General features: G+C 45.3%; 1 protein-coding gene across 5 annotated transcripts; it reads left to right on the top strand.

Moving 5' to 3' along the window:
• The first annotated feature begins 41,595 nt into the window (after positions 1-41,595).
• On the top strand, positions 41,596-103,480 carry GPAM (glycerol-3-phosphate acyltransferase, mitochondrial). Of its 5 annotated transcripts, none has more exons than XM_042908222.1 (21): positions 41,596-41,802; positions 69,745-69,875; positions 71,042-71,164; positions 73,691-73,764; positions 76,989-77,102; positions 79,560-79,706; positions 80,310-80,406; positions 81,071-81,207; positions 84,254-84,353; positions 84,685-84,897; positions 88,003-88,116; positions 89,618-89,703; positions 90,897-91,012; positions 93,110-93,180; positions 93,976-94,240; positions 94,717-94,859; positions 96,000-96,077; positions 96,721-96,861; positions 98,455-98,644; positions 99,836-99,894; positions 100,564-103,480. In XM_042908222.1, exons 2-21 carry the CDS (start codon positions 69,774-69,776, stop codon positions 100,678-100,680), a joined length of 2,487 nt encoding a protein of 828 aa, XP_042764156.1. In that variant the 5' UTR covers positions 41,596-41,802; positions 69,745-69,773; the 3' UTR covers positions 100,681-103,480. The 5 variants fall into 5 exon arrangements, with proteins under 5 accessions (XP_042764156.1, XP_042764155.1, XP_042764157.1 ...); XM_042908221.1 differs by having other exon boundaries at positions 41,596-41,811; XM_042908223.1 differs by lacking the exon at positions 41,596-41,802 and adding an exon at positions 65,751-65,774.
• Positions 103,481-144,179: the final 40,699 nt, after the last annotated feature.

Genomic DNA, 144,179 nt, shown 5'->3' with positions numbered 1-144,179 from the left:
CCCTCCTCACCTCTAATTGTAAGACTAGAGAATGAAAAATAGCTCCTTTTCCGTTCAAGATTAGGGATCTTATTGCTGGTCTAAAACATTCAAGGTGAATAATTTGTTAAAACTTCCTAAGGTATCATCCTTTTATTCTCTCATTCATTCATTCATTCATTCATTCACCAGACACATAATGAGTGTCTCTTATGTACCAGGTAGTAATCAAATAACGTATATGAATATGTAGACAGATGGTCCTCGACTTAATGATGATTCAACTTAAGATTTTTTGACTTTACAATGGTGTGAAAGTGATGTGTTCAGGAGATACCATACTTCAAATTTGAATTTGGATCTTTTCCTGGGCTAGCAACACATGGTACAACACTCCTCGTAAAGCTGGGCAGCCCCATCCTAAGTTGAGGAAGATCTGTGGATCCTCTACTTGGGGTAAATATAAGGATATTGAGGAAGGACACATATGGGTTATAAAGATAAAGAATAACAGGAAAGAGAAGAAGCATCTAATTTAGACAACCTGGTCAAGGAAATCTCTTTGAAGAGATTTAAGATGGAGCCTGAAGGATGAGAATGAGCTGGGGATTTGTTCATGTGTATACACACATGTATGTGGGAGTATGTATGTAGAGAAAGAGTATTCTAGGCAAAGGGTATGGCATTTAAGGAGGCTCTGATTTAGAAAATATTTGCCGAAGTTGTTCTTTGGAAGAAGTCAAAGAACTTTCAAACTGCCCTCAAACACAGGAGAGTATTATTCTGTATTTCCTTGTGAAGTCAGTTGGTGACATTTTGGCCAGTTAGCCAAAAGAGCCGTAGTTAGACTCCTTCTGAAGTCCTACAGATGTTCATCTCTGATGTGCCGTGACGAATTCTCTCACTCATTCTCATTACTGCAGCCCCTTCAGGCAGGCACCCTTGTGTAAGTGTGTTTCTGAGGAGAAGCCCATTTCCATATTGCACCAAAAGGGTTTCTGTGTAACTGCAGGGCACATACCTGCCAGGGGTTCGCCTTTGCTCTGAGAACCAAATTGCATCCTGGGGTTGGGGAAGGAGTGTTTTCCAAATCTTGCAGCTCTGTTAGCATTCTCCCTGCAAAATGTATGTTCCACAGAGTGCTGAATCATCTCCTGTGCCAAATTCTGAGTAGTTCTATTCTTCTGCTTTTCTGACCCTGCACATGGGGGTCTCGTTTGTTTAATAAACTGGCAGAATGACCTGTGACACTTTTAAGTCTGCTTTGCATCTTAACGCAAACATTGTGCTTTTCTGAACCTGGAGAATTACAATGCCTGTGTTAAACATTTTGGAAAAGTTGAAAATTTCGGAAGGTGGAACTGATTTTAAAGGCTAAAGGGCGATAGTTTTGATTAAAGCAAATTGTAAAGCATGGCAGAACTGTCATCATAGCATCTGTAATTCGTTGTTTGATTGAAGGAATTTAGAGGAGTAATTTTTTGTTGCATACTTTCTTTACAAGGTAATGGTTAAAGTACAAAGTCCTTTCATTGGATCCATCAGGGTTTGTTTTGTTTGTTTGTTTGTTTGTTTGTTCGTTTGTTTCTGTAATGAAGACTTTTTTGCCTGTATGGCCAGAGGGAAATCGTCATTAAAATGGATTAATTGATCAGTAGCTGCAAGGAGCAAAGCAAAATGCTGGAGCAGTATGTGTGCATAATTACCTCTCATTTACCAACCATTCTTTTAGAGCCATAAGCCCAGGGCTGTGATGGATCCATGGGAAAGGGTACCAGCAATTCTGAAGCTGGAGGTCCTTCCTTTCTTGAGCCGGGCTTTTGGGGGATGGAAAGTAGGTGTTAGGTGATTTCAGAAGGTTGCAGATGGGTGAAGGTCAGGGTGGAAACTAGGACCAGACCACATTGGACATCATTGACAGAAGACATGAGCAGTAAAGAAATATTGGTACAACCTGAAGGGCCATGGGAACGGATACTGGATGATGGGGGATTTTTTGTTGATGTTTTTAAATGTAAGTGAATGAGTGGAATCTCCATGATACAGACAATCCAGTATTCATTCTTCAAAGACAAGCTCAAAGCAACCTGTTATGTGAAGATATCTCAGATCCCCCTACCTCTGAGGACTTTGAACTTTTTGAACTTCTGTTGTCTGCCTCACGTATATGACATCTAGTATGTGCTGCTATGTGTATGTTTTGTCTTTGTAAATTGAGAACTTGTAGGTCTCTGTATTGCCTATAATACCGAGATGTCATAATGATTGTTTACTGAAGGATGATATTGTCAAGTCCTGTACAAGAATAAAATAAAAATAGAAGATCATTTCTCACTCGTGTGAAGTTTCAAATGGGTTTGCTCAGTTGAAAGACAGTCTTCCTGTGGTTACCCATGGAAATGAGCTTCTCGATTCTCACTGCTTGCTCTGCTCTCCTCCAAATCCTCAGAGATCTCTGTAGTGAGCAAGCAAATAGAGAAAAGTATGGAGGGCCTCCAATGGGGAATGGGAAAAAGCCAAGCCTGGAAGAGGCACACATCATTTCTACTCATAATCCATTGGCTAAAACTCAATCATGTGGCAACATTTAGCTTCCGTGGCATGCCCAGAGATTAAAAATGAGTTTTGGTGAGTAGATAGTAGTCAAATATAGATAGCTAACTTTGGGAAGATTATGTGGCTATCTATCTATTGTCTATCAAGAATTAGTTTTATTTATTTTTAAAATTTCTTTTAAATCTTTATTTTTGAGAGAGAGAGACAGCGTGTGAACAGGGGAGGAGCAGAGAGAGAGGGAGACACAGAATCGGAAGCAGGCTCCAGGCTCTGAGCTGTCAGCACAGAACCTGATGCGGGGCTCAAACTCATGAACTGTGAGATCATGACCTGAGCCGAAGTCGGACACTCAACTGACTGAGCCACCCGGGCGCCCCAAGAATTCGTTTTATTACTCCCATTTTACAGATAAGAAAACTGAAATGGGAAGATCAAGTCACTTGCTGGAGTAAGGACTGGTGCTTGAATGTAATCCATGATTATCTGGCTCTAAAGCTACCACGCTGTATTTGCTTATTAACCTGATTTCTTGCACTATTCCATCATCTTCTATTTCCCCTGTCACTGTTTCTATTCAGTCCTCAAACATCCTAACTTAACTGCTATGATAGCCTTAGGCTGTGTTCCTTAATGTCAGTCGACCAGGCAAATTATTGCCAGATCAATCTTCTTAAAGGACAGCTCCAACCTTATCGATTCACAGCCTGAAAATCTTTAATAAATGCTCAGTAAACATATGTTAATTCCCTAGTGAATGAAAAGCAAAGGCCCTGACCAGGGCTCAAGGCCCCAGATTAGAGAATTATCTGGAAAAAATCTGAGAGCATACCCTGGGTCACAGAATGTCCTAACATTCTGTGGGTAAGCCTGTTTCAGAAGCATTAATTCTGGGTTGGTAAAGAACGACTTCTTTCCTGATCTCATTCTAGGAAGGGTTCGGTATCTTACTCCCTGAAAATCTTTAGGTTTAACCACATAGACCCCTGTTTTTGGCACAGAGAGAGAAGAAACTGCCATTGGATATGGCACACAGCTCTTAAATCCACACCCATGCACATGCTCAGTGAATATCAGCCTCTACACTGACTGTGGGCACGGAAAGGGTCACGGAATGCTCCTGAGACTGTGCAGGGGCTCTGTTTAATTAATCCAGTGATTCATCTGGAAAAACTTGTTTATTTTGGCACAATGGCAGTAGCAGATTTTCTATAAGGAAGGGATTTAAAGTAACATTCCAGTTGAAAAGATGGGATGTCTCAGTGATTAAGGGTAACTTACATAAGACTGAAAAACCCCAATTGCTCATAGTGAGGATTGAAATGGTTGATATGGATTATAGGAAAACGGAGGTTCCCAAACCCTCTTTACTGTTACAACTGCACTACTGTCCAAGTGATGCTTTTCGCACTGTTGAGATTCTCTGTCCCTTCTTCATTGCCTGGTGCTTCCCCTTCTGCTTCCTTTGGCAACATGGCAAGGCTGTGCCTGTCAACCCCAGCTCCATTAGAAGTGCCCACTATCGGTCATCTCCTGGGCCCCGGCCCAGCAGAATTGCAGACAGTGTGATGGTTACTTTGATGGCAGCTGACTATGTGGGGAAAAAAAACATCAAACAAACAAACAAACAAACAAACAAACAAACAGAAAGGGGCTCGTTCTCTCTTTTGTGTCCTCCACTGCTGAAATCTGAAGAGCAGACCCTGCAGTGATAATGGGAACAGGGTTCAGTACAAAGACTTTACACATTTCAGAGTAGCCAGGCCTTGTGACCCAACGCAGACAAGCCTCAGGTCTCAGAGCACAGGGTGGTGGACTCCCTCCTTGGTGGGGGCTGGAGGGACAGAAGAAATTAGGGTCCAGAACTGGATATGTCGGTGGCTCTCAGAACTGGCAGGGCTTTTGGTGGTTATCTGGCCAGAACAATAAATCCTGGCGCAATGCTGCTGCACCCCCTTCCCAGGCCCGGGGCAGACAGTCCACTGCATGTTGAACCCCTCTGTAGATTAGTGCTCAGCCCCAAGAGAGGATCTTATTGGTCAGCTGGTACCTTATTGCAGAGCTCTTTTGCCAGGCCAGCTATCTCGATGATTACTGACCAGCCTATAGAAGGACCAACTCCTGGTCCAATCAGCTGAGATCCAAGTCAAGCTCATGCTGGTTGAAGTACAGCAATCAGGCGTAAGAAAAATTTGGATTCTCTTTCTTTCAGAGGGCGGTTGTAAGTGGGTGGCCCTTAAAGTGTGATGTCCACTTACATTGAGGAGCTATGTGTATGATGAGTAAATTACTTAACCTCTCTTTCTCCCACTTTCTCATTTGGAAAAAGGTGGTAATGCCAATACCTGCCTCCAAGGGTTGCTGTGGAGACTGAGCTAAGACAGATAAAGTACTTGGCACCCAGTAAGTGCTCGTAACTAGTAGCTATTTCTATCACCTGAACACCATTTCTCAAAGTCCCTGGAGGGCAGTTTTTTCTGGGTCCTTCTATGGGGTTCAGTTCCCTTCATGTAAAAGACATCTTTCATCTGAGCCCTTAGGGCTCCCGGATAGACTCAAGAACTCACATGTTTCAGGAGCTGGGGGGGTCCCACCTTTTCAATTGCCAGCAAGTGGCCTTCAAGGGTCTGGGAGCTTCAAGGGTCAAGGTGCTTCTGGCCCCCAGCGCTGCCTTTCTGACACTAACTCTTCTTTTAAATCATATCCTATGGAACCATTTATCTACCCGTATCTGCCCCTGTGCTGAGAAATCAGGTCACAGCACAAAAACATGCAGGGCTAGAGCTTGTAGGAGAAATTTAGGTCAACCCCCTACCACCTTCCACCTGCAGGATTGGGACACAGGTGAGGTGTCTTTTTGGTTTTGTTCCCATCTGCTTTTATCTTCATCGTCTGTCTTTACAGAGTCCATTGATTTAGTGATTTTGTGGTCACTGAATATTTGTTATATTTAACAATTCACAAACGGTGTTATTTGACAGTGACCCAGTGAGCCAACAGGTTGGCCCGAACAATGATACGGGTATCCTCCACTTTTCAAAAGTTTTGCATTCTGCCACTTCACTTTTATGAGAGATCTACATTAGTACCTGTCTTCACTAACTGAAAGAAATCCAAGGAGGATTTTTGCTTGTACAAAAAAAGGAAAAAAGCAAAAATAGCAGTCAGCGTTTGTTTCCCAGCGAGCTGTTACAGAGAGGCAGCATGTACCTCGGGCAGCAAGAGCGGTCCACCAACCTCCTTCCCCAGAATGACTCTCAGCATCTCCACATGAAGCTTCCAGAGCTGTGAACTGTGTCTGTGAGCACCTGTGTTTTATCCCCATTTATTTTGTGTATCCGTTAGCAAGATGTATCCTAAGGTATCAAAAAAGCCTAAGAGAGGTTATTCGTTGGGCCTGGCGATGCTCAAAAAATTTCCCATGTAAATTAATAGTCATTGCTTCTTTGCTTTTACTCTTTCAGCTTATTAAAGGTTTCGTAAGAACACTCTACATTCAGATAGTGGAGGGAACCTGTAGCGACATTCTGGGACCAGCCAGAATGTACACGCAGCTGTAAGATCCTTTATGAGAGAATCTAGTGCGGTGATTTTTTTTTCCTTTACTTTTTTAAAACAAAGCAAAACAAAACAACACAGAGTAGCCCAATATGTTGAATCTGAGCAACTTGGACAGCTGCATAGTCCGGCCTGCAATTTTTTTTTTCAAGTATTGCAATTGCCGGATAGTTCTGTGGCTTTGTGCCCTGCCCTTTGTGCCCTGTGACCCTTACTGATTACTTCAGACCATTTACACTGCTTTAGTTTCTGGTTGGAAACTAACTCTGCTCTCTTACAGATGGATTAAAAAGCTATGGAAATCAATCCTTCCCAGAGGGACGTGAAAGATGGCTCAATCCGATACAAAGTCCATTTGTGGCTCTATGCACACTCCGAGATAGGCACAGCCCAACACAGTCTTCCCTTGGAGAACAGAGGGCTTGGGTTTGGAGGGCACTTCGATCCCACCCCCACCGCACCCCCCATTCTGGTCCTGCTTTTGGTCAAATGGCTCCACTTCTCTGGCCATTCATTTGCATCAAGCTCCTTACGAGGTTATGATGAAGATCAGAGGAGAGGCATCAAAAAATGTTTTAGAAACTAGACGTTGTATATCAAAGTATATAATTGCAATGATACAATTTCTTGCTACTAAGCAAAGTCTGCAGACAGGTAGGTGGAGGTTGTGAGTGCATTTTCTTTTTTTCTTTTTCTTTTTTTTTAATATTTTTTAAATGTTTATCCATTTTTGAGCAACAGAGAGAGACAGAGCGCCAGCGGGCAAGGGACAGAGACAGAGGAAGACACAGGATATGAAGCAGGTTTCAGGCTCTGGGCTGTCAGCACAGAGACCGATGCCGGGCTCGAACTCACTGACCACGAGATCATGACCTGAGTTGAAGTGGGACGCTTAACTTAACGCGCCACCCAGGTGCCCCATGAGTGCATTGTCAATACTCTAAGATCACACATACATGCACGGTCCTACTAGAGACCACTATTTCTTCTTTTTTTAAAATTTATTATTATTATTTTAATTTTTATTACTTTTTAAGTTAAATTTTAGTTAATATACAATGCAGTATTGGTTTCCGGAGTAGAATCCAGTGATTCATCACTTGCATACAACACCCAATGCTCATCACAAGTGTCCTCCTTAACACCCATCCCCCGTCTAGCCCATCTCCCACCCATCTCCCTCCATCAACCCTCCGTTCTCTATCTTTAAGAGTCTTTCATGGTTTGCTTCCCTCTCTTCTCTTTTCCTCTCTCTTCCCATATGCTCCTCTATTTTGTTTCTTAAATTCCACATATGAGTGAAATCATAGGGTTTTTGTAGAGACCACCTTTTCTAATAGTGAAGCTGGTCTGGTGGCTGATGGTGTTTTTAGCTGGAGGAAAGGCTGCCGATTAGACTGCTTTGCTGTGCAGGTGGAGAACGGGTCTTGAGTGGTGGCTCTGAGCTGTGGCTTTTGCACAGCTGTGGGCGGTGAGGCTGAGACACTTCCTCGGGAGCTTACCAACCTTTTCCTTTCACTTTTCCTGCCCTCACTCCCCTTTTTATTTTTAGGGTTTTTTTACTAAAGAAGTTATATTTGCTCTTCGCAGATGGTCTAGGAAGTTTAGAAAATATTAAAGACAGAGAAAAATGCATAATCCCATCTCCTTGAGGCAACCCCTGTGGAGACTGTGAATTGTTCCCTTTCTTTTATTGTTGTTGTTCCTGTTGTTTTAGCTGTACATTTTTCAGACATCTTTGAGAGCCTATGATTTATGACATTTTGGTATCCTGCCCACCTCCATTTCTGATTGCAGCATAGTAGAACCTTTATGATCCCTAGGGATAGATCTTGGGACCCTCTTGAATCCCCATATTTGCTAACACTGGTATAGAGTACAATTTCCTCAATAAAATTTCTCTCACCCATTTCACCAGCAGTTGACTCTCTGTTCAGGATAAGTTTCCACTACTTACCATGAACTCGTACATCTGTGACACTAACTGCATTCTACTGTAGCCTGTTGACTGGGCTCCATTACTGACTATGGAACTGGATCCTAGAACCCAATCTTTGACTGCTCGAAACTCAAATCCACTTGACCAGAAAGAACAAATGACTCCATGTCTTGGACTTTCAGGGTCACTTGTGAATAGTTTAAACCTCGAATATTCAACTGTGGCTACCAAGGGTGTCCTGATCCCTGCACCGCTGAAGAAGGGCAAGTCAAGATTCTGTTTCTCATCCATCTTTCTTGACCTTCTCCCAGGTGGAATTTGGAGACTTGCAACCTTGGAGAATCACCTCACTTAGCCTCATTGCCATCCAGGGAGAGCAGACCCACAGCAAAAGTCTTCTATTTTCCAGCTGGTGAAAGGGATTGAGGTGGGGATAAAGCAATGTGAACGTAAGCTGCCCCCTCCCAGAATCTCTCATGGGGCCCAGTAGAGGTTTCCTATCAAATGGCCACTGGAAAGATGCAAATGTCGACCTCTCCCCGCTGCACTTGAGCTTATCCTGAGTGGAATCAGAATTCTCTCCTCTGCATAACTCAAGCCTATGACTTCATGCCAGGGCCTCCTTTTGTGAACACACTAAAGCCATTATCCTAGCAGGCAATCCTTGTTTTTCTACACTTGTGATTTCAAGGGAGCTGATAGTGCCATCCCCCCTGGAGCCAGCCTCATTGTCCCAGGCCTTTTGGAACCCATATTGAGTAACTTTGAGGTGGCCCGTTAGAGGTGGCTTACACATTGCAAGTGAGAGAAGGACAAGAAAGTGGCTTTAGGAGAAAAGAACAAAGCCAAACCAGTGAGTTGTGAAGCTGATTTGGGCACAGGTTTCAGCCCTCTGCTACTCCTCCTTTGATGGCAGCCTGCTAGTTTCATCAAAGGGAGGGAGATAGTGCCACACTTCAGAAGACATCCTAGGGATGCCCGGATTTTGTAAAATCTTTCTGCAACCAAGTGTCAGTCACTCTTTCGCTCAGATGTGTTAATGGCTCCTTATGATTTCCAGGATAAAATCAAATCCCTGGGTATCAATACTTGGAGGGACCCCTCAATGATCTCCTTTAACTTGCCCTTCTACGTTTTATTCCTTTTTCTCCATCCCATTTAGTAGATTCAGTGTGGTCTCTTCATTGTGTTCCACTGATTAACCCCTCCTCTGCTGGCAATGGCTCCTCACCTCCTTCCTTACTTTCTCTTCAGGTTACTTCCCATACTCACCTAACACATAACTATTTACAAAAGTGCCTTTCCTTAGGTCAGAGGTTAGGAATAGGCAGGCCATGGGGCACCTGGGTGGCTCAGTCGGTTGAGCATCCGACTCTTGATTTTGGCTCAGGTCATGATCTCATGGTTTGTGGGTTCGAGCCACACGTCGGACTTTGAGCTGACAGCATGGAGCCTGCTTCAGATTCTGTCTCCCTGTCTCTCTTTCTCTGCTCCTCCCCCCAAAAAAATTAATTTAAAAAAAAAGGAATAGGCAGGCTATAGATTGATTCAACCAGCAGACTACATGACTTGTTTGGCCCTCAGAGAACTTTATGAATTTGAGCCAACATTTAAAATTGGGAGATTTCACATAACCTTTAACAACCACCTTTATCTCAACTCAATCTGAAGAATAACACGCTCTGACCATACTGTGCCCACATTTCGGCACAGTGGTAGTTGTGCTTACAGACTGACTCTCACATGCGGTTGACAGGTCACATGCCCCCCTGTTGTCATGGTCCCTACCATTCACAGACAGTTTGTATGCATGTTTCCACCTGCTTCTGCTTCTCAAATTCATATTCCATCTGGACTCTGCAGGCATTTGTGTTTTTAACTCCTGCCTTAAGTAAAACAACAATAATTTTACAATAATAAATCATGAAAACACATACATGGAGTCTTCCAAAGCACTACTAAGACAAATGAAGGCACCGCCTAGAACATCACACTGCAGAGTGGGAGAGGATATCTGGGTTGTGATCTTGCGGGGAAAGCCTAAATTTCCCCATCCTGGATGGTCTCTGCAGCACTTACAGGGACAGGCAGTGAGGGGTGAGATGGGAGATGTGGAAGAGAGGGAGGACTCAGGGGTCCTAATTGCCCAGGCTTTTACTCTGCAATTAGAAGAATGGAGTTTCCATCGACTGATGCAGGCAAGACCATGAGAAAAATAGACTGTGGGGGGAAATTCAGAGCTTGATTTTGAGCCTGTTAGATTTGATGACCTTGTTAGACATCTTTAATGAGTTGAATTGTGTCCCCCCAAAAGGTAGATTGATGTGCTAACTACCAGTACCTCAGAATGTGACCTTATTTGGAAATAAGATGTAATTAGTTAAGACAAGGTCCTACTAGAGCCGCAAGTACACTTAAACCAGTATGCCTGGGATCCTTTCAACAGAAGACAACACACACCAGGGAGAAGATGGCTGTGTGATGATGACAGAGGCAGAGATTGAAATGCTGCATCTACAAGCCAAGGAGCCCTAAGGATTGCCAGGGACCATCAGAGGTTCAAAGAGGCAGGAAAGGATTCTTTTCTACAGGTTTCAGAGGGAATATGACCTTGCTGACCCCTTCTACCTTCAGAACTATAAGAAAATAAAATTCTGTTGTTTTCTGCCACCTAGTTTGTGATCCTTTGTTAAGGCAGCCCCCAGGAAACTAACACAGCATCTGACTGCAAATGTTGAACATGAATAGGATGTGTGAAATTGGAATTCGGTTACGTTATTTTATTCTTCACCAAAGCCCTGAGTCTTTTATGCCCAATTGTGTCAGTCAGGAGCCCCGAAGCAATATGAATAGTTTAGAGAAGGATTAATAAAGGGAGTTTTTTTCCCAGGGGTGGGCAGGATATAGGAAAACTTCAGGGAATAGTGCGGGACCCTGAGATTGGTAACTGCTAGGACTGCAGAAGTGAAAGAAAGGGCAGACAAGGGAACTTGGGGACAAAGAGGGCTATGAGGATGGGTTACCCTGGCAGGGAAGAGAAACACCCAGCTGACATGGCACTGGGGAGGGATGCAGGGAGGATTACATACCCCAAACTTATTCTCCTCCCTCCGATCTCGTGCTTGTCTCTCCAATGACGAACCCAAGGGGAAGGCAGAGGACAAAGGAGCTCATTGAAGTGGTTCATAGAGGTCACACACCTGGGGCAGAGAACAGGCTGGAAATGAGGTTGGGAAGACAAACAGATCTCCAGCTCATCCATTTAACACATGTACAAATTGATCTCAAGAGAGGTGAAGTGATTCACCCAATGTCTCATGGCTCAAGTGTCAGCCTGAGTGGCTCCCAAGACTGCACTCAACCACTCCATAGTGGGGCTTCCTCTAAAGGCTCGCAGGCCTCTGGAACACAAGGAATGCTGTTCTAACTGTGGAAGTCAGACACTGAGAGAAGTTGGGGGAGAAGGGAGATGTCAGTATGAGTCCATCTCAAAATTCATGTAACAATAAAGATGACAAAGGGGCTAGCCTGACTCACTCAGTGGGACCAGCACTGCATTTAAGCCAATCAGGGAAGACAAGATTTGCTCAGCCTGGAGACAGAACTAGTGGAGATTCCTACATTCCATGGTCTGTTGCAACATGGCTAAGTTTGCTTCAATGAGGGATGCACTGGGAATTAGTTGAAAGTGACTGTGAGACCATCTCCTGGGGAAAAAGAAATCAAGACAAAAACCTCTTGGTCCAAAGAAAAATGGAATTAGGAGGGAAGAAACTGGACAAGGCTCTCTCTCGTTCTCCCATCTATTTTGGCAAGAGCAGCCATGGCATATGGGCTTTATCTCCTGTGCCAACTCAGACTGATTGGTTGTGGCTGTCTAGAATGCTGTGCTGAAATAGATTCTCGGATCAGCACATCGACATTTGGATAAAATGCTGTGCTTGACTTAGTGATGTCTGCTATGAACATCGAATTGGAAGTAACAAAATACCTGATGCACGTTTGCATCCTTGAGTGAATGTATTCGGTTGTCAGCAAAGCATTTCATGACCTCCATGGAGACCATGACATTTTGGTATACAACGTGGTGATAGTTACTCTGTATTTTGGGGAGTTCTTTCTTTTTTGCTTCTCCATGGTATTCCAAAGGTTTTTATTGTTTTCTTTGTAAGCGACAATGTTACTTGGTTTTAGCTGTGCTGAAAGGAACTAAAGAGAATCCTTTTTGGATCCTTCTGGGCCTGTGTGTTGAAAGGGGAAGACCGATCCTGGAGCTGGGGGTGGGGCCGGCACGGGAATTGGGAACCTGGCAGAAGATAACCAGCTAATGGGTGTGACAACCTTCAAAAGGCCTCAGGACACATTTTGTTAGCCATTCTCCTGGGTCATCCCCTCACGGATGGTGTTGTTTACAGGAAATCCTCACACAGCACCAGGGGAGGGGGCATGGAGGGGGAACTGGAGGAGGTTAAGGGGCTGGGCTTGTTATTCTTACCAGCACCATTGGAGGAGAGGGTTTTATGTATCAATACCGTGTCAAGGAACTTTCTCTTCCAAGTTAGGTAGGTTCAGAGGGGATGGGGTAAGGAATATGGGCAAAGATGCTTACTTCAGAAGAGCCCCTCTGGCCTCTACCCAACATGCTCACAATATGATTGACAGGGCTCCACTAGCCTTGCCTCTAAATTTCTCTCTCTCTGTCTTTGTTGGAGTCTAAAATTTCTACCTGAGATCTGTTGCTTAACCCTGACTCCAGTTATTTATTTTCAAAGGTTACTTACCCTTCAAAAGACGTTAGAGTCCATGGAGCAGGTGTTCTATACAGCTGCCTGGGGTTTGAGGTGGGCACAGCACTGATGCAGGACTGCAGAGTCCTGGATTGGGTCTGGACTGCCGCCAGGGCATTTGAGTCCTTCCCTTGGGTTTTAGTTCCCTCATCTGTGCAATAGGAGAAGGGAAGCCAGTGACCCTGGTCTAGCTTTCATTTCTCTCTGTGTGGAATTAATTCTAATCCCCTCCCACTCGGGGCAACTAGGGGAAATCCATGTACCTTCCTCTTCTCTTGCTGTCCTCCAACTTCCAACAGCTAAAGGTCAATGAGAGAATCACATGCAGCCTCTTGAAAGGGAAAAATGTCACAGGAAGTCATCATGCTGCCCGAGTGGGTTGCGAATGTGACTTTTGGGGAAAGGGAGGTGGATGTTTGAGATACGAGCAGGGGGGCTTGGGGAGGTGACACAGAGCAAAGCTACAGTGGGCAGTGCAGAGTCCCTAAGCCCCAAATACTCATGTGTCCCCCCTCTCCTACTTGCAATTCAAAATATAAACAGTGTATGGCAAAAAAAAAAAAAAAAAAAATCAAGAATCCAATGTAGTTCTGAATTTTTAATGCTCTTTTGGAAATCTAAAATAACAAATTCTTTAAAAACACTCTCTCTGAGGGTGGCGGAGGGAGTGGGGGATGCTTGTGCTTGGCCGAGGTCATTGTCACAGCCCTGGTCTGGTCAACAGTTGCTGAGGAGCCATCTCCTTTTCCTGGTCATCGTGGCCTTGTCTGACCCCGAGCAAGTCATGTCTCCCCCAGACGCAGGTATGTTGTTTGAAGAACAAGGGGTTTGGCAGGAAGGTTCTGAAAAGATACTTCACAGAGTCAACAGTTGATTACAAATAGGGTGGGTACTGTGGTTTGTTTTTAAAAGTTTATCTATCCAGGAGTCAGTGCTCTAACAAACAGTAAGCTGAAACAAACAAATAGAAAACACACAAAACAACAGAAGTGTTTTGCATGAAAAACAATCAGGTTCTCTAGAAGCCTAACCTATCCATCCTGTTCAGGTTTGGTAGACTGAGGGCAGGAAGTGTGGTAACAATAATACTTTGGGCATTTTGTTTCCTCTCCTGCCAATGGGGAGGATGTGTGAGAACATATGGAACATTCCATTCTGCTATCATCTGGTTCCCGTCCTAATATTATTAGAGGAATCTTGTAACAAAGCGCTGTTCCAAGGAGCTTTTTGTTGCTTTCTACTGCCTTCCAAAAAGTTTTGTTTTCCTCTCCAAAGGCTGCGGTAGAGAGGAAGGGTCCCCAGGGAGACGTTGACAGGTGTGGTTTTTTCTCTCGGCTCTCCTCAGCCGACCCCTCTCCCTTCTTTCTCGGGGCCAAAATGGAGAAGGGTCTTCATTGGCTTCAAACAGAAAAGCTCTTTTCAGAGGTGGGTGGGAGGGCAGGGGAGGTTCTTGGTAAAACTGGCCATTTTCCAACCTCTGAAACGGCCTTTTCTGTTGGAAGAAAACATGAGAAACTGGAAGCAAGAAAAAGGGATTTTTATCAGATTTGTGAAAGCAGTAGAGAGGTGGGCGAGGTGGAGAAGTTGGGGCCATGAACCAGAGTGGTTTTACAACCTCCTATAATACTGCTGCTCCTACCTTTTCAGGAAGGTTCGGAGTGATTGAGAAAAACAAGGTGTTGGTAAGTTGGTTCAGCAACGGGTGTGTTGTTTCGTGTATGTTGAGAGTGATGTCTTATCATTTCTTTTTTTTTTAAGTCTACTTATTTATTTTGAGAGAGAGAGAGAGATCACAAAAGTGAGCAGAGGAAGGGCACAGAGAGAATCCCAGGGAGGCTCCACACTGTCAGCGAGGAGCTAGACGTGGGGCTCGAACTCACAAACAGCAAGGGCAGAACCTGAGCCGAAATTAAGAGTCTGACTCTTAACAGACTGAGCTACCCAGGCGCCCCTTTGCCTCATCGTTTCTTATGGATGATACCATCCTAAGACACTTTCTGGATAAACCCCTGGCTGGTGCCCTCCCTGGGATGGTAAATCTCTTTATTTCTCTTACCAGTTAGAAGTAAAACCAAATAAAAGCTCCTTTTTCTGGAAATAGAGACTATGGCTGGGTTGTTCTGGAGACCTTTGGGAAGCCATAGGTTGTGATTGATGCCTCCTTGTCCCTAACCTCATATCCCCGGCCAGGGGCTCCTTGCCTCTCTGGGACCCTCTGCAAGGACTTCATCCTGGATCTTAGCCACAGGGGCCAGGTTTCCCTGTGTGGGTCCATGACTGGCCAGCCTGGGCTCCGGGAGGGCAGAGAACTCACTTCCGTCCATGTCTGGTCTGCAGGGGAGGGGCTGACTATCAAATCCGGCCTGAAGTTTCCCAGAGACATCCTTTGCCAAGTCCCAGCTGGTACGTGGTAAAGTTCAGGTGAGGTTCCTGGTGTGATGTGAATATAATTCCGTTCCTGGAATGTTGCCTGAATTCATTTCTACCTTCTAGAATAATAGAAGTCGCCATCCTTTGTCAAGACCTCAATGGTGGTAACTGTAAAACCGCTCGTCTTTTAGTAGTGGAACTAAACTTTTCGTTGTGAAACATTGAAGCACTTAGCAGGTTTCATCTGATTAATTTTTCAGGGCAATCCAATGAAGTAGGACTCCCATCACCCTCTCAGATGAGGGCCCTAAGGCTGAGGAGTTTAGGCTGGTGGACAGTAGAGCTCGGATTATGCACTCAGACTAACCTGGCTTCAAAACCTCTGCTTTCCCCACTGTTATATCTCTCCTAGGGGATGGAATGGATTAAATCCAATGTGTAGTTGGAAGGGACCTTATAGACCAGTGGCCACAACAGTCTCCTTTTACTGAGAAGGAAACTGAGACCCAGTCAGATTTCAGAGTGGTTAAGAGGCTGCCTGGGTCTAAATTCTGGCTGTGTCTCTTCCTAGCCCTGTGACTTGGGACAATCTACTTCTTTCTCTCTGCCTCTATTTCCTCATCTATAAAATGGGACTGATAATACCCACCTCATGGCATTGTTGTGAAACTTAACAGTCAATATAAAGCATTTAACACAATAAAAATGAGCTATTTTGCTCCTATTGTTTATAATAGTGAAAAATTAGAAATAAATTAATAACACTGTTTAGTTAATCATATATACATAGATACGTATATTTAAATGTATACATAACTGTGCAATTGAAAAAATATATATATACACATATATATACAAATATATTGTCTGACTACACAGATCGTTCCCCAACTATGGCGATTTGACTTAATGATTTTTTGACTTTACAGTGGTGTAAAAGTAACATGTATTTATTACAAATGGTACTTCAGATTTTGAATTGTGATCTTTTCCTGCACGAGTGATATGCAGTATGATTCTTGTGATGCTGGCAAATGGTGGCAGCTACAGTCCCGTCAGCCACGCGACCGTGAGGGCAAACAACCCACACACTTACAGCCATTCTGTCCTTCACTTTCAGCACGCTCTTCAATAAGCGACACGAGACATTTAACACTTTCCAAAAAAATAGACTTTGCGTTAGATCATTTTGCCCAACTGTAGGCTAATGTAAGCATTCTGAGCACATTTAGAATGGGTTGGGCTGAGCTGTGAGTCTCAGTAGGTCAGGCACGTTAAATACACTTCGACTTCTATTTTCAAGTCGCAATGGGTTTATCAAGATGTGACCCTAACGTAAGTGGAGGAAGGTCTGTATGTGTATTGAATATGTATATTATATTCAATGAAATATAATGAAACTTATAGAAACCATAATTCTGCAGAATAATTACATGGGGGAAATGCTGATAATTTAATGTTTAGTGATAGAAAAGGCTACAAAACATTGCTTATAGGACAATTGCAAATGCAAAGAACATGCATTTATGAAAAGCTATACAAAAGTGCTAACAGTTATTCACTTACTATCTCGGGGAAGGCAGATTTTATGAAACGAATGTTTGTGTTCCCTCAAAATTCATATGTTGAAATCCTACCCACCTCCCCCCCCCCACTGGTGGGGCCTTTGGGAGAAGATTGCGTCATGAGGACAGAGCCCTCGTGAATGGGGTTGATGCCCAGAGAGCTCTCTCCCCTTCCATAGTTGATGACGCAGCAAAAAGGTGACCCCCGTGAACCAGGAGGTGGCCCATCACCTGACATCAAATCTGCTGACACCTTGACATTGGGCTTCCCAACGTCTGGAACCGTTAGAAATAAATTTCTGTCATTTACAACCAACCCAGGATCTGATATTCCGTTAGAGCAGCCCCACCTGACGAAGACAGGGATTATATGTAACTTTTACTTCTGGATGGCACTTGCCAGCACTTCCTCAATTTTATATGATAAAATGAATTGCTTTCAAAATGCAAGCAGTGCCCAGAAATGACAAGAATTTTGTCCTTCTTGATGCTCGGTTGACTTGTGAGCTTTCTTTTATGGGAACGTTTACAGTTTCCGGATTTCCTTTCACACACAGGAAGAATGTCTGGTCCATTCCCTCCCTGCCTTTAACATCTATCACAGGAGCACTTGCCCCAGCCCAGGGCATGTCCGGGAGTGCCTTCCGTTCTTGGTCTTGGCGTAAGTTGGGAACATTCTCCCAGGATCATGCAGCCCTGCAGGCTGACAGCAGGGAGCTGTTAGTTCATGGGCTATCCCTGGCTTGCTTGCCTTGGAAGGTAATTCTTTTCGAGGTGAACTTGAATTTTCTCCCCTAGTTTTACATTTTAATTTATTTGTTTGTTTTTGCTAAGCTGTGACAGTCTGAGGCAGGTCTGGAGCTGATGCAAATATACAGCCACATGAGATTTTAGGGAGATCATCCTGTTCCAAGTTTCTGAAACTTCTCCCTCATGGTAAAGGATGGGACTAGATTGTACCCCCTCCCCCCATCTTCAGAATTCATAGAAGCCTTGTGACACCATAATATTTCTGTTTGTTTTAATGAAAGCAAAAATGAGGTTTTATATTGCCGCTTGAAAAACTTAGCATGAAAAATAAAAATTAAATTAAAAAAAAAAAATTGGAAGAAGCCTGGTGTCTTAGGAAGACGGGCTGGCTCACTCTGTGTCTGTGTCTTTAGCCCCTGCTTCATTCCCACAAGGGTACCAGTCTCTGAATTTGAATGTTTTTAAAAAAAAATTTTTTTTAATGTTTATTTATTCTTGAGACAGAGACAGAGCATGAACGGGGGAGGGGCAGAGAGAGAGGGAGACACAGAATCTGAAACAGGCTCCAGGCTCTGAGCTGTCAGTACAGAGCCTGACGCAGGACTAGAACCCACAAACTGTGAGATCATGACCTGAGCTGAAGTTGGACGCTTACCTGACTGAGCCACCCAGGCGCCCCTTGAATGTTTTTTAATGTTTATTTATTTTTGAGAGAGAGAGCGCACGCGTGCGCGGGGAAGGGGCAGAGAGAGGGAGACACAGAATCCAAAGCATGGTCCAGGCTCTGGGCTGTGACCAGAGTCCGACCCGGGGCTCGAACTCACAAACCATGAGATCATGACGTGAGCTGAAGTCAGATGCCCAACCAGCTGAGCCACCCAGGCGCCCCACCAGTCCCTGAATCTGAGAAGCACCCAATTCCACCTAATTCTGCAGAGTATGGAAGGCCTGGACGCGCCACTCCCTACAGTTTTCCCTTTGCAGCTGCTAGAGGGACGAATGAAGGCTGATATTTCCTGTCCTTCAGAGAAGCAACAGCAAACAGGTTTCTCTTGATAATATTAGCTGATACTTACGTTGCAGATCTTTGAGGCATTATTTTACTAACAAGGTTTCTGTGTTTTTTCTTCTTCTTAATAAGAATTTCCTCCCAAGGTACCTGGTAGCTGAGCTGAAGGTAGGAGGTGAGGGGAACCAACATAGGTCTAATCTGATCCTCTCCTCCTGATGACTATGAACCTGGGGTCCAGGAGGGGAATCAGGATGAGACAGGCATTAAAATTATCATAAGCTGAGGACAGGGCTACAAAGCCCTTTCCACCTTGTTAATCCCCACAACCCTGTGACTAAGGGGTATCATCTCTATTTTTTCAGTTGGAGCAGTAGAGGCTCAGAGAAGTCATTAAACTTCCCAAAGTCACACAGCCCGTTAGCAGAGTTAAGATCTACTTTCCAATTGATGTGATGGTAAAGCAGGGGGTCTCTCCACCTCCGCTGTAGTCCTTGAGCTCAATATGCTTACGATCTGCCCGGAGATATGTCAGAGGAGTTTGTAACATACACTCGTCAAAGCGCTCGTGTCTGGAAACAATGAACTTTTAGATTAAATTAGGAGGAATTGCTGTGGTTCGCCTGCTTATATGCTTTCTTGGGTGGAAATGAAAGGGAGGCTATAAGTGGGTGAGGAGTACAGGGGCATGGAAAGATGGGGGTGTGTGGTGTTATAAAGAATGTTCTGGAATATGCTGTTAATATATGCATAGTGTTTATGAATTATTGTCTCATTTTACTTTTGAATACATTAACAAGTACTTTGGGGCACCTGGGTGGCTCGGTTGGTTAAGTGTCCGACTTCGGCCTAGGTCAAACTCGCCGTTGGCCAGTTTGAGCCCCATGGTGGGTTCTGTGCTGACAGCTCAGAGCCTGGAGCCTGTTTCAGATTCTGTGGCTCCCTCTCTCTCTCTGCCCTTCCCCCACTCGTGCTCCGTCCCTCTCCCTCAAAAATAAATAAACATAAAAAAAATTTTTAAAAAGTACTCCTTGTTTCCCTATGGGACAATCATCTGTCATTTGGCTGTGGCAGAATACGTTTAAGAACAGTCACAAACCACCTTGCCTTCAGGGACTTGCGCAAGGCCACTCTGACTGATTAGTAACCACTTGAATCAGAATGCAGGTCTCCCGGTTTCCAGTCCAAAACTTGTGTCACATTGCCACTTTTTAAGATTTGGCCTGTGAGTGTTGACTTAAGGGATCCTCTAACTGAGAAGAAGAATTTGACCACGTGGGAGGACTCCAAAGGCTTTCACTAAGACCAGCGAAATAAATAGACCCACGCTTAAAAGTCTGCTTCCTGTTTATTTCTTTTCCTTAATTTGTTAATCCGTATAGCAAATGGTTGTTGAGGAAGTGCTCGTTCCACACTCCTTGGATGTGTGAGTGAGACTTAGGAAATAGGTCTTCACCCGCTCTGGGAATTTGATGAAAGGTATGGATCCTTGTGGCAGACAAATATTTACGTACATTTTTGGGGTGTTATTGGACCTACTCAAGTCTGTCCATTGAGGTCATGGGCTTCAAGTGAAGAGCTTTTGATCTAAGGGTTCAACCTTGAATCAGTTTCTGTTCCCAAGTCACTCGTAACCTAGTTGCTTAGTACTTAACCTTGAACTTCACAGCCCAATCATTGAAGGATCGACAAGCATTTTCTGGTAATGAAGTAAAATTTGCTTCTCTTTACCATTTTCATGGCACCTACAGGAAATTCATTTCTCCTCAAGCTTTAATAAGAAAGGTTTTATACCAGGGGCACCTGGGTGGCTCAGTCAGTTAAGTGTCCAACTGTTTTTTTTTTTCAATGTTTATTTTTTGAGAGAGAGACAGAGCGTGAGCGGGGCAGGAGTAGAGAGAGAGGGAGACACAGAATCCAAAGCGGGCCCCAGGCTCTGAGCTGTCAATACAGAGCCCAACGCAGGGCTCGAACCCACGAACTGTGAGATCATGACCTGAGCCGAAGTCAGGCCCTTAACTGACTGAGCCACCCAGGTGCCCCTGGTATCCGACTCTTGATTTTGGCTCAGGTCATGATCTCACGGTTCACGGGCTCAAGCCCCACGCTATCGGCTCGGAGCGTGCTTGGGAACCTCTAGCTCTCGGCCCCTCCCCCATTTGTCTTCTCTCTGTCTCTCTTTCTAAAAATAAACAAATAAACTTAAAAAAAAAAACCCACAAAGGCTTTATGCCAGATGCCACGGGGGACACAAAGACATATTCCACACAGCCTCTGCCTTCAAGGTGTCTTTTGTCCACTAGGAAGTACAGACAGTAATACCAGAATAGAGCAATTTCAAGGTCCAGTGAGTGGGACAGCTGATGATCATGGGCATTCGCATCAGGCAGGGAACCTGGTGGGTTCAGGTGGTGCTCAGGTAAGAGGAGGGGAAGCTGGGGCCGAATTCCTGCCCTTGGTTCCTGTGAGGGAGGCTGAGAGCAGGAGTCCAGGCAGGGTGAGTACTCAGACAATGCTGGCTGTTCAATCTCACCCCAAGGGCCCACATCCAGTGTTTCTGGGAGCGGGGTGGCGGGGGTGGGAGGGGGGCCTGGCTGGGAACCCTGGCTCCACAGTTACTGCCTGGGTTTCCTCAGGCCAGTTTCTTAATTTCTCTGAGCCCCAAAGACGGTTGGAAAAATCAGTCCAGAAGGTGAGAGTCAGCAGGTTGGATAGAACTTCCTTAACCAGGAGCTATTGAGAAAAATCTTTCCGAGCCTTTTTGGGTGCTGGCTTGACTTCATTTGGTCCCCTGGAAACAAAGCGGTACCAGTGGCCAGAGTATTGCTGGGTCGTAGGGTTGGACCCGAACAGTTACGGCTGAGGTGGGAGAGGCGGTCTCACCCTTGGTGTGTTTGGAAGGTATTAGCACAACATAGCCAACGCAATTGTATGTCACAAGTGTGCGTTGTGTGTGCTCGCTACACTTGAGATAAATACAGCTCACTTCTGAAGCACTCTCCGCAAAGATGGAATGATAAGAAAAGTAAATAAATAACTGCCAATAAAAGGCAGCGTAAGATAAGCACCAGGGAGGAGCAAATCACTAGGGGAAATCACTCTCACTCTGCTCTGGGAGAGTGAAAGTCTTTGCTAATCTGGAGATGGGTTTTCAAGAATGGGTAAGGCTTTTGAAGTCTTTTTATTGTTCTGATCATAAAAGCAGCATATGTTTATCGTAGAAATGTTGTAAACACAGAAGGATAAAAATATAAGCACCAATAATCCCACACTCAGAGCTAATCACTATTAATATTTTGGTGTGTTTTCTTTTCCCTTCACCTGTAAATGCGCACATACGCAGTGTAAAATTTGGCTCAAACTATCACAGATGTGCAAGGGTATATTACCTGCGCCCTGCTTCTGTGACGGTTGCCACTACCTTAGTGGCCAAGAACCTGGATCAGGAATCCAAAATCCGGCCTCAAGGGGGCGTCAGCAGGGCCGCGTTCATTCTGGAGGCTCTTGCCTCTGCTCTTTTGCAGATTCTGGAGGCTGCCTGCATCCCTGCTCCCAGCCCTGCCTCACTCTGACCTCTGCTCCCATCCTCGCATCTCCCCGTCTGACTCTCCTATCGCCTATCACCCTTTTACCAACGTTATAGGATTACATTGGGCCGACCTGAATAATTCCCTAACCATATGATTAACTTCATCATATCTGCAGTTCCCTTTGCCATGTAAAGTACCATACTCACAAGTTCTGGAGATTAAGACACAGACAGCTTTGGAGGCCATTAGTCTCTCTCCCAGGGGAATTATGGTGTGAGTGATAGATTTTATCAGCCATGTTGGTGCTTATGGGGAGGTGATACCCCACAAATACGCAGAGGTGGGTGTGGCCTGATAGGAGAGCCTTTTTTTTTTTTTAAATCTTGCTTTTTTTTATGAGGTTTTTTTTAATTTATTTTTTTAACATTTATTTATTATTGAGACACAGAGACAGACAGAGAACGAGCAGGGGAGGAGCAGAGAGAGAGGCAGACACAGAATCCAAAGCAGGCTCCAGGTTCTGAGCTGTCAGCAGAGAGCCCAATGCGGGGCTTGAACTCACAAACCGTGAGATCATGACCCGAGGTGAAGTCAGAGGCTTTACCGACCGAGCCACCCAGGCGCCCCTAGGTTTTGTTTTGTTTTGTTTTGTTTTGTTTTGTTTTAATTTAACTTGGGGGAGGAGGGCAGAGGCAGCGGGGGAGAGAATCTTTTTTTTTTTTTTTTGAAGTTTTTATTTATTTATTTTGAGAGAGAGAGAACAAGAGCGGTGGAGAGGAAGATAAGAGAGGGAGGGAGAGAGAATCTCAAGCAGGCTCTGCACTGTCAGTGCAGAACCTGACATGGGGCTCTAACTCATGAACTGTGAAATCCTAATCTGAACTGAAATCACGAGTGGACCGCTTCACCGGTCAAGCCCCCCAAGCACCATGAGAGAGAGAATCTTAAGTAGTCTCCAGGCTCAGCGCGAAGCGCAACACGAGGCTCGGTCCCACAACCCTGGGATCGTGACCTGAGCTGAAACCAAGAGTCAGACGCTCGACCGCCTGAGCCACGCAGGTGCCGCCGATAGGAGAGTCTTGAGTATTCTTCGGTAAAGAGTGATACACGGGTCATTAGAAGCTGAGGGCTCAGGTCTCTGCCTCACCTCTCATGGTGTGGCTTTGGGAAATCCTTCTAGTCTTCCTTTGGCTTCAGTTTGCTGCTCAATGAAGTTTTCATTTTGACCTTCATCGGTGGTTTCTGTGGGCGACCAGCCCTGGGGCCTGTGAAGTCCCTGCAAGTCAATGAATCTACGTGTAGAAAATCACGTGGCAGCTCCCAGTAGGTGGTATTTTTGAAGCACACGGGGAACTGATGAAGAAGACATGCCATTCATTTGAAAGTGTTACCAAACTAGGGATGCCTGGGGGGCTCAGTCGGTTAGCGCCCAGCTCCCACTCAGGTGATGATCTCATGGGTTCGAGCCCCGCGTCGGGCTCTGGGCTGACAGCTCAGAGCCTGGAGCCTGCTTTGGATTCCGTGTCTCCCTCTCTCTCTCTCCCTCTGCCCCTCCCATCTCATGCGCGCTCTCTCTCAAAAATAAATAAGCACTAAAAATTAAAAAAAAAAAGTGTTACTGAAGTTACAATAGCTATTTGTCAGTCCACAGACTCTGGAAAGAGAAAACTACTCACGTGGCGGGAGTCCATCAATGTATCTTTAAATGGAGTTTAGAACCACTCGGGTGGACAGATCCAGCACAAAAACTCTTACTGAATTGAGGAGGAATGGGGAGACTTGTTTTGTGGGCTGGTTGGTTGGTTTGGGTTTTGTTTCAGGAGAGACCTGGGTGGAACCCTGTGGTGGGAAGGCCGCCCTGGAGGTGGTGTGGGGTCTCAGACGTGGGGACTGCCCGGATCACTGCTCTTGCCCTAGCTCCCTCATTTCCCTTAGTCTTTGATGAAAACTCACCTCCTCCCTGCAGCCTTCCCTGAGCCTCTCTCACCTACCGCCCAGTCCGTGTGTCTCCTTCCCAGGCTTGGGCGTTCTCCCTAGTGCATATCTCACCCTGACATCTGATGTCCTTTCTCACCGACCGTCTCCCTTCCCCTGTGCTGACTGCATGTGGACAGACTTTGTCTGTTGACTTTGCTATTATAGTCCCAGCCCCCAGGGCACTTTATTTTTAAAAATTAGTTACATTTCTTATTCAAGCGTCATTAATATACAGTGTTATATTAGTTTCACGTGTACAACATGATGCAACAATTCTTTACATTTCTCAGTGCTCATTGTGATAAATGTGCCCTTAATCCCCTTTATTTCACACATCCCTCCACTCCCCTCCCCTCTGGTAACCATCCGTGTGGTCTCTGGATTTAAGAGCCTCTTTGTTTCTTTTTTTTTCCTTTGTTCACTTGTTTTGTTTCTTAAATTCCACCTATGAGTAAAATCATATGGTATTTGTCTTTCTGTGCCCGACATTTTTCACCTAGCATAACATCCAGCACCCAGAACACTTTAGAAGGTGTTTCATAAGTAACTGTTGGATGAATGAATGAGTGAATGAATGAATGAAGATGTGAGGGATGAGGAGGGCCTGTATTGTCCAGCTCACCTTATTCACTGCCTTCCCGCCCCAACTCCTCGGGGTTTCCAATCTTGGGTGCTTCCAGTCTCTGAGACTCCTGCATCCCCTGCCCCTCCCTCCTCCTGCCCCCAGATCTCCAGATGTCTCTAACTTTTGCACAGCAGTTCAGCTCCTTTGAATTTGAATTTGCATGCCCCACATGAAGAGGCCAGCCAAGAGGGATTCAAGAGAGCTCAAGGGAAGGCAAACTTTAAAAATCTTTTTTTTCCTGTTCTGCAAAAAGTGCTTATCAGAGGCCTCAACAGAAGTGCACATAGGGAACACAGTGCCGATGGTGGCATCTACACACAGTAGGTGCTCAGGTGAGAACTGAGATTCAGAGGTGCCACCTCTAGGCCTCGCCCTGAGGTTTGCCTATAAGGGGGAAGGGGCTTGACCAGAGGTGCTGACACAGTGTTCAGAGGGTGCTTCCCTATGCTAAGGTGGGCAGTGACCTACCTAACTTAGGATTTGTTCAGAGCCTGAGCAGCGAGGGGTCTAACACATTGGGACAGTCTGGTTCTAACTCTATTCATCGCCCACCTGCTGTGTGGCCTTGAATCACATTCCCAACCTCTCTGAGCCTTTGGATTGTCTTCTGCAAAGAAGCGACACCAGCAAATTAGAGTAGGAAGTGGTTTTCAAAGGTTGGGCTACTGCTCAGTGCCATTACAGATGAGAGGCCCTGGATGGAAAAGCCTTTGTGTACCACTTGTCTGAGACCTAATGCAGAAGTGACGAACAGCTGCGTGTCTGGGGGTACCGAGTTCTCAGGGAAGATGTAGACGTCTTTTGACAAAGCTTTGGGCGCCGATCGCTTCCTGTGGGTACTTTAGGTCAGGATGCACAGCTCAGTTGACCTTGTCAATTCTCATCTCTCCCTGGTCGGTGGAGGGGAGGGGAGGGGGGGTCTGGGAACTCCCATGAGGAAGCTGCACTCTATCCTTGGCTCCCTTCCCTGCCCCCCAGCGGATCACCAGTTTCGAGCAATTTCATGTCCTAAATTGTCTCCGAGCCACCCACCTGTCTGCATTCCCCTGGGTACCACCCTAGTGCCGTCCCCGGATTCCTGTAACAGCCTCCCTAGCCTTGTCTCCCTGGTTTGCAGAGCAGCTAGCGTGATGCTTAGAGCTGGACAAGTATCACACTCCTCCTTGGTTGAAGCCTCTCAAAGCCTCTGCGCTGCTTCCCCTAAACCCGAGCTTCCCCTGTGGCTCCCACTGCCCTCTGTGATAATCTTGTCTGCCCTTTATAACTCTGGCCACATGGAGCCACTTGCCCCATACTGTCCACCTCCAGCCCTTTGCACCTGCTGTTCTTGTGGCTCGACCCACCATCTTGGTCCAGCTTCTCTTAGGTAACTCGTACTTGATCTTTGGGCCTCTCTTTTTTGGGAGGCATTTTCTCCTGTCGATTTCCCTGACCCACGCTCTCTGGCTCAGGCTGAGATTTCTCTTCCTTGCTAAGTCTGATTCTCTGGAGGCATCTGCCTGGAATGCTAGTTTGAGAAGGTTTTTGAGACCAAGGTTTGTGGGACAGAAAGTGGTTCCAGGTGTTTGCAGCGGGAGGAGTGAGCGTGTGCCGTGAAAGCTTAGCCGTGCTGGTGCCATCCTTCCCCCCACCTAGGTCTGGCTCGCTCCTCCCCAGGGAAAGCCTCTGACTGCTTCTGCTCACAGTGATCTTGCCTTCTCCAAATGCCTTTGTGTAGAATCAGCACCACGCAACTTAGCCCTGATTTCTTCCGCAATGGTGTTAGTTGTTGTTTCTGGTTCTAGGCCTAGACTGGAAGCTCCTAGAAAAGAAGAAGCTTTTCATCAAATCGTCTATGTTCTCATCCAGCAGGACTGGAACATAGTTGCGGATGGCTGGATGGCTGTTTGCAACCCTTCACTCTGGCGGGTCACACCCTGATGATGGCCACTTGTCCCCCTCCCTATAGCCCCTGAGAGCCCATGCTTCTACAGCTTCCCTCCTCTGCAGGTGCCTGCCTCTACCGTGCTGGAGCTGCTCACGGCTCCCTCCTTCCTGTCACTCAAGTCTCCTCCTACGTTCAATTCAAACGTCATCTCCCAAAAGACCCTTTCCTCACTACCCACCCTGCTCCTCTGTGACTCTCTAGAACCTTCCTCTGCTTCATATTCTTTAGAACCTGTGCTCACTTTCTGAAAGTATTTATTGTGTGTTTCCTTTTTTCTTATTTTTTGTCTACCCCACCCCATGTGCCCCCAGTATAATAAACATACCCCTAAAGGCCATGTTTAATCTGTCTGGTTCTCACTATATCCTCAAGCCAGGCACTCTTGCTGAATGGATGGATAGATGGATGCGTGACTGAGTGAGTGAGTGAGTGAATGAATGAATGAATGAATGCCTAAGGAATGGACTGTCTGTCTTTGAGGTTGGTCTGGTAGGAGAAACCTTTCACCAGATTATTAATTTCCCAGTTCTTTGGGAGTATGGCCTCTTGCTCTGCAAACTCAGGAGACTTACAGATGCTTTTGCTTTCTGGGAGAAAGCTGAGTGTTTAGTAGAAAGAAAAAAAAAAACACGAGGGAAAGAAAATGGCTACTGGGTTGTACAGAGACTGGGCCACCTGAGAGTCAAAGGAGCCATCAGCCATCTTTCTGCTCCTCAGCTTTTCCAGCCTCCTGGGAAGAAAAGAGGCCATGAAAGGGCCCTTCCCGTGGCCATATTGGCTAGAAAACAATGAGCCACATTTCCCAGCTGACTCACCAGGAAGGAACAAATAGCCCTCTGTGGGTCTCTGAGCCTTGGACTTGAGAATCCCCTGAAGAATGTTAAGGGGGTTTAATGTTTCTTAGCAGAAAGTGCTTTAGGAGAAAGGAAATAGGGACCCAGGGAGGCATTTTCCTGTATCCTTTTTGGTCTTAACAAATAAGGCCTGTTCCTCAGGAGAATGTTTTGTTCTCTCTGTCTCTGTCTCTTTTTCTTTCTTTTTTTTTTTTTTTTTTTTTTTTTTTTTTTTTTTTTGCTCAAATTTTCATCCTCAAAGCCTATTGTTCAGGGTACACTCAAGACTGGAGTGTTGCTGTGTTTTCTGAATATTCCTTACTGGGACCCATTCAGAAAATACCAAAAGGAAAAAGGAAAAAAATGAAAACAATCTATAGTTCCAGCACTCAGAGGCAACTCTCCAGCTGTTTGTTTCTCTCATATATATTGGTTTCTCTTGTATGTATTTATGAAAAGCGGGAACATGTCATACACTGCTTTTTCACTTGACAATATATCATAAGCAATCATGAATGTTCTTTAAGAAAAAAAAATTTCTTGATTACAAGATAATATGCTTTTGTTAGAGAAAACTAACAAATAAAATTAAATTTAAAAAATAGCACAGGAAATAAATTGTTAAAAAATTGAATTTCATCATTCTCAGAGGTAATCACTATAAAATATGTATCTAATTATTCTTTGAAAACTTATTCTTAAAAACACAATTAAATTTAAAAACCTATTCTTAAAAAGGTAAAAATAGGGCATGTTGTATAGTCAGTGAGTCCAGGGAAATAGTCTCTTATAATATGGCTATTTAAAATCAAGTACAGGACTGCCTGGGTGGTTCAGTTGGTTAAGCATCCGGCTTCAGCTCAGGTCATGATCTCACGGTTCCTTTATGAGTTTGAGCCCCGCATCGGGCTCCGTGCTGACAGCTCAGAGCCTTGAGACTGCTTCGGATTCTGGGTCTCCCTCTCTCTGCTCCTCCCCTGCTTGCATTCTGTCTCTGTCTCTGTCTCAAAAATAAATAAACATTAAAAAAAATTTTTAATCAAGTACAGTTCATACTGTAGGCTCAATGAAATCTATTTAAATCGCCTTCTCCCTTGCCTTTCTCTACTGTAGAGCCTGGAAAGTAAAAAATGCCCGGGTTCCCTTGCAGCTAGGGATGGCCCTATGATTTGTTCTGGTCAATGAGATGAAGGAAGATACCTGAGGAAGGCTTCTCTTCCCAAATAAATTTAAAAAGAGAAGACTTTTGCCATTTATATTTCCCTCTTTTTTTCTTCATGGAATGTGAATATGATACCTGGGGTGCAGCAGCCATTTTGAGTACATGAGGGCACAGTCCACAAAAGACAGTATGGCAGGAAATAGTAGAAGCTATTGATGATTTTCATGACAACTTCTCCAGCTCTGAGCTGTCTACCTTTGGAATTCTTATTGAGGAAAAACATGCCCCAGGCTGGTTTAAATCACCATTTGTGAGTTTCCCGTCACTTGCAGCTGAATGCCCTTCCAACTGATTGGAGACGCATATAAAACCCAGCATTATTCCTGTCTGTCGTTTATCTTTTTATGCTCCATGTAAAGTTACCAACTCTCACATCAGAACTTGGTCAGGCCGTATTGATAATAATCCAGCCAAGTACTTATTTCAGATGGTCGTTTCAGTGTGAGTTCCTAATGCCTGGCTACTCAATTATTTTTATGTAGCTTTCTAATTTTTCCATTCCTAAACCCTCTTCAGTGACCGCCTTGCATCCCCAAGTCAAAGGCTGAGCTTTATGTTTCTGTGTGTCACAGTGTTTTGTGAGTGGTAGATACTCAACAAATATTAGTGGTTTGATTGTCCGATTTTAACTCTCTGGTTTCTTGATTACAGAATATGTAAGGATTTCTGAGACTATTGATTTAGACATCTTTACGGGACCCAGAAACACAAAATGATGTTTGTTTTTTAAGACTTTAAGCAGAATAATCAAGATGATACTGTCATACTATTGTTTATGGAATATTTTCAGCTGCCCATCTTCCATCATTTAATAATTATTATTATCAGCAACTTAGCCCAGTGATAAGATTATCCTTTTGAAAAAGAGGTTGTATTTCAAAAGACCTGAAAATGATTAGTGAGGAGGCTATGGTTCTGCTCATATCATCTCATGATTGCAAACGGAATGTGGTTAATTAGTTGAACTATGCTCAGCGTACCCAGACCCTTGTAATTGAGGGGCAGGTTTTCTTGCCTGTCTCAACAGGTGGTGGGTCAGCAGGAGCCTCATGACCAGGCAGACAGAAGAGAGCAGTATGGTTGCCAAATGAGCTTTTGAAACAAATTGACCCAGACTGTTTGTGGTTCCAAAAGGCACCAGGTACTCATCATGCAGTTCTCAGTATGTGATTGGTCAGTGGCTAGGGTGGGGGCAGGAACCTTGATCTCTGCTTCTGCATTCCCAACAGCAGGATGAGAACCTTAATGAGGGTCTTCGGCTCGCATCTTCCTTTACCTTCATTTACCTGTCTCAACCCATCTTCTTGAGCCCGGGGGGCCAGCACAATGAGGAAAATGTCACTTGGGAGGACAGTCTTGTTGGTCTCTTCCCCGTGGGAGGCCGGAGGGCCAGAGGCCAAGGCCTCTTGGTGACTGCAGGAGCCCATTGGGCTCTGGCCGCACAGCCAGTCAGGTGAGTCACCTGCGCAAGAGAAGAACCCGCACAGCCAGTGGCTGAGCTCCAGGATTGAGTGGTGCCAGAGGAGGAGGTGAAACATGAAGGAGAGCGCTTGGAAAGAGGAGAATGGAGAAACCACTGAGCTCTTTTGTTCTCCTTCATTCCCCAAACTAATTTTCCTCAAGAATTAAAAGTTCTGGGGCACTTGGGTGGCTCAGTTGGTTAAGCGTCCGACTTCAGCTCAGGTTATGATCTCATGATTTACGAGTTCGAGCCCCTCATGGGGCTCTGTGCTGACCGTGTGGAGCCTACTTGGGATTCTCTCCCTCTCTCTCCACCCCTCCCCGACTTGTGTGCATGAACTTTCGCTCTCTCTCTAAGTAAATAATAAACTTAAAAAAAAAGAATTAAAAGTTCAGGTTTAATGGGCCCTCCCTTATACAAAGATCACATTTATGGAAGCACCATTAAGTCATTTCTTTTTTTTTTCATTTTTTTTAATTAATGTTTTTATTTATTTTTTTGAGAGAGAGAGAGAGAACATGAGTGGGGGAGGAGCAGAGAGAGAGGGAGACACAGAATCCAAAGCAGGCTCCAGGCTCTGAGCTGTCAGCACAGAGCCCGACATGGGGCTCGAACTCACAAACCATGAGATCATGACCTGAGCCAAAGTCGGATGCTCAACGGACTGAGCCACCCAGGCGCCCCTAAGTCATTTCTTATAAGGAGGTATTAGAAGAAGGTCCACAGGAAATAAAGGAGGAAAACGTGTAGGTTAGCAAGGATCATAGATGTTTGCACATAAAGAGATTTGGAGGTTGTTTGGGCCACCATTTGCCTTTACTGATGTGGAAATGCCAAGACAAGAAGGTGGTGTGCCCAAGGTCACATGGGTTCCGGATGCAACCTGGCTTCTTTTCACCAGGCCTGGTGATCTTTCCCTCCATCTTTTCTGAGCCTCCTTTTATATTTCCAATGGGGAACATCTGTCCACAGCCCTTCAACCTCTGGACTCTGACTCCTGTGCTCTGCATGTCTCTTCTCTGTTCCTCTCCCATCATCTCCTTATTGAGGTCCCTCTTCCAGGGTCAGACCACCTGGTTGCAGAAAAGCACATATCACAAGACTGGGAATGTGCCAGTGCTCAGGCAGTGTCAGCCCTCCCCCTTCTCCAGCATCCTCTTGCTCTTTGGGGAGAAAAAGCTATCAGAAGCAACTGGAAACCCAAACTGGATGCTTTGTATGTACTAAACTATATTGTGACCTGTTTGAAGGCAGGGGCTTTCCTTAGTCTCTCCTGCAAATCCAGGGCCTGCTATATGATCTGGTACATTGTAGGTGCTCAATACGAATCTGTTGAAAACAAATGAACGAGTGTCCACATGAAAAATGGTGCGATCCTCAGAGTGCTCAGCGGAGGTTTCCAGGAGGGGTGGAGCCTCAGCCGGCCTCCAAAAACATGACCACTTGTGATTTCTTTCATTATATATTAAACGTATTGAGCAGAGTATTCCTTGGGCCAGACATTCTTCTCGGTGGGGAGGGAGTGGCCATTATTTACGTAGAGGTCAGAGAAGGCTTCATTTAGGAAAAGAGAAGCGTGTCCTGTTCTATGAGAGATCACAGTGCCCGGGCATCCTACCCAGAATCCTCCCACCCTCAAGCCATTGCTCCCTAGAACGTTCTTTTTCCTTCACTTCCCCACATAGACGTCCTGGTAGTGAAATGAGGCTGGCTGGTGGCAGAGCTGGGAGGGTGAAATTATGGTGTGGAAAGGTATGGCAGTGACACCTGGGCCAGGTGGCTGAGTGTCCTGAAGCTTTGAACCTCAGGCCCCGACTTGCCCTCCAGAAGCCAGTGTCCCCCAGGTGGGTTACTATAGCTTATCCAACGCTGGGCTCTCCTCTGAGATTATAAAGTTGTAGACAGATTTGTGCCTGTGCGTATCAGGAACCTGGAAAGTGCTGCCCTGTGGAGATTGTAGAGCATTCTGTGTTCTAGATTGGAAGCTGAGATCTGTTCAAGGAGGGAACAGATCCACCTGTTCTGGGAGGGATCCCTGGGGCACTTCTCTGTCCGGCAGCTGTGAGGTTGGCATCCACACGGGATCCCCAGAGAGGCCCTAATCAGGCAAAGTCGTCCTAAGGACTGTGCTGCAAACTGAGATGTTACCCGTTCTGCTTAATGATACAGAGGACCATTTGTATTCTGTGCAATGATTATGCTATCGATAGTCTGGGACTATCGTTTGGATATAAATAAGGAGGTGATCCTGAAGACTGGGAAACTTGGGGTGACCATGGGGCATGTGCCTTTCCTGTGGAGAAGGTCCGGGTCTACCATCGGACTCTCAAAGGGCAGTTGCTCTCAATGGTGGAGTTCACCTATGTAATGTGTATGAGGGAACTTGGCTTCTTAGGCGTGGGGAGGTAAACTGTCAGTCCTGTAAAGGCAAAGTCACTCTCCTGTGTGTCTCTACTCTCAGCACTCACTACAACACCAGACGTGTGGGTGTCCCACACAGTAAGAAATTCAGTGATACCAGCCTGGTGTCCTACAGTTAAACTCGATTCTGACATTATCTGGAATTGGTGTCAGATCCTGTAGTTTATGGGCTCTGTCCCACAAGACTACCTTCCTTCTACTTGAGATGCCAATCTTAAATCCAAGTTACACCTGTATTTCTATAAATGAGAGGTTCTCACGACCCACTCCTCTGGTTCAACTAGTTTTCTGGGGTGGCTCACAGAACTCAGGAAAACAGTCTACTTATTGACTTGTTATAAAAGATACAACTCGAGAACAGCCAGGTGGAAGAGGTAGGGAGGGCAAGGTGTGTGGGAACGGGCAAGGAGCTTCCACGCCCTCTCTGAGTGTACCACTGTACCAGAACCCTCGGTGAGCTCACCAGTCTGGAAGCGCTCCCGACCCAGTCCTTCTGGGTTTCCATGCAAGCTTCATTGCATAAGCGTGAGTGATTAATGGCCAGTGGGCCATTGGTGATTGAACTCAAATCTCCAGCCCTTCCTCTCTCCCTGTGAGGTCGGGAGGTGGAGCTAAAGTTCCAACCAACTAATGGAGGTTCCCCTTGGCCACCAGCCCCCCATCCTTGGGGACTTTCCAAAAACCACCTCATTTTAACATGAACTGCAGTGTGGTTGAAAGGGGCTTGCTAGGAAAACTAAAAGGCATCTTTATCCTTCACCGCCTTTCCCCTTCAGAAATTTCAAGGGTTTTAGGAACTCTGTGCCAGGAATGGGAACGAAGACCAAAACATACATTTCTTATTAAAAAGAAATTCACAATATCACGAATCCTGAACAGTTGCGTATTTTACGAAAGGCTTTGATCTTTCTGATCAACGAGTCGAGCAGAGAGAAGAAATGTCAAGGTTGCCCTCCTAGAACACCATGACAAAACCGCTTCAAGGAGACACCAGCCAGAGGAGCACCTGGAGGTGCCCATGTGGACGCTGCTTTGAACAGACACTTGCTTGGAGGGAATCTAAGACAGCTTGCAACTGTGTTCCAGCACCTGTGTGGTGTTGCCGGGGCAAGACGCAGACCTGTCTCCTGGCTGCAGCCCAGGGCCGGGGAGCCCAGCACGTTTTCTGCCAGTGGGAGAAAACAGCAAACATTTATCTGTACAAACTAAAATGGTGAATCCCTACTTTCCATGAGGTAGGAATTGGGCAATAGAAATTTCCAACCCAATTGTTCCTGCTGCAGAAGATCATGATCATTTTGTATGCAATGATTTAATTTATTATTATTTGCACTTTGTTTTAAATGGCTAATTTTTAGCCCCATATCAGTGCATTTTGCGTTGAAGAAGTGCGTCACACATTTTAAAATACTTTTTTATAAATCTATTTATTTGAGAGAGAGAGAGAGAGGCAGAGGGAGAGAGGATCCCAAGCATGCTCTGCACTGTCAGCCCAGAGCCTGACACAAAGCTCCAGCTCACAAACCATTAGATCATGACCTGAGCCGAAATCAAGAGTCAGATGCTTAACTAGCTGAGCCACCCAGGTGTCCCTAAAATACTTTTATGTTTATTGTTTTTGAATCACTGGCCTCAGTTTTCTCATTTAGGACTTGTGGGGACTAAACAAGATCAGGGGAAAATGAAGGACATCACTGTACCTGCCAATTGAGGTTCATCTACAGCCCTGTGTTAAGGGTTCTGAGGTCACTTGCAAGCTTTGCAAGAAGATGCTCCCTGATTGGTCAGCTCTGCTATGAATGTAGGAGGAAGGTTGTTGGTGCCCTGAACCTCACAATGTTTATTGCCTTTTCCAGCCATAAGATTCTGTGATGAGGGCAAGGGTCGGCAAGGTTACAGCCCTTGGACCCACTGCAGTCTACTACACGTTTTTATTTAAATAAAGTTTTGTTGAGGGGCACCTGGGTGGCTCAGTCAGTTGGGCTGTCTGACTTTGGCTCAGGTCATGATCCTGTGGTTTGTGGGTTCAAGCCCCACGACAGGCTCTGTGCTGACTGCTCAGCAGAGTCCAGAGCCTGCTTTAGATTCTGTGACTCCCTCTCTCTCTGCGTCTCTCTGGCTCACGGTCTGTCTCTCTCTCTCACAAAAATAAATAAAACCATTAAAAAAATAAAGTTTTGTTGAAACACAGTCACACTGCTTTTACATATTCTCTGTGGCAGCTTTTGTCGACATGGCAGTTGAGTAGCTGTGACAGGCATCGTAAGACCCACAAAGCCTAAATATTTACTATTTAGTTCTTTACAGAACAAGTTTGCTAATTTTGTTTTACGGCACTTAAGACATGTTTTTCAAATATATACATCCTGGAAGGTAAGAGTTAGCAATGACTGAGAGAGACAATTGAGTTGATTACAGGCGAAATTTATTTAATACCTCATGAAGCAGGCAGTCTCTGGACCAAGGGTCCAGAGAACTGCACAGTGGATGGAAGTCAGGAAGCTTTTTATGGTAAAGAATAAGGTATAGGGAAGAGACAAATATAAAATGAAGAAGGAAAGAGAAAGGAAGTGTAGAGCCCAGAGTTAACTTTACACCTGAGGATTAGCCGATCGGATATACTGTGTTTTCGGCGGAGCAGAGCAATTACAGGGAGATGAAAGTTATCAAAGATTTGACATGTTGATGTGGCGTCTGGGCAGGAACATCTCCATCTGGGGCCTAGAAATGTACTTCAACTTAAGGAAGATCTTATTAGCCTTCTTAAGCAAATGAGGCACCCCAAAAGAAAGGCCCGTGCTTAAGGTCACAAAGCCATCTACAGTTATATAGATCTCCAGGGGCCCTGATTCATTCCACTGCAACTCATGGCTTCTGCATAGAAGAGAACATCGTAGTTCAGAGCAGAATTTATTCAGTTGGTTCTAAGGTAAGCATTTCACACCATGTGTTCAAATGAGGTCAATGGATTATTATTTTTTCATGTGCAAGAAAGGGACATGGCTATGGGCGGGGTTTAGGCACTTTGATTGTTCAACAGTTTGGGTTCTCCAAGAAGCAGGTGCCGAAATGAGTAGGTGTGCAAGAGCTTTATTGGGGGAAATGCTTTCGGAGGATGGAGAGGGAGGAAGCAGAAGTAGGTGGGCCTTGGACCGTGATGCAGGTCTGAGCTGGGAAGGGAGAGAAAGAAGGAAGGAGGAGCCACAGAGGACAGCGGTGCAGCTCTGAAAACGTCACTGCTGGGCTGATGGAGTGATGTTGCATGGGCAGAAAAGGATTGGCTCTGGCCCTCTATCGCGCCCAGCCATTGACCAGCAGCAGCCTGGGGAAATGCGGTCTTGGCTGAAATATGTCATGGATGCAAAGAGGCAGTATCTGGAGGATGTTCATCAAGTAGGCTCCTGCAGTAGGTTCTCCAGGAGGGGAAGCTGCTCAGTACACCTCTACAGTGCCACGGCATGCATTGTTTGCCTGCACACCCTTGCCAGGTTCTATGGCAGGCCTGGAAGCTACAGGAATCTGAGGAATATCTTTGCCATCACCAGGGACCTCAGGATCTAGCCGGGAAGACCAATCCGCACACCCGGACAGGGAACGTGCATTAAATAACGACGAAGCCAGTAGTGAAAGGAGAGTGACGGAGCAGTCTGAGATCGTGAGGAACCAAGTGTAGTGGTGGTTCAAAGAGGCATCCTTGGGGGGGGAAGCTTGGGATATTCTCATTAGGCATTAGGATAGGCGTGTATGCTGGGCATTCTGTGTCAACACAGCCTTGCCCACACCCACGTGTTGCCTCCACCCATTCAGCATTCATTGAGTACCGAGCAAGGACTAGGCTCTGTGCCAGGCACTGTGATTATGTGGGTCCCTGGCCATAAACCAGCTTTTGATATTGAGGGGCCTTGTAGACACCGATGAGTCATTAAAAAAAAACAAAAACAAATCTACAGAAAGGCGTGTGGGTTTGTGTGGGACTCCTAATGACTAGAAACCTGCTGTTGGTCACAGCAAGACGCAAACAATGGGTGCTTCTTGGTTTCCGTCCCTCAGGTTTCCTGGGTGGTGCCTAGAGATCTGTATGCTTCTTAAGTACCTGGAGCCTTCTGATAAAGGGGTCCTCTGTGACCACACATTACTGACTCTTGACTCTTGAGTAGAGAAGCAAGAGAGAGAAACCCACAAGCCCCTTGGAGGATCAGCTCTTACAGTCTATTTAGAAGCTTTGGCCACTGTGAAAGAGAGTTGGTACGTACATGTATGTGAATGGGTATTTTGTCTATATTATGGAGCAAAAAACTACCCGTGCATAGACTGACTTTATCTTGAAGATCTGTGGGGATTTTTTGGCCTGAACAGTTGCCGAATTTTTTTAAATTTTGGAGATTCCACATTAAAATCTCTATTTCCAGCCTCCCTTGAAAATAAAGAAATCTGACAGCATGGCCTACATTTCCCCATGTAATATTTGGCTGAAGGTGGTAGATGTCCTTAGATGGGGTGTGTACCCTGCATTTGACCTCAGCCCCCACTACTCCCTATTAATTACAGCTAACCTATTTCTTCTTGTTTACGTTACCTGCCTGGTGCTAAGACGCTTTTGTGATATATACTGGACAGTCTCCCCAACTCCATTGGCAAGTGTGTGTGTGTGTGTGTGTGTGTGTGTGCTCTGCCCTTGTGCGGTGCAGCTAGATCAAGCCCGAATCAAACAGGGTTTTTGTTTGGCTACGACACAGACATCAATGGTAGGCATCAATGGGTAGCTTATTAATGGAAGTTTGTACAGATCTTCTCAGAGATGAAACACCCATCCCGGAACTAGGTACTCAGAAGATGCCTGAAGTAGGAAAAGCTTCCTGGTCACAGGAGCCAGTTTCTCTACTCAAGGGCCGACATAAATAGGAAGACAGCCATCAACCACCTATGTAAGGACAGACTTTTACATAGCCTTGAGGAAATTAAAACTAAATTTACTTGTGCCCTTCTCTCAAGGCAACAGAACACATGTAGCTAAAAGCAAGGAAACACATGCATGAATATGTGCATAGATCTGTATTCTCCCAGATATGTATGAATATAGATCTAGATGCACATGTTATATGCAACACACACATATGATTTTGGGAATGCTGGAAAAATCACTGAGGGAGAATGGGAATAAGTGGCAGCTTGTGAGAGACAAAAAGGCAATGAATCTAAGAACTCTCTCAGGGTGCCTGCATGGCTCAGTCGGCTGAGTGTCTGACTTTTGGTTTTGGCTCAGGTCATGATCCTGGGTTGTGGGATCAAGACCTATGTCTTGCTCCATGCTACTAAGCATGGAGCCTGCTTGAGATTCTCTCCCTCTTCCTCCCTCTGCCCCTCTTCCCCAACTTGTGCTTTCTCTCTCTCTCTCTCTCAAATAAATAAGATTACCTTAAAATTAAAAAGAACTCTCTTATGAGTGCTAACGTGAACTCCCAGAAAGATCATGGGTTTTTGGAGTCAGATGGCCTTAGGCTTAAGTCCCTACTGCACCACTTATTAAGTGCATGACTTCAACTTAGTTAACCTCTCTGAGCTCTACTATTTCATTCTCTGAGATGGGTGTACATATTCTTACCCTATACGGTTTTCCAGGACCTGGCTCATGGTAGGTGACAACAGATATTGTTTCTTTTCAGCAAGTTGAACCTACTGATAGGTGCTTGCCTTGTTTTTCCTGATGCCCAGTATTCTCTGGTTCTCCCCCTGAAGTGGGAGCAGATCTAAAGATACCCTTTCATCTTCCATGAGTGGGTCCTGTAGATAGCTCAGAGATATGAGGGGCCTGGAACTGGCTTGGCACCGCTTGATATCTTGGAGAGTTCTCTAACTGGCTCTTTCTGGCAGTTTTCCTGGTGTTGTACTGCAGTCCGCAAGTAATGGGCCCAAGGAAACCAAGTGCAGTTGGCACCATCTTGCTGCAATGGGTCAAGATCTAGAAGCCATGAGGTTCCTGGCTGGTTCCATACTTCCTGTCCTTTCACACCCCTTCTGTTCATCCCATGATCCCAACTCTCAGGTTGAACACTTTGCATTGGAATCTCTACTTCAGAGGTGAGCTATGGCCATGCCCATCACTGGCTTTGCCTCCTCTCTCCCCATGGGGAGCTTTGCCCTCCTGCTTCTGGGAGGATCCCCCGTAGGTGGTGCTTGCCAGGTCTGTGCTCTTTGGCTGGGGCTAGACAGGTGATAAGAAGCTGGGTGGGCTCTGTAGCCCTATCAGCACACTTGCTATTCCTGGCTCATGTCTCCCCACATCATTCCATCCAGAACATCTGTTTGTATTGTTTATCAAGTGACCTTAGGGTTTGGATGAAACATTGCTGGCCACAGGAAAGCTGGGAACATGGCCAACCTTTCAACAGGACTCTCCCCACCTTCTCTCTGTTTTATCTCCCGCTCTTGTCTTCACAGCCATCTTTTCTCCTCATCTTCAGGCTTTCATGTTCCCTAATCTACCCCGTGATGCATGGCATCTCCCTCACCTAGGTCTATCCTAACCTGCGGTGCCTCCTCCAAGGTTACCCTTCCTCCCACCTGAACAATCAAGACCTCTACTGCTCTCAGTTAAATGTTAGCAAGGAAGCAAGCTGATCTCACCCATGTTTGGGAATCATGTATCTGCCTTTGAATAGGTCTGTGTCTTTAGAAAAGATATTTAATTTTTCTGAGTGGAATGTATACATTTTTAAAATGCAGATGATAGCACCTATTTGTTGGTCTAATTGCCATTTTCTCCATAAATAATAACTAAGCTCTTTTTTCTGTCTTTTCCTTCCTTCCTTCCTTCCTTCCTTCTTCCTTCCTTTTTTTTTCCTCCTTGAAGTACATCTTGGAAGCCAGACTGAGAATGTAAGAGAAGATTAAAGACCTATTTTGTGTGCGAAGAGCTGGAGCTAGAAAAAAACATAGGACTTAATTCTGGCTTCGATTTTTGGATGGGTGACTTTTGGCAAGTTACTGAAACTTTATTTCTTATGGTGTCATCTTTAAAATGGCAATAAAAATAATGCCTCCCTCATGCCTAGGATTGTGAGGGCAATTACACAAGTAGCAATATGTGATGGTGCTTCCACATTGTAAAAACCTGTGCACATATCAGACTCAGCTACTGCTAGGATGTCCTAACTTCTAGCTGGAGACAAACGCTTCGAAGGCTAGCTCTCTCACCTGCTTTGTTGTCTTCTTGTTTTTCCGCTATGGGGTTGTGAATTTGTGGCTAAAGGGGAGTGGAGACTTGTACATGAATGTCCATAGCAGCATTGTTCGTAACAGCAAAAATGTGGAAACTATCCAAACGCCCATGAATGAATGGATAAACAAATTGTGGTATATTTTCACAATGGAATATTATTCAGTAATAAAGAGGAATGAAGTGAAACTTGAAAATATGATGCCAAGTGGAAGAAGCCAGTCACAAAGGCCACATAGTATATGATTCCTTTACATGAAATGTTCAGAATAGGCAAGTCCATAGGAGACACTAAGTAGATCAGTGGTTATCTAGAATTGGTAGAGGTGAGGAAGGGGCATGGGATGAAGAATGACTGCTAATGGGAAGGGGTTTCTCTTTGGGGTGATGGACTGTTCTCGAATTGATTCTGCCGATGACCACACAGCTATGTGGATATGCTAGAAATCATTGAATTATATCATCTAAATGGTTGAATTGTATGGGATGTAAATTATATCTTAAGGAGGCTGATACACACACACACACACACACACACAAACACACACCTTTGCTTTTCCTCTTTTTTCCCCTAGTCGGAGCCCTGTAGGGAGTTCCCTTGGAGATGGTTTGGCTCTATTTGGCCCTCTAACTTGAGTCCACTTCCTGTCCACCATTGCTGGCTTTCCCCTGCTGCCTTTGGACAGGCCCAAACCCTCTGTGACAAGCTGCCTTCACTGGCCCCTTCCTTTGGCTTGATTGCACAAAGGACTCTTTATAATAAACTCCTGCCTCCTGAGCTGTGACAGTTTCCTGAGGACAGGGGAGTCCACCAGGGTGCTCCTTCCGGTCCCCCTCCTCCCAGTGATTAATTCAGTCTTTGATACAGTAGATCAAAGTAAACATCTGTTGAATGAAAGGTTGATGGAGGAGGTGGGGGTGGGGTTCTAAGGCGGAATGACTGCTAATGGGAAGGGGTTTCTTTCCGCTGGTGGCTAAGCGTTATTTGCATAACAAAGGGGTCCCCCTGAATTTCCTTTACCTATGGAGCTCTAGTAGGTCAATACAATTTAAGGGTCTTTTTACATTTCTTAGGGGCAGATAAGAATCTGACGGGACCTTCTCCCATTGAATCCTTGAAGTAATTTAGCCCGGAAGGGGCTGAGTGACAGGTTCAAAGTCACAGGGCTAGAAAGCTGCAGGGCCATTATCCACTCTCAGTCTTGCTTAGCTCCCAGCACCCACCCTCTTCATGATGCCTCAGAGGCCCAACCAAGAACTGACAGCATGAGAGGGGAGGGGGGGCATGGAAGGATGAAGATTATAGAGAAACTCAAAGTCCCTGCCAATTAAGGGTCCAAGGAAATGCATGTAAAGCATCTCCAACACGTGGGAGCAGGTCACTAGCATCTTCACATGACTTCTTCAGGGTCACGGTCTGTAAGTTGCTCATCTGGTGCCAAATATGCTTACCCCCCATGAGCCAGCCCTGCTCAGACCCACTCAGGCTTGCTTTCTTGGCCGCAGTGAGAACTCTCTTGGCAACATGGAAGCATCCAGTCTGGGAACTGGGGGCCCCACGTGATCGCTCAGGATATTCAGTGACAGCAAGTTGCGTCAGGCTCATCCAGTGAGAATGAGGCTCCTGAGCTCCTGAGGTTCACTCCCTGGTCAGAAAATCCTCATCAGGCTAAGCCAAGAAGACACCACCCACAGAATCATTAAATTATAACAAGCCCTGAAACTCACTCCAGAAGCCTGGGTCTGTTTGTCCTTGCAGTCGGAAGGAAGCAGCTGATTGGCTGGCTGAGCTCAGACTAGCAGGCCTTATCTCCGACTAGTTATTATTTGATTAAAGAGGCCTCCTCCTGTGGTGTTTCAAAACCATGCTGGGAGAGTTTACTGCTGCCTAGGGACTTTTTCTGAGGTTACTACAGAACACCCAAAGTCCTTCAGTCTCCAGCTATACAAACAGACACCCAGAGGAGCTTTGTCCACTTCCACACCCAGGCGGGGGCTGTGTTCTGCAGAGTCTCCATCAGCTTTGCTAATCAGCTGGTTGAAAATAATTCCTTAAACACCACAGAGTCAAGGATACAGGTATTAAAGGTAATTTGGCAGGGGGGGGGGGGGGGTCTCTAATTTCCTAGGATGTCATGGCATTCGAAAAGGGGGTAGGGGTGGAGGTCTGGGGTGCAGAGTGGAGAGCAGGAGAGTCAAAGGAAATGGAAAAAGGATGTGCAAGAAAAAAGAAATCTTGAAATTCTACAAAAGGCAAGGCCAAGGTGTGAGTTATTTGCACCTGGAGAGAGGCGTGAGCGTGATCGCGATGTATCATTCACATCTGCAGGCTTTTGCTCCCCGGGAAAACTTTCTCGAGGTCTGTCCACTCCCTTGGTATGTCTGTCATCCTTCCCCCTGGCTCAGAACCCCAAAGTCCCAGTAGGGTTTTGGGCATTATGAGAATCTGGTGGCTTTAGCTTGAAACATTGTCTGATATGATTTGCAAATGGGACAAGGCCCCCTGAAGGTTCTGCTTGGTGACACCAATCCTTGTGATGTTGACCACAGAGAGAAGAATGGGGCCGAGCATCTCATTTATGAGAATTTGTTTCCCCCTTTGCCTGGGATCTGTGTGTGATGTGCACTCTCGGTTCTCACGCCCCTCATGGCCCCAGCTCGGCGATGTTTTCCGCGCTTGGGCTGAGAGGTCAAGTCAAAGGGCTTCCTCGCTAAGAATGCAAGCTGGGCTCTGGGCTCCACATGATGCCAGCAGGGATTTACCCACCTGGGAAGAGGATGGAAACGTCCCCTCTAATTGTTACATTTGGCTGGAGGTGCCCGAGGAGGGGAGGATATGATGCAAGACAAGGAAAACATCATTTTATTTGGGTGGAAAACAATGCTTTCGTAGTAAATCAGCATTAAAATTGTTGGGTTTTTTTCTTTCTTTCTTTCTTTTTTTTTTTTTTTTTTTTTTTTTTGCTGTGCATTTTTGATTACTGCATTTCCTCTCTCTGGCCGTGGTGGTTGTCTTAATTTCCACATGTTTCCATCCAGGTTGTCTTCATTGTGAACTGTTTGTACCTGGGTTGCTTGTGCTGTGTCAGTTTTGGCAGGCTGTTTTCCTGGCTTTGCCCCCCCCACTCCCCGCCCTGCAAACCGGCTCTGCGGGAGGGGGGCGTGGGGGGGGGGGAGGGAGATTCTCTTGGCAGAGGCCCCATTGGATTTCCTGAGACTATTTGGGGTAATGGTCTGAGGCGCTTGTCAAAGTCAGTCTCCTCCCCCCTCACAATTTTAAGGGAAATGGCAAGAGGGAGGTCAAACCCAGAGCAGGGAGTTGTACCTCCTGGACCTGGTTATTCCTGCTCTTTTGGGAGCACTTTCTCCCTTTACCATCATCCGGATGGCCTGAGTCTGCTCCTCCTCTCTCACTGTTCTCCCATCTCTGTTCTCCACACGGACACTCATTCTTTGCACCCACCATGGCGGCCTTCTTGCATGTTACCCTTTCTGCTCGGAGCACTTCCTCCCTTCCCTGCCCCCTGCTCTGGCCAAGTCAACAGATTAGTGAGGTCTCTGAGTAAAGCTTCTTCCTCTGGGACTAGGTTAGGATCCCCTGGACCTCACCTCACTGAACCCCCAATCGTGTCGTCTCATGATGGCTTGTTTCCTCATCCACTCCCTCGCACTGGCAGCTCTGTGAAGCCAGGGGCCTTGCTTCCAGCCCAGCAGTGTCTGGCACCCAAGAGACTCTTACTGGCAATAACAGGTAACACTGACGGAGAACCTTCTAGCTGCCTGGCACTGTTCCGAGGGCTCTTAGGCTTTTTAACCCAGTCCTCAAACTGGGAGGTGTCAACCCATTTAACAGACAAGGGAACTGCATAAAGAAACAAGTTGGGGCACCTGGGTGGCTCCTTTGGTTGAGTGTCCAACTTCTGATTTCGGCTCAGTTCATGATCCCAGGGTGGTGGGATCGAGCCCCACATTGGGCTCCATGCTCCATCCTCTCTCCCTCTCTCCCTCCCTCCCTCTCCATTCCCCGCCCCCACCAAAAAAAAAAAAAAAGAAAGGAGTTAACCTAGTAAACAGTGGACTTCAGAGCCCATGCTTTCACTCCTATGCCACAATGCCAATCTGGTGCCGAATGAATCCGTGAAAAATGAATGATAGCGGGGTAATGAATAGAACACTAGGCCACTCTCCCATCTGCTCTGTTGGACCTTTTCACTCAGCCTACTGCACATGAACCACAGTGCAGGTTGTGCGCAAGTTTCTGAGGATATGGTAGGAAATGGGCACAGACCCTGACCTGAGTTCACTTTAGTTTTGAGCTACGTCCTCTCTGTCAGGATCTGCTTTCTCCGTCAGCCTCTCACCTACCTTTGTCTTAATCACTTATGGGCTCTGACCTCATGACTGAGAGGGGCTCCAAGTCAGGAATTTGGTCCCGCCTTGAAGGAAGCATTTATAGAAACTAACACTGCCTGGATGCTTGCAGTAGATCGGGCATTGTGCTAAGGGCTTTCCCTGCCTTAGTTCATCCACCCTCCTTGTGAGGGAGGGGGTTAGCATCATTCCATGTCTTAGAGGAACCAGTTAAGGCTAAGAGAACTAACGTTCCCAAGCTGGTAAGTGCAGCAGCTGAGACTCTGATGTATCCAGCCTCATACCCGCATACCAGGGGGTTTCATAAACACTTAGCTCTGGGCTCACTGCCTCCTGGTGACTGGTCCCCTCTGGAATTCAGGCAGATATTTCTGTTTCACTGTCTGCTTCTCCAGTTGCTGAGTGGGGACCTCCTCACTGCTATGTGATCTTCAGCATTATCTTTCCTGCCTGGACCACAATCTAGCCCCGAGCTTCACAAGACCAGGGACTGGTTTGGGAGCATCTGGTCCTAGAACATCACAGCCAAAAAGCCTAAACCAAGGCCTCCAGCTTAAGGGAAACTCCAAAATCTGAAAACCTTTCTTAGAAAAGTAGTACAGCATGGGGGCGGGGGGGGGGGGGGGGGGGGGGGAGAAGGGATGTCATTCAGATCCACTGCTGAATTTTGCTTTCTCCACTTGTTCTTTATGTTGTCTAACCCCCAGTTTCCTTATCTGTAAAATGGGTATCATATGTCTCTGGTGTGGTTACCTTGAATTTTTTTTAATGTTGGTTTATTTTTAAGAGATGAAGAGACAGAGTATGAGTGGGGAAGGGGCAGAGAGAAAGAAGGAGACACAGAATCCAGAATACAGAATCCAGGCTCCAGGCTCTGAGCCATCCGCACAGAGCCCGATGTGGGGCTTGAACCCACCAGCCGTGAGATCGTGACCCGAGCCGAAGTCGGATGCCCAACCAACTGAGCCACCCAGATGCCCCTGGTGCTGTTACTTTGAGAATAGAGATGTTCTGTTCACTAAATGCAGGTGTGTGCCTGCCATGTGTGAGGAACAGTGGAGAATGAGGCTGAGAAAGATCCCTGCCCTTGTGGAAGTTACAGTTGAATAGGAGACAATAAGCATTAAAACAAAAACAAGAACAAAACACGCACACACACACACACACACATACACACACACACACACACACACACACACACACACACAAATAAATAAGTCATTCCCATTTGTGATGAGAAAAAAAAGAAGGACCATATTTAGGTAGGGGAGGAAAGCTCGTCAGGCAAGACCTCCCTGGTGAACCGATAGCATATGAGCACCTAACACGCCATCATGAGCAAGAATGCTCAGCACGTGTGACCCTGGCCAACCACCTGTAACTCTCTAGGATTCAGAGGCTGTGAGTATAAAGTGAGGGGGGTGGACCGAATGCTTCCTAAGGCTGAGTTGTCCATCTCTGGTATTTACAATTCCATAGCAAGACAGAGTCAGATTAAAGGAGACTCCCCTGACTTCCTGTCCAGTACTCTTCTACCCAGCTATCTCCATGGATAGAGAGAGTCTGAGTCCAAACTCAAGAAGGCCAGGGGGAAGGCTTGGCTAACTCCGTCTCCCAGAAACCCCTTTCTCTAGTGCCTCCCTCTCTTCCCCAGCTGGAGCTCAGCATCTTCACTCCCCTATGGTCACTCCCACCAGACAGAAATCCCTAAGCCCCTTCCCAGGGACAGAAAATAGGTTCTCTCTGTCCTGTCCCCCAGGTTCCTACACATCCAGCCTGGATGATTAACCCACCTGGGACAATCATCTCTGGTGGTGGAATTCCAAGGACAGGCAGGCTGGGGCAGGGAACAGAGAGCTGAGGATGTGGGGACGGGCCCATCATCTTCCTTGGCTGCCCATGAGTGCTCCCAAGGCTGCCCCCTTCCCCACCCACTCAGCGTCCTCCCCCAGGAGCACCATGTTCCTTTTGCACTGCACACAGTGTCTTTTGTGAGCCCTGCGGCCAGGGACTTAGTGACAGCTCTTGTGAAGAACTGGTTAGCATTTTTTCCAGACAAAGCCAGAAACTCTGGGAGGTGATGGGAAGGCTAAGCTTGCCAAGTGTGTTGAAAGGAAATGATCAGTTTCAGGCTCCTGAAAGAATGGTCTTCAATTCTGTCCCACCTTCCCCACGGGGGACCCTGTCCCCTTGACCTCCAAGGGCATATCGACTCTCTTTCCATCTCTTCTTCCTTACCTGGGGCCTAACTCTTGCCTTCAGCTGTCTGTTAACCAATCCCCACCTACTGCTTACTGTCCATAATGTTTAGTAGGACCTCCCAGGGACGGGTTTTAGCCAGCGATGCCTAAGGGAGCAATGATGGTGGGAAGGCAGGCTGTAGATTTGATATCTCAAGGGACATAACTGTCTTCACATGAACTCAGGATTTGAAAACCTTTGTTTGGTTGGGGAGTCAAAGATTAGATGGATGTTGAGAAAGGATCAGAAATGCTGTGCAATAGATAATATGTTGTATCAAAGCGTTTCCTTTTTTTAAAGTTTATTTATTTATTTTGAGAAAGGGGGGGGTGGGAGTAGAGAGAGAGCTCAGTGGGAGTCTCGGACTCAAAAACTGTGAGGTCATTACCTGAGCTTAAATCAAGAGGCTGGCACTTAACCAACTGAGCCACCCAGGCTCCCCAAGAGCATTTCCAAAGAGACATGGAATAGCAAGTTGTACCCAGAGGCAAACTCTCCCCAACAGGTCATAAAAGGAAAGTGGCAGGATATTTGCAGTGGGAAGCCCACCCTCACCATTTGGTCCCCAGAACCTGTAGCCTTGCTAATCTTGCCAAGGGGAAGCCTGGTTCTGCAGCCACGAGCGGCATTTCAGATGTGTATTGGGGCTCCAAGTTGTCCTGCTGAGCCAGTACTAATGAAAATACTCCATCACTCCTGATCTCTCAAGCAGCAGGGCGACAGGAACCCTCTCTCCACCCCATCCTCTCTCCTTGCCTCTGTGTGTTTTACTTACTGAGCTTTGCATTCGGCCTTTCTCTAACCTGCCCTGTGGGTCTGGTGGGAAGTTTAGCTGAGGTTGACTCTGTGCATTGGGCTTCAACACCCTGCCAGAAGTCAGGTTGACAAAAAAAAAAAAATAAATAAAATAAAAATAAATAAATAAATCCAAAACTACCCAAAATGAGTTTCAAAAGAAAACATCCTTTTCCCCATGAGCTAGACTTTCTCCGCAGGGAAGAGCAGTTTTTGTGGATCTTAACATGGGCGGAAATGGGGGGGTCAGAGGGGCGGACTACTTAGTAACAGTGTGGCTGATGTTTTCTTTCTGTCAATTCCGAATCAAAAGTGACTGTGAGGCACAAGGGTCTGGGAAAATGGAACACCCTGGGGCTGAGAGCTCTTCTCTGACTTGGCAATGGCAGTACCAGTGGGATCAAGCAGCAGGCAGGCAGGCTGGAGGCTGGCTGTTCCACACCCCAGCCCTGCTTCAGCCCAGACAGCTCTGGGGACTTGGGAGAGGAGCTGAGCCTTTACTCGGGAGTCCCCTGGCACCTCCCGGGGCAGCAGCAGCCCTAACCCCCATCACACTCCCCTTGGGGCTCATTTTAATTATCTTGAGGGATGATGCTCAGGGCAAGCCTGTGGGTAGGTTGGAGGTGGGGCCCCCCCGTCCACTGCACCAGCCACAAACAGCACGCATGATTAGATAATAGAAATGTCCCCTCTAGTCGTCAGACTGTGCGGGTTCATGAAGCAGCATTGTGTGTTCCTGGTGCTTTGCCATTGCTCCTTCACAATCTCCCTTGCTATACCACCAGGCCTGCCCCACGACTAACTGGCTCCTTGACTCAGGGCAACAAGGCACAGCCACTGCTCTCAAGGAACTCAAAGTCCAGTGGAAGAGATGAGTAATCAAGCAACTTAGGGTAACATCGCCATGTGGAAGACTGCCACCAAAGAAAGAGCAGCGAGGTTTATTCTCAGGGCAACTTCAGTCCCTCCAATCCTACCCTTACCTCTCCCTCTCCTTATCCTGCAACATCTTCTCTGTTCCATCTGGGTCACAAGCCAATTCTTCTCCCAGCAACTCCAGTGGCTCCTCACAGTACCCATATTCCAGACTGCAGATGAGTGCTGGCCTATGACGTTTTTCCAATCCAGGGTGACTTAAGAACTAAGGACAGAATAGCCAGTCTTTAGTACAGCTGTGTGTATTCAGAGGCTATCTCTCCTGTCTGTCTGTCTGTCGAGATGTTGAAACATTCTTTCATTTATGAAAGGATGGTGTTTGTAGATGTCAACTCAGGTTGAATTTAATTTTAATATTACCATCGGGCAGGAAAAAAAAGTTAGGATCCATTGTTTACTGCACTGTGATAGCTCAAAGTCTGGGAAGCATTGCCTAACAAACTGCCTGTCACCAAGGTTAACACCTATGTCCAAACTCAAGCGGGAGCCCCTGGGGTGTCTTTCTTAGTGTCTGATTTCCCAGTCTGTGGCAGACTGGCAGAGCTGTTGTATTCAAATTCAACTCACTTCCCCAAGACACTTAGCTGGCTGTAGTGGCCAAATCCTTAAATGGACGCTCCTGTTTTCTTGGCGTCCCGGGCTGCTGTATGTTTAATGCCTTGAGTATCCAATTTCTGGGCCAAACTCATGAAAATCTAAAGGGGAATTATCCGTCTCAGAAAGTAGTTGCAATGGAAATAAAAGCAATTCGTACTCAGTGTTATCAGGATGTTTAATTTTTCATTGAAATTTCAAGATAAAAGGTGATCTTGAGAGTTGTGTTAACCCAGATCTTCGGCTTCCATTGATATGCAGCTTAGAAACTGCTGGAAAAGATGCCAGTCTGGCTTGGAGCAGCCTTTTAGGAGTCGAAGGATCTGGTATAGTTCATTGAAGTCCCATAGTACATCAGGTTATCCTGCCATTTTAGATATGGTTTGGGCTTTGGAAGTCCCCATGAAGCTTGATGGACAGAAGAAAATGCCCATCAGGCAAGCCAGATCCTGGTAATATAAATGGCAAAGTTCAATCTCTTCGGTTGTGGTTGAACATTTCTGTTAACCATTGTTTAAAATAAGTGATTCATGCTAGGCTTAGATAATTTATTTTTAAAAATTTTTTAACATTTATTTATTTTTGAGAGAGAGAGGGAGAGAGAGACAAAGCGGGGAAGGGGCAGAGAGAGAGGGAGACACAGATTCCAAAGCAGGCTCCAGATTTTCTCAGCTGTCAGCACAGAGCCTGATGCAGGGCTCAAAACTCAAGAACCGCAAGATTGTGACCTAAGCCAAAGTCAGATACTTAATTGACTGAGCCACCCAGGCGCCCCATTAGATAATTTAGCTGCAAGGAGGGTTTTGCTTTACCATTCTGCAATGTTGGTTTTACTTTGTGATGGAAATTGCAAAGGAGATTCTCATGTTTGGACTGAGTGCTTCTTGAGGTCAAGGGTGTGCCTTGTGTATGCTATTAGTGAACACATTCTTCTACTTCTGTCTATCTCTCTGCTGGGACCAAACACATCTCTTGGCACATAAGATGTCAAAAAATTGTTGTTGTGATACCAATAATGCAAATGCCTGATATATTTTGGAGAGAATTCATTTCTGGCAGTTTCTACCTGGGCCTAATATGATCACTTAATCATTCATTTTTTTTCAACTTGCCTATTGAATTATTAGAAGAAAATTCTTTGACTTGACAATTCTGTTTTGGTTTGCAACCCTACAAAAAGGAAGAAGTGGGCATATGGTGGGCATCAAAGACCTCTAGTGAGCAGTTTGTGTTCCAAGCCTTGGTACCTAGTTTTCTGGAACCTCCATTGGCTGCTTAGTCAGGGTCTGGGGAGCAACAGGCATGGTCCATTTGACCTTGCATAATTGTATTTGGTTTGCCTGGGCAATTTGGCCAACACAGTCTTTTCCGCTTAACTCACCCTTCTTGTGGCAGGCAGCCCTCTGGCTGATCAGCAGCCTGAGGTCCAAAGAGAATAATCTAGAAGGCTTAGGGAAGTTTGTCATCCTAGCTTTGCCATTGCTCAGTTATATGGCCCTGGGCAAGTCATCTGTCTCCCTGGGTCATGTGAACCATGGCCTGTGAACCATGTTGGAATAGATCAGAATTTCTCAACCTTGGCACTGGCGACATTATGGGTAAGATAAGTTTTGGCTGAAGGGCTGACTGTCCTGTGCTTTGTAGGATGCCTAGCGGCATCCTGGCTTCTATCCACTAGATGCCAGTGGTGTTCTTCCCCTCTTTTGTAACGAGCAAAAGACATTTGGACACTTCCAAATGTCTTCCTAGGGGCAAAGTCATCCCCAGTTGAGAACTATTGGATCAGATTATATTTACCTCCGTCTCTGAAGCCACAGTGAGTTGTTAATCCATTCTGTTTTATCAAACACCTACCATAAGCTAGGCATTATATTAGGTTTTGTAGCCTCAGTATTTTGTACAGCTATTCCATTGAGTAAGTGCCATCTACTTCATGAAACTCTGAATTAGAGCTAGAATGGCGTCTACAGGGGAACTGAGGTAGAATGAAGAAAAGAGAGAATCTCTATTTGGACTCTTACTAGCCTCATCTATAAAACATCAACCTTATACATTGTTGTCAGGACCTGATGCTTAGTGTATATGAAAGACCTTAGATGATAGTAGACATTCAGTAATTAACCTCATTCTCCTTTCTTCTTCCTCACCCCTGAGAGAATCAGATCTGCACAAACCATTATCAGCTTTGCTCTGCTATCTCTAGGAATCTACCCTTCTCCTACCACATGCCCCCAATCTGCTCCCCAGGGAGGCCAATACTGATATGTCCTTTTGAAAATCTCCAACTGGGTGGGTCTGACTTCAGCTCAGGTCATGATCTCAGATTTCGTGGGTTTGAAACCCGCATCTGGCTCTCTGCTGTCAGTGTAGAGCCTGCTTTGGATCCTCAGTCTCACTCTGTCTCTGCCCCTCCCCTGCTTGCTCTCTGTGTCTCAAAAATAAACAAACATTAAAAAAAACTCCAACTATATGTTTCAAGGAGAGCCCCCACCCCACCCCCAATGTCTTCTATTGCCAGATTATTAACTTGGTGCATTTTTGAAGGAGTTGCCTCTCCCTAGTGAAGAAAAAGATTCTCCAGAGAATAACCAGAGATGAGCAGAGGCCATTGTTTTGTGTTTGCTTTTGCACAGTGACAATAAGGAACTGAGGAAGCCCCAGGTCCTCCTCTTTGAGTCATCAACACTGCTTCTCCTGGGTCACTGATTGGGCCATGGGTTTTATCATGGGTTCTGAGTGTCTCAGGGGCAAAGATCCTGCATTGGACTTCCATGGGAGCTCCTACACCACCTCCTCCAGGGAACACATGTTGGTATTTTGTAGCCTGATATGGTGAGAAGCATCATGGTGCAGTAGTAAGCAGTTCAAGGCAAGGGAGTTTGAATCTGTATTTTCTTCTCGGGTCAGACACTGACCAGGGGCTATGGAGAACATGAAGACAGTGTAACTCTTGGAAAAAATAGGTTCAGGCTCAAATCCCAGCTCTGTCACTCTCTGTTTGGCCTTGGGAAATGTATGTTACTACTCTGAACCTTGGCTGTCATAGCTGAGAAGTCTGCAATCATAAGGGTCCCTCTTCATATGGAGGTTGTATTAAATAATAGAATACGTGGAAAGCATATGGTACAATCCTGGTCATTTTTTTTTTGAGAGAGAGAGAGAGAGAGAGAGAGAGAGAGCGAGCACAAACAAGTGTAGGGAAGGGGCAGAGAGAGAGAATCTTAAGCAGGCTCCACGCTCAGCACAGAGCCCGATGTGGGGCTCGATCTCATGACCATGCAATCATGACCTGAGCTGAAATCAAGAGTTGGATGCTTAATCGACTGCTCTGAATCCTGGAAAATATTAAGTGCTCAATAGAAATCCACTTTAATTAATAATATGTGTCATGTTAAAGAGTAACTATAAGCAGTAATAAATATGATAGGTATTACATAACAAAAAGATGGATTTGGGTGGATGAAAACGTATGTATGAGATTGACTTGTTCCATTACTGATGAGAAAACAGGCTCAGAAGGGGAAGCAAGGGGGAAGGGTACCCAGGTTAATGGCAGAGCTGGGGCAGATCTTACATCTCTAGATTCCCCTCTAGATGCTGGTTCTACTGTCCTGGGGTTGCTTTCCTGTATTAAAGAAGAAATTACTCAATAACAATTGTAACATGATATGGCAGACTATTCAGGACTCTCACCAGAGGTATAGGCACCACCACGATGGGGACTTTACAGTATAGAAGACAGACCGGACTCAACTCCAAATACAGCATGGGCAAGAAACAGGGTGGGGGCCTTGGATGGAAAAGTACTAAAAGGAGACAACAAGGTTAAGGGGGACTCTGGGTAAACCGACCTAACATGATTCTTCCCTGAACACAGGTTGGGGTGGTCAGACAACACCTGGGGAATGGTGGAGGGCAAGGAGCCTGATCAGATATCGAAGGTTGGGGCTCTGGCTAAACTGACTTAGCATTCTTGCGAATACTGGATTTTACAAGGAGGTGCATGGATGGGCCTAGGAGAAGGTTCAGGAGACTGACTAAAGTTTGAATTTTTGTCACCTGCTTGAACATTTAATGGCCAAGTTTAGAAAATTGCATACAAATTGAGGAAAATGCACCAGTTGGTTTAAGTACCATGTGCTGTTTTCAGAGGGATTTCTTCTTCAGAGTAAGAGAGAAGTAAATATTGTTTAATGGGGTTCTGATGACCTAGGGCTGCCCTAGAGAAAATCAAGGTTTGAGCGGGGGTACCTAGCCACCCAAGGCTCCAGCTACACCAGCCGGTCCTTACATACCACCAAGCGCTCTAGCACTTATTGCCTTCATCCCTCCATCTCCCACCTTCTCAAAGTTCAGCCCTTACCTCCCAGCCCAGACCCAAGGGCCTGGTAAGTTCATCTTTTGCCTTAATGCTGATACTTGGTCTCGAGAGCCACTGTGAATGACTATATAACTGAGCACAAATAGCGTTTCCCTTTCCAACGAGGCTGCAAGAGATTTCTCTGGGCTGTCTCAGACCTGTGACTCATATCTTATCTTTCACCTCTTGCCAATAAATCATGGGCTTGCTTGAGAAGAAAAGACTGAGGGTTTTAGGCTCATTGTTCAAAGAGGAAGAATTTTAACAGAGTGTCTTGCCGCACTTGGTCCTTCAATATTGACCATTTGGGGCCTGCTTGCAACGGGAGGTTATGTGGTTCTGTTTGGGTTCTGACATCATGTTCACATGATGCTGCATCACGTGTCATTACACAGTAAGTGGAACCATGGTATAAATGGAATAACTCATTTGCTTTAAGCTCTACTGTAGTCTTAAAGAATGGTCATAATTCAGTCAAGAAGTTCAATCAGTAGAGTCCTGTTTCCTACCAGAATTCTATCTCCTATTTCACTTTTTTTTAAACTAAATTAAAATTTAACTGAAAGTGGGTGTCCTTCTTATCTGAAGACGAGGCTCACCACGCACAGAATACACATTTTAATGCTTTTCTTTTACTCCCCTCCCCCTCTTTTGTTTAACCCCTTTCTGGCATAGCACATGTCAACTGATGATTTAAAGGACGGCTCTGCAGATTATGGCTCCTGGGCCAAATCCTGGCCACCACTTGTTTTATAAATAAAGTTTTATTGGCACACAGCCACATCCATTCATTTATGTATTATCTATGTCTGCTCTCATACTACTACAGAATGGAGTAGTTGTGATAGAGACCATATGCCCAAAGCCTTAAATACTTACCAGCTAGCCCTTTACAGAAAAATTGTGCCGATTCCTGATTTAGAGTATGAGTGTTGGGGTCAAACATGCCTAGGTTCAAATGAGGTCTAGGTTACTCATTAGCGTGTAACAAGCTAGCTTTGACATTGGAAAAGCATGTGACTTCTCTGAAACATAAGCTGTACAATAGATAAATACCTACTACCTTGCAGGGTTGGTGTGAGAATTCAGTGAGATAATATTTGTAAAAACTACAGCCCTGTGCCTGGCGCAGAACAAATGCTCCATAAATAGTAGCTATTCCTGAACATTCATTCCTTTAGCCAACAAATGTATATCCAGTGGTTTCTCTGTGCCACACCTGGGGTGGGGGCCACAGCAATGCTTGACACAGACAGTTCTGCCTCTCAGAGAGCTCACGTTCTAATGGAGAAGAGAGGCAGCATAAAGAAAATGAACTAGAGATCATTATCAAATAGTGATGAGCGCTGTAAATAAAATCAAATGGGATGACATACAAGAAAATGATGAGGCAGGGAATAGAAAATTGCTAACCAAGCTAAGACCTAAACATAAGAATGAATCAGCCATGTGCATATCCAGAGAAGAAATATTCTCCACAGCAGGGACAGGGAGTAAGGAGTCCCTGAACCGGGGATGAGCTTGGGATGGTCCAGGAAGACAGGTGGCCTCGGGGACTGGGGCGATGATGGAGAGGGGGATGACAGAGGTTGGCAAGGGTAACAGCATGTTGACACTTGCAGGTCTTGAGAAGACTTGAGAGGCAGGGGTGCAATCTGAGACCATAATGGAGCAGAAATGAAGTCCTTGGCCTCATTCTACGACATTTGTTGTAAATATATGATCCTTCCTCTTTGGTCTCTGGCATTTGTTGCTGTTGGAAACCAGAAACGAGAAGGGACCTTGGGGACCCTTGGCAGAGTGGAAGCTTTTGGTTGTCGCAAGTCCATCCCACCACCCCAGCTGATCCCGGCCCCCTCATTTGGGCTTTTCTCCTTACAGTACCCCTGACTCACCCAAAAGATCTTCTGGCTGATGCTATTACCTCTTTGAAATCTTTCTTATCAGGAGCCTTTAATGCTTCTCCAGGCAGAGCACTTACGGTGAAAACCAGTTAATGTAATCTTAAAACACTCTAATAAATTTCCAGCAACATAAGACCACCAGATAATCACTTTGTCCCTAGGCTCACTCAGAATTCACAGCTCAGATCCCACAATTAGCATTTCTTTTGTGTCTGAATCATTGAACAGGCGTGAAGAGCCCCAGTGATAATATTTTGCCTTTTGGAGGTTTTAAAGAAAGCTGTCGATATCATCAGTTACCCAAACTGCCTTTCGAGTTGCTAATAGGAACAGCCAGGCTGCAGTTCCCAGTTTCAAAGCCCTGCTGCATACCTAGCTACTTAAAAGTCTGCCTTTATCTTCATTCTCCCCTTTCTTCATCATCCTCATCCTCACCAAAACCCCTTACTGGAAAGTACTTAGCTGGCTGATAGTAACTCGTACTTCCTTTACAGTGTGCAGAAATGTGTTTCGGTCTCCTCTTGCTTTAGACATTGTTAGAAGAACAAGATCCCACATGTGGCTGTCTTCCAAGCCATGCTTTCAAACTGACGCCGAGTCTTACTTTGGGGTCCCTGAATGACCGCAGAGTGGGGGGGTTATGAACCCCCTGAAATCAAATGCAAACTTCTACATGTGCCTCCCCCCCCCCCCCACCGCCCCCTTGGGAGAGAATTTAGAGCTTCATCTGACTCTCAGCGTTCCCTGACTCCAAAAAGTTAGGAACTACGGCTTGCAAGACTTTAGTGACACAATCCGCAGTATAGTCATTGAAGGAAAACACTATGTGGATTTGTAACTGGAAATGGGAAGTTGTTGGGGTTGGAGCTGGGGAAGCCTGCGATTCTGAAACACCACATTGATCAATTATGGCCTGTGAAGGCAAGTGGGATTGATACCTGGATCAAATGAGGCCTCTCTTTTTAAGGGATTAGACATTTTCTCAGGAACTCTTAGGATAATAGCAAACATTACGTATTGCCTGCTACATGCCAGGTAGTGTCCCAGTGCCTTCCATATTTTAACTCTTAATCCTCACATCTACCGCATAAAGTAGATACTGTTATTAGTCTTGTTTTACAGATGAGGAAAATGAGGCACAGAGAGATTAAAACCATAGACTGAGTTTGCATTCAACATTCCAAGACCCTTCATAGTTCTGGATAATGTAGTTTGTCAAGCTGTAATTAATCGTTCAGAATAATTACCATTTCCGATATGGCTGAATGGTGGCCGTGTTGTAATCTTCAAGCCCGTGCCTAATCAATAATAGGATTCCCTTATGTGCCACTCTGGTTTTGTGAATAAGAACAGATTGTAGGTCATGTGCAGAGGACGCCCAGCTGACTCCTCTTTTAATTAGAATTTGTCTAAGCGTCCTGTGGTTTATAAAATGGGGTTACTGACCTAGTAGATAATTTTATTGTGACTATTATCACCACTAAAAAATTCATGCCATGAACATAAGGCATGCCACGACCCTGTAGAGCTTAAAGTTAACTAAACTTTATCTCTGGGAGGTCAAAATTTCATTCATTCCAGGATTTGATCACTTTATGGGGCTTTAGATATAATTCACCCTTTACCTAGATTCTATATATTTAATAGTTAATGAGCAGGTGACCTAGGAGCTTACAGACTATCCTCTAAAAGCATCGTTTATAATTAACCTAGAGAAAACCAACATTGTGGATATTAAGGTTTCTTTAATCCCATGTAACCCATAATGGTTGCTAGGAATTCTACAATTTGTGGATGCGTGCTAAATTTACATATATGTGCCTATGATTTGTAGAGGTAAAGTAGGAACTCTGGACCAGAACTGACAGCCTTTGGAAAAAGTAACTATAAAATAATTTGATAAAGGGGACACATGTTTTGCCGTCTCCTAAGCAGAACTGGATGTGCAAGAGGGTGCAATGGGTGAGGTGTAAGTCAGCCTGGGTGAAGGGTTGGGCTCAGTGACCTGCTCAATCAGTGGTATTAACCAAGTAGGGCTAGGAGAGGGGATTGTACCCTGTGACTCTGGATTATGGAAAGCCTATTATACAATATCTTACTTTCATGTTGGAGATCGTCCTTGTAATCCATTTCAAATATTTTATGGAATAATATGATGGCTGTCAGAAAAGATTTGGTAGTAATCATAGTCAGTTGTATTATTATGCTTATTCGAGTTTTGCTTTATACCAGGTAATTTAGATAATTGGAAACTGGGTTGGTATTACTCTTTGAAAACCTTTTCTGTTGGGAAATCTGTAAGTTAAAAGCTAAAGATAGTTAAAAGGAGTATGTTTAGAGCACTCAAGAGAATGAATTTCTAAAGGAAAGTCTTGGAGCCTCTATGTCCTCAAAAGTAATAAAACTAAATTTCTTTAAAAGTTTTCTAAATCGAGACTTAATTGAACTTAGATTAATCTTCTTCCTGATGAGACTTAATACATGAAGCTCTAATGTACTTTCTTCTCTTAGAAAAAAGAATACTTTCAATGCAAAGTAGTTCCGCTTCTCCTTGCCTTCGTTGTGAATTTTTTTTTTCCTTTTTGACAAAAACTGATCCTGAGGAGGACAAATAAAAATAATTCTATCTCCAGCCATGTCTAGCTCTCAAGTATTTTCAAATTCCTTCCTTCAAGTGTACTGGGCACACGCATGTTTGCCTCCTTATTCATAGTGTTCCCTCCCCTCTGACCCAAAGATTGGGAGTGGGAGAAGAATGGGTAATCTGCTTCCTACCTCTCTACCAAGCTTGAATACATGCTTCTCCAAGACCCATAGAATCCTGAGCCCCTAAAGCTCTATGGTTCATAGATCTCTCCTTGAATCCTATTCTTAACGTTATGCTTGTCCAGGATTGTTGACAGTTGTAACAGCCATTCACGTTCTCCTTTATTAAGTAGTTGATCAATCTCATCTTGTACTTAGACATCCAACAAACACCTTGAGCATCTGTTTTGTGCAAGGCACTGTTAGATGGTAGGAAATCAAGATGGGAATGGGAGAAGTCAAGAATTTAAGAGGGACAGGCAGACATTAAATGGCTAATTCTACAATGGAGTCTTCAATTATAATTGTGATAAGTCCCATGGGGGAGAAGCATACAACAAGGGGTTCTGACCTAGTCTGGGAATCAATGAAAGTTGTCATGAGGAGGTGAGACCTGAACTGTGTTATGAAGCATGAGTTGTAGAGAAAACAGGGGGTTGTAGTAGGGACCACTGCCAGCAGAGGAAGAGAAGGGCAGTGAAAGAGAAGGGCAGAGGCATTTTTCTTAAGGAACTGAAAGCCAGCCAGTGTAGCCAAAGTCAGAGAGAAAGGGCAAGTGAGAGAAGATGAGGCGGTGAGACTAGCAAGATAAGGGTGGTGAGGTTACTTAATACCAGGTATTAGAGGCCATGTTGAAGACTTTTTTCTAAAAGTCCCTATCCTAAAAGTCCAAGGCCTTTGTCCTAAAAACTGCAAGGAACAATTTAAAGGATTTTAATCACCTGCAGTGGGGATCAGGCAGAGAAATGGGGGTGTTAGAAATGCTCAGTGTTGCATTTTCAAATGTCTGCTCTGGAGGATGTGTGGGGAGTTTGGGAGGGTGGGGGGTGGGGAGCTGACATGAGGAGTCCGGGTAGTAAGTTTTGTGCCTTCCAGGGAAGGTGGTAGTGGCCTGCATTAGGACAATGCAGATAGCGAGGAGGTAAACGGGTGATGGGCTTAAAGCTATTTAGAAGGCAAAATTGCTAGAAGTTACTGTTGGATTGGAGGCAGGAAGAGGTTAAAAATGACTCCTAGGCTCCTGGTTTGCTGAGGAGAGAGTAAGGAGAGAGAATGAAGGAGGCCTTTGAGCCAGTAAAAGTTGCCAAGGAAAAACATCTAGGTAGGGAGAAAGAAATCCAGGAAGCATGGGATTGTGAAAGCAGAGGAAAGGTCTTGCTCCTTCCCCTAGAGCTTGAACTTGCTCAACAAACCATCAGTATCCAATAATCTGACATCAAGTTGTACAATAGTAGAGGGGCTCTGGGTAAGTCTGGGCACTCATGATCTAGTCCACGTTAGGATCCCTCTTCCAGAAGACAAGGTACTTTGTTTCCAGCTAGTCTCACAACTCCACAAACCACCTTGGACAATACCTTCCAAAAACCAAGAGTGATTTTCAGAGAAATGACTTAAGAAATATTTAGGAACAAAAAGTTTTCCTAAACCGACATGCTGTCATCATAAATGCAACAAAGGCACAGCAAAGACAAACTTTTATGATATCATATGGGGCTGGCCTGTCAGAAGCTCCTAAAGCTCTTCATTCCAGATTGGGAACTTTGCTTTATCTAGCCCAACCAGTAGGCTCTCTGAGGTTGTTCTGATAGTCATTAGGGCTGTTCATAAATGTTTGGTTAGCTTGCTTTGGACACACGACAGGATTACATTTCTTTACCCAGTTGCTTTATATAATGCTTTACCTAATGAAATGGGAACAGAAGTTAAGTCTGGATTAAGAGCCAGTACCTGGTTTCCACTCTCCATTCCTGGCCTCAGCAAATAAGGAAGTACATGTCAATAAAGAGCTTCCCTCAGTGTCCTTTATGAGCAGAGCTCCTATAATAACCTGTAGTTTACATGTATCATAGGCAAGAAATAAACTTTGTTGTCTTAAGACTCTGAGATGTTTGTTACTGTATCATAACCTAGCCCATCCTGACTGATATAGAGACACCCTTTCCAGAACAAAGTGACCTTAAGAGTTCATATGAGTTCCAAAGATTTTAGAACAAATTCTTTGCCAGGAAAGCTCAAACAAATAGGATCTCTCCTTTGTCTCCTGAGTCTCTGCAAGAGGAGACTATTACCAATCATAGTAATAGCTACTGTTTAGTAACTCTTAACCATGCAGCAGGGACTGTGCTAATAATCTTGCAGCATACATGATTCCATTTTATCTAAAATTAACCCAATAAGGAAGTGGACATGAGCAAATCCACTTTAAAAATGAGAGAATTGAGGCCTACAGAGGTTAAATAGATTGCCCAGGGTCACACAGCTGGTAGATGGCAGAACCAAGATTGGAACCCAGGTTGTCTGGCTCCAAAGTCCTTGCAGAGTTCTCATTCTGCTAGAAGGTTCAGGGTTGGCCTACTGGTGTCTTGACTCACAGCTCAGTTCTTAAACCAACTTCATCTGAGTGTTTTATAGAGTGGGGTTTAAAACATATGCTTTTCAGACATGGGACGTGACTATTCTTAGCTACCAGGCTCTTACCTAAGCTGGCTGAAATGTATGTTACGTGTTTGTGCTTTTTAAAAACAATTTTTTTAACGTTTATTTATTTATTATTGACAGCTGGAGAGAAAAAGAGCATGAGCAGGGGGGGGGGGCAGAGAGTGGGGGAGACACAGAATCCGAAGCAGGCTCCAGGCTCTGAGTTGTCAGCGCAGAGCCCAATGGAGGGCTTGAACCCACGAACTGTGAGATCATGACCTGAGCCAAAGTGGGATGCTCAACCAACTGAGCCACCCAGGTGCCCCTGTGTTTGTGCTTTAGAATCAGATAGATCTGAATTTAAACTGGGGTTCTACCAGGTACTAGATTCGCTTAAGCTCTTGCTGTGCATCAGTTTCCCCATCTGAACAATGGGGGTAATAATCCTTCCTGGCTTATGGGGCTGCCCTTGTTTTTCTGTTTGTTCTCAGATGCCCTCTCCATCCTTCCCTGCTCTACTTTATGTCTGGGAGAGGAGTGGACCCTGCAATCTCATTCCTTAGGCTTCTCTGCAGCTTGCTTCAGCCAATAGGAGGGGCTTGCAGGTGGTGGGAGGGCAGAAAGAGGAGGAAGCCAGGGAGGGTGTCCCTCCGTTTTTCAGGTGGCTCCTCCAGCAGGGGCAGCTCTGTGGTTTTGGCTCTTCCTAGGCAGCCCCTCTTTCCTTGGTCTTAAATGTTGCTCTGGCTCCTGGTTCTGTTAATATCTTCCTTTGTTGTTCCAGCCCTAGGATGGTGTCTGCTGTTGGAAATCTCTGGGCTGCCTCACAGTCCCCTTTTGTTCTTTCAGCTTTTTTAAGACCTTTCTAAGAAGGATTCTGTATGAAAGTCCCACTTCCAGTGGTCTGGCCCGAGCTATTTTCTAGATTGTGCCATGGCTGATTTAGAGGATTGTTTGAGATAATGCCCGTGAAGTATTTAGAACAGGGCTTGGCGCATAAAAAGTGCTCAAACAAAGGTAGCTTACGAAATGTGCTCACTTTCCTCTTAGGGACATACTCTGTGGCCAGTTTGCCCCAGGCAGGCGCCTGCCTGCATGATAGCCTCTGAGTCATGCCCCGTCCTCCTTCTTCCAGGCTGGCCAGGTCTGTGGACCTGGGCTTCTGTTTTGATTCATCCTACTCTAATTTTTACAGAATAAAGGGCATGCGAATTCCTCCATGACATTTTTGACTCATGTCACAGTGTTGTTTTTAATTTTCAAAACTTCTTACTGTGGCTAAGAAAGCACTGCTTCATCTTGGGATAAAGGAGGCTTGGCTGGCCAACACCTCCCTCTGCCCCATTCCCCCTTCCTCCACTGCAGCCCGCCTGCAACTCTGTCTCTGTCAACTCTGTCCTCCTGCAGGGCTTTGGCACATGGAATTCTCCCTTCTTGGAAGGGTCTTTTCTGGGCTCCTTTCAGACAAGGTCCTTCGCACACCACAGCCTCGGGGTAGCTGCTCCCTCCTTAGAGGTCCTCCCTGACCACCTTCTCTACTGCTGCTCACTGCTGTTGACCTCTGTGACAGAGGCTGTTTGGATCTTCATTGTACTTTCCACGACTTGTCTCCGTCCCAACATGCCACACACCATTAGACTTTTAACCCCACAAGGGCAGGACCTATGTGTGACATCCCCATATCTTCATCTTGTATCCTCAGTGACTAAGAAAGACTATCTTAAAGGCACTCTTGGTCAGTATGTCACAAAAGAAAAGATGCTGAAATAATCTCATGTCAAGGGTTCGTAGAAGTCCAACAGTGATGATTTTTGGGGTCCTCCTCCTCTCCCTTACCCAGGCACTTATGCAGAAAGCTTGAAATCCAGTCTCCTTGACCACTGCTCCCTGCCCAGGCCCCGCGTAGTGTGTGGACCTCCATCCCCTTCACAACACGCTCGGCCACTGGGATCTTCACTGAGGCTCCCAAGACTCTACATTCAGCCCTCTCAGTCTTCCTGGGGTCACTCTCCTTCTGCAGACCGGTCGCCTCCAAGGCCCTCCATGAAGCAATCTCAGACGGAATCCAGAACCAGTATCCTCAACACCTAACCCCTCCTCAGCGCCGTGCTGGTCCCCAACCCGTTCTCAGACAACCTCTTCTCACACAATCCAGCTTACTTCCACAGGAAAAACAAAGGGCCCATTCAGGTTTCGTCTTCTTGGTGGCCAACCCAATCATTAGTTACTGGTTTTTTTTTGTTGTTGTTGTTGTGGTTTTTTTTTTTTTGGCTTTCAGCAACAAAAAGGCTGCTAATTGCAATTACTTAGCCTCCCTTAAGGGCTTGGGGAATCCAGGGTCTTCAACCAAAGAGCCTGGCTACACTCCTGGAGAAGGGGAAAAATACCTTTCATTTCTTAAGAATGAACTGACAAATTGTAAAAAAAGAAAAAAAGGTGACTTGTAAGCTCTTTCTTAATTAGCCTGCTTTACTAGTTGCCTGATCCAGTGCCCCAGATCCCTTCTGGAGCCGGTGCCCTGCCCTGAAGCATAGCTCATGGCTGAAACAAAGTCTGGATCCCTACCTAGTTCCTTCTGGCCTTCCTTCTTGGGGGTAGGGGGCTGGGGTGGGGCTGGGTAGCCCCTTGGGGGTAGGGGGCTGGGTAGCTGTCAGGTAGCCCATCCTGTAGGAGATGCCAAGACAGAGCTTCCAGAAGCCTGACGGCCTCCTGCTTGGGCTATTTGAAGTTTGTGGCTTAATTTACTACTAAAGCAGTTTTTAGACGAATTGAACTCCTTATTCTGCCACAAATGTGGTAAACTTGAGTCAGAGGGATTCCATTCTCTTCTGGTCTAGGATTCTTTCTAAATGTCTGGCTCTGAGGTCACTTCCATTGCTACAAGCCCCCACAAGATAGACTGGCAGGGACTTTTTTTTTTTTTTTTAAATTTTTATTATTTTTTAATTTAAATCCAAGTTAGTTAACATATAGTGTAATAATGATTTCAGGAATAGAATTTAGTGATTCATCCCTTACATATATCACCCAGTGCTCATCCCAAGTGTCCTTCTTAATGCCCCTTCCCCGTTTGGCCCATCCCCCCACTCAACACCCAGCCAGCAACCTTCAGTTTGTTCTCTGTATTTAAGAGGGTCTTATGGTTTGTTTCCCTCTCTGTTTTTATATTAATTTTGCTTCCCTTCCCTTATGTTCATCTGTTTTGTATCTTAAATTGGCAGGGACTATTTCTTAACTCTTTCTCTCTCCCCCCACCCCCATATATTTGAGTCATTATAGTGGCTAGAATTGTGCTCAAAATTAAATATGAGTCAGACACTCATTTGCTTGTGAGTAACAGAAAGTAAGATTATCGTGGTTTAAACAGATAGAGATTTAACAAAATGCAGAGGTATGTGATTGGTGGCATTGGGTTTGGACATCAAGTTACGGAACAAATGGGGGAAAAAAGTGAAAAAGAAGCCGTGCCAGCTCCCTGTTCCCTTTTACTAAGAATGAAAAGCTTCTCTGGAAATCCTCGAATTTGACTTTCTCTTAGGTCTCATTGCCCAGAACTGGGTCACATGACCATCTTGGCTGTAATGGATAGTTGGACTATGTATGTCAGAGCATGCCTTTATTTTGTCTTATTTTTGAAATATATCTATTTGGGGAAAAGAATTCTAGATTGAGTTTTTCTTTGAGTACTTAAAAGATGCTACTTTCCTGACTTGTTTGCAAACTTCTGTTGAGACATCTGCTGTCATTTTATCTTTGTCTCTTTACATAGATATGCATCTTTTTTTTAATTAAAAATTTTTTTTTTACATTTATTTATGTTTGAGAGACAGAGCACAAGTGGGGGAGGGGCAGAGAGAGAATGAGACATAGAATCTGAAGCAGGTTCCAGGCTCTGCGCTGTTAGCACAGAGCCCGATGCAGGACCTGAACCAACAAACTGTGAGGTCATGACCTGAGCCCAAGTTGGACGCCTAACCGACTGCGCCCCTTAATTTTTTAAATATTTATTTATTTTTGAGAGAGAGAGAGAGAGAGAGAGAGAGAGAGAGAGAGAGAGAAAGGGAGACACAGAATCCGAAGCAGGCTCCAGGCTCTGAGCTGTCAGCCCAGAGTCCGACGCAAGGCTCAAACCCACGAACCATGTGATCATGACCTGAGCTGAAGTCGAAAGGTCAACACACTGAGCCACCCAGGCGTCCCTTTTATTCCACTCTTTTAAGATTTTCACTTTAGCACTGGTTTTAAGCAATTTAATGGTGATGTTCCTTAGTATAGTTTTCTATGTATTTCTACTTAGAGCTTGTTGAGCTTCTGGGATTTGTGAGTTGATAGTTTTTACCAAAATTGGGAAGTTTCCAGACACTATGTCTTGGAATTTTTTTTCTGCCTGTGCTGACTCCTCCTCACTCTCATATTTGCTTCAGGGATTCCACCTGCATGTATGTTAAGCTCATGGATACTCTGCTTATATTTTCAGTCTTTTTATTCCCTCTGTATTTCATTTGGGATAGCTTTTATTGCAATGTTTTCAGGTTCTTTAACTTTTGTTTTTTTTTCAGTAATATTTAATCTGAAAGAAATGTAGGGGGGTGTGTGTTAAAAATCTCAGACAACGTTCTTTTAATTTCTAGGCGTTTGCTTTGGGTCTCTTAAAAAGATTCCATGTCTCGACCTCTTTTGGCCACATAGAATACAGATCTAATTATTTTTTTTTAATTTTTTAAATGTTTTTATTTATTTTTGAGACAGAGAGAGAGAGCATGGGCAGGGGAGGGGCAGAGAGAGAGGGAGACAGAATCAGAAGCAGGCTCCAGGCTCTAAGCTGTCAGCACAGAGCCCGAGGTGGGGCTCGAACTCACGGAGTGTGAGATCATGACCTGAGCTGAAGTCGGACGCTTAACCGACTGAGCCACCCAGGTGCCCCTCGAATTGTTTTTTAATGTCCTAGTTTACTGAGTCTGTAATCTCTGTCATTTCTGTGATTCTTTCAATGGATTCATTTTTCTCTGTATATGGACCATTTTTTCCCACTTTTTTTTTGTATGCCTGATCATTTTCAATTGGTTGCCAGACATTGTGAATTGGGTGCTGGATTTTTCTGATTTCCTTCAGAAAAGGAATTTCATTTCCTTTTCTGATTTCCAAGTACTGTTGGGCCTTGTTTTGGGACACTGTTCTTGGAATCGGTTTGATCCTTTTGGGGCTAGCATTTAAGATTTGTTAGGTAGGACCAGAACAGCAATTACCCTGAGGTTATTTTTACTCCACTCCCAAGGCAAGACCTACTGAGTCATATATTATGAGGTTTCTGATCTGGGTGCCAGGATCAGGTCCTGTTCCTGGTCCTGTATGATCGCTGGGTATCTTTCCACTCTGACTTGGGGGAACAGAACCAATTCCCTGTCCCATGCAACCTTTGGTGATTGTTCTCTCTCTCTGTCTAGGTGGCTCTTTCCCTGGCCTTGGTTAGTTTCCTCCCATTCACGTGCTAATCAGCTGAAGACTGGAGCATGACCTGTAGGTCTTCACAGCTCCTCCTAACACGTGTAGTTCTTTTCTCTCTAGGTCTCTACTCCCAGCTCCAGCTGTTTGGGCTTCCCTGGTCTCCCGATTCTATCTCCTCAACTCAGGTAGTCTGTCTAGCTTTTTCTGGATCCCCCTCTCTGCACTGCTGTCTGGCACCTGCCTTAGTAAGCGGAGTGCTCACCTTATTCGTCTGCTCTCTCTTATGGTCTGCCCTGCCCTGCCCTGCTGCCTGTTTTATTTCTTTAGTTGTTTTAGTAGGAGAGTAAATTCAGTCAATGTTGTTCCATCTTAGCTGCCTTAGCTGCTGGATTACTATAAATTATTGTTGTTCTGTTGATAAAACAGATTGCTGAGGTTGTCAGCTGTTTCCGAAACAACTCTCCTTACGTAACCTGAAACACCTTGCATTGCAATCCACATCTCCTGCAAGTACAGTTCATCCTTGTGCAATGGATGTTACAGAAGAGTAACTACAAATAAACTCTGTGAAAGAAAATGTAATTTTCCCCTCTGCCTTCCATTTCCATTCCTGTAATGCTCTCTCTCTTTCATTTCACATTACTTTCTCTTTAGCTGTGACTTCAAACCCTGAGACGTTCCTCTGTTTTTTTTCTTTTTCTTTTTGGTCAGGGACCAGAAATCTATACACAAAATGTCATGACGTTTTGGGATTTGAATTCATGGTATTCTAGTCAACATAGCCTTTGAAGACTTAGGTGTGTGCTTGGAGTTAAGGTGTGTGTGGGTTTGAATAAACACAGGAATTTGGACTTCAAGCAGCTCAATCTTTTTTTTTTTCTTGCATCGCCACTCCTACAGTTTTGGATTGTTTTAAAAGAAGGACCCCCCTGAATTCTGAGATGAATTTAGAAATAGAAGCTGAAAGTTCAAGAAAAGGAACTCTTGTTTTTCTTCTTGTTCCTCAGCTTCAAGAGTAGCTATTGAGGGTTTACCATAAATGAGTGCTGTTTTTACTGAGACCGAGAAAAGTCACTGATTTTGACGATGAGTTCCTACTCTTGTGGAAGAATGACACAAATTGATAAAGACCCAGAATGTGGCACCTGGGTAAATCTGTGAGCTTTCACAGAAGGGTGTGATTACTGAGGGCTGGAGAAGTTAGGGAAGGCTTGGGGACCTAGTTCAGGAAGGAATGATAGAATTTAGAAAAGAGTGGTGTGGGCACGATTAAGACTACGGGAACCCGTGTTTTGACTAGGGACAACCAGAGAGGTTGCTGTAGGAGCTCCTCTTGGCGACTGCGGGAAAAGTCGAGGCCTATCTGTTGGAGGCCTACGTGCCAGGCTCCGGCATGTGGACTGTGGAGAGCTCTGGATGGTTTTTGATGGGGGGACGCGGAGGGCATGTTTCGATAGAAGTGGGGGTTAACGTTCATAGAGGAGATGAGGACTGGCAGCAGAGGTGTGAGACCAGGGACTCTGCTGCGTCTTAATCACCTTCGTATTCCCATCTGCCAGTTCAAACAATGTTTGTTGTTAAGGTGCGGGTAAAACGTTATCTTTTGCCTTCCGAATTGCTAATGTTCTTGATAACCACTGGCCTTGTCAATGGCATGACAAATATTGTGAAAGAACTTCCTTGTGACCCCAAGTTATTTTGTTTGAAGGGTTAGAGGTAGGCAGATTAGGACTCGGGCTCTTTTAAGCCTTATTTATTTTTCTTTCAACTCATTTTCTTCCATTGTAAGGAAAAGGCACTCAGCCACTGTTAACAGACATTACACAACAGGGCCGCTCCCGATCCGCAGCTCCCCCAACCCTGACAATTTCTGCAGAGTCTTACAAATTTCCTAACCCCACACACACGCACAAGAGAACCAAACGGCCCAGGCGAACACTCCCCAAAGAGCGAGGCGGGGATACAGACCTCCAGATAGGCAGAGTTGACACAATGGAGCCTCAGGCGCACGTGCAGCAACGCGCAGGCGCGCGCACACGTGACTCTGCGCCGAGGCAGAGTAACCTTCCGATTAGGCGCTCGCGCTCCGTTATTGGCCCCACCGGCCCCCTTGTGTGCGCAAGTTCTATTGCGATCCGAACGCGGAGCCCGGGCGCCGCCCCCCCTCCCCCCCCGCCCACGTCTGAGGTCGGCCCACCCCCTCCGGCTCCGCTCGCTCGCGGGCGCCGCCTGCGTCATCGGGACGCGACGTTGCAGCAGCACCGGCGGAGACTTGAAGTGCCGGCAGCTGCAGCAGCCGCAGCCGAAGCCGGCGCAGCTGCCGGGTGCGGACCGCGAGGGCGAGAGCGGCTGCGGGAGGCTGCTCGGGCCCGGAGTGCCGCGCCAAGTGCGTCGTCGCCCTCTCCGTTGGACCCGGCGCGACGCCGGCAGGTTGTTCTCATCCCCCCCGAGCTCCGGGGTTCCTCCTGAGAAGTGGGCCCGGCTCGTGCTGGGTGGGGGGGTCGGGATGGTTCTGTCCCTGGGAGACCCGGCCGCGGTGTGGGCTCCCCTGGAGGAGGAGGGAAGTTCCCGTGGACTGAGTAGCCTACGCACCTCATTGCCTTTGAGGCTGCTGGGGTGCTCTGCAAGCAGCTGGTGCTGAGAACAGTCCGATGGCACATGACCATTGATGGGTCTGAGCGTGCACCGTGTGTCAGACGCTGGGTTAGGCACTTTATAGGTACAATCCAACCCTCCCAGCAACCCCCAGGAGGTAGGATCTAGCATATGCCCATTTTCCAGATGGGGAAACCCAGGCATAGAAGTTAACCAACTTGTTCAAAGTCACACAGATGGTCAGCAGTGGGTGGTTTGAATTCGGGTATGTTTGGCTTCCGAGGTGAGCCTCCTCCGATCGCTGTTCTTACAAAACCCAGAGTTGGTTCCCCTCAGCCGATAGTCTGGCGCCTCCAGATTTTGATTTACTTATGGACCTCGGATCAACGCTGTAGGGAGGGAGGAGCGAAGCCGTGACTTCCTATTGGCAATCCGCTCTCTCTTCTTCCACTCCTCCAGCTCTGGGGCCACCAGGGACTTTTTCTCGGGCCGCAGCGGGGCTCCCCATGCTTTAGCTACATTCTGCATGTGAAACTGATAGCTGATTTATTTTACAATCGTGAAGAGCTTTCATGCCAGGTGTATTGCTTTCCTGTTTTCTCCTGGCCTGTTAGGTTAGGTTGATGCCATGTTAAATTGTTAAGGATGTGCTATATAATGGTTGTGCCGAGGACAGTAGATGCCGCAGCAAACCCGTATGGGGATTATAACGAAATCAGAATATACGCTCCAAATAACAGTTACCCTGGATGTGACCTTTCAGAATTTTAAAGGAATAATTTAAGGCCAGGTGAGAAATAGACAAAAGCTGAAGCAATTTGACAATTAGGGAGTTTTTATATTTTAGCTTAATCTCTGTTTTCTTTAGCAGTGCACCGTTAGTGAACCTTTTCCCTTAGGGTATGAAAAGACATCGAAAAGGGTGAAAGCTTTTAAGTCCGATATTTCAAGATGGTGTGGTTTTGATTTAAAGCTTTGTAGATGTATTAAAAGTGCAAATGCCATTGCATTTAAGACATCACGAGAAAATTGAGAGTTCAATTCAGTTTAAGTGGGGAACTTTAGAGGCGCTGTCTCTAAAGGCTCTTGCCTTTACCCATGCTTCCATTGCATAGTATGTATGACCAAAAATTACCAGCACATAATTAAGGAAAATTACCTATTTGTGTGCATACATGTAACTTATATTTAATCAAATAAACACATGGCCTCCATTCTCCCAGGAACTATTCAGTTATTAATGCAAATAAAATAATTCTTCGTCACCTACCTGAAATAAGCTATTATTTACGTTGCCCTTTCGTGGCTGTTTTATTCAGGAAGTCTAAAGATGCAGATGTTGATTTAAAAAAAAAAAAGAACAGTCTACCGGAGATGATGTTGAGTTTAAACACATCAAACACTGTTTTTACACATCAACTAAACATGGTGGAAGCCCATCAGAGGTCATTTGACATCGTATGATGGAACAAAAGAATGTCGAGGTCAGAATTTTGAGTTTTGGTGTCTACTGTCTGGCTTATTAATTTAAATGGTGTATATATATATATTTTTTCATAGCACATGATCTGGGAGTTACCCCTTGTGACATGGATGAATCTGCACTGACCCTTGGCACAATAGATGTTTCTTACCTGCCAAATTCATCAGAATACAGTGTTGGTCGATGTAAGCATGCAAACGAGGAATGGGTAAGTTGAATAGGGGTTAAAAACATTCAAAGATGTTCATTTTAATGTTGTTTATGAAGGTGGAGAACTGGAAGCGACATAATATCGTGTAGAGGTTAATATCTAAAGAAACTGCCTCCAGCTGTTAGAAGGTATGCCTATGAGACCTCATATTTAAAAATTCTTATGGTTTTATGTTAATTGGGAAGAGACAGTTGGGTAGGATATTTAAGCACAGTGATTATGTTAAAAAGCAAAATACTTTGCATAGAAAAAAAAAAAAAAACCTAGGAGTTGTTTTGGATGGTGTACTTTCTGTATCTGTTTTCCATAATGTAATAAGTATGAATTTTGTAATGGAAATAAAGGGTTTTTTTTTTCTTCTAAGTGGGAAATAAATTTTAGTATGAATCTCAATTCAAAGGATATGCATTTTCTTGTATTGTGTTCCCCCCCCCCCCCCCATTTTGACATAACATGGCTTGTTTAAAATATTTCTTGAACACTCTGCTTTATATAAAAATGATACCAGAGTTTTGGGGGGTTTTTCTGCTAATTTTTGAGAATGTTTTGTCTGGTATTTGAGCAACTAATGAACTCAATGAACAAAATGTTTAAAACAGGAGCAGAATTTGACCCTAACTGGACTTTACAGCTATAATTTAAATTCCAGCCAGGATAAAGGAATGTTACATAAGTTTACCTTGTTTTTTAATTTAAAATATTTCAAGTTGTATGTAACAACTTGCTTACTATGTAAGACTTTGTAGTGCTTTTGTGGGCATCTGTGATTGAAGAGGAATAAGATTAACTGTTCCCTGTATGGATCCAGGAGCCTGATTTTATTTACCTGCTACTGTCATGGGCTGTTTAATCTTGCCTTTGAACCTCTGAGTGTGCAGACGTCCTTGCTAGCCATTATCATTCTTCGGTGTTCAATTTTTGCTTATGTTCCAAGTTTTGTTCCAAGTGTTGATGATGGAGGGGAGTACCATGAAGGAAAATTACACTTATATTTTATAAGTGGAGGAACTTATAAATATAAGGAGGAATATAAGAGGAACTTATATTACCAAAAGAAATCGAAGTACTAAGTTTCTCTTCTGAAGTATCTTAGTTTTAGAGAGAAAGTGGACAAGTATAGTTTTCTTGCCATTCAGACACTTTTTCCCCTTAACATTTATTAGGGTGAGTGTGGTTTCAGACCTACTGTCTTCAGATCTGCAACCTTAAAATGGAAAGAAAGCCTAATGAGCCGGAAAAGGCCATTTGTTGGAAGATGTTGTTATTCCTGTACTCCCCAGAGCTGGGTAAGAGTGTTACTGCTTGTTGACCTTTAATAAACAGAGTGAAATTCCAACTTTGTGTGAATCTTATTACTGGGTAGTCTTAATGGACTTAATTCATTTTAAGAACTTAGGCCCACGTTTATAAACCAAATTATTTCAAGTAATGATGTTGACTCAATTTGTCTTTCCATTCATTTATTCAGTAAATATTGGTTAAACAGTTGATGCTAAGTGATAATTTGGTTGTTTTAGTTTAGTATGACTTTAGGGGAAGGGTAGATCTTACTTTTAGATAACTCTAAGAGTTGGTGGGAACCTTCATGTAACTTCTACATGTTGAACTTTTAACTCAATGTTCAACTTCTAGCAAGATGAGCAAGGGGTAGCAGGAGAGAGTTTTAAAGCTTTAAAACTATGGCTTTGCCCTACTCTCCTTTTGGTAAGTTTCTGTTGGGGGAGGGTGAGTAGGGATGGAGGGTGTCTGTTGACTATGATAGTGAAGGATGGTTACTAAATGTTAGGATGAAGATTTAATTTATTTTTTTGAGAGAGAGAGTGCAAGCACGTGGGGGAGGGGCAGAGGGAAAGGCAAAGAGAGAATCCCAAGCAGGCTCCATACCCAGGTCAGAGCCCCCCATGGAGCTCCATCTAATCACCATGAGATCATGACCTGACCCGAAATCAAGTGTAAGATACTTAACTAGGGCCACCCAGTTGCCTCCCAGGTGAGGGCCACCCAGGTGCCTCAAGGATGAATATTTTAAATAGAGTGTGTACGGGCTTGTTGTTTGTATCTTGGTGAAACAGACACAATCATGCAAAATCATCCATATTACAGTGTAGTATTTGAAGAGAGTCACTCAAATGAGTGGTCAGCCTCTGTTGGCAGTTTGCTAGAGGGACGAGTTAGCACAGGAATTTAGAATCTAATGTGGCTGTGTTCTCCGGCAGTAGAGTTGCCTTTTAAAAGGTATGCCTGGACATTCAGCTCTCTCTGGGATGGGCCAGTTATCAGGACAGAAATTCTGCCATCTAAGTGCCTGTCATTTATAGAGATTGCTTGTAATCTGTATAAATATCTAGCTGTACTGCATGAATGTTCTATTCTGGGTTGGCTTGGCAGGAAGTAGAATTCTGAGTCTGGTATAAGGGATTTACTAACTTGTGTGGGACCCAAGCAGTTTATGTTAAATATTCAGGTCTGCTCAAGAATGTCTTAATCATAAATATTGTTCCTTTTAGAACAGAAGTGCTATGTTGGTAGAATGGAACGGTCATGATAATTTGTGGTCCGGGAGTATGGCCAGTTCAGGTTAATAGGCCAGTAGAAATACAAATTTAAATAGATGATCATGTGGCTTGCTTTTTAGACCTGGCATCTTCTCTAATTCTAATTTTAAATGCTTAAAAGATCAAAATAATACCTTGACTCTAATGTGTTCTTAAGTCAGAAGAGAATATAGGAAATTACTTGGTGGTGGTGATAGGAGTGGTTTGGGGTAGGAATAGGTCAGTAGTATAGTATATAATTGATTTTTGCTTAAATACAGTTCCTGTTGGAGCTGAACTTGATCTTTGATGTTCTTCCATGGCATGTTTATTTAAAATGATTTTTAAAATACTTACTAGAGAACGTGAGTAGGGGAGGGGCAGAGAGAGGAGAGAGAGGGAGAGAGAAAATCCCAAGCAGGCTCCATACCTTCAGCGCAGAGCCTGACATGGGACTCAATCCCGTGACCAGTGAGATCATGACCCAAGCTGAAATCCAAAGTCGGATGTTCAACCAACGGAGCCACCCAGGTGTCCCTATTTAAAATAATTTTAAATAATATTTTTATAATATTTTTTTGATATTTGCTACCCTTTCTCTGATACTGTTTTCCTGATCTCTAAAGAGATTCACTTAAATATTTTTATATCTTTTATTGAAGGTACATTATGCTTTCCCAACATTTATCTGTGGAAAGCTTACCTTTTTGTCCACACTGATAAAGCTATAGACTTTCTCTTTTGAGCAGAACTCTCTCTGAATTATCCCTTAAGGTTTCCTGTCAAGAGAGTCCCCTTCAGCCATACGTTTTCTAATGAAGTAAACATTTAGAGCAAGATGTAGATTTGAATATTAAAAACCCCTGTCAGTCTCAATTTTTCTGTCTGTAAAATGGGGATAATAATTACTGTGTCAGCATTATTGCCAGATTTAGTAATCTAAAGATAACTATGGTACGGTATTTTTACATGTGGGAAACACTGAAATCTTCAGTGTTCCTATCGTTGATTTAAGCTCTCTGTAGCTTTAACTCTTTTGGGTTGAGGGTGGGGAATGAGGCAGGACAGGGAGGCACAATTTCCTTTGCAAGTTTGTGACCTTCTCTGAAGGCCAAAAAGTACTTTTCTCAATAAAATGTAATTTTTCTTCATCACTTAGATTTTTGCAATGCCTAACTTCATACTTGAGTTATAAAAGTTATCAAGAAGTGGGAATGTGAGCTCTTTGCCAGAAATCCAATTGTATATTTATGTCTGTGTGTATTTCGTTTCATGTAGGATAAATTTTTCAACTCCAGTATCCCATCTTTGGGTTTGCGGAATGTTATTTATATCAATGAAACTCACACAAGGTAAAAAGAAATTTCTTATATTTCTAATACATCTCAAAAGAAGAACTGTAATAATCAGTGCCTATACCTTAAGATGAATCTCTTCATGTTTTTGAGTTAATAGAATTGAGCTTGTGACACAAGAGGCTTTATGTAAAAATTGGAAGCAGTACAGCCACCTGAGAGATCTGTTACTATTACTGCTATGTAATTATATGGTAACTATTTCATGAGGGTGTAGATATCACCTATAGCTTTCTCTTTTTGTTTTGTGTGTGTGTGTGTGTGTGTGTGTACATTTTAATTTTTTGATGTTTTATTTTATTTTTTGAGAGACATGGAAAGACAGAGTACCAGCAGGGAAGGGGCAGATGGAGAGGGAGACACAGAACCCGAAGCAGGCTCTAGGCTTTGAGCTGTCAGCACAGAGCCCAATGTGAGGCTCAAACTCACAAACCACGAGATCATGACCTGAGCCAAAGTCAGACGCTCAACCAACTGAGCCACCCAGGCGCCCCATTTGTATATATACTTTTATTAAAAAAAAATTTTTTTTTAATGTTTTATTTATTTTTGAAAGAGAGAGAGAGAGACTGAGTATGAGCAGGGTGTGTGTGTGTGCGGGGGGGGGGGGGGTGGGCAGAGAGAGAGGGAGACAGAATCCAAAGCAGGCTCCAGGCTTTGAGCTGTCAGCACAGAGTCCGACACGGGGCTTGAACTCATGAACTATGAGATCATGACCTGAGCTGAAGTCGAACGCTTAACTAAGCCACCCAGGCATCCCAGTATATATATATTTTTAAAGCTTATTCATTTATTTTGAGAGAGAGTGAGTGGGGGAGGGGCAGAGAGAGGGAGAGAGAATCCCAAGCAGGCTGTGTGCTTCCAGGGCAAAGCCTGACGAGGGGCTTGATCCCATGGACCGTGAGACCATGACCTAAGCTGAAATCAAGAGTTGGATGCTCAACCAACCGAGCCACCCAGGGGCCCCTGTATACTGATTTTATATCTGAAGTGTGACAAAACATGGTAAAGATTTATCTGAGGAAAGGGTAGGGTTGAATGGCTTACAAATTATTATTTTATACTTAAAAATTGAAATCAGCCTGATCTATGGAGTTTTAGAAGATATTTTCCTATATTGAGCAAATGCTCTTTCATTTATTATTAGCTTAAGACTTTTTTTAGAATTCTTCCAGACTTCAGACACGTGGGGATGGGCTGTTGGGCATCTGAGTGAGAGAAAAGAGGCTTTGTTTTAATGAATCTAGGCTAGGGGATAAGGGAGGGGGGAGGGAAGATTGTGTGAAAGTCTGTGAGGCGGGAGAGAATGGCAGCCAAAAAATGCTACCAGTCCTTATAATTCTAAGAGTAAATGCCTGGGATAGGTCAGTAGTAGGCTCAGGTGATGAGAAATGCTTTAAATTCTGTGAAAATTTATCTAAGAAGTCAAATACTTAAATTTGAAGGCTTTCTGGAATTACTAATCATATTTTGGTGATGAGATCATAATTGAGAATGACAATACTTGCATATATATTAAATGCCTTTTTTTTTTTTTAATAGAACTAAAATCAAGGGACATATTTTTTCCCATTCCCATGCTACCCTTCTGTCTCTATCTTACATTTAAAGGAGAGAGGAGAAATTCTGGGCCACTGATTTTTTTTTTTTTTTTTTCCCTTTTTGACTTGATTAAGATCCTAAGAAAAGGGATCTCATAGAGAGCCTCTTCTTGTTTATGTAAGTAGACATTTTATGTATAAAGTCAGAGGGTTCATTTGTTGTCCTCAGTTGGAGGCAGTTAAGAAAAAAAAAGCATATGCTATATTGACTCAGTGATATGAAACCATTCAATGTGATAATGACTCGGTGATATGAAACCGTTTGGTGTAATAAACTGCCTGTGTGGTTGAGCTGGCTGTTTGGCTGCTCTGTGTGTTACATGAAGTGAAGGGTAGACATTTTTATACACACACACACAGCTTTCAGTCCATTACAAAAGGATTTCATCAAGAACTGGGACTTTGTGCATTCTTTTTTTTTTTTTTTTTTTTAATTTTTTTTTAACGTTTATTTATTTTTTGAGACAGAGAGAGACAGAACATGAACGGGGGAGGGTCAGAGAGAGAGGGAGACACAGAATCTGAAACTGGCTCCAGGCTCTGAGCTGTCAGCACAGAGCCTGAAGCAGGGCTCAAACCCACAGACCTGAGATCATGACCTGAGCTGAAGTCGGATGCTCAACCGACAGAGCCACCAAGGCACCCCTGAGACTGTACATTCTAATAACAGTTCTGAAAGTATTCACTCGAGGAAGAATTTAGAATTAAATATTTACCCTATTGGACCAAATTTGCAGACAACTAGGAAAGGAGGAAGAAAAAGAGAATGTCAGCAAAAAAGATGAAGGAACGAGTGATTCCACAGTTCTTCCTCAAATTTCTTCAACTGAAGGCTTTTCAGAGTTCATGAATTTATATTTGAAATCTGGCCATTTGAATGTCCTTAAGGGGGAAATGATAATGAGGCATTACACAATCATTACACATGGTTTCAAAATATTGCATATGAAGGTTCTAACCTTTTTCTGAGTTCTCTGTCCCCAAGCCCCCATATAAATAACACATAGCCACCAACATTGGTGTGAATATGTCCTATCTCTTAGAAATGTCAAATGTGGGGGAAGAAAAAGGGAAAGAACTTCTGGCCTCATGAGCCCTGTATATAGGTGTTCAGGCCATACTTTAGTTATCCTTGACTTCCCTTGACTAGCCTTGTCCACTCATTTTGGGAGTTAGCGATTATCTTAGAAGAATTACTATAATAACAAAAAAGCCCTTTATGGTAGGAAAAGACTTCCAAATTATCTCTTTATAGCCCACAGCCATAAGCTATATTGCTTATATATACAGCATTGAACTTACTTTTAAAAAATGTAGTAATGAAATAAGGCATTTTTCTTTTGGTATTTGGTTTATTATTTGCAGAGTACACTATTCAGGCATTTTAGTAGTCAAATTCCAAGTTTAAATTTTAGTTGAGAGTACATGAAAGAAATTGTGAGTGAAATTGCCACAGATCATCTTGAACTGCCAAGGAGAATTTGCTATAGGATAACACCAGATAGCAGGAATAGATGAAATGAGGCTTTGTTTCTACATCAGGGAAACAGCTGTATAATTTAAGCAGTTCATTTTAGGTGTTCCTAAGTCTTTTTTTTTTTTTCCCCTTTCACGTTGCAGGCATCGAGGATGGCTTGCAAGACGTCTTTCTTATGTGCTTTTTGTTCAAGAGCGAGATGTCCATACAGGCATGTTTGCCACCAACGTGACGGAAAATGTCCTGAACAGCAGTAGGTAAGGGTGGGGATGCTGTTGTAAAAGGAAGAGACAGGGAAGAGGGGTGGGGCAGGGCAGTATTGCCTTTATTAACCTTGGGACTCTGGGACTCTGTCTCAAGAGGGGTTTCCATTTCCAAATGTCAGATATTAAACTCCAAAGGAAAGCAAGGAAAGGCAGGAGAACAGATGGTTTTGGTGAGCAGTGCCATGTGGGAATAGCAGTCTTGTTTTATGCATTAACGATTGAATGAATGGCTTCCTAATATATGAAAGGAGAGTTGGAATTCAGAGGTGCACATATTTCCAGTTCTCTGTTTTCTGTAATATAAATGTTTGGGACCGTGTGTTTTCCTGTTTTATTTGTTATTTGTTTTTTGAACTTGCTACTTCATAAACATTTTTTTTAATGTTTATTTATTTTTGAGAGAGACACAGAGTGCAAGTGGGGGTGGGGCAGAGAGAGACGGAGACCCAGAATCGGAAGCAGGCTCCAGGCTCAGAGCTGTCTGCACAGAGCCCGATGCCGGGCTCGAACTCATGAACCATGAGACCATGACCTGAGCCGAAGTCAGGTGCTTAACCGACTGAGCCACCCAGGTGCCCCTTGTGTTTCCTATTTTATAACCAAAAGAGAAGCATGTTTGATATTTCTGTCAAATAATTTTTGAGTATGTAGGCACAAATTCTTGTACTAGAAAATCGTTACTAGAAATTTTAAGAGAATAAGGTTCTGTCCTTGCTCTCAGAGGAACTTGCTTAGAAAATAGCAGAGACTGGCTTGAAATAAGATCGAACAGGGAAATAAGTCATTCTCAAGTTTAGGCATTAGAATATGGGAGTTTGCATGAAGATCAGTCTCTGCCTCATTGGTGTGGCGTGTGGTGGACATCTACCTTGATTTGGGGGGCCAGAGACTACAGTGGTTTGAAAAGACTGCTTAGAAATGTAGATCTGGGGGCGCCTGGGTGGCTCAGTTGGTTAGGCCTCTGACTTCGGCTCAGGTCATGATCTCACAGTTTGTGAGTTCGAGCCCCGCGTCAGGCTCTGTGCTGAGAGCTCAGAGCCTGGAGCCTGCTTCAGATTCTGTTTCCCCCTCTCTCTGACCCTCCGCCCTTCATGCTCTGTCTCTCCCTGTCTCAAAAATAAATAAACATTACAAAAATTTAAAAAAAATAAATGCAGATCCTGTAGTGTGGCTATGAAGACCTGAACAGTGGTGGCACATGGTAGGTACTCAGTAAGTATTTATTGAATGAATGAGTAAATAGTTGATAATGGAGATTTAATTATCTTGTCAATTACTTGTAAAAACATTCCTGGCCAGATTGAAATAAAGGTATTAAAGGCCTCAGTGTCCTGTGGAATTGGTCTTTTGGTATTGATGAGTTATGGGGCTGTGTGGAGCTTTGCTCCGTGCTGGTCTAAAATCAGTAGCAACAGTGGGAGAAAAAGGAATTATTTGAAACTCCTTTGGGTTATTATATATTCTATTTTCTAGGTAAAAACCTCCAAGTATGTTTTATCCCAGCCAGGTGTTTTGACTAGTAACTAGAATATTAAAAGTGATTTAAGGAGGTTTAATCTCGTATGTTCTTCCCCGAGTCACGTGGAAGTTTTGCCAAACTGGATTAAATCTTCTCTCTTAACTTCACTGTTTATTGTTGTGTGTTGTTTTAATCTTGAGCCGCGCCTTTCTTACATTACTGGTTTAAAATGGAAGGGGCGCCTGGTTGGCGCAGTCGGTTAAGCGTCCGACTTCAGCCAGGTCACGATCTCGCGGTCCGTGAGTTCGAGCCCCGCATCGGGCTCTGGGCTGATGGCTCAGAGCCTGGAGCCTGCTTCCGATTCTGTGTCTCCCTCTCTCTCTGCCCCTCCCCCGTTCATGCTCTGTCTCTCTCTGTCTCAAAAATAAAAATAAAGGTTAAAAAAATAAAATAAAATAAAATAAAAAAATAAAATAAAATGGAAAACACTTGTAAATATCTATGCCCCTCTTTGATCCCTCCTAGAGAGTTTTACATATAGTTCTAATAAAGTCACAGTATAAATGAGTAATAAATTAGATCTTCAAAAGAAAAATCTCATGTTACTTTGGCAGTGAGCTTTGGATACCTCTGAACTATATGCCTAAAGGGATAACCTTTCTTTCTCTCCCCTCTGCTAGAGTGCAACTTTGTGTCCCTCACAGCATATCTGGAACGTTTCAATTGATGTCATTGTTAACCCATTGAATTTGAGTTAAATTCTTAAATCTGCCTTCCAGATTCCTCAGGGATTCATCGATTCAGGAATATAATATCCCTAATATTCAGTAGGCAGCCAAACAAAACACATCTAACTTGAGCTTATTGTGTTAATCACATATTAAAGAGAAGATAAGTTTTGTTTTGTGATTTATATCTATGATTTAGAAAATACTGAATGCAGGATGTCACATAGAAACAGTTACATTGTCTTTCTGCTTTCAATTCAGAGTACAGGAGGCAATTGCAGAAGTGGCTGCTGAATTAAATCCTGATGGTTCTGCCCAGCAGCAGTCAAAAGCCATCAATAAAGTGAAAAAGAAAGCCAAAAGGATCCTTCAAGAAATGGTTGCCACTGTCTCACCAACGATGATCAGGTATTAAAAGGCAAAGCAAAAAGCTTTCAATGAGAGCTGTTTTGAGCAAACAGGGACTGAACCATTGGGCTTTCCTAGCACAGTGGTTTTGGTCCAAAAGAAATTGGACATAATCTGATGGGAAAACTAACTCCTTTTTATTTTTATATTTGTATTCAAATTATGTGGGAAATAGCACTGTGGTAGATTTTAAGGTTCCTTAATCTTTGTTAACTAATAACAGCCACTGAATTACTGCTGACCTCTCTCTAGACTTGTGAGCCAGGGTTCACACACCCATATCTTAAAGGGAGTGGTTTTATATGGCATTCTGCTCACCTAAATGTTCATCTGATCATTTGTTTCTGATGTGTAAAGTCTGCTGTTTGAGTGAAATGAAGATTTTAGTCTGTAATAAATAAAAATGGAAGATTTTAGTCTGTAATAAGTAATATGTATCTATGAGTCTATATGTAAAAGTTCAGATGCAGATACAGACACTAAGTCACTTGAAAACACTTTTAAGTTGTAGGTTCAGAAACTTGAATAGGTAAAAGTCAACGTCTATATAAATGTATGTTTATGCATTTAAATTCCTTTTCTTCTCCCCCCCTCCGCCCTTAGACTGACGGGATGGGTGTTGCTCAAACTGTTCAACAGCTTCTTTTGGAATATTCAAATTCACAAAGGCCAACTTGAGATGGTTAAAGCTGCAACTGAGGCAAGAGTTTCTGTGATCTGTCATTGCGTTTTCCCCATGTTTGTGGATGATGTTAGAGCTCTTCTGTATGGAAATGTTCTTTTGTGTGCTGTGTGCATCCCGCCCATTCAGCAGATGCCCCCCTTGAGAGATGTACCACAGTAGCATTTGGCGAGCGGCTGAGAGGTGGGTGAAGGGGGACCTGGCAGCTGTGCAGGACTCCTTTGGTGGGTTGCTTTGCAACAACTCTGAGAGCAGGTGGAATAATCCCTATTTATAAATGAGGAAATATAAAGCACAGACAGATTAAGATTTCCCAGTCATGGCTGGTAAATGATCGCCTGTGATTTCAAGCCAAACCAGGCTTGCCTCTCGATCCTTTGCCTTTTTTCTTTTTTCTTTTTTCTTTTTTTTTTAAACATAATCAGGGCTGCCTCTCAGAAGACAGAGTCCACTTGAACTCTCCATTGTGCTTCTCCTTCCCCAGCTCCTTTTTATTGTGGCTCTGGTGGTTTTCAGCCGCAGAAGTATTACAATGCAAGACGTTCATGTTACTGGAAAATGTTTTTCAAGAACGAGTCGTTGATTAGCCCGTGTTTGAGTGATTCTGACCAAATAGGAAGTTGCGGAGTGTGATCCAAGTTCGCGTTTGAATTTGAACTTTGGCATTTTTTTCTTTTACTAGATGAATTTGCCACTTCTGTTTCTACCAGTTCACAGATCACACATTGATTATCTGCTGCTCACGTTCATTCTCTTCTGCCATAACATCAAGGCGCCATACATCGCTTCCGGCAACAATCTCAACATTCCCATCTTCAGGTAAGATCAGCTTGTTTTGAAATGTAAGGTATGGAAAAGATTGTATTTTAAATTTTTCTTTTTTTTCTTTTATGGTTTGAACCACATTACTGTAAAGATGACATGAGCTTCTTTACTTTCACTGTAAAAATTTGTTGTGGAAAAGTTGAAAAGTACAAAAAAGCTCTAAGACTATCACCGTTCTTCCTGTGTTCTGTATGGAATGCTTGGTGAACTGTGAATACCTCAACTTCATGGGCAATATTTATCAAATGGCTGAAAGGCAATTAGACCACATAGCAAATTACTGTATCAGGGTTGGCAGTAGGGAAGATGGGGGTGGGGGTGGACGGTGGTGTTGGTACAAAGTAGGTGAGAAGAACCACACCTGTTAACTTTGACCTCGTAATTTAGTAACACTAGAAACATGTAATGATTTCAGTAAGACGCAAAAGGTGTATTTTAGAAGTTTTCAGGAGGATGCGGTGGGTTCCGTTCAGAGGAAATAGCATGTGAAGATGCAGAAAGTTTCAAGTGTGTGGTACGGTTAGGAAGCGGCAGACAGTTCAATAGGGTTAGGGTTAGAGTGCAGGATACGGTGGGAAGGGTCAGAGACCAGAGGTGGCCATCGCGTAGGGAGTGAGAGCTGGGTCAGAACAATTTTTAAGCCGAGAGTTTAGAGTGTATCCTGTAGTTGAGAAGTGGTCAGATTTGCATTTTGAAAAGTCACTCTCGATTAGAGGGAGTTAGAACCATTCTGACTGTATTGTAAGAGTTCAGGCAAAAGATAACGAAGGCTTGGATTAAAATTTGTAGTGGTGCTCTTGGTGAGGAGGGCATAGATTTGAAAAGTATTTAGTAAGGTGAATTTATAAGACCAAATGCTAGTCCAGAGTGGGAGAGGGGTTGATGAGGGAGGGACACTCCTTGATCTTTACCGCCAGGGTACTAGGTACATAGTGGAGCTGAGCACCAATGGGGAATGAACAAGGAGTAGGTTTAGTTGGTTTGGGATATTGAAGGCTCAAATTTCAAAGCATAGAGCATCCCTGAGGTCAGCTCTGAGTAAGCAGTAGGGAGTATGAGGAGGATGGACTTATAGCAACAGGAAGGGAAGTGGGCTTGTGGTTGTGCACACAGGGTCTCACAAAGTGGCAGTCATCTCCCTTTCCTCAGCCCCACAGTCCAAGGAGCTCCTTCCTAATTGCTTGGCTCAGAGTTCTGTGGCTAACCAGCCTCATGTGAATGGTTGAGCGGAGCCATTCATTCATTCAGTCAGCTGATTCTTACCCAGCTATACTTTAGACAAGAGTGAAGAAGTGCTGTGTCCTTTCCTTCAAATTGCTCATAATCTGGGGAATGTAGACAAATAGCTCTAATACAATGTGATATACCCGCACGGGGCAGACATGCTTCTCTAGGGACTAGGACATCTGTTTACTCTTCTGAGCACCTCTTCCCAGTATTGAGGAACCTGGGAAGTTGCATTAGAAAGTCATCAGAAAGTTGGGGTGTCTGGGCAGCTCAGTCAGTTAAGCATCCAACTCTTGATCTCAGCTCAGGTCTTGATCTTAGGGTTGTGAGTTCAAGCCCCATGTTGGGCTTCGCACTGGGCATGAAGCCCACTGGAGGGGAAGAGTGTCATCAGAAAGTTTTTGGCAAGCATAGATTTAGAGCCAAGAGGAGTGTTCCCTTGGGGCTCTAGGGAGGCCCTGCCCTGTACAGTTTGCCTTTCCTACAATGAGAATAACTCCTGTAATCATTCCCTCCAGGTTCTCAGCTTGGAAGTGCTCCTGGAAGGATCCCATGGAAATGCATGTTAAAAATTGATAATTTTGCGTAATCCAACTTTTCTTTTCATGAACCCTATGCCAGTCGTTGCTTAGCTCGTCATTCCTTCATACTTGACAGCCAGTCAGTGACCTTACCTGTTGATTCGCAGCTTTCTTTTGTTACGTGCCAACCTATACATTCACAAGTCACTTTCTGGGGCGGGTTGTTCTGTGGGTGGCTCATCTCACATTCGCTATGAACTTCTCTGCAGTCTTGTTCTCAGAGAGTGATATTTAGCTCTAGGGACATCTTACTGTTGCCTCCTTATCCTGACTACAGAAGATACTGGAAATATGTGTTGATACTGCTATTTTAATATCACTCTGTTAGAGAAGAATTAGGAAGAGGCTCTGCGTTTGGAAAGGTTGACTTGCGTATTATAAAATTTCATCGTAATATAAAAATCCAACAATGTTGTAGAAAGAAACAAGGGATTGAGAAAAGAATCGCTTTATCCCTGTGTAAGTGTACATGAAGCACATTTTTGTTTCACGTTTTGGAAAATTGGTTATGCTTGGTTTGGGTTTGATAAAATTATCATGGGCTCACAGAGACACTCCCTAAGCAGTACTTTCTTTTTAAAAAATTTTTTTTTTTTAACGTTTATTTATTTTTTTTTGAGACAGAGAGAGAGCATGAACAGGGGAGGGGCAGAGAGAGAGGGAGACACAGAATCTGAAACAGGCTCCAGGCTCTGAGCAGTCAGCACAGAGCCTGACGCGGGGCTCGAACCCACGGACCGTGAGATCATGACCTGAGCCGAAGTCGGACACCCAACCGACCGAGCCACCCAGGCGCCCCTAAGCAGTACTTTCTTGAAAAAATGTCCCCATAGGAGCTTTTGTAACCTCATATTCATTTTGTAGTTCATGTGCCAGAAGCACATTTCAGGATGTCTAATGGTTGGTGCCCTGAGACCCTTGACAGGATTTTAAAATTTAGCAGTATTTCATAATCCTCTTAAAATCTGTAACACCACCTTTGCAGGGATATTGTACAGACTTCTTTTGGTTGTGAACAGACATTAATAGGGCTTCAGTACACAAAGTGATGTTCTGAAGGCTGATGAATGATGTAAGCGACTGAAACATCAGTAATATGGAAAGTGGAAAAATGTCAGCAGCTCAAACGACATGTGGTTTCTATTCATATGGTGTATGTTTTGAAGTAAGTTGGAATTTAAGTATTCGTATATTTTTCTATATAAATAACTAACGCATTCTTCAATATCTAGTACCTTGATCCATAAGCTTGGGGGCTTTTTCATCCGACGAAGGCTAGATGAAACGCCAGATGGGCGGAAGGATATTCTCTATAGAGCTTTGCTCCACGGGGTATGTATGCTGTCTCAGTGTCCTTAAAGCAGTTATAGTCGTTATTCCACAGTAGAAGAAAAAGAGACTTGATTGAGATTTAAAAAAAAAAAAAAAAAGAATGTTGTCTGTGTAATTATTTGAGTGGTATTGTTTGGGTATGGGTTTGATGATTATTTTTGTAATCACCAAAATAGAGCTTGGAGGAGCTGGCTTGCTATTATTTACGTGAGTAAAACACTTGGTCAGTAGTGAAGTTCTAGGTTATCATTTGTTGGAAGATTTAACTTGGCTGAGCTTGTTCTAAGTGGAGCGGGCTTGATCTCATGTTTACGTTCTCCTTCTGTTCCAGCATATAGTTGAACTACTTCGACAGCAGCAATTCTTAGAGATTTTTCTGGAAGGCACACGCTCTAGGAGCGGGAAAACCTCCTGTGCTCGGGCAGGACTTTTGTCAGTTGTGGTTGATACGCTGTCTACCAATACCATCCCGGACATCTTGATCATACCTGTTGGAATCTCCTACGATCGCATTATTGAAGGTCACTACAATGGCGAACAACTGGTAAGAGGATTGCCCACCCAAAAGTCTTCTTCACTTTCAAGTCTTTTGCTTTTAGAGAAGTGCTTTTGGAATTAGGAGGGTTTCTGGTACTGTTTAAAACAGGATACATATAGAATGGGCATGGTGAGTAGCTTTCATCTTTTGTGCGCCCCTGATGGGTAGTGCTAATGTGGCGCTTCCCTGCTCTCGGAGGGAGTGGTGTGGCTAGATTCTTCAGTGCTGTGTATAAATTGTAAGTTCAGCCTGATGAAATGCTGAGATCATGTTGATAAAGCAATTTAGAATAAATTAACTTGGTAGGTGGCAGTAACTTCTTAGTAAACTTCTTATTGAAGTGAGTATAGTAAGTTGCAGAAGAATGCACAGATCATAAGCCTGTAGCTTGAATTATCCTATCCCAAAGTGAACATGCCCGAGGAATCACGCACAGCAAGGGACAATATTATTGGCCCCTAGGAGCCCCCCTTGTGCCCCTTTCTTCACTGTCCCCTCAAGGGAAGGTAACTGTTGATCTTGACTTCTTACAGAATAGATTGGTTTTGCCTATTTTTGGACTCTTACCTAAATGAAATTGTGTAGTGTGTGGTCTTCTTACTTCTGGTTTTCCTTGCTCAGGTAGGTGTTGGTGGGATTCATCCATGCTGCATATAGTTAGAGTGTGTTCATTCTCCTAGTCACGTAGTATTCCGGTGTATGCGTGTACTATGGTTTATTCAGTTGAAAACAGTTTGGTTTCTAGTTTTTTGACTGTGGTCAATCTTGTATATTTCTCTTGATGAACACAGGTATGCATTTTGTTAGGTATGTACCTAGGAGTGGAAATGGTTTGGTCATAAAGTATACATATGTTCAGCTTTAGTAGATACTGAGTTTTCAAGAGTGCTCTTACCAACTTCCCATTCCTCCCGGCATTGTGAGAGTTCCAGACAGATTTTGTTTTGCTCTTGTTTAGTGTGGAAGCATGCCAGAAGCTGAAGGACACTAGATAATTAGAGGCTTTATGAATGAAGTGATGAGCTGAACTGTTACCTGAGTTTCTCTTAGGAGACCCCTCCTTGTGTATATTTGTCTGCCTTGAATGTGTGCACTACTCACCCTGTCTCATGAGGCCATATCAGAGTCCTGTGTCCCTTATATGCCTGTCATCGTGCCTTATGTAAATTAATGTTCAGGAAATGTTACTAAATGAATAATAGGGTTAAAGGCCACCGTGGGGCTGGATTTGGCATTCAGTTGCCTAATGTTAGATATTTGGACGCTGGTGATCATCAGACTTCATATTAAGTGGTTTCTTTGACATCTTACTTTTCTCAGAACTGCAAACCGTTCTCCTTCCTGTTGCACCAGTTTTATCTTTCGTTGATTTGCAGTGGTATTTTTTTTTTCTTTTTTAAGCTTTAAATTTTAGTTCCAGTACAGTTACACAGTGTTATATTAGTTTCAGGTGTACAAGATAGTGACTCAACAGTTCTCTACATTACTCAGTGCTCATTGTAAGTGCAGTCTTCACCCCCTTCACCTGTTTCCTACACCCCCAGGTTACCCCCTCTGGTATCTGTTTGTTCTCTATAGTTTTGAGTCTGTTTCTTGGTTTCTCTCTCTTTTCCTTTGTTATTTGTTTTGTTTCTTGGATTCCACATATAAGTGAAATCATATGGTATTTGTGTTTCTCTGAGTGGGTTTATTTTGCTTAGCATTATACTCTCTAGTTTTCTCTCTGTCGCCGCAAATGGCAAGATTTCATACTTTTTGTGGCCGAGTAATATTCCATTGTGTATATATGCACCACATCTGTATCCATTCATCTGTCGATGGACACTTGGGCTCCTTCCATAATTTGGCTGTTGTAAATACTGCAATAAAATAGGGGTGCGTGTATCCCTTTGAAGCCTTTTTTTTTTTTTTTTTTTTTTTTGGATTTTTGGGTAGATACCCAGTAGTGCGATTCCTGGATCATAGGGTAGTTCTCTTTTTGACTTTTTGAGGAACCTCCATACCGTTTGCCACAGTGGCTGTACCGGTTTGCATTCCCACCAGCAGTGCACGAGGGATTCTTTTTCTCCACATCCTCGCCAACACTTGTTATTTCTTATGTTTTTGATTTTAGCCATTCTGACAGATGTGAGGTGATATCTCATTGTAGTTTTGATTTGCATTTCCCTGATGATGAGTGATGTTCAGCATTTTTTCATGTATTGGCCATCTGTAAGTCTTCTTTGGAGACTTCTCTATTCATGTCTTCTGCCCATTTTTTAATCGGATTATTTGTTTTTTCTGGTGTTAAGTTGTATCACTTCTTTGTATATTTTAACACTAACCTTTATCACGTATTTTGTTTGCAAATATCTTCTCCCATTCAGTAGGACGTCTTTTAGTTTTGTTAAATGTTTCTTTTGTTATGCAAAACCTTTTATTTTGATGTAGTCCCAATAGTTTATTTTTGCTTTTTTTGCCCTTGCCTCAGGAGACCTATCTAGAAAAATGTTGCTATGGCTGATGTCAGAGAAATTACTACTAGTGCTCTCTTCAGGGATTTTTATGGTTTCAGGTCTCACATTTAGGTCTTTAATCCATTTCGAGTTTATTTTTGCGTATGGTGAAAAGAATGTGGTCTGTTTTTCATTCTTTGCTTGTTGCTGTCCAGTTTTCCCAACGCCGTTTGTTGAAGAGGCTGTCTTTTTCCTATTGCATATTCTTTCCTCCTTTGTCAAAGATTAATTGACCATATAATTGTGGGTTTATTTCTGGACTTTGTACTCTGTTCCATTGATCTATGTTTTTATTTTTGTGCCAGCACCATAGTTTGTAGTGGTGTTTCTGTGAATGGTGTGAACAGTGTACTAAATGAATTAGCGTTAAGTGTTCTGTTTTTCGTTGACCAAACTGCCTCCCCTAATGAAAGGATTACATCTTGTAGCATCTTGTGTGCTGACCGTTTTCTGACAGGTCTCAGTCAATGAATACCTACTTTCCCTCTTTATTCAGTGTTGTCCTTTTCAATACAAACCTCCAGTTTCCATAAAAATAACTGGTAGTTTTTGTATAGCAGAATACCCGTTAGCTTTATCTCTTATCCACACTATTCTTTTGAAAATTGGAATTTAGGGAAAACCTAAGAAGAACGAGAGCCTTTGGAGCGTAGCTAGAGGCGTTATCAGAATGTTACGAAAAAACTACGGATGTGTCAGAGTGGATTTTGCACAACCATTTTCCTTAAAGGTGAGTGTTGGGATGGGGCTCTGTTAAAGCCTTGGCGTAGCTCCGAGTCCGAAGATGTGGCCTCTGCCCCTGCCTCTGTTGCCTCCTCTATGTGTGACCTCAGTTTCTTCTCTTGTAAAATGAGCACTATGTCAAGAATGGCATTTCCTAAATTATCTCACCAAAGTATGCCTGTTGGCATGATACTAAATGTCTATCTTTGGGAAATAGCGGGGTCCGTATTTATTATTTTTTTTAGTTCGCGGGAATTTTGCATGTTGCTTCATAATATATGTTGCTATTTTATATTATGTTCTAAAATCGCCTTTATGGAAAAATTTCAAAACCTAGCCCCTAAAGTAGGGTACAGTTGACAGTCCAGGATGATGTTCTGTTCTACTGAGTGGGATCTCGCACCCGCACATTCAAAGGGATAGTGCTGTTCTTATGGAGGAGCCTGGGGCTGGTGGGTCCCTGGGGTCCTGGCAGTTTTAAATTCCTAAGATTTTCAAGTTGGTAAAGAAGGAGAAGGATGAGTATGGAAATTGGGAGCCCAGGGGTAAGGAGCAGAAGTCCTGCTTTTTCCTTTTTCATACCTTTACTTTAAAGACTCTAACTGCCGGGCTGGATGCTTCCTGGCCTTACACGCTTTCACCTTCTAGGAGCCTTGCCATTTCTTACCATTTTGTCTTTTTCAAAACCATTGCACATCTTCCCTGTATTGTTAGGATATGCTTTTGGATGGAGGTTCTTTTGACTATTACATAACCCTCAGGTTGTCAGATTTCCTTTAAAAAGCATGGTTGTGTTGATTATCACTAATAGTAATAATTGGGAATGTCAAATAATTTCGTGTAGATGTGAGAAAAGTTATGATTTTCCTTTAACTTTTATTTATTTATTTTTATTTTATTTTTTTAATATGAAATTTATTGTCAAATTGGTTTCCATACAACGCCCAGTGCTCATCCCAACAGGTGCCCTCCTCAATGCCCATCACCCACCCCACCCCCACCCCCGCATCAACCCTCAGTTTGTTCTCAGTTTTTAAGAGTCTCTTATGGTTTGGCTCTCTCCCTCTCTTTTTTTTTTTTTTTTTCCTTTCCCCTCCCCCATGGTCTTCTGTTAAGTTTCTCAGGATCCACATAAGAGTGAACACATATGGTATCTGTCTTTCTCTGTATGACTTATTTCACTTAGCATGACACTCTCCAGTTCCATCCACGTTGCTACAAAAGGCCATATTTCATTCTTTCTCATTCCTTTAACTTTTAAATAATTGAGCTTAAGCATCACTGTCCCATCCTTTCTATCATCAGTCTTCGGTTTTGCGCTTGCCAGCATTCTGGGGTGAGTCCGCGCTTCTGAAGGTCCTTGAGTGTGGTACTTCTGCCCTGTAGCGTGGCTCATTTTATAAACTATTCCCTTTTTACTTTTTGAAGAGCAAATTGTATTTTATGTATGTTTATGTAAGCAAGACAATGAAAGTTAATGATTGTGTTGTATTCCCCCACGGCTCCAGGAATATTTAGAAAGCCAGAGTCAGAAACCCGCATCTGCTCCACTCTCCCTGGAGCAGGCATTGCTACCAGCCATCCTTCCTCCAAGGTAAGATTTGTGGAAATGTTGTATACTAACGAAACCAACAAGTATCTATTGTTCCCTCCATGGCATAGAAAAATAGGTTACTTTTCTGAAGAATGTGCATGTTCTCGTTTTCACTTCCTCACTTTGAGGAACTTTTCTTTTGGTTTGATAAAGGATAGTGAAGTGATGGGTTTTCATATTAGTCTGGAGGTTTCTGATTATTTGCCTTATAAAATCTTTTTGAGTGTATGAATCGGGTAAGAGTTCTTATTTGATTTATGCTTTTGAATGTGGGAACTGAATTCCTTTTGGTAGTAGCTTAGGTTATGTATATTGTTAGTGCAGAGTATGAAAGAGTTTTCCTATGTCAGTTTTCCGGAACTCAAATTGAATTGTAACTTAGAGAAATTAAATATTAAGCCCTTCCCTTAATGTGTTCAAGTGTTGAAATTTTAGAAATGTTTCAAAATGAGGTATCGGGGGGCACCTAGGTGGCTTAGTCGGTTAAGCAGCAGACTATTGATTTCGGCTCGGGTCACGATCTCATGGTCTGTGAGATTGAGCCCTGCGTTGGGATCTGCTCTGATAGCATGGAACCTGCTTGAGATTCTCTCTCTCTCCCTACCTCCCCCACTTCTGCGTACACGCGCGCGCGCTCTCTCTCTCTCTCTCTCTCTCTCAAAATAAATAAACATTTTTAAAAGATTAAAAAAAAATCAAAAATAAAATGAGGTATCAGGGCACCTGGGTGGCCCAGTCAGTTAAGCGTCTGACTCTTGATTTTGGCTCAGGTCATGATCTCACATGATCATGGGATGAAGCCCGCATGAGGCTCTGTGCTCAGTACGGAGCCTGCTTGGAATTCTCCCTCCCCCTCCCCCACTTGTGCTCTTTCTCTCTCTCAAAAAAAAAAAAATAACAGTAATAAAATGAGATATTTTGCTTTATGCAGTTTTTTTGACCAGCCAGTGGGTTTTGGGGGTGATGTACCAATAGACTAGTCCTAACTCAATAAAAGTCTTTTGGTCAGGAGAGTGTGTTAAACCCAATAAAGTATATTATGGAGGAAGACAATGCACAGAAATAATCTGTTGGTGGTTTAAATGTAGACTGTGTAGTGGTTGGAAGTGTCTGATACATTTACGCCTTAGTTCTAGATAGTTTGCTTATAAAAGAGTGTGGTTGTAGAGTCTAATTAAAAAAAATCTTTTCAGACCCAGTGATGCCGCTGATGAAGGTGCAGACACATCCGTTACCGAGTCCAGAAATGCAACAGGTGAATCCTTCCGAAGAAGATTAATTGCCAATCTGGCCGAGCACATTCTCTTCAGTAAGTCCAACGCCAGACTCTTTAATCCTGCCCTGCAGACTCAGCACATGCAGGGCAGACCACACTGGTTTTGGAGACCGCTGTAGTCAGGCTGTACCTCTGGTGGCATCACCCGCTACAGGGGTGGTGATGGCAAGTTATTAGAAAGGGGACGCTGTGGGCATCTGAACGAATCGAGGAAAACCTCACGCACAGCGCCTGGTAATTAGGTGCTCATGTGGTAGGTCTTCTGCTTTCTAAAAAATAGTACCGTCAGGATGATCTGTTGCCTCTTTTGCTCACGAGCTTGTTTGTTTGAACTAACTAGCAGTATGGCATCTAGTTTTAGAGTCGCGTGTCCCTTTGCCTGCTGACCCCGTGCTTATTTTCACCCAGCAGATATCGAGGGGCCGTTATGTATGTGTAAAGCTTTGTTTTCGCTGTGGGGAATACAAACTGAATAATTAGCAGTTCTATACGAGCTTGTGCTGCTCCTGGTGGCATAGTTGTGCACAAATAATTCAAGTGGGAGTGAGCCGGGGTAGAGAGAGTGGGGGTACAGAATCAGCCTCCTCTAAGCCCCAAGTGGCGACGTGTGTCATGTTGTAGAATCTGCTTGACCGTCCTGTGGCACGCAGTGCTGTGGTCCCTTAGTGCACAGCCCAGGTGGGCTGTCCCTGCCCTTCCCCGAGCCTCACCACGAGTCAGGCCAGACTCTCAGCACCCCCCTGGTGGCACCACCGTGGGGGCTTCCTCGCCCAGCCTCGCTCCTGCCCTCCTGCTTCACACAAGGGCGAGGGCGGAGTCTCCTTTCTTAAGCTCCCGTCTGTGTCTCTCTCCTGCTTAAGTTCTGTGTGCTCAAAATAATACGTCCATAATGTTGGGAAGTTGGGAGATAAAGTTAAACCCACTGCCCAGATAACCAGGGATGTTGCCATCTGGTCTTTAAAAGTATTTTTTACAGGTTTATATAGTGCTGTTTTCCAGTTGTAACACAAATATTTATGTTTTTAAAAAACTTGACAAATATTCTTTTTAATGGCAATAAATATGGTACTTGGTACGTTGTTTTTCAAACACTGGAGATAACACTGTGAGTGGCGTATTCATGAATTCGTTATCTCGGAATGTTCACAAGCGGTGTGTTTATTTCGGAATATTCCATAGATACTTATTTGACTTATATGATTATAATTTTCTACGAACTCAGAGTACTGGGTTAGGGGCCATAGTAACTCTCAGATACACTTGTGTCCTCTCCCTCCCTCCCTCTGACCTGGAAGGTTGATCATGCACCCTCAGTCCAGTGCACGCGGCACATTTCATCTTAGCAGTGCGGAAGCTGTGGCATGGGGGTGGAAGCGATTTCCCCCGAGTTATGAAATTAGTGTAGGAATTAGGATTTGAGCCCAAATTTTCTGACTTCAAGCCTACTACCCTCTTCTCCCACTGCACCTTTCTTTTACTGTGATGGTGAATCTGCCTGCACCAGGAGAGCAGGAGGCACAGTTCTCGTGGGCTGCAGCTGGGAACAAGTCCAGAAACACGCAAGTGCGATGCCCCATAGAACCACCACAACAGGCGTATAATTTGGGTCTTGGTATTTCCCTAAAGGTTTCAGTCATTCAGTAACAAAGTTCCACTGGCCTGTTTGGAAGGTGGAGCCATCTTAGGCTAGTTTCTGTTATAATAGTGATCTCTAGTGAGAGTCTGTGGGCCCAGAACATGGTATAATGTTGTAATTTCCCTTCAGTAAATCATAGTTCCGGGAAATGTGGTAGATGTGGAGGTATTTAGAGTTTTAAATACTGCTGTTCGAGGTTTAGGTACTTTGAGGGGCAACGGGGTGGCTTAGTTGGTTAAGTGCCCGACTCTTGATTACAGCTTGGGTTATGATCTCATGGTTTGTGGGATCGATCCCCGTGTCAGGCTCCATGCTGACAGTGCAGAGCCTGCTTGGGATTCCTTCTCTCCCTCTCTCTCTCTGCCCCTCCCCTGCTCGCTCATACTCTTTCTGTCTCTCTCTCTTTGAAAATAAATAAAAGATTTAGGTACTTTTAGAAACTTCCAGCTATATTAAAAGAGAAGGGAACCTAAAGGTTTGTGTTTGCCTTCCAGCTGCTAGCAAGTCCTGTGCCATTATGTCAACACACATCGTGGCCTGCCTGCTCCTCTACAGACACAGGCAGGTATGTCTGCAGTGTTACTGGAGTTGAGAAAGCACGAGAAGGCTTGGGCAGCTGTCCAGATACTCGCTCGCTAATAGGTCTGGCCCAGTTCCGGCTTGTGCTCGTGAGATACACAGTAAAATAAGCTAAGCAGCCTGCCCACAGGAGCTTACAACTCTGATGGAGAAAGTCCATGTGAAAAGAAACCTCAGAGACTGCATGATATATGTGGCAGTAAGACATGCCTTGAGTAATACAGTTCACGTAAATGAGGCATATCGCGTTGATGTGCAGTAAGTGTTCTGACAGCTGACGGTTTCCAAGCTATTTGATTTGTATTTAGGACCATCTTCCCTTAATGTGTCTGTCTAAGCCCTGTGACGGGAGAGTGTGTCTGTCCCATTCACAGTCATTTCTCAACACCAAACGTAGTGCCTGTGTGTGTGTGTGTGTATTCACATATGCACCAAATAAGTAGTTGTCAGATAAATATTTAAAATGAGGGAAATTACTGCTAAGAAATAAGCACTTCTTACTTTTAGATGGCTGCTGCTTCCCTTTGTCACCTTATATGCTCCTATCACGTGTGGTGGCCAGAGTGTTCTCTGGATGTGAATATCTTGGCTTGCTGGAGGACCGGCCTTTTCACCAGTTTTCTGGCCACCTGTGCACTGATATTCTGGCCCTTTTCCTGTATGTGCCAACAGCAGGCTGCAGGAAAGCCAAGGCAAGGAGAAAACTCCTCAGAATGGCCTCATGGCCTTTTGGGACGTAGGTTTTCCACTGTCGTGAGACCATTTCTGTCTGTTTCTCTAGGGAATTGATCTCTCCACATTGGTGGAGGACTTCTTTGTGATGAAGGAGGAAGTCCTGGCTCGAGATTTTGACCTGGGGTTCTCAGGAAACTCCGAAGACGTAGTTATGCACGCCATCCAGCTGCTGGGAAATTGTGTCACGATCACTCACACCAGCAGGAATGATGAGTTTTTTATTACTCCTAGCACAACTGTCCCGTCAGTCTTTGAACTCAACTTCTACAGCAACGGGGTACTCCACGTCTTCATCATGGAGGCCATCATAGGTGTGGACTGCCCCGGGGTACCCTCATGGGCAGGAAAAGGGCCTAAAGCACAGAGTGGTGTTGATTTGGATGGTAGCCCCTTGTTTAAGGGAATGTGTTGCTGTATTTTCAGTTTTCAAATAAAAATAGAATCTCTATCACTATAGCTTATTCTTACATTTATCAGCAAGTAGTTACTGAATTACTGTTTGCATAGTATACTTATTACTGAGGAGGAGAGGGAACATGTTTTGCTCTCAGGAGCTGGAAACGTGACTGAGACAGCACTACACGTAGCAGTAAAATGAGTGTAGGGCGCTCGGTTGCGATCAAGAGGGGGCAGAGGAGAAGGAGAGCAGGAGGGTCGGAAGTGCCTGAGGAACGTGTTTGATGGAGTTGGGATCCCATGGAATCATGAGCCCTGGATCCTGAAGGGATTTATGGAAATTCTTGGAGCTGTAAGGCTGTTGGCTTCATTGACGCATCTCTTTCCTTAGCTTGCAGCCTTTATGCGGTTCTGCACAAGAGGGGCTCCGGAGGGTCTGCCGGAACGTCCCCTAACTTGATCAGCCAGGAGCAGCTCGTGCGGAAGGCCGCCAGCCTGTGCTATCTGCTCTCTAATGAAGGCACCATAGCTCTCGTAAGTGAAGAGTCCTTCGTGTTGCCTATTCTTTTTCTTGAGCATTTTTGTGAAAACACGAGCCACCTTTGTGTTTTTGTCTCAGAGGCTGTTTGGTCTGTTGTTAAAGCTGTACGCTCTACTCCTGGGTCTCAGTGACCATCCGGTCAACATGTTGTGTACTATCTTTGTTTGCTATTGGGGTCACTGCTCCAGTGAACCCTTCATGCAGCTGGGAGGCATGATAGGACAGATGGCTCAACATTCTCCATCAGTCAGATCCAAAGTTACTGAGCTCTTATTGTACATAAGGCACTGGGTCAGAGGTTTGTAAATTATTAACATGCCCAGAAGGTAAGAGCTAGAAACAGTCTTAAAAATCATCTTTGCAAGCCCTTGTCATTTTACAAATGGGAAAACTAAGACCCAGCAGTACTGATGAGCATTTATGTTCTATTCAGGCACTTCTAGACGTTCACAATGAGACATACATATTAGGCAATAGATTCTGTTTCCTCAAAATCATCAACAAAAAGAACTTGTATTCTATTTAAAGTCTAATACTCTTTCCCACTCATTTGAACGTGTCCTGGAATATTTATGAGTACATGTATTGTGAGTACAGCCCTCCTCTATAGCAGCATTATTTCTGTGTGGTATGTTGTCGTCCTGTTGGGGAATCTGTTTTGCATGAACTTTGGACAGCAGGATGGAATGGGGTAGGTAAAGCTCCCAGGATTGACCTTGTCCTTTTCCTGAGTCATTTTTGAGCTATTTGAGTATTGTCTTTCCTCATCTACCACTTTTATGTACAATATTTACTATGAGGTAGCATTTGCAGAGAAATTGTCTCAGAAAGAAAAAGAAATAGGTGGTAGGGCCCGACAGGCAGTCCTGATGAGGACTTGCTCCCCTGCGGGAGACGCTGAGCTCGGGGCACCCTTTGCACGTGGTGGCACCCTGGGTGCTCTGACAGAACGAGGGCTCTTCATGGGCTTTGCCTTTGACCAGGCATTTAGCGAGAGGGTGGGCAACGGGGATCTTAGGGCTTCCCAGTGGTGTGAGGGGGTTGATATGGAAGCATTTGGCAGTCACCTTGTACCGTGTTTCTGTCTTTAGAAAAGTCGGCGACATTTGTATTTAAATGCCTTTTCTTTTCAGCCCTGCCAGACATTTTACCAAATTTGCCACGAGACAGTAGGAAGGTTTATCCAGTATGGCATTCTCACAGTGGCAGAGGTGAGAGGTGGCTTTGCTTTATTCGCCTTTGCTTAGGTTCTCACTCTTCCTTCTCTTTCCTCCCGATTATTTTAAGTAATGTTACAGGCAGTTATTGCAGCCAGTAATCACATTTGGTATATAGTCAAGCCCACATGAAAAGAAAAGTAAGGATAGGGAGAGTAAATGTCTTTGGGGATTGTTTTTAATACTTTGGTTTCTTTTGTGTCACTGGTCTTGTCCGGAACCCATTGTGACTTGATTCTGTGATACCCAGAAGTTTTCACTCCAAGATGAGATGTTTTATATATCAGTGCTTGTGGTTTGCACGCACGCGTTTTTCTCTTTTGAGATTTTAAGTTTTGTAGATTTAGGACAGCAAGTACGGCCTGGGAAAGTAGATACCAATTTAGAGGAGGTGGGGGTATTATTATTTGCTCTGTCTGGTAGCTTCCCCCGCTGCCTCTTTCTTGTTTCCTTCCCTGCTCTCTCCCAAGTGATTCTGAGTTTGGAGAGGGAGGTGCTCTGTGGATGCTGTGAGGGGCAGTGAGAGAGGGCAGTGAGAGAGGGGAGGGTAGTGAGAGAGGATACTTTGCTGTCCAGCCAGGCAGATGTCTGTATGCCTGCGCATATTTATTTCCTGTTGGTCATCTCTTTGGCATAGCAAGATGACCAAGAAGATACTAGTCCTGGTCTTGCTGAGCAGCAGTGGGACAAGAAGCTTCCGGAGCCTTTGTCTTGGAGAAGCGATGAAGAAGATGAAGACAGTGATTTTGGTGAGGAGCAGCGAGATTGCTACCTGAAGGTATTTCGGTGAAGAATTCTGGTGGACATTACACTGAAGAGTTGGGGTTTATGTTGCCCTTAGTTAGTGAGGTTCTTATAAACGGGACTCGGGTGGCTTATTCCTATCTCTAGCACCCATAAACCAGCCACAGTGCTTTCTGCCTGGTAAAGATACTCAAATGTTTGAGGTGAATGAATACCCCCCAGTGGTTCAGTTTTGGGTGTAGGCAATGGAAAAGGACACAGAAGTGCAAATTCGGGAAGATGAACGTCGGGAAGGAGACCTGTCACATCCCTGTCATCAGAATGCACAGGTGTAAATGTGTTTCCCTACACTTACGCTCACTCCTGAAGAGGGAGGACTTTCACTCAGTCATCAGTAAAGCCAGGCAGTGCCCAGAGTTGGGGAGAGGTTTCTATTTGGCTGTCACTGGCCGGTGACTCTTTCTGAGTCATTCTCAGTCTTGCCAACCCTCCCAGAATTTCATACATTGAAGTCTTTGCCTTCAGTTAAAACAAATCCGGATCATCATAGGAGAAAATTTAGATTTCTAAAAGATTGATTGTCTCTGGTTTGTAATTTTATAAGTTGATGACCCATGTTTTTCTGAGTATTTTAAGTGGATTACTCTTTAAAAAAATTTTTTTAATGTTTATTCTTGAAAGAGAGAGAGAGAGAGAGACTGAACGTGAGCAGAGGAGGGGCAGAGAGAGGGGGAGACACAGAATTCAAAGCAGGCTCCAGGCTCTGAGCTGTCAGCACAGAGCCCAACGCAGGGCTCGAACTCATGAACTGCAAGATCATGACCTGAGCCAGAGTCAGCTGCATAACCAGCTGAGCCACCCAGGCGGCCTGGCACTAAGTAGTTTACTCTTTTTGCAGTGGTATGATACCTCCAATTTACACACACACACACACACACACACACACACACACACACACACACACACACAGACTCAGGAGGTGTAGCTTTTGGAGAGTTGAAATGACCTTTAGGAGTTTTTCCATTTTGAGTGTTCATGGTTTTAAGAGGGGGAGTGGTCTTACCTCGGCACTGCAAGGGGCTTATCCGAGCTGGCCTGTTAGGGGTGGGTGCAGTGAGAGCCCCGTCTGCCACACGCACCTCGTCACCACTACTGTCATCCCCACTGTGTTACCATGTGGGCCCGAGGCCACTTAGTGGTGGCAGCCAGCGCAGGCTGGGAAGGACCGAGGTGACCTTGGTGGTCTTGCCAGGTGCCTTCTTTCACACTCGAGCGCTGTGGAGCTGGGCTTCGAACCCTGGAGGGCCCAGCTTTGGGACCGGCTATTTTCAGTGATGGCAAAATGTCATAATTCTGTCATTTAAGTATGACCGGTTCTTCCAGGCAGCTGCTTAGTGAATGTAAATCTCAAGTACTGCAGGAAAGAGGACTGTCGTGAAGACAGTCCCATTTCACATCCAGAGTCCTTTCTGGCAGAGGGTCTGTGCCCCCGGAGTGGCAGGCTGCTTCTGGGGGGTGACTAATGAGAGGCCACGTCTCAGTTGCCGCCTCTCGGGAGGCCCCTGTGTCCGCGCGCTTGCTTCTTCTCTCCCGCCGGTGACCGCATGGCCCGCTCTTGCACTCCCAGGTGAGCCAGTCCAAGGAGCACCAGCAGTTCATCACCTTCCTGCAGAGGCTCCTGGGGCCCCTGCTGGAGGCCTACAGCTCCGCCGCCATCTTCATCCACAACTTCGCTGGCCCGGTTCCGGAGCCAGAGTATCTGCAGAAGTTGCACAAATACCTGATCGCCAGGACGGAAAGAAGCGTCGCTGTGTATGGTATGTGTGTCGCCACCGTGGCTTCTTTTAAAAGCTGTGCCTCTTTCAATTATAGGAATCTGCTAATTGTAGACAGTTAGGAAAAATTGCACACTTAACCTGACCTCCGACTTCATAGACTCCTGTTAGTGTCTGTTTTTGTATGTTATATAAACGGAATGATACAGTTACATAGTCTTATGTCCGGCTTTTTTCACCTAACATCGTAAGTGAGGTTCGTACATGTTAGTGCGTGTGGGCGGTTGTTCATTCTGTTGCCTTATAGTGCTCCACCATATAAATACTTCTTGCATATGATTTCTATCCATCATCGATGGATAGTTGGGTTGTCTGCACTTTGGAGCTACTCTGACAGGTGCCACTGTGAATGTGTCCTACATCCTGGGCAAACACACGCCCACTTGTACACTGGGTGCATCTAGCAGTCGTCTGGCAGCTTCAGTAAGCACTGCGGGTGACTCCTGGGTGGTCGTGCCCATTTGCACTCCAGCAGCCGCGTGTTTCCAGTGCTCCACACCCGGCCGACATTCGCTGTATAAGAAGTGTGATCTGGTGGGAATAGTGTTTTATATAGTTAACGGCTTAGGACTGACACTGCTTGGAATCGATACTTTCTAGAGCCAGAAGCGATCTAGAGATAATTTCTCTCTAGGCATCTCTCTCTGTCTCTCCATATCCATATAGATGAATATATAGAGATAGAGCCACCCACTTAATAGATGAGGAAACTATCGTAGATCACATAGCTAGTTAATGGGCAAACCCGGGTCCAGAATTCTCTTCTTCTAACCCCTAGATTTGTGCCCATTCTGGTTCCACTGATGTGAGCATCGTCTGTGCGTCAATGTGCAGTTTAACAGAATTTCTACACCCTGTCTTGGTTGCCTCTCTCAAGAACCTTTCAAGATGGTTGTTGGTGTTTCTTCTTCTTTTCCTTTTCTCTCTCGTTTCCTCCCTCCCTCCCTCCCTCCCTCTTTCTTCTTGCTGTTTTTTCCTTAAAAGATGACAGAGCAAGTTTAAGGAAACAGCAGATCCTTTGAGACCTCACGGGTTGCAGTAGCAGAAATGGAGCCTGGCCCCAGTCTGCTGATGTGCGCAAGGCCTCCGGCACCTCCCACGCTTTCTTACTGTGGATGTTGGCATTTTTGTGTTTGCTGAACTTTTTGACAAGGTCTTATCCTGTCTCTACAGCTGAGAGTGCCACTTACTGCCTTGTGAAGAATGCTGTGAAAATGTTCAAGGATATTGGGGTGAGTGCCCACCACTTACAGTACAAAGTTGTGTCTTCTGTTCTCTTTCCGCCCAGATCTAGTCTATCTGAGCCACCTTTGTTTGGGGTGGGCCCTGAGAAAAGCAGTTTCTGCTGGACTAATCATGACAGCGTTTCTGGGGATTGAGAGAGGGCGGGTTATGCTGAAGGTGAGGCCCATCAGTACAGATTTATTTGGATGTTCCAGAACTTTGCTGATTTTCTTCTTTATCCCCAAACCGTTTACATACAACAGGTGTTGGGGTGTTTCAAGCTGCTACTACAGTTTTGGTAGGGATGTTAATGAAGCCATATGATTTTCAGTTGTTGTGTTTTTGCTGGTATTGCCAGAAGTATTGTCCAGTGTACTTTACCTTGCTGTGGGACATGAGTTCCATGGAGGTACTGATAGCCTTTGTAAGGAACTTATTTGTGACTTTATTCTAACACAAATTTTAAAGTATACTGATTGGACTCTGCCCAAGAACACCACACCCACGTCCATAACCTCCACACCCCGTACTCGTAAACACCCACATGCACATTTGCTTAAAGCCAGGATATGATTTTATGTGCCTTCCTGCCTCTCAGGGTCTAGGACACAGGTCAGGGTTGGTGCCAGAAATGTCTCCTTTCTTCGGTTTGTCCTTAATTTCAACTTTCTCTCTAGGTTTTCAAAGAGACCAAACAAAAGAGAGTGTCTGTTTTAGAACTCAGCAGCACGTTTCTACCTCAGTGCAACCGGCAAAAACTCCTAGAATACATTCTGAGCTTCGTGGTGCTGTAGGTGACTCCTGGCCCCGTGGCGAGTGAAGGGAGTGGGGCACGTCCCTCGTGGGCTCCAGCCTCTGGCTCGAGAGTTGAAGGCGCCGGCGTGTGGTCAGGCCTGACCTGTCCTGATGTGACCTGCAGGAACACAAGTGCCTTCCCCTCCGCGGGCCTGTGCTTCTCCCACCCTGAGATGACACAGCAGCCCCCGTGCAGGTGACACTGGGGCCTCCGCCTCCGCTTGCAAATCGTCGGTAGATGACACAATGAGATATCAAAAAATCATCTTGGAGTCTATTAGAGATTCACCTTTAAGCATAACTGTTAAGAACTAATTCCTGTGATGGGCACAAAAACATAGATTCATTCTAGAACCGAATCTTGTATAGTGTACCTAATACTGTTGGATAATTCGTCGGTATATTTTCTGATTAATGGTTAATGCTTCCTTTAAACATGATCGGGTCATCCATTCACTGTGTGTGGTTTTGTTTTTTTTTGTTTTGTTTTGTTTTCCAGTTTTATCTTTGTCAATAGTAGCTAAATTTTAAAGGGGACACCTTTCATCCCAAAGTGCTTTACAAATGAACGGGCTGATCTGTATCACACCCAGGTATCACTGTGCTGTCCTTTGCAGTCAGATTTAGAAAGTGTTTTAAGAACTACATGAAAACATGAGGTTAGGTCAGAAATAGAGCTAATGTGATCAAACAGTTAACATCAGGAAGTAAATTTGGCTGGCAAAATTCAAGGTAAACTTTGCCAGAACACTGACTTTGAACACTTCTGCCCATATAAAAAGTGCCATTGAGTTTTAAATGACCAGCAAGTATTTAGGAACAAGTCCTGTTTTATTTCTGCACTGTTTCCCACCCCTCTTGGCACCTGCCTCTCAACAGGTGCAGCTACTTCTTAGAGATCTTTCCGCTAAATAGCACCTGGCCTAACTTGATTAGCTTGGTCTGCTGGACTGTGATAGTGTTAAGTCGGCTCTAGGCTGCCGACCCGGGGCTCTCATGTACTGCGTACAGGTTGTGCACTGCCCCAGTCCAGGTGACTGGTACCCACTCAGGCTGTGTGGTATACAGCATGTGGTGGCCCCCTCGACAGGCAAATGGTTGAAGGCATTTATGGAGTTTTAGCTGCGAGGAAAAACGATGGGTTTTTAAAAACGTATATGGGCTAATATGCCGAAACCCTGAGGCCACATAGTGGCAAACTATGATGAAAAATTGCTCGTAATGGGTAGGTGCCTTTTATGAGCAGGAGCATAATTATTTGTTGTAGTGATGGTGTGGATTTCATAAAGATCATGTGATATTAAAACATTTTCTAACAGTTTATTGTTCTTTCTGTTCACGGTATTATGGAATTAGGAATTTTTCCTGATGAATATGGCATATAGTCTTTGAATTTAAAGGTACTGAGAATTAAGTTTGTACTTTTATAAGCTTGGACTTTAAACACTAATAGTATCTCATGAATATCCCGTGCGTGTCGGGAGAGGGAAAGGTACTTACTGGTTGGTATTTCACAGTGTACGAAATAGCTCGTTTGAAACCCCTAGCAATAACGCTGTGCCGTTGCGATCTTTTTCCAGTCTTCTCAAATTCCACGTTTAAAATATGTTCGTTCTTTGTAGGAACTCGTGTACCCTTAAGCCATCGTCAGTGTTGTAGCGGCTCTGGTGCGGAGCGGGCTCTTCACCTTGTAGCACTCCATTTTACTAACCCGGAGAGAGGAACGTGTCGTCTTTTGGCTGGAGCTGTGCACATGGAGAACACCCACGGAGGCTGTCTTATTCCCCGTGAGTGGCCCTTTTCTAGGCAGGCAGTCATTGAACTCATCTCTCTCATTCCCCTTCTAAATTATAGATCAAGGATTACTCAGGCTGTCTCTTAGTTACCTGGAGGGTCAAGGTTGGGACTGACCGTGAGTGGAATCGGCTGCACTGCCTGTGACTTCTGCTAAGAGCTCCCACCATGCCCGCCCAAGCAGGAAACAATGGCTTCTCTGGCTTCATTTCCCTTTTCAGTTGGTTTGTCTTCTAGAAATCTAATCAGATGCTTTGGGGAATGCAATGTATGATTTGCTAGCTCTCTTGCAACTTAACTCACTGTGAGAATAAATATGCATGCTTTTTGTAATTAACTGGTGCTTTGAAAACCTTTTTTAAGGAAGAAAAATCTCAACCAAAGTTATGCTCATCCACACAAGCTGACCCTGAGTTAATTTTAGCACAACTCATTCTTCAGTGCCTCATTACTGAAAACAACATACATCATCACAGTAAGGCTTCCAGATTAGCACTGTTTTGCTTAAAGATTTATTCTCACTGTTTTCCAAAAGCGAATGGCTTCCATGTAAGAATAAACAAACTAGGTGCTTGTAAATAATTTATTACAGTTTACTCTATTGCATTTCTGTAAACCTGAAATGCATGCCCTCCAGGGGAAGACTGTGAGTCAAATTAAAAAACAAAATCCAATAACAAGCAATACGAAACTGCACGCTTTCAAATTACCAATGTTCTAAGTGATTTCAGAAAAGGGGAAGGAATTTCTGCTGCCTTAGCTTTGAAGAAAAACAAAGGGAAGGCACTAGTGTGAACTGTGTAGCACTAGTAACAGAGAAAGTATTCCGATCTTCCTTCTCGGATTTGTCGTCTCTGGAAGTCAGAGAGGTGAGCGGACTGCAATGAATGTAAACTCAGATTGTGGAACTTGCGGTCCCCCAAAGGGGAAAAGCACATCCCGTGGTTCTCCATGTAATCTGAGTGCGCTGTGAGATGCTCATTGGTGTTTTGTAGAAGTGTTGCTGGGTAAAATAAAAGTGTACGTGAATCCTCTTTTTTTTTTTTTTAGAAACTCATGGTTTGCTCTAGTGTAGCAAGGGCTCAGGGTGTGCCGGTCCCAAGCCTGTTTAACCCAGCATTTCCAAACTATTGTGACCCCAGGATCTTTTTCAAAACCCCTTTATACCCCTACGAACCTCCACGAAGCCATGGAAAACATTTTGGGAAGCACTACGTTAAACAGTAACAGCAGGGAGGCAGAATTTGCATGCATTTTGTATAATCTAATGTTCTAGTTAATGGGTGTACATTTCCTCCCCTGGAGACAATAAGCACAGAAAACTGTAATATAGGTAGTCTGATATCTTTCCTTTGATGGAAAGATCAGCTGTCAATGATCCTGGGTTTTTCCCTAAAAGTAGCAAAATTAACACAAGGATTAACTGGGGTAAATAATGAAGATTTTAATTCAGATCTAGAAGAAAATATTGCACAACTGAATGCAGATTTTTATCCACAGATAGTTCTAGTGTTTAGAAATGATAAGACCTATCACTGAAGTTTATAAGACCTAATTTGGATGTAAATCTGTTTTTTAAAACACTCTTTTTAGGAACTTGAGACTTGGCATCTGGCATTCTAGTTTAATACAAACTAATGATCGCATTTGGAAGAATTTTGCCTTTATTTCTAAACATCTAAAGCTCTGAAATGCCTTGATGGAAGGTGTTATTTTCCTGTTGTACAAAGAAATGTTAAATTGTTGTAAAAAGGCTTACTATAAAGTACTGTGAAATAATACTATGTGATTTTGTGAACGAAACTTATTTGGAAACGTTGATTGATTTTTATGCCTGTTAATGTATTGTCAGAAGCACAGAAGTGTAGTTTTGTTTTAATAAACCAAAAAATGAATATATTCTTGATATCTCAAATTTGTAGTTGAAAGTTCCCTAATAGGTTATTATACCATTGCTCTTGTTGGACTTTACATAGGACTTTAATAAAATGTTCATAGGAAATAGCCTTGCATAAATTTATGGACCCCCAGTGGATGGTTTTTATCACTGACCCAGAGCTCTTCAAATTTGATCAAGCTTTTTATCTCCTTCATAAATATTTGTATCACAGAGATCTACTTTGAGTTTCTGTAAAGATTCCTTTAAACCTGGTGCTTCTGTCATATCTTTCTGTACTGAAGTGTTAGGTTTTTTTCCACTAGTTCATAATAGTTGCTCAGAAATTACTTTTTTGACAAGTAAGGCAAGTATTTTCTTAGAGCACTATTTTCTGTGGATCCTTCGAAAGCCTTCAAACGCAGCCTTCTCGAGAGTGCACCCTCCAGAAAGGGTGGCGGCCACATGCCTGGACCATGCCGTCCATGCCCTTTGGGTCCATGACATGTCTGTGACCCTGACACCCCAGACCACGAACCCTGCTCTCCACCAGACCCTCTATCTGAACTTGGTACTTTGTCCTCTCTGATTTGCTTTGGAAGGTTCTTGCCAGAACTATATCCTTGCCCTCTGGTGCGTTCATTCTTTGCATTGGCAACTTTCTTGCTGCCGCCCAACGTGACCTTCCCCTTATCATACAAAGTTCCATTTTTTACAACCACTTACTCTAAATGGATGTTAATTGAAGTCTCATCTCTTAATGTTCAGTTCTGTGCTCACTCATTTTAGTCCTGTTTATTCCCCCTTTTCACACCTTGCAGTCTGTCCTCACACCCATCTAGTAAAATTCTAATGTCCCTCCTTGACGAATACAAAGTCATTTTCCTACTTGTCCGCAGCATGTGTGGTGTTGTCCCTGCCACAGCCTGTCCTCTCACTGAGATGCTCTCTTGTTCTTCCAGTTTCCCTGGCCCTCTGGTCTTCTGTCTCTTCAGGATTCCACGCTTCACCTCTTCCTTGCCTCCCACCCTTTATCAGATGGTCCTGGTATTGTTTCGGGAACCTCTGAGTTAAAAAAAGTGAATTTTGTCCGAAATTTTTATTTGTTTTTTTAATATGAAAGCACCTGGTTTTTATATGGTGGTGCGACAAACTGTGTGGATGGCGTACACGGCTTCCCAGGACCGCGTAGATCTTGGCAGCTGCCAGTTCACGCCTTCTGGCCTGGCCGAAAGCAGTTACGAAAGCACCAGTTCCAGAGGCCCCTTCCAAGAGCCAGAGAGCGATCCATTGTTGGGAGAAGGTTGACCTTGCTCCTCTGAGTTTGGCAGGGATGAAGTCTCAAACCAAGGCTTTGATGATGACCACTGGCTAGTGTTTAACCAGGCAGGCAATGGGCCTCTGAGTCGGCCTTTGATGTTGGGCTCATTTCCATGCCCACATCAAGGAAAGCGCACGTCCAAACAAGTCAGTGTTGCCACAGGCGGTGGCTTTGGTGTTAGTGCAAAAGCTGCTTCTGACAGGAAGTGATTAGAATAAATGCACAGGCTCAATTTCCAGCCTTCTGGGAAGACGTCTTGCCACCTTCGCATTGCAGGTCAGTTGAAAATTAGAAGGCAAAGAATCCGTACAGATACTCTGTCAAACACCTGCCGAAAATCCTCAAGTTGCGTAGCCAGGGTAGAGAACTCAGTGAGGTGCCCGCATACAGCAAGGACCTCCTCTGGGGTTCTTTGTTGGTGAGCTGATCCTATACCTAGACCCCCGTTTGCCTGCTGTGGTCCCTTCCTAACTATGAGTAATGCCCTTTTGGCTCTCAGAAGAGACTAGGTGCAGATCATAGGTCATGTGGTCACTGTATCCGTGGGGATACGCATCTGCCGGTCAGTGACAGAGAGGATCCTCCTGCTAGCCTGGAGAAAGAAGCTACTTTGTTGGGATACCATTAGTTTATTATAAAAGACATGGACGTTATTTGCATGGTGGACGATTTCACTGGAATGGGCAGCTTTGCTCGATGCTGTTTCGATAATGATTTCTTTCAGTCTGCATCTTCTCCGATATTGTCACCATCTCTCAAATAATCCGTGTCATCTGAACTACTTTGGTGCCTCCATATTCTAGGAGAAAAACTATCTCCAATGTTCATGGGGAATCTCTCCACCCTTTGCTTTTAGAGTCTGATCCACTCCGGTGGTATTGCTACCACTGTTGCTCGCAGTATTGTTCCTTGAGACTTTTCCGGAAGCGTGATGTCTCTGTTTGTTACAGTTTTGGCTGCTCTCTTTTCAACTAAAACTCCATCAGAGAGGGGAAGAAACTCTTTTTAAAAAGTTTTTTACATTTTATTTTAAAGAGAGCACGAGACGAGGAGAGGGAGAAGGAGAGAGAACCTTAAGCAGGCTCCATGCTCAGTGTGGAGCTCTAGGCAGGGCTCGATCCCACGACACTGGGATCATGACCTGAGCTGAAATCAAGAGTCGAAGCTCAACCAACTGAGCCACCCAGGCATCCTCAAGGGAAGAGACTTTCTAAATGGCTGTCCTGCCACGACTCTGGCTGTTGCAGTTTGGACTTCACTACATTTTTTTTTTTTAATATACTCAGATGTTTACCACTTGAGAACTTTACCAACTTCAAATTTGCTTGTAAGGAAATGTTTATAAACATCTAACTGCCGCCTCTTGAGCGAATCTGAGCACTTACGGGGGGACAGCAGAGACACAACGCCGATGCTCTCTAATCTTTCCGTTTTTCAGGATCCCCAAAAGTGCATCTCTGCTAGTACTTTTGGAGGGTTTGAGGCCAAATCTGCATGCTTTGTAATTTCCCTGTTAAATACCACTGTTAAAATGGTGAGCAAAATACCCTGCTTCTCTTTGTATGACTCTAGGTGTGCATGGTGGGGAAGAGAGCTACCTGTCTCCCTTCACCTAATAAGGAAAACCAGAGCTGCATGGGGCCCAGGATCAGGATTTCAAGGAGGGAATGAATACGGTTGCTCTCTGTTGATTGGTGGTTCTCTAGGGTGATCGCCAGACAAGCAACATCAGCACCACTTGGGAACTTGTTGGAAAAGCAAATACTTTCGGCCGCACCCCAGTGCCCAGCGGTCTGTTTTAACACACCCTCAGTGGTCTGAGAAGCTCCAGACACACTGCCTTGGCAAAAATTGAAGTGTCACACTTGTGCACATTTTAATCAGGAAGTGGAAACGAGGGGACAGCGATTGGTAATAAATACCCTTTCCAAAAGGCTTCTTCTCGGGAAAGTAGGAACGCCATCAAGTAAACTTGACCGAATTGGGCTATGGGATGACAGAGCTTGGACTCTATGCATGTTGAGGCACATCTGCATTGGGAAACGGTAATAGTGAGGCTGGTCATCGCTTAGCGGTATCTAGATGAGGACACGCATACCTACTGCCTTGTGTGACTTGTCATCTGGGTGGTTCTCAGCACTCAATTTATGAAAAGAAAGGCATGCCCAAGTGTTGTTCTGTGTGTGAATTTTATAGAGCCCTTCAAATCACTGTTTGTCATTATTTTTTTTTTAATTTTTTTTAACTTTTATTTATTTTCGAGAGACAGAGACAGAGCACAAGCGGGGCAGGGGCAGAGAGAGAGGGAGACACAGAATCTGAAGCAGGTTCCAGGCTCTGAGCTGTCAGCACAGAGCCCGACACGGGGCTCAGTTCGCACACTGCAAAATCATGACCTGAGCCGAAGTTGGATGCTGAACCGACTGAGCCAGCCAGCTGTCCCAGTTTTTATTATTTGTCATAAAAATTATTTTTAATAAAATGTCTAACACATTGTTTTGCTGGAGCCAATCAACTTTCTTGTAGTTTCACATCTTCATGTAATTTTCTAAGTTCTGCACTAAATGGGTAAATTGTCTCTACATCGCTGCGTGGCAGTTTGATCATTTTACTTACTCGTTTGCACTCCATTTGGCCGGTGGTCAAACAACGACGCTTCTGTTCTAGATTCTGTCATCGACTTAACTGTGTGAACGCGGGCAATTTTCTCCTCTGTGACGCTTGGCGGCTGGATGCTAGGTGACTCCTAATTTCCCTTTCAGAGCCAAACCTTCTGTCCTAAAGTGGATGTATGGAACAGCAAATACCACCCAACTGCAAGCCTTTAAAATTTACAAAGCACTTCCACATTCATTCCAATGAATTGCTTCTTCGAGGATCCATTGTGAGGTCACCCTCACACAATAGAGAGGACAGCCACGCTCCCTGAGGTGCCGTGACTTGCTCAGAGGATTTTGCAGAAGCCCTCTTTCCACTGTGCTGTTTGCAACAGAGTTGAGCAGGAGGAGAGCTTTTGAGGTTGTGAGATGGCCAGAACTGGCTACCATTTATTATCTGATACAAGACAGAGCCAAAACTCGGCAATGATTAACCGCATGTGTTGGGGGAGGTTATCGAGAGAATGTGACCTCCACTTGACCCGCAAGCTGAACCGGGGCAGTGGGAGGTCCTCACCCTCTCCCCTGTCCGTGGAATGTACATTTCGCCCATTATTCCCGCGCTAACAGCCATTTGAGGGATGGAAGTGTTGGCAGAGGAAGGTGTTGTTCAGACCAGTTTCTGGCACTGATCCCAGTTAGGGTCTGTCTGTGAACTTTTAAGATCCCGACACGTGGGTGCAGAGATCTCCCTGTCTCGCAGCTGCCCAGGATAAGCCTCGTAAGTTCCCTTGCTTCTTTAAGTCCACCACCTACCAATCTGGAGTGGTCTGCCTCTTTCTTTGGTGTCTCCTGCCCTTTGTGTACAAGGGCCAGTTCGTGAACCGATCATACGATAGCCTTTTGATTATCACGCATGTCCAGCACCATGCGGATCCCTTGGTGGTGGTCCAAAAGACCCCAAGGGGAAACTGAGTGTAAGCAATTACTCAGGGTCATGTTTCTCGCAGGCTGTGGGGCTCGTTTTCAGACTCGATCTTCAGCACTGTGTTTTACAAATGCTCAGTGGAGGCACTCCGCCTCCCTGGTGGGTCCGTGTCTGGAAGAGAGAACAAATAACACTGAAACAGAATCTGCAGATGGCATTTATCTGGGAGGTGTTTTGAGCACAAGGCAGACTTTGGTTGGGCTCACTCTGAAGTCTTCCACTGTGTTCACTGGGTTGGAAAAGTCACTGTCTCACGTGGAGGGAAGAGGTGGCATTTCCACCTGTCCTCTCCCGCTGCAGTCTGCAGTCCTGGCCCCTCCATCTGGGGTCAGGAGATACCCCCTCCCCTACAAAGCACTGAGTAAAACCTTCTGAACCTGCACTCCTGGGCCAGTAATGATATTAACAGGGTCATAGCTACCTAATGGTGTAAGGCTCAAAACCGCTAGTCAGTTTTTATAGAAAGTTTGTCTCTGTCTCTGGATTGGGAAGTTTTACAGAATCTGTTTTGTAGGGGCCTTCCAGCCTCATTAACTGTCCCCACTGAACTGCCCTCTCCCCGTAAGCACAGAGCAGGAAATTAATTTGGAAAGAATGTCTCAAATGGGCGGTGGAACACAGCCATTGTCTTTGATCAGGACGAAGCTTAATTTTTATTGGCAACAACCTTCCATTTCAGGCCATCCTCGATGAAAATTCACTGTGCTCTCTAGTCTGTTGTACCGGGAGCATCAGCAGAATGGTGTGTCCACGGTCACTGTTTTAATTCAATTTTATTAACAATAGAATTCTGTCAGTACCCAGAAAATAGCTTTACATAAATAAAGGGGAAATGGAGAGATTGAAAGAGTACTTGTCAGAAAGGGCATCCGGGTCTCATGACACTGGAAGGGGCCAGAATACGGCAGACACTGAATATGGGGGTTCCCGTAGCAGAGACGACCCACAAGCACACAAAGACAGATGACACCGAGAACCAGACAAATTCCTGAAAAGATGTGAGAAAATCAACTCTAAAAGTTATAAAATAGTTTGGAAGGACGAAATGCTTTTCTATGTAAAGTAACCTCCTGGCAAGGTCTTTAGTGATAGAAAGTTCATCAAGTCTGCAAATTAGAGTCAGTTACTGTTTATATCCATCTGGGCAAACGCTTGATTTCTCCCCTTTGTAAATTACAGCACCGAGAAATGACTCCGCACCTATCACAGGAAACCAAAATGAGCCTGTGGGCGATGCTTTGAAAGTATAATTTATTCTCTTAGGGTCATGGAACTGTGTTTTCTGGAGGCAGAGTCCTTGCAGTAGATTCTCTAGGACTCTGCCTATACCCTCGTGGCCACCTGGGGGTCCCCCAAGGACATTCCTGCACCCCTTGTCTGCCTAGATCTCCCTGCTGAGGGCTTTCTCTGACTGGGAAGCATGGGGGGACCACAGAGCAAGCCAGAAGCGCTGGGGTGCTAACATCCCACGAGTCAACCAAGAAGGGGTTGGACCCGGGGATAAATAGTTGGCTTTTTTGCCCCTCGTCGGCACAGTTCAGAGGATCCCCAATGGGATTAAGCTCCAACTGGCCACTCATTATACTTTTTTCTTGGCTTTCCCTCTTCCCTGTGTCCCTTTGGTCATCCCTGCTTCCTGGCGTCAGCTCACACATAAATGACTTGGAGGCAAATTCTTGTCTCACGAGCTGCTTTTAGGGGAACCCAAACTAAGACAGCCCTCATGACTATTCATTGACTAGATGCTGAGCTACAAGCGATGTTAAGAGTGTTTCCAAAGACTGTGAAGTTGGACCTACCAGTGCACTGACATACCAACCAGCTGAACAATTAGAGAGAGAAAGAGAGAACCCGACACTCTAATTCCCAGTTTGAGATCCACGCTCAATGATGGTGATGAGGAATGATCTATAAACATCACCCTGCCTCTTTTGCTGGTTGCCAGTGAGAAAGATCAACACGGTGTTTGGAGAGATTAGAATTCAGGGTGGTAAATGCTGAGGGAGTGTTACTGTTATCAGTAGCCAACACTGACAGAGTTTAATAGGCAGGAGAAAGGATACAAAGCATAAAGTGTGGTGTTTGTCTCCTAGGGGACGCAGGACTTTTCCCAACAAAAGTCACCTGGAGGCAAATACAGAAATGGCTGTGGGAGATAGGGTGGTGACTGAGGGGGATACATGGCAATCAGTCTTCAGTTGGACCTGGAAGGAAGGGTGAGAACCGGAAGGTGGGGACAGGAATCCTTACAAAATCTCACTTGATAATTAAATTTTATCAAACTATTTAAAAAAAAAAATGTTTATTTACTTATTTTTTTTTTAATGCTTATTTTTGAGAGTGAGAGAGAGAGAGAGAGAGAGACAGACAGAGACAGAGACAGAGCATGAGCAGGGGAGGGGCAGAGAGAGAGGGAGACACAGAATCCAAAGCAGGCCCCAGGCTTTGAGCTGTCAGCACAGAGCCGGATGTGGGGCTCAAACCCACAAACCCTGAGATCATGACCTGAGCCGAAGTCAGACGTTTAACGGACCGAGCCACCCAGGTGCCTCATTGTTTATTTATTTTTGAGAGAGAGAGTGCAAGTTGGGCAGGGGCAGAGAGAAGAGGCCAGAGGATCCAAAGCGGCCTCTGCACTGACAGCAGAGAGCCCGATGTGAGGCTCGAACTCACAAACTGCTAGCTTGTGCCCTGAGCCAAAGTCGGATGCTTAACCGCCTGAACCACCCAGGTGCCCCAAATTTCACTGAACTATGAAGTGCGCATGTGCAGACCCGTGCACACGTGTGCCCTGTAGGCTTAATTCAGCCCACAGACCTGCCTCGTTTGGTAACTTTGAAATGCCAGACAAATGGAGTCAGTGTTTAAGATTATCAAAAGGTTTCTAAATTCTAAAGTTCGAGTAAAATTCTAGCTTTTGTTAGGATTACTAGAAGATCTGGCAGCCCTGGGCCTGCATTCTACCAGGAACAGGGGGTTGATAATGAGTAGAGGTTTATTTAGATGAGGCATGTGCCTTTTAGTTTGCTACAGCTCTCCGCGCCCCGCCCTCCCCCCCCCCCCCCAACCGGATTATCCTGTGGCATCCGTGTCAGGGTCAGGGGTCACTGAACCACGGGGCTTGCAGTTTCTTCTTTTCCCCCCTAAATAGACAGCAATGTCTCTAAATGTGTGTTTGTGCTTAAAATGACAAAAAAGAAAGCCATCTGAGTGTGCAGATGGGAAATTTGTTATTTTCAGGGGAGAAAACGTGGTACATATTGAGCGCAAACTAATTGCCAGTCGCTGAGCTAACAGATTCACAGGCACAACCAGCCACTCCCCATTTTACAGATGAAGAAGTGGAGGCGTGAACATCTTGGGAAACGCCTCAAGTTTCTTCAGGGAAGCGTGGCCAGCCTGGTCCTCAAACCTCTGCTCTTTCCACCGAGTGCCAGGGTTTCCTTGACCATGAGCTTCTTCCTGAGTGTTTGAATGTCAGGATCGGGGTGTGGTAAGTCTGTCACCACATTTGGGGGTGTGGTAGGGATGGGGGTAGTGGGAGGGAGAGAAGGGTGACACACCTGGAGGTGGGGTCTTAGGGTCACCCTTATGATTTGAAGTCCTGCTCCCAGGACCTGCACGTCTGCCTCAGGGGTTAAACTCGCCCACTCAGGGACAGAGAGGCTGCTGCTGTTGCTGGGTGGGGGGGACGTGAGGGCTGGTGTTGAGTGTGACACATGGGTCAATCCCAAGTCTGGGGCCTCTGGATGAGGAAAAAGAAGGCCATGACCAGGAAGTCACGGGTGACTCCATTTTCACGGCTTTCTTTGGGTACAGAGCCGTGAACTGCCAACATAGTTTTGAGCAGGTAGAGTCCCCGGTGGGAATCTGGGGGCTTCTGGGTTAACTGTCTCCGTGATGTGACTGCTGTTGAGGCATTCATAGCTTTGTGATTCAATCCATGCCTAGAATCTGCCTAGGCTTACCTGGGTTCAAATCCCAGCTCCCTACTCACCAGCCCAGAGACCTTGCAGTTATTTCTTGATTAACCTCCTCCACCCATCGGGGATATAATGAAATAACAAATGTTTAGGAAGCACTTAGCATCAGGTCTGGCATATGGAAAATGCGTTGTAAGTGTTAGCTCTGTAAAGGGTCTGTCCCTTTCCAGATGACTCAGAAACCTTCCCGCGGACCCTCTGCTTTTTCTACTTCCACCTGCCCACTCTCTCCCTCAGCCAGCGATCTCCGGGATACTCTGGAAAAGGCTATGCCAGCCACACGCAGGGACACCCGTGTTCGGGAGTAGTGTTTCCCTAGCCTCCTTAGCCTTCCTGAGGTCATGAAGTCTCAGAGGCCAGTTTGCTTGAATCTGATGCAGGCTGGGGCCATGCCGCGCATTCCAGCTCTGTCCACTAGGTGGTGCTAGAACTTCATCTAGGGCTCCCAGACCCGGCACTGAAAAAAAGTCCGGCCACCGCCCAGACCTCAGGACTATAGTATGTGCTTCCAGGAGGGCTTGGAGAAGGCTCCTTATGCACTTTAGCAATGACTGCCACAGATGAGACCTCAGGATGGAGCCTCCAGGTGGAGGGAAGGGAAGGGAAGAGACAGAAATGGAGAGGGGTGGGATATAAGGAGCAGCACTGGGTGTGGTTCGTGCAACCCTGGGTCTCTTGTCTCCCTTTTGTCTTGTGATTGTTCCTTCTTCTGAAGCCTCATTGCATCCCTCCCGTGGCCCTGGACTCTTTGATCCTTTCATCCCGGTATTCTCTGGCACCTATGACATGCAGCAAGGTGCTGGGGATGCAATGGTGAACGGTACTGACATGCCGGCCCTCAGGGAGCTTGCATTCCAGTCTGTGAGATAGGTCGGGAAGGAGAAAACGGGAGTGCAGACTAGGGTGACTGCAGTGAACGAAGCTAATGGGGTGCTGTGCTGTGAGAGAGTGTAATTGTGGGGTGTGGACTGGGGGAGACTTCTCTGAGCAAGTTGACAGTTAAGCGGAGAGACTTAAGTCTGACAAAGAGCCAGCTTTGCAAGGGGCTCAGGAGTGGGTCGTTCCTGCCTAGGGGACAAGTAGGGTGCCGGGATGGGAAGATACTGGGCTGTAGAGAAGCTGGAAGAAGGCTGGAACCCAGCACCAGAGCACAAGGTAGGAAGCCACTGAAGGGAAATCCACAGGGTTTAAGACTTTTCCTCTGGTTCTTTTTTTAAATGTTTATTTATTTGAGACACAGAGAGAGAGAGAGAGAGAGAGCGCCAGTCAGGGGCAGAGAGAGAGGGGGGCACAGAGGATCTGAAGCAGGTTCTGTGCTGACAACCGACAGCCGGACATGGGGCTCTAACTCACAAACTGTGGGATCATGACCTGGGCCGAAGTCAGAAACTTAACCAACTGAGCCACTCAGGCGCCCCCAAGGTTTAAGACTTTTTTTTTTTTAAATTAACATTTATTTATTTTTGAGAGACAGAAACAGAGCACACGTGGGGGAGGGGCAGAGAGAGAGGGAGACACAGAATCCGAAGCAGGCTCCAGGCTCTGGGATGTCAGCACAGAACCCGACGCGGGTTGCAGCCAGCCCTGGGGGGAGTGCAGGAGGGCAGTGTGGCCTGGAAGGATGATGTGACATTTGATGCATAGACTCAAAACTTCAGGAAGGCAGGAACTGTGCTTGATTAATAGTTGTGTCCCCAAAAGCGTTTCCTGGGGGGGGGGGGGAGCCTCCTTTTGGCAAAACAAGCATAAATATTTGAAACCATTGGGGATACGGGTGCCAACAGGGCTGAAGCAGGGTCCCCCATCTCTTCTTGCCGCTGGCTGGCCGAGGAATGCTTGTAATGGCTGCAGACAGTGAGGGGCCAGGCTGGGCTGTCTCTTGTCCCCTTTGCTCTGTGCCAGGGGCCTCTGAGCCCACTCTGCCCTCACGGCTATTGCGTAAGCAGTGAGCTCCAGATCCCTCCTGTTCTCCGTTGTGGCCCACCTGCATGTTTCTTCACCTCCGGAAAGTGGGGTGCCTCGGGAGTCCTGCAGGGCAGATAGATGGGCCTGCAGAAGGGACAGTGGGTGTCCCTCCCATGCCACCCAGAAACACATCCTGGATGTCTGAATCGTGTCAGAACTTCACTCCTAACGAAGATTTCGCTGGCTCTAAACTCCTTCCTCCTGAGAAGGCTACCCTATTAGGTCTCCTTTACAGTGTAAATTTTGCACCTTTAGTGAACTTTTCAGAGCAAGCTGTAAGGTGGGTAGCGAGGAAGTGTGACTTTGGGTCCGGGACCTGCGGGAAGATGGGCAAACGCTGAGGAGGGGCGGAGGGAGGGACTGGGGCCTGACGGCTGGTGCGCCGCGCTTCACAGTTTTGCTCTGGTCGTGCCCCTCTGGGACTCTGAACGTGAACCGTCCTCCCGGCCCAGAGGGAAGCAGCTCCTGCCCCTGGAGACGGCAGGCGCGGCGGAATAGGACCTTCGGCACTTCCACCGCTAGAGGGCGCCAGCCCCCGTCAGTGTGGCCCGGAGTTGTCTGTAGGCTTGAAAGCCACTGGTGGGAGAATTCGGGGGTGTCTCGGGGACCTCATATGGAAATACTGTAGGGCCTGGAACTGCTGTCTCGCATCCTCTGGACTCCCTCCTCCACTCTGGTGCTCAGACGTGGCTGCTGCTTCCTTGGGCCTGTTGCAGACCAGCTGTGGCCCCACAACTGGCCATGGGAGCCCTGGGAGTGGGGACTTCTGGCCAGGGCCCTCGGGGCTTTGGGCCGCTGTGGTGAACATTAGAAGGGCTCCCCGAGTTGGGTCCAGTGTGTGTAGATGGGTCTGCCTGTCCAGGAACCTGTGAGGGCCTCCAGCCTCCTCCCTACGGGGTGAGTTTCCTGGGGGAGAACCCGCCTTGGGCCTGTCACTGTCCCCCCCCCTGCCCTTCAGGCCTGGCTGGCTGTGGCACTCAGTAGAAGCTCATCAAATGCACTAGATCTGCACGGGTCCGCTCCTGCACACTGCTGGCTGGGGCGGAGGCAATGCCTTGGGAAGCAATGAGGGGGTGAGGAGGCTGGGGCTCTTCGGGTCCTGCAGGGTGATGGGACATTGAGTGAGGGAGGAGGGATGAGCCGGAAGGAGGGGGGAGGCGGGACCACAGCACCAAGAGGAGGAAGTGGGGTAGGAGGAGGCAGGGGAGGGCGGAGGAGGGTTCAGACAGGCAGGGAGGATCTATATCCAGAGAAGGTTTGGCCCGGTGGCCACCGTGGCCTGTCACTGTTCGAGAAGCAACCCATTAAACCAGCTCTGCTTCCGCCCCCAAAGCTGTCTCCTCCAGGCTGCTCTGCACCTGGGCACTGGGGCGCAGGGATGTTTCCCTTTAAGCACAGGGCCCAGCTCTCTGGAGGACCCGGGGAGACCCACCATCCAAGGCTGCCTTTGTGCTCCTGGGGGCCACTGAGGCCCTGACAGCTGCGGGCACAGGTGTCTTGTTTGCAGTGGTTTCGGTTGGCGAGTCTTGCTGCCGGCATCTCTGAACATCGCCAACCGCGTGTGACGCTGCCTCAAGTTCTTGGGTCTGCCGCCTTTGCGGTGTGGGCTGTGGACACCCTGGGCAGGTGGCCTTCTCTTCCCCCAGCGGATACAGCTTCCACCCTGGCAGCTGGAGGGCATTGCTCGTTTGTCAATCTCCAGCAGCCATTTCTTGGGTCTGAAAATAAACCCTCTTTGTGTCTAGGGCTTGTCTGAAATGTTCATATATTTGGTTTCAAATGTCATTGGTAGATGATTTCCATCCTAAAGAGAGCCTTATCGATGGAAATTGTCCAGAGCCTGAGGACTCTTGGGGAGCCGGGGTGGAACAGGATGGAGTCTGATGAAGGGAGGGCCAGCGGGTTGGAGGTGGTGGTGTTGCTTCTGAAGGCAAAGGTGGACGGATACAGGGGTTGTGTTACCAACGTGGGTTTGCCAGAAACCAGGCGGCAGTGAGCCGCGGCCAGGTTTCCATTCATTCTGTGTTGCAATGTGATCGTAGTGTGACTTTATTAGAGGAGAGGTTCAGAGAGGCTTAGATTCCTGCCAAGGGCCACACAGCAAAGCAGTGACAGAGCAAGGGTCAGAAGGCAGATTTCTGCCTCTAGAGCTTCGGAGTTCTTTCTGCAAAATGAGACACAGAAAGGTGGTTGGTTTCATGTATTCAGTTGGTCAAATAATCTTCAAGCCCTCCTGCATGCTAGTTGTTGAGGATAGCTCAGGGTCTGATGGGGGATGATGACAAGTGGATGGGCCATTACCACATAAGGATGATGGGTACACTGTGTGGGAAGGCCCGGCAGGGTGTCAGGGTGACTCAGAGGAAGGACTCACCTTGGCTAAGTTGGGGACCAAGCCAGACTTCTTTTTTTTTTTTTTTTTTTTAATTAATTAATTTATTTTTGGGACAGAGAGAGACAGAGCATGAACGGGGGAGGGGCAGAGAGAGAGGGAGACACAGAATCGGAAACAGGCTCCAGGCTCCGAGCCATCAGCCCAGAGGACGCGGGGCTCGAACTCACGGACCGCGAGATCGTGACCTGGCTGAAGTCGGACGCTTAACCGACTGCGCCACCCAGGCGCCCCCCAAGCCAGACTTCTTAGAGGAAGTGAAAGGTAGTGGAGCTCTGTTGGAGGACAATCCAGGAATTAGACACCCCATTGAGAATTTCCCAAGAGAATCAGAGAGGACACACTAACAAAAAGACAAAGAAGTAGCAGAGATAACTGACTAGATGGAGTTCTTAGACGCTGGTCCTGCAAAGCAGGAATCCATACCCTGAGGGGACTGGCTGGGAGCGGCCAGGGGCCCCCAGCTGGTCAGTGGAGGCTGGAAGTCTACTGAACAGGGGACTTTTTCTTTCCTTTAAAAAAAAAAATTCCTGTTCATCATGGAAAATTTCAAACACGTACGACAGTGGAGAGACTCATGCCACAAAACCCCACGCTTACATCAGCCAGCTTCAGCCACCGCCAGCTTCGGGCCAATTCCGTTTCATCTGTTTTCTTCCTGCGCCCCCACCTCTGGATTATTTCAAAGCAAATCCCTGACATCGGATCATTTTCTCCATAAATATTTCAGCAGGCAGCTCTAAAGGATAATGACTCTTTAAAAACATAATCACAATAGCATGATCGCACCTAAAAACAGCAGTCATTCTAGTTGGTGTTCGATGTTCAATTACCTCAAATTTTTTTTTTTTTTTTTTAACAGCTTGTTTGTTCAAGTCAGGATCCAAGTAGGAGCCACACATGGCAAGCAATGAGGTCTTTCAAGTTTCTTTTGAGCTGTACTTTTTCTCTCTCATTTTTTCCTCCTCGCAATGAATGTGTTAAGACACCGGGTGCGTTACTCTGTGGTTTCCCACACCTGGTTCTTGTCATTGGCATCCTCGATGTCCTGTATAACATGTTCCTCTGTCCCCTGTATTGCCTGTAATCTGGAAATCTGGAACTTGGATCTGGAGGCTTGATCCCTTTCAGGTGCAATTTTTGTGTCTCTGGCATTCTTTTTGTTTTAATGTTTCTTTATTTTTGAGAGAGAGAGTGTGAACAGAGAAGGGGCAGAGAGAGACGGAGATAGGGAATCTGAAGCAGGCTTTGAGCTGTCAGTGCAGAACCCCACGCGGGGCTCGAACCCTTGAGCTGTGAGATCATGACCTGAGTGGAAGCTGGGTGCTAAACCGACTGAGCCACCCAGGCACGCCTGTGTCTCTGACTTTCTTAAAGCACAAAATCGAAAGGCAACCTGGTGAACAATGTGTGTGTGTTTTCCAGTGTGTGCACACACGTGTGCTTTTACCTTTGGGCTACTTTCTTCCCCCTTTGGCCACTTCCCAGAAGCCACTGTTTTCTGATGTTCCCAGGCTTCTCTCAAGATTGCAAAGCTGCTTCAAGGCTACTTGCCAAAATGATGGCCAGGAACTGTAGAAAATATCCCTTTCTCAAAGTCAGTCCCTGGGATGCTACCTCGAAAAAGCCTTCTTCGGGGGGACACAATTCTTTGTGATGTCTGCACTCTGGTCTGCTCCTGTTGCCTCCTTCTGTGGCTCATATTTTGACGTAGAGTCCTTCCTGTCAGGGACCCTGAAAGTTCTGAGAACCCAGCTCTCTCCTCCCCCTCCCCACCCCCATTATTCAGTGCTGGCTCTTTGCCAAAGTTGAGAAGTTAGATGTGAGCCTCTGCTTCTGGCCCAAAGGTCTCATGGGCTGATGGGGCAGAGATGGCGTGAAAGCTGAAGTGACAGTGATCACCCCAACACCCAGGGTGCCCTGGAAACAGGAGGAGGGCAGGAGGGTAGATCAGGGAGCACGGGTCTACTCTCTCTCCTACGGGATGGAAACCCTCACGTAAGCCAAAGACAGTGCCTGGAGGGGACAGCTGCAAAGTGGAGGAAGAGGCCTTGTGCTCACCTCCTAGGATTTCTGTCCTGGGAACAGAACCGAACCATCCACCAACACATGGGTATTTGGGAAGAAATTCCCAGGGGGAAGAAAGTATCGTTTTATACCTTCAAAGTATGTTTGGTCCCGTGGCCAAACCATGGGGAGGCATTCTTGATCCCTCTCCTTTGTCTCTCATGTCCCATCATCCATGGCCAACGGTGTGAACTCAACCTCCAAAACAGATGTAGAATTTGTCTTCTTCTTTCCAGTCTCCCCCAGCCCAGCCCCCACCTCCCTCATCTCCCCTCTGCTCCTCAGACTCTTACTTTCCCACCCTAGTCCATTCCTCAGATGGCAGCCAGAGCCATAGGTTTGAAATACAGATCCCATCATACCCGTCCCTTGCCTCAAATCTTGTAGTCGGTTGACTGGTTTCCCTAAAACTCGCGTCTACATGGGACCTCAGAATGTGACCTTATTTGGAAATAGATTTGTTGCATATGTGGTTTAAATAAGGTCTTCCTGGTTGAAGGTAGGCCATAAACCCAATGACTGGCATCCTTAAAAGAAGAGGAGAGGTCTTCTCTGTGGAGAAGGCAGGTGGACTGGAGTGATGTCTACAAGCCAACGAATAGCAAAGATTGCCGGCCACACCAGAAGCCGGGAGAAGGCATGGAAGGATTCTTCCCTGGAGCTTTCAGAGGGAGCACGGCCCGGCCCACTCCTAGAGTTCAGGATTGTAGCCTCCAGGACTGTGAGAGGAAACAGGTCAGCTGTTTTAAGCCAGTTTGTGGTACTTTGTTATGATGGCCCCAGGCAACTAATACAAACCCTTAAGAAATGGTGTTTGAAATCACCTAGAATAAGGTGGCCCATCCTGTCCTGCCGCCACGCCCATGCTCCTCCTGACAAGTGCAACAGGCTTCCCTTCAAGTGTCGTTTCCCAGAGTGGCCTTCCCAGAACAGCCTCCTCCCCCTGACCCTGCACTAACCAACATTAGCACCTGTCTGTCTGTCTCATATCTTTCTGTTGTAACTTCCTTCTTAGCACTTATTACAAGTTATAATGTACTTAAAATTTTTTTAATGTTTATTTACATTTGAGAGAGAGAAAGAGAGACAGCACGAGTGGGGGAGGGACAGAGAGAGAAGGAGACACAGAATCGAAAGCAGACTCCAGGCTCTGAGCTGTCAGCACTGGGCTTGAACCCACGAACCATGAGATCATGACCTGAGCTGAAGTCAGGTGCTTAACCCACTGAGCCACCCAGGCGCTCTGCAAGTTATAATTTAAATAGACTGTGATGCCGTTTCCTGACCAGATCGACAAGCATGCGTGTCTGTCTTTTCGTCCTGTGTCCCTAGCTCTTCATACTGGGCCTGACACCTTGTAAGGGCTTTGCAAATATTTGTGGAGTAAAAGAACCCAATGTACACAAGTGAAAATATTTCATGGGATGAGGCTAGGTGGAGAACCAGTCAGCGAGGCCGGTGTGGCGGGGGGGGGGGGGGGGGGGGGGGGGGGGGGGGGGGGTCGCTGCGAGTCTGGGGGAGGTCAGGAATGACCCAATCCACAGGCCCTGGGTAGGACATATTGATGAAGGTGGGTCAGTGCCAGCATCTATGTTTCCTTGTGAACTCTGGGGTGCCACATGCTTGTCACGATGTGCCAGACTCCTCTGCCAAATGGACAGAACTTGGCCCTGCTGGCCGCTGAGGAGAGCCCTGAGTCTGTGCAGGGAAGGCCTTTCAGCCCTGTGATTTATGGGGCCCAGGCAGAGGGCAGGTGATCATGATTTACAGGAGCCACAGACCCTTTGGGGCAGTGCCTATGGTGAATTACATCACCCAGCAGAGGAGATTTATGGCCCAGGCAAGACACCAGAGCCTCCAGGAGCATCTGTCCCAAGTTCACAGGTGGGTCCACTGAGGCCCTGGGAAGGCACATGACTTGCTCAGGGTCAAATACGGGCATCCTCCCTGGGGCACGGCAGGACTGGAATCCAGCTGTCCTTGGACTATCCCAGACTATCCCCTGGGGACTTTCCTCAGGAAACCAGTCAAAACCAAGTAGAAAACCATCCCCATCCCCCATGCTCGCTGGGAGGCTGGCATTTCAATCACTTCATCTGGCCCAGCTTTTGCCTACAGGTAATAAAGATGACAGTTTTATTTCATTTAAAAGTTAAGCTTTTTAAAACTTCCCAGTTTTCCACCAGTGGAGCGGGTGCTGATAGGTCACAGATGCTCTTCCTCAGCCTCAGCCTCCGCTGCCCTTTTGATTTCTTTGATGCCTGGGAACTGGAGACAGATGTGGGTGGAGGGGGGCCGAGTGTCACCAGCACAGAGGAGGCCTGCGACCTCATTCACCTGTCCTTATTTCTCATGAGACTGCCAACTGCATCCAGGTGGGACCTGCAAACCTGGCTTTGTGTTGGGCACACAGTGGTGCCTAATTAAGGTGGATGGATGCAATGAACAGCCAGGGATGGCACGAGTACCTGCAGGCCAGGTGATCCTTTTTGTGATCTGCCCCCTCCTCTGCATTATCGCCGTCTCCCCACTTAGAGAAATGGAGCCTCTCAGAGCTAAGAGGGCCTGGGGGCCCTTTCCACCCACCTGCTCCAATCAGAAACCTGTTCGTCATTCTTGAGTCTTTCCTTTGCTCCCCTCCGCATGGCCTCCACCTGTAAGAGCTGTGGGCTCGATCACTCCAGTGTGTCTCAAATGCCCCCCTGCTCTCCATTACCACGGCCACCCCCACCCAGCTCCCGAAAGACGCCCTTCCCCCTGTCCCCGCTGCCACTCTTGCCTCCCATGTACTTCATGTTTCACAAAGCAGCTTTACGAGGGGCCGTGCTTTAAGACAAAACACACTCAAATCGTGTTAACCCTCTGCTTAAAACTGTCAGTGGCTTTCTGTTGCGCTTGGGGTAAAATTCTGACCCTTTGTAAGGGCCCACAGGGAGGGCCCGCCCACGTGGGTGCCCCCTGCTGGTGCCAACAGCCCCTTTAGCCCTGCACCTCCTCTCTCCACTGTTCTGTTGTCTCCACGCTGGCTCACAGCCCGCCCCTGCCCTGGGTTCCCTGTGCGGCGAGGCTCTGTTCTCTTTCTGCCCCTTCAAGACTTGGCTTACACATTACCGTCTTCGGGACATCCCCTCTACCTTCCTGCCCCCCATGCATCATGCTCAGGGGTCACCAAATCTGACTGCAGCCTGATTTCATAAATGAAGTTTATTGGAACACAGCCGCACCTGTTCCTTTACCTGTTCGGCTGCCTTGGGGTTGTAAGGGCGGAGCCAAGAGGTGGAGACACAGGCTGTATGGTTCACAAAGCATAAAAATATTTACCATCTGGCCTTTTTTAGAAAAACAAAAACAAAAACAAAAACTTACCGACTCCTGTTCTAGCCCAGCCTAAGCTTTTTCACATAATGTTGCCATTTTTCACATAAAAGAATCACTTTACCTATTTTCATGTTTACTTTTGTTTCGGCCTATCTCCCTATAAAAGTGTAAATTCCCCGAGTGTAGGGACATTATATGAGATAGATGATACCTCCGTGCCCTGTCTGAGCATGGGGATGGGTGCACAGGAGGCATTCAATTATTATTTGACCGAAAGAATTATGATGTTGTCCAATATTTCTTAGGACTGATCTAGTAATTAATTACCGGTCAGATTAGTATTTTCAGATTTTGTTGAGCCTGCTTGCTCCAAACACGTGTACACACCCCCTGGGTGGGACAACTGAGTGTTGAGTACGTATTAATAGCCCTCTTGCTCACGGCAGTCACACCTGAGCACAGACTCTTCCCTTTCTGTCCCAACCTGATTGGCCTTCTAGATAATTTTTGGGAATAAATTGATTACAAATGGTAAAATATATATATGTGTGTATATATATATATATATGTATATACACATATATATGGATACACACATATATATGGATACATATATATGGATATATGGATATATGGATATATATATATGTGTATATACACATATATATGGATAAAATGTTTTCTTTCCCAGGAGTAAACAGGATGGAGGATAGACAATGGGCTGGTTTCTGGAAGAAGGAAAGTGGGCCCAGCATCATGTTCTAGTCTTGATGCCATGAACTTGTTGTGGACGGCCTCAATTTCTTTGCAAGTAGGTAGATTATCAGTTACCTACTCTGGGCCATAGTGTCTTCATCTGGAAAATGGTTTCTGAAGAGTACAGATAACTCTTTAATTTCCTGGGGCTCTCATGTTAGAGTCAGATTCCCCATGTGTGACCAGGTTGTTTTGACTCCTAGCCTGACCCACTGGATTAAAAGGAGTTTGGATTTTCTCCTGTATCTCCTATTCTTTAAAAAAATTTTTTTAATGTTAATTTTTTTCAGAGAAAGAGTTGCAAGTGAGCTGGGGAGGAGCAGAGAGAGAGAGAGAGAGAGAGAGAGAGACAGAGAGAGAGGCAAGCAAGATAAATTCAAAGCAGTCTCTGTGATTTCAGCACCAAGTCCGATGTGGGGCTCCAGCTCATGACCTGTGAGATCATGACCTGTGTCAAAACCAAGAGTTGGACGCTTAACCGACTGAGCCACCCTGGCGCCCCTCCATGTCTCCTATTCGTGCTATGAACTCCTGGTTCAGGTTTTCCCATAAGCATTTGCTTGGTGTCTTTGGGCAAGATGCTGCACGTCTCTGAGCCTGTCTCTTAATCTGTGGTGGGATATTTAAAAAATATTAACTGGTTATTTCTTTTTCCTTCCCATCTCTTCCTTCCATCCATTAGTGGGAGTCCTGTCTTTCTCCATATGCCTTCCCGCGAGAGCAGAAAGGAGAAGGGAAAATTCTCTCTTCCTGGCTTTTGAGTTTCAGTAGCCTAGAAAGGACTCATGTCAGAGGAAACAAGATACATGAGAGCCAGACCCTCTTCCCACCCCTGTCTCTGACCAGAAAGAGTCTCAGGGATGCAGGTAGGGAGGCAACTTGGAAGGGAGGCAGGGGAGGAGTAGACATGGAGAGACCTCACCAGGGCTTGGCTTCCTGCTCCCCAGGCTGAGCCCTGGAGAAGGAGCCACCTTGCCAGATGTGCCTGAGGGCAGAGGAGACTTGTGTCTGTCTTCCACAGAGGCAGCATGGCCTCAGGGGGAAAGGACACCCTAATGAGTCTTGATAAAGAATTCACTGAATTGCCTCCTTTATCCGACCTAAAATGAAAAAAAGAACAGATTATTCCAGAAGGGTCAAGGGCAACAGGGGCCTCAGGGGCAAGAATGGGGATGACGGTAGCGACCTGGCAAGGGGAGATGATGTCAAAATCCTTCTCCCTCCCCTACCTCAGCATTGCATCGGCCCTCCTGGAACTCCTGGGCAACCTCATGGCGAGAGGAGGGTAGGCCGGGATTGGCCGGTGTTATTCCACCACCATAACCAGGCAAAAAAGAGTGTCTCTCCCCTCACCTCGCTGATACAAATTTGAAGTTGGGCTTGAAAATGGGGACAAAATAGGATATGGGGTTTTAAACCAATGAAAAGTTTGGCTTGGAATAGAAGTGCAGAGAGGACGGGGAGAGAGGGAAAGCGAGAAAGCAGGGAGAGGGATTGAAAAATCAATCCCCCAGCCGCCAGCAGCCCAGCTGGTAGGCAGCAGATGGGGAAACGATGATGTGCAGATCAGGTGCTGTTAACAAGGCTGATGGCAACCATGAGAAACCACCTGCAGCCGGCTTTGCGGAAAATCTGGCTTCCGAGCAAGGGGCTTCGGGTAATCCATCTTGGGAGCCACTGAGCCATCAACTTGTTAAGTGGTATTCACTGGAGACCCGATCATCTTACACTCGGCTGCAGACGGTGGCAGCATCTCTGCCCCTGGAAGCCCAGATGGCGCAAATGGGGGTGGTGGTCCCGTGGCCCCGCTGCAGTGACCACGCACTGCAGCAGACGCCTGCGTGGGCAGCTCCTGGGTCAGCTGAACTCATGTTGCTGGCACTCCCAGAGCATTTGAGAGGTGCATCTGTTCACTACGTGAATGCCATTTTCTTCCTTCCGATGGCCACTCTCCTCTGGCCAGCCTCTGCCCCTCTGCTCTGGCGGCACGAGTGCTTGTGCTTAGTTCTCTCTCTAAGGGTCCGGCTGGTCGCGATGAAGAATGGAGGCTGCTGCAAGCAGCAGGGCCGGATGGTGGAGCACAGTGGGTACCGGAGCCCTGGGGTCAGATGACCTTGGACCCCAATCCTGGCTCCGCCCCGACCTGTGAGACTAGGGGTACCTATCCAGTAAGTATAACTTGGAGACTACAACCAACCACCCTCATGCCGGGCTTGCGTGGCCCATGACACATAACGGCCCCTCGGGCACTGGCACAGCACAGAGTCCCCACAGCGCAGGGGCCAGGTGCTTGCTTTCCTCGTGAGACTGTCACTCTCCCAGACCTCAGTAATCTGGTCTTTTAGTCCTGTTTTCCCCACTCCCCCTGGAACGTGTCCTCTTTCCTTTTCCCCAGGGCGGGCCTTGCGAGAGTCCCAGCTGCACGTGACGGTGGACGCAGACTCTTCCCAGGCAGAATTGTATTAGAGGGTTCCATTTCCTGAAACCCTGCCCATCGGAGATAGCCTGTTTCCAATTACTGTACCTACCGGTAATTAGATGAGAGCAAACTGAAAAAATGGCTTTTGTGGGAGCTACTGGCACGGGATTGGCTTCAAAGCTCGTAGCCTCATTATTAATAATAAACATTTTGGCGATGAACTTTTGACCATGCCCTCATTGAACATCTTTCCTCATAAGCATGCTTTCCTGGAGAAGCACACGGTGCGTGTGGCAGAAAGGGACTGCCTTTGACATTAGAAGGTCGGAATTAAGGTCCTTGGTTGTGCCTGAAAGCTCAGTTCCTCTCTCTGTGCCTCAGTTTCCTCAACTGTAACATGAGAGTGTTAGACCGTCTGACCTCTCGGGTAAAAATGCTTTTTAGAGCTTCAACTCTTATAGGAAAAAAACCCCACTGAGATCTAGAGTAAGAAGCTCAGAATGGCAGTGGTTTTAAAAATCACTTCTCCAGGAATCAACTTTAGTGAGTGACAACACTCTGGGACCCTCTCTGAGGGAAATGTTGGGAAATGATCCTGGACTGACACAGCTTTCATGAGAGTAACTTTTCATTCTGAGGGCGCTCTGGATGGATTAATCACGTCTTTCTAAGTCGTTCTTGACCTTGGCTTTTCCTTGGAGTTATCTGGGGAGATTTTCAACATTTCGATGATCAGACCACACCTCAGAACAATTACAGCAGAATCTCTGGGGTGAGATGAGGTATCAGTACTTTGTAAAACTTGCCCATGTGATTTCCTTGTGTAGGTGAGGTTGAGAATCACTGCGTAAGAATAGGACATCTCAAACTTTGACACGGACATGAATCACTGGGGACTTTGAGAAAATGCAGGTTTTGATTCAGTAGGACGATGGTGGGGCCTGGGGCTAATAAGCTCCCAGGTGATACGCGCTGTCCGGTTCCAGGGCCACACTTTGTGTAGCAGGACTTGGAAGGCTTAGAGACCTGGCTGTGCTGTGGGAAGTTACAAATCTGTGAGAGACTAAGGTTATAAGAAGTCATCTGGGAAACTTCTCAACCTCACCAGCAGAATGAGACAGGAAAGTGTGGGTGCCCTCGTCAAGCTAATAATTCGGCCCCTCTTCAAATGGATGGTCTTTAAATAGTTGTTCAACATTTTTTTTCGTTTGTTTTTGGAGTGGGGGTGGCATTGGTGTTAGCAAGGGGTTTTAAAAATTGTGACTGGAATGTTCTGTCTGCCCCAAGGAACGTGGGCAACTTGCTTTTAGAGCCAGACAGCATCCAAATCTTCTTCTTGTTCTTTGGGAGCGATCCAGCGTGCCTCTCACTAGGCAGCCATTCATGGAAACTGCTGGAGTAGCCCAGCGAGGACCTCGCTTGGCCTTGGCTTGGAAAATTGGGTGCTTCTGTCTCAGGCTTTGACTCGAGTAAGGTTGTGGCTCAAAGACACAGGAGCAGTTAGAGTTGACTAACTAGCGTGAGAATGCCCAGGTGTGGGGCCGGTGGTGACAACAATGGTGACCCACATGCAGCAGTGGCAGTGGTTGTTCCTGGCCTGTGGTCTGACCGGAGCCGGGATTCTGGCCATCCAGTATTGCTTGGTTCCAGGTATCCCAATGCTTTTGTGAGCTACTCAACACCCTTTCGATAAATGCATTTTCTGCTTAAATAGGCTTGATTTCTGTTGTGTGAACTCAAGATTCCTGATGGATGCAGAGGGTTGTGGCTGGGCTCAATGACACAATCCATGCAGAGAGCTTACGCTTCTTCCCAACACATAGAAAACAACCAGTCAGTGTGAGTTCTGTTGATGGAGAAGAAGAGGAAGAAGAAGGTATGGGGGAGGGGGGAGGAGAAAAAAAAAACAACAGGAAGCGGAGAGGGACAATACTGAGGGGACTTGCTTTCAGTAGAGAGGTCAAGAAGACTCCTGTAGGACATGCCAGGAAAGTTCACACTTGGAAAATGAAAAGACAGCCTGCAAAATTAGGCCATGTGTGAAGTTTGTCTCGGGGTGGAGTGTCCACCTCCTTGGATGGTTCGTTCCCCTCATGCAGGCTCAGATGCTCACTACATTCATCTGTCTGGCTGTGGAGGTCTTTCTTCAGAAGAAATTTCTATTAGTTAACGTGGGATAGGCTATGCTACAGTAACATTCCCCCCTGAATCGCAATGACTTAACACGGCAGAGGTGGGTCCAGCAACTCTCTGGTGCAGTTGTGCTTTATGTAGTAACTCAGCAATTCTGGCTGCTTTGATCTTGTGGTGCCATCAGCTCCTCATAAAGCTTCTCGGTCACAGTGGCCGGAGACGGCAGATGGAGGGTCAATTATCGGCTCTTATATGTCAGTGATATCGGCAAGGACTCGTCATACAGCCTCTCTTACATGCAAAAAGGCTGAGAGTACACGGAGTATTTGGGGAGCATGGTCAGTTCTGCCACAACTATTTAATCTAGTCGAGTTTTTTACTTTAGGAGAAATTGGCATTAAAGGCCAACACTTTTATACTTGTTGCCGTATCTTAATTAAACCTCACCGTCACCATATGAGGCTAAGCACTGATATATATCATCTCCACTGTAATATGAAGAAACAGAGGCTTGGCGAGTGAGTGTATTACTGAGGACTTGTGGTTGCTAATGTTAAGAATCCAGGTCCGGTTGGTGTAGGCAAATAGAGAGGAATTTATTTATATAAGAAATTCTAAGGCTTCAGACACAGCTGCATCTAGGGTCTTAACGATGTCATCAGGCCTCCACTCATTCTCTTGGTCGTGTTTTCTGTTGTGTTGGTGGGCTTTCTTGGTGCGCTAGGCCCAGCAGCTTCAGGTATATGTCCTCTCAGTTTCAAATATAGTAACAGAGAGAGAGAGAGAGAGAGAGAGCACACGCGCAAATTTTTTCCTTCTCAGAGGTCCCAACTCCAAATCCCAGGATTAAGTGTCTTTGTTTTTTAAATTTTTAAATTTATTTTTGAAAGACAGAGACACAGAGGGCGAGCAGGGGAGAGGGAGAGAGAGGGGGAGACACAAGCAGCACGGCGAGGACTGCCATGTGACCTCGTGGGTACCCGCTCAGTGTGGCCTCCACCAGGCAGCTGGGCGGAGCCACGTTCCCCCAGCGGCAGGGAAATTATTCCTGTGGATCCACTTCTGCAGAGCGTGAATGTGGAGTGAAATCTGCTTTCTTCTTAAGGGGAACACGTTTCAGTCCAAATGTTCCCTTCCACGGGGGTGGCTACGGTGTAATCGCGGCTCTGGGCCTGGTGCACAGTGAAGGCCCCCCCCCACTGAAGGAACGGGGGGGAGATCACTGTGGAGGGGAGGGCAGGGGACGCGGGCATCCTTGAGGTCCTGAGATTTGCAGCACGTCAGTGCTCCTGGCAGCAGCCCCCAACTCCCACTTGGCACAATCAGAAATGCCTCCAGACACTGTCAATTTTCCCCCGGGGCAAAATTGTCCCTGGTTGAGAACCACTGCCATAGTCAGTGCTTCCACTCGGGGCTTGCATTCACACGCTTCGATCAACACAAAGAAGTCATTAGAAGAGAGGGGTCCACATCACCACTGAGGCAGAGATGCCTCTAAATGAAGCCATGGCTGGGTGACTTTTGAGCCTGGCAATAGCCTGAGAGAGACGCAAGTCTCTCGAGTGGGTGGTTGGGGAGCATCACAGCAGCACATAACTCACACCGTCACGGGACAGGGAGGTCCACCAAGTTCCCTCAACTCCTGAGAAGCCATTTGGACATCAGGAGCTAGGATCCACCAGGCTGGTTTGTCGTGTTGGGAAGTCAGCATTCTAATAATGAATGTTTATTGAGCTCTTGCTTTATGCAGAACGCTGTGCTGAGTTCTTTGCGTAGATGATCATTTTTGATATTCCCAGCAGCGTTATGATGTGGCTTCTGTTACCATCCCTATGAAACAAACAAGAAAAGTGTGTGTTAAATCCTGTGTCCAAACGGTTGGCCTGGGATTTAAACGTACAATCTGGCTCCAGAGACCCCATTATAAATCACTGTGCTGCATATATATACATGTTTCTTCTCATTTCCTGAAAAATACACCCCAGTCCCTGCCCAAATGCCAGGGAAATACTATTTTAGGTGAAAACAAATTATAGTAAGCATTAAGGGATGTTTTTATTTATTTTATTTATTTATTTATTTTTATTTATTTATTTTTTTAATTTACATCCAAATTAGTTAGCATCTAGTGCAACAATGATTTCAGGAGTAAATTCCTTAGTGCCCCTTATCCATTTAGCCCATCCCCCCTCCCACGACCCCTCCAGTAACCCTCTGTTTGTTCTCCATATTTAAGAGTCTCTTCTGTTTTGTCCCCCTCCCTGTTTTTATATTATTTTTGCTTCCCTTCCCTTATGTTCATCTGTTTAGTATCTTAAAGTCCTCATATGAGTGAAGTCATATGATATTTGTCTTTCTCTGACTAATTTCTCTTAGGATAATACCCTCTAGTTCTGTCCATGTACTTGCAAATGGCAAGATTTCATTCTTTTTGATTGCTGAGTAATATTCCATTGTATATATATACACCACATCTTCTTTATTCATCCATCGATGGATATTTGGGCTCTTTCCATACTTTGGCTATTGTTGATAGTGCCACTGTAAACATTGGGGTGCTTTTTGAGCTAAGCCTCCCTGATGGAGGACCAGGACACCTCAGCCTTCTGGGAGCAGCACAAGAATGAAGTCCCACCCAGGGTGTGTGGTCAGGCACTTCCTTTGTCCATGCTCCCACCTGTTCGAAAAGTTTTGGAGTGCCAGGGAGTGCAGAAGAGCAGTGGGGGAAGTGGCGGTGAAGACGAGGGCCAGAGGACACTGAATGGGGCTCAGACATAGACCCACCTTCCCCACTGGGAGGTTTTTGGCAAAGCTCTTTGTGAATTTTTACAAACACCCCCAGCAAGCCCCATGGGATAATAGGAGCTTTGGGTTGGACGGTGCTGGGAGGGCTCCCACTGTGCCTGGCTTTATTCCTTGAAGATTAGCAAGTAGGGGAAAAGCAAAGGCATCATTTAGAATGGTTTTGCTTCTGCTAATGAGCACATTGCTAGAGTCGTTAAAAACCCCTTAATTTAGATGTGGGTTGGAAGTAGAGAAATGCAAGAAGTAGAGTCGGAGCCCTGTGTACCTGCAGAGCGCCCATGAGCTAGGGATGCCTTATGAGATGCTGCCACCCTATGATCAGTGTGTCAAGGTTATTGTGTGGTAGCTGAAGGTGCACTTGAGTAGATCATGGTAAAGGAGCAGGATGGTGAGTGCTTGGGACCTGTGCTGTCGTGGGCAGGTTACAGATTGTCAGAAGAGAGAAGAGGGTGGCATCCATCATTAAGGGCAAGTCAGTGGGGGCACCGGGCTGGCTCAGTCGTTTAAGTGTCCAACTTCAGCTCAGGTCATGATCTCACGGTGCGTTAGTTGGAGCCCCGCGCCGGGCTCTGTGCTGACAGCTCAGAGCCTGGAGCTTGCTTCAGATTCTGTGTCTCCCTCTCTCTCTGCCCCTCCCCACTCACACTCTGTCTGTCTCTCTCTCAAGAAAAAAAATAAACATTAAAAAAAAAAAAGTGGGGAAGACAGTTGGCATATTTAGTGGAACATGACAGTGATTTGCCTTATCCATACATCAGGAAGGATGTGTGGTCAAGGCACAAACAGGGATATTCAGAAAGTAGCCTGGTACTGAAGGAGGTCCATGCGGATTGGATGGTGATTGTGGAAAAAACAATTCTAAGTCATGCGCCCATCGGGACTTTTGTTTGTAAGTAACAGAAATTCAATTTAAACTGATTTAAGCAAAACAAAAAACAAAGCAGAAAACAAGAGTGAGTGTGTGAAGGTCATTAAGTAACCTAATGGAAAATTCGGAGGTAATTTATTTCAGGCACAGAATGTCAAGAAGCTCAAAGGATAGGAGTAGGGCTCTGTTTCTCTTGACAATACTTTCCTCTGTTGGCCGCTCCCAGAGGTGGGTTCTCTGCAGGATGGGCCCAGTGTGCCTTGCTTCAAGTCCTAAGAATGAAAAGTCTTCTCTTTCTCATTGGTCCAAGCCTATGCCCTGACTTGAGTCTCAGGGGCCAGTCCTGGGTTCCAGGCTTCCCTCAAATGGGAGGTGTAGGCCAGGCCCACCCAAACTGCATGGACCGGGAGTAAGGGAGGGGCCTCACTCAAAGCGGGGTGGGGGGGGGGGTAACCTCACAGGCTCTTGATGGATTCAGATGCGCAACTTGATCTCTTTCATTCCACACGGAACAGTGAGAGCTGTTCCACACGGAACAGCCACAAGCTTGCTGATCAGGCGGGGGTCACACAAAGCATTCCTGCCCCCCTAATTTCCCATATGTTCTATAATAAGCTTGGCTGGCAATTTGATTTCACCGATAGTCATCACATCCTAACTGGTGATTTCTGATTAAAAAAATAGTAAACTCCAGGGATGAATTTACTGATAAATACCACATGAAGTCCTAGAGATGAGCATAAAACATCACTTTTTTTCTTTCTTTTTACATGTCTAAGCTTCTTAGAAAAAAAATTTTTTAATGTTTCCTTTTGAGAGACAGAGCATGAGTGGGGGAGGGGCAGAGGGGGGGCACAGAATCCGATACAGGCTCCAGGCTCTGAGCTGTCAGCACAGAGCCGGACACAGGGCTCAAACTCACAGACCGAGAGATCGTGACCTGTGCTGAAGTCGGATGTTTAACCGACCGAGCCACCCAAGTGCCTCTAACGTCTAAGCTTCTTAAAGCGAGAGCAGGTCTTGGCATATCTTCTAAACCTTCCGTCACCCAACCCAGCGGTTCCTGCGATTTCCCGTAACACAAGTTGCCTCACACAAACCTCAGGACTAGAAGGCCCACCTTGACCTTCTGCCTTCTGCTTTGCGGTGCCTCCTTCCCTGCAGTGAGGCCACCAGTGAGAGATGGGAAGGGGAGGGGAGCATGCTGACATGTACTGTATTTAATAGTGGCCAAGACCACAACTGTGGTGAGAATTGGTTTGGGGTCCAAGATGTTTCTGGCTGAAAGGCTCAGGACAGCCTTCCCACGTTGATTTACAGCCTTGGACCATCTTCTTGTGGTCCAATCGTTGGTCCAAAGCCCCTTTAGGATCAAAGCAAGATCATAAAGGGGCTTTGTGTAAGCCTCTCTCAAACTCCAGCCAGATCTCACCTCGAGGCAAGTCAGCAAGACCAAATTCCCGCTTATCTTATCAGGTTATGATGGATGGATGAGATCATCCACATGAGGGCATGAATTGAGCAAACGGGGACGGTGCCTACTTGGCAAATCCTCAGCTGGTGTCTCCTTTCTTGCTGGAACTAGAGTGGGGCTCTTGATTCCCTTCTTTCTGGAAGCCCGAGGACGTAATTTTCCATTCACTATTCATCTTGATTACATCTTCCAATGTCTCCCCTGAAATCACTGATGGTACTTTCAGGTCCTACTAATAATATAGGGACCTTCTAGATCCCTTGACTTTATATAGTTGTTTATGTTCTCAGAATATAGGTTTTATTTTGATGTTGGGGGCAGAGATGTCTGAATCACATTCCACAACTTTAAGCTTCAAAAAGCCATGGACATCATTAGCCACAAGGGAAATATAAATCCAAACCACAATGAGATGCCACTTAATAATCACTAGGATGGCCACAGTAAGAAAAACGGACACAACAAGTGTTGGTGAGGGTGCAGAGAAAGGAGAACCCTCCAACACGTCTGGCGGGAATGTAACATGGTGCAATGATTTGGAAAACAGTCTTGCTCTTCCTCGAAAGGTAAAACGTAGAGTTTCCACGTGGCTCAGCAATTCTCCTCCTAGGTATATACATGAAAAAGAAATAAACACATGGCTACACAAGTATTTGTGTGTGAATTGAGCTGTTCATAACAACTTTATTCCTAATAGGCAACAACTGGAAAGGACCCAAACGTCTATCAACTATAAATGGGTAAACAAAATGTGGATTAACCTTAAAAAGATTATGCTAAGTGAGAGAAGCTTGTCACAAAAGACTATATATTGTATAATTTCATTTCTGTGAGGTTTCCTTGTGGCGTGATGAAATGTATTGGATGATGGTGGTAGTTGCACAAGTTAGGGAGCATACCAAAAACTGAATTGCACATTTTAAATGGGTGAATTGTACGATATGTAAATTATACCTCAAACATATATATGTATGTATATATAATATAGTTATATATGCATATAACATGCAATTATATATGTACATATATAAAATACAATTATATATGTATATATAATACAATTATATACAATTATATGTGTGTGTGTATACATGTATGTTATATATGGGTATATATATATACACAGAGAGAGAGAGAGAGTCAGAAAAACTAGCTGAATCTGACAGCAAGGGCGTTCTAATGACAGAATTCTCTGATAGGAGTAGAAAGTAGCCAAAGAAAATATTCAGTATTAAAGTAATAATGGTAGAATGTCTTTCTCCCCATAAGCCAGACTAATCACTTCTGATCATGTGTTCGGTCTCTAATTCCTTATATTAATTCAGGACAATTCCTGTTATTGAGCAGAAAGATCGAAAATTCTTAATTTTGAGGACAAATATGTAAATCCTACCTTTGAGGGGGTTGGTGTATGAGACCATGTTTGCCATGGGAAATGGACAGCGCCTTCTGATTAGGAGGCAATGGGGAAGCATCTCACAGTTCCAAATGAAAGGGGACAAATGAGACTCTTGAAACAAGTACAATTTCCCTCTCACTTAAGGATGGAAATGTTATATTTATAAGAGCAATCCTAAGTGTTTTATTCATCTCAGGTTTCTCCTAGTGTGATGACTTATGGGAGCTCTGTTCTCCCCACGCTGCGCTGTCTTTGGATTTAACGTTAGGGACAGACCTAGAGGGGCACTTCAGGGGCTGGTGCAGGGAGGCTAGAGGGTTTTTTTTTTTTTCACCAGAGTCAGAATCCATGTTCTTAGCTAACCAAGAGGACAATACTGGAGTCACAGTTGGCTATAAGCAACTTGAAATTACAAACTGGGTCCCGGCCAACTGGATATCCGTAGGACCCAGCATTGCCTCTGACACACAGTAGGCATTTCATATTATTTTCTTGAATGCTAAATGTTAATAAGAATACAATGGACAACACAGATACAGGCCCTTACAGAAATAGCAAGGGACACGTTCATCAAATAATCACATACAGATGAAATTATAAACTGTGAAATACTTTAAGGCAAAAACATGCAGGGGCATGTAGAATTATTGATGACTGAGTGTCCACGTGGCATCCTTGAAAACTTCACCTCTGGCACACTTTAGGTCTCTATAAGCGGATGTGTTTAGACAGAGGAGAAACTAGTTTACTTATCCGTCACCAGGGCTGAGATGGTCAGGACTAATTTGCTCAAAGGAAAACTGCTTATGCCAGCCTGTCTCCTTGTTGAAGAAGGGAAGGGCAAATGGCTAGGGCCTCCTTGGAAACCATCTTGCAGGTAACTGTGTGTATCCTGGGCCACCAATCAGGCACTGAACTCCACCGGGAAGCCAGAGGGGAACGGGTCCCCAAGGAGGAGGAGTCTCTGTGCTGCCCCCATGTGGTGAAAGTAGAGAATGCGCCTTCTGCGGCTGCCTCCCATTCTTCAGGCGTGTAGCGCCGTCCACACTGGCCCATCAGAGAGCCCAAGGTGTCCTTTCCCATTGCTTATTACCTTGATTGTTCTTATAAGTGCATGTTGTAAGCGCTTCTGACCTTACATCCGTCAGCCTATTGCATATGTCTCTACTTAGAAGCCCCGTAGAAATCTGATGTTTAAAATATCTGAAAATGAACTTATCACCTCTCTTCTCCTTCTATACTGTGTAGCCTGGTAAACAGCATCATTCAGTCCCCTCCTCTCCCTCTGCCCAGGTCTAAGCAATCACATTCTTATTCACCAAGACTCTATATATTTCACTGAATTTATCCTCTCTTTCCCATCCCCAATGCTGTTCTGTTAGTGATTAAAAGTTTTTTTGTTCAGGAAGCATATACAGAGTATGCAGGCTTGTTGTTTTATTAAAAGGTTATTATTTGACTTGCTGTTTCTTGGGGTAATTGTTCTTGTCCAGAGCAAAAGCTTTCCTACATATAAAGGACATTGGCCTGTTTGGTTGGAAATAGGCCCCCTTCTAGGAACATTACCAGTTATTTGCTTCATTTAGCTATAAATAAACTGAAAACAAAATGACCCCACCATCTATCCATTTTCTGATGGAGTTGTAAATCTGATCCGAAAAAGACAAAATACTTCATTGTCTGGAAATAATAATGTGTACCTTCTGTAAATGCTATCCACATCTATCTTTGAGTTTAGAAGAATGTGTTTTAAAGGTAAATCAAACAGTGCAAATGCACATCTTGCAGATATCCATAATTAAATGGAGTTTTCCTGATTAGTGCTGTAAGTCACAATTTGCCATTTAGTCCAAAATGCCTTGTGTACCACTCTATTAATCAATTAATCGGTTAAAAAAATAATAAAGAAGCAGTTCCTATGAAATATTTATTATGTGTTCTCTTGCCTGGAGAAATTTTTAGCATTTAAGTTGTGATGTTATAATCTATGATCCTAACAGTGGTTTGACCCTTTTTAATTCTCAAGTGTGTGTCATCTGAATGGAAAAGATGGGCAGCGAAATTTATTTCACTAGAGGTGTTTGGCCTTTGAGAGAGTATAGATCACTGGGTTACTAAAGGCTTCACACTGTTTTTGGTTTTACAAAGAATTGGAATTAGAAAAGAGAAATCGGTCTTTCTTTTGGTGAAAATACTCCAAATTTCTTAGTGTCTCCACAGCTTGGGTACCATCTGTTGCTCTATTTGTTTCCATTAATCTTAGATTTCCGGTGTTGCAGAATCATAGAATATTAGCTCAGCATACTACTTTGAGATCATCCTCAGATAGGATCTTCTGGAAAGATTCACAGTTTATTTTGATCTTCTGTGTACAAAGTTGCAGATACTTGGGCCTGACTTTGGTCTGGGTAGCCAAATGCATTATTTTCTTCCTTTCCTTTGCCCCTTCCCACGCCTTTCTTCTATCAGCAATACCAAAGGGATTATTGGCAACCTCTCACTCATTCTGCCTGTGGCCTTGACAAGGTGCAACGATCATAGATTCTACTGAGACATGCTGTATTTCCCAGGTGTCTCTAGTAAATAGTGCTGCATGTGTGGTGAACTGAAGCAAATGAATTTATCTGCTGGCACAAAGCCGATGGCATGGAACCACTGTTGTTTTATTGAGTTATCTGTCTTGTTTGGCATAGTAAGTTGTGTTGAGATTCTTCCCACTTCTTTGTCTTTTTGAGTTTAAAATTTGTGGGTTTTAATGAGGGTGGTGCTTAAGATAGATGTTAATATGATGTGCAATTATCTCTGTCGTGTTCCGTTAGATTTAAGCACCTTTTTTGGTCCATAGTGGGGTGAGTCGGCGGAAGACTATGCCCTTTGCTTGGGGGTCCTACGTTGAGTAAGCTCGCATTAAACTTCATACATTATTTGTGAACATTGAAACTACGCACTTCAGAAATGAACTCCATTCCTGTTCCCCTGGAAATTACTTGAAAAGCTAGCGTCTCTGCACGTGACCAGAGCCTGCTGTTTGGTTCAATTTTTCTTTTTCCTTCTTTTACCATGGCTTCACTGTGTCATGTAAATCTGTTTTCTGCCTTAGCATTTCCATCCTTGGATTACAGCAGATCCTTGGCCTTTGCAGATTTCCAAACTCATGGGATTGACTATATTCTAAAGCACCTGTAGTTATTTGTACTTTTACAGAAATAAGAATTAGAATTGTGTCTATCAGAGGCTGGTAAGCTGGAGAGAGGCCCTTTGCTAATAAATACGCTTGACTAACCCCCAAACATTAGCGTGGACTCACTTCTCAATCATGGAAGTTTCCAGCTGCCTCTGGGTAACTTAATCTTTACTCATCCTACATTATAGATTTATGGATGAAATTACAGGCTATAGAGGTATATGTGGATTTGGAGTTTTGTGATGGTTTAGGACACTGTTTCTCAAGCTTTTAAATAATTGCTAACGCCTGGGAAACATCCCTAGAAATTCTGATTCATTGTTTTGAGGTGGGGCCTGAAGATATGTATTTTTATAAATTTCTCCAGGCAATTCTCATGTGCAAACAGAGTTGGGGGCCAGTGGACTAGGAGGTACTTCAACGCTTCATAAACCCCAAGCTCCAGTTTAAAAGACTTATATGGTCCAACCCCTTTAATGTCTCCTAAATGAAAGTTTCTTATGATTTGGGCTCTGCATTCCTACTGTAGCCTCTCATTTCCTGTGTACATATCTTAGCCTCTGGTATGCACCTGACTCCTTCCTTCTATGACCTTCGGATATGCTCTTCCCTTTGCTGGAAAGCTCTTTTCACCTCCCTGGCCCTCGTGGACTCCTATGCATCCTGCAGATCTCAGCCCAACCATATTTCCTCAGGCAAGCCCTTTCCCCACACTTGCTCACTCTCTCACTTCCTCATAGCTTACAGTTGTGGTTGAGGTGATTCTCTGCCTCGTGCCCCTCTCCCCAACAATGGCCATAATGGGGTGAGTCAGCAGAAGACTATGCCTGTGGAAGGTAAGCATGTTTTCTTTGCTTACCATGAGGGCAGGACCGTGTTTTCTTTGCTCTAGAACTGTCTTTCCAGCATAATGCGTACATATAATGCTTGCTTAAGACAGTCCCTGAGTGAACGAATATAAGGTTTGCAGTATTCTTCATCTGTCATATTGACTATTTCACCATCAGGATAGAAATGGATTCATTCATTTAGAACTAAATGAAGTTGGGGCGCCTGAGTGGCTCAGTCACTTAAGCAACAGACTTCAGCTCAGGTCATGATCTCGCGGTTCATGAGTTTGAGCCCTGTGTTGGGCTCTATGCTGACACCTTGGAGCCTAGAGCCTGCTTTGGGTTCCGTGTCTCCCTCTCTCTTTGCCTCTCTCTCTCTCTCTCTCTCTCTCAAAAATAAATGAACATTAAAAAAAATTAGAACTAAATGAGGTTGATTAGTTGCAGATTAAGTACTATTCAGAACATTGTTTTAAGCCAGGGTTTCCCAGTCTGGGTGCTCTTGACATTTTGGGTTGGATAATTTGTTCTGGGGGCTGTCCCGTGCATGGAAGATATTGAACAGCATCCCTGGCCTCTACCCACTAGATAGCAGTAGAACCTCCCCAGTTGTGCCAAACAAAAATGTCTACAGACACTGCCACATGTCTCCTGGTGTCACAAATGAACCTTCATCGTTCTAGGCAACGGAGGCAGAGAGAGCAGGATCAGAAGTTACCATGACTACCTATGGTGGTGAACTCCATCACACTTCCCTGTTACTCTCTGAGCTGCTGGGAAGGAGGAACTTCGTCATTTCTCAGGTCATCACAAACTGATAAGTGAGAAAAAGAAAGAAAGAAAAAAAGAACAATTTGAAAATGTGGAGTCCTACTGGAGGGCTTTCTTCTATGTGACCCTGGACATTTTGGATTTAAGATGAAAAAAAAAAAAAAAGAGAGTGATGGCAATTGATAGTGACTCATTTTTGTGGACCATGAGGGTCCTCATAATGAAGTCTGGGCAGTGGTATGTGCCTGAGGGAAGCAGGCCCCTCTGAGCCCTCCCAAGACAAAGTCCTTGCTTCCTGTCTTTTTGGCAAAGTCTGGTTCCTCAAAGGTTTTCTGCTTAACTGATTTCAAACTTGGCCAGTCAACAAAATGATAGGAGATGGGGCACCTGGGTGGCTCAGTTGGTTCAGCGTCCAACTTCCTCTCAGGTCATGATATCATGGTTTGTGAGTTCGAGCCCCACGTCGGGCTCTGTGCTGACAGCTCAGAGCCTGGAGCCTGCCTCAGATTCTGTGTCTCCGTCTCTCTCTGTCCACCCCCTCCCGCCACTCGTGGTCTGCTCTCTGTCTTTCAAAAATAAATAAACATTAAAAAAAATTTTTTTAAATGATGGGAGAGCCTTCTAGAGGTAGATATGCCTAGCCGTCTGCCATGGAGATTCGGAGTCAGGACAGGAATCTGAAAATGTGAGGGGCTTCCTCAGTGGTGCCGGAGATCCTGTGCGTGTGAGAGATGCTCCCCTGAAGCACAGGCCTTGCCTGTAGCCAGGACTTGAGCGGCTAAGCCACTTTAGCATAGGTGAGTAGCTGGGAGTCAGGCTTCGTGCCGAAGAGTCAGGGTTTGGGATGTATGTGTGTGGGGGCTTCCTGAAGGCTGCAGGATGGGCCAACATTCTGTAAAAAGGCACAGTGGGAGGAAATGGGTGGTGGTCTATGGAGCTAGGAGCATATGACCTGCCTGAAATAGGGAAGGGCTGAAGGGAGTGTTTAGATCAGGGACAATATCTGTAGCACCAGATAACTCAAATGCTTTGTTACTAAAATCCATTTGGTCGCCAAGAGGGGTTATCATTTTTTTAAAAAAAATTTCAATCTTTATTTTTGAGAGAGAGAGAGCGAGAGAGAGCAAGCAAGCAGGGGAGGGGCAGAGAGGAGAGAGGGAGACACAGAATCCGAAGCAAGCTCCAGGCTCCGAGCTCTGAGCTGTCAGCACAGAGCCTGACACGGGGCTCGAACTCACAAACTGCGAGATCATGACCTGAACCGAAGTCAGACACTTAACCGATTGAGCCACCCAGGTGAAGGGGTTCTCGATTGTCATCTCCCTCCCTCCCTATTTCTCCCTCAATGAAATAAGGCTTCCAGCCTTTTTCTAATATTTTTATTTAGGGGAAAGAGAAGGAAGATGGGAGAAAGGTGATCTAAGTGTTTTTGCAACAGGCAAAATTTCCCTCTACCTTGAAAACCTTGAGAAGTCTAAGAACTGCTCACCAAATAGAAACTGCTGGAGCTGGACCACTCAGGGCAGGGACAGTAGACACAGGGGTGTGCACAGGTGCTCTGGGCATGTCCAACTTCACCTGGGAACTTCCATATGGTCCAAGAGGGGAGTGGGCAGGGTGGGGGCAAGAGCTCATGTTCTCTGGGAGTGGCAGGGTTGATGCAGGGAGGATTTCTTCACACGTTCCAAGTAGCACTTACAGACTGTGTAACAAGTTCAATTTGTAAGAATCTGCTTAAAAGATGTCAACACACATGTCCAGAAAAAAAAAAAAAAAAAAAAGAAAGAAAAAAAAAACCCCACCAACAACTAAACAAAACAAAAAAACAAAACCCTATTCTCCCAGGGAAGGAGTTAGTCATGTTTCTTATTGCAGACAATTTGAAGGAATGGGGTTTGGATGACAGGACATGAGCGCAATACAAATGTAATTGTTTGGAGGTAATTTGAAGAAAAATGAAGTGTGCTCTCTTGTGCTGAGAGTTCAAGAACATCAAACAGTCTTTATATGATGGAGTTTGGGGTGAAATTTCTCTTGGAAATTACAGTCTGAGTCCTGAGCTGTCAGTCCAGGGACTGGGTCCTCCGCTGCGGATGAACTCGCAGCGCCCCAGGGGGACAGCAGCTGTTCTAAAAATTCTTCGCCATTCAGGGGCTTCTCTTGCGGTTCTATGTAAGCGGGCACTTTAATTTTTAGCACTTTTTATTTTTTTACCATAGCACATAATCCCGTGGACATTGTTTGTCAGAGTGTTGGGGCCCGAGCTTTCACAATGACAGCGTTTCCTTAGGTAGAAGTGAGGCTGGCTTCCCCCTTCTACTGGCTCAGTTTTTGGAATAGCTGACGAAGGTGTAAATGATTGCTTATCGATGTGGCATTGAACATATGCTTGCATGATAACTAGGAGGTTTAACTTGGAAGGAAAATACCGGGGGAGCTCAAACCAGAACCACAGAATCTGGACATCTGGGAGTGTGAACGGCTACCTGAGTATGCAGTGGTTAGAACTCAGGGCTCCAATCCACCCTTCCTGGGCTCCAATCCAGTCCCAGCACCTTTAGCTGTGGTAGATCAATGGCTTCCCCAAATCCGTGCCCTCTGCAATGTGTCTAAGCTCTTCCCGTTGAGGAGCAGAGTCTGTCTCCTGCCCCATGAATCTGGGCTAGCCTGTGACCTGTTCCAGTCAACAGAATGCAGGGAAAGTGCTATTGTGTCAATTCCAAGGCTAGGCCGGAAGAGTTCTTACATCCTTCCATTTTACTTGGAGCACTGCGTCTGCCCTGCGAGCAGGCCAGAGCCAGCCTGCTGGAGCATGGGAGACCACGTGGAGGCTGGTGGAGGCTCCTTAGCCAACAGCCAGCCTACCGCCCGAAACAGAGATACCTAGAAACATCCAGAAGCATCACCACATAGTAGATGGCAAAGCAGAAGGAACATAGCCAAGAGGAGAAGAAATGCATAGTTGAGCCTTGCTTAAATTTTGAAGGAGTTTTGGGGCTTTTTGTAACAGCCATAGCGAACAGCTGTGTTAGTGACAAGATCACGGACATGTTGGTTAATTTTTTCTGTACCTGTTCCCTTGACTGCAAAATGGGTGTTGTAATGTTATCTCAGAGCAACGCTCGTGAAGCTCTTACCCAGTGCTTTGTGCGTGCTAAGTGGTGATAGGCGTCAGTCGCTATTCTTACGGGCAGAGGTGCTTCTGTGCGAGTATACCAGTAACGGGTAGACAGCTGTAGAGAGTTTCAGCCTCTAGGCAACTGTGAGGGAGAGGAAATATGGGTAGGTGGATGGAAGGCAGGGCTTTCTCTCCCATTTCTGAGAAAGTAGGAAGAGGGAAGGAGGAAACTCTTTGCAGGGAAGTCTGCCCAGCGGGGTGGTTCTTTGCTCTCTGCAGCCCAGACTCTGGTTTGCTTTTCGTTTAGTTTCTTTTCTTTTTTCTTTTCATTTTTCTTAATGTTTATGTACTTTTGAGAGGGGGTGGGAGGGGCAGAGAGAGAAGGAGACACAGAATCCCAAGCAGGCTCCAGGCTCTGAGCTGTCAGCGCAGAGCCTAATGCGGGGCTTGAACTCACGAACTGTGAGATCATGACCTGAGCCAAAGTTGGAAGCTTAACCGACTGAGCCACCCAGGTGCCTCCAGACTCTGCCTTCACTTGATGTACAGGTTTTGAACGCTTAGCATCAAGTAAAGTAATAATTTGTTTTATGGAACTGGATACTTCAAAGGAAAGGAACACCAGATTGGTGTTGATTCTGTGTTGGCTGGTGGGAATATGGGCGAAACTCACTCTCTCAGGCTTTAAACACACGTAGAAAAGACCCAGTCAGACTTGATCAGGATAACAGTCCGGGCCTGGGAAGTGTGAGCAGTGGACACTGAAGGCACAGAGAAGCAAGACGGGCGCCAGGAAGTGAAGGACACAGACAGCAGAGAGCCGCTCCTGACCCCTGTTCCCAGGCCCCTGTGACCAGTCACAGCTACTCTCCTTCCAAGATGCAGCTCGGTTTTTCCTTTGTGAGGAAACGTCCCTCCGCAGAGATGAGCCCATGTCGTCCTCTTTATAGATTATTGTTTTCAATTACCGAAGAGCCTGTTTGCACACCAGGCCTTACGTTTGCTGCTTACAGGGACATCAGCGATCAGAAAGACATGGTTCCTATCCTCAGGAAGGTTAAACTCCTGCAGTGTTCTGTCACTCTGACTGAATATTAGAATCATCTGAGAGCTTAAAAAAGCAATGTCTGGGCTCCACCATAGTCTGATGAAGCCAGAATCTCTGGGCGTGGAACTGGGACATTGGAATGTTTTAAATGTTCCTCATCTTTTTCAGGTTGAGAACTGCTGACTTGAGTGGCAGGTGGTTTTCACATCTCAAATAATAAAAAGGAGAGAGTGGTTGTACAGTTGGTCAATATATGGCTCAGTTATTGCAAGAACCCACGTTATTTTCACATTTCTTCTCTGCTATCTTCGCCATGTTGGTTTTGGCCCCCGCCTCATGGTTGCGAAATGGCAGCAGTGGTGCCATGCATTACCTCCTTATCACTCTTGTTG

Source organism: Panthera leo, chromosome D2 (assembly GCF_018350215.1).
Source record: "Panthera leo isolate Ple1 chromosome D2, P.leo_Ple1_pat1.1, whole genome shotgun sequence".
Lineage (NCBI taxonomy): Eukaryota > Metazoa > Chordata > Mammalia > Carnivora > Felidae > Panthera > Panthera leo.
Note: the sequence above shows the minus strand (reverse complement) of the source record. Positions and strands in the feature narration are given on the sequence as shown.

Coding starts and splice junctions, on each gene's coding strand:
- GPAM (XM_042908222.1), top strand. CDS start 69,774: ATGGATGAATCTGCACTGACCCTTGGCACAATAGATGTTTCTTACCTG. Junction 69,876..71,041: donor AGCATGCAAACGAGGAATGG/GTAAGTTGAATA, acceptor AACATTTATTAG/GGTGAGTGTGGTTTCAGACC. Junction 84,898..88,002: donor ACTACAATGGCGAACAACTG/GTAAGAGGATTG, acceptor ATTGGAATTTAG/GGAAAACCTAAGAAGAACGA.